The sequence below is a fragment of the Cannabis sativa genome, chromosome 5 (genome assembly GCF_029168945.1).
Source record: "Cannabis sativa cultivar Pink pepper isolate KNU-18-1 chromosome 5, ASM2916894v1, whole genome shotgun sequence".
Classification (NCBI taxonomy): Eukaryota; Viridiplantae; Streptophyta; class Magnoliopsida; order Rosales; family Cannabaceae; genus Cannabis; species Cannabis sativa.
In genome coordinates this window covers 2,121,133-2,247,333 of record NC_083605.1, presented here as the reverse complement: position 1 = coordinate 2,247,333, position 126,201 = coordinate 2,121,133, and the positions used below count along the sequence as shown (strand labels likewise).

General features: G+C 29.3%; 11 protein-coding genes, 2 long non-coding RNA genes, 1 other non-coding gene and 1 pseudogene across 28 annotated transcripts; 5 read left to right on the top strand and 10 right to left on the bottom strand.

Annotated features, from left to right (window-relative positions):
- Positions 1 to 14,421: 14,421 nt before the first annotated feature.
- Positions 14,422 to 17,610, bottom strand: LOC115717414 (dolichol-phosphate mannosyltransferase subunit 1). 6 transcript variants are annotated; one of them, XM_030646381.2, is made up of 10 exons: positions 17,459 to 17,610; positions 16,628 to 16,688; positions 16,206 to 16,365; positions 16,019 to 16,118; positions 15,906 to 15,939; positions 15,751 to 15,827; positions 15,635 to 15,660; positions 15,379 to 15,543; positions 15,172 to 15,286; positions 14,422 to 14,732 (listed from the first exon to the last, which is right to left on the bottom strand). In XM_030646381.2, exons 3-10 carry the CDS (start codon positions 16,310 to 16,312, stop codon positions 14,628 to 14,630), a joined length of 729 nt encoding a protein of 242 aa, XP_030502241.2. In that variant the 5' UTR covers positions 16,313 to 16,365; positions 16,628 to 16,688; positions 17,459 to 17,610; the 3' UTR covers positions 14,422 to 14,627. The 6 variants fall into 6 exon arrangements, with proteins under 6 accessions (XP_030502241.2, XP_030502244.2, XP_060971195.1 ...); XM_030646384.2 differs by having other exon boundaries at positions 16,634 to 16,688; XM_061115212.1 differs by having other exon boundaries at positions 16,630 to 16,688; positions 17,448 to 17,595.
- A 2,181-nt stretch (positions 17,611 to 19,791) lies between these two features.
- LOC115716953 (uncharacterized) lies at positions 19,792 to 27,616 on the bottom strand. Its single transcript, XM_030645881.2, has 16 exons — positions 27,362 to 27,616; positions 27,221 to 27,265; positions 27,076 to 27,116; positions 26,892 to 26,973; positions 26,569 to 26,613; positions 25,692 to 25,748; positions 25,118 to 25,177; positions 24,716 to 24,843; positions 23,925 to 24,192; positions 23,766 to 23,832; positions 23,281 to 23,351; positions 23,068 to 23,157; positions 22,144 to 22,252; positions 21,681 to 21,772; positions 21,053 to 21,158; positions 19,792 to 20,105 (listed from the first exon to the last, which is right to left on the bottom strand). The coding sequence occupies exons 1-16, from the start codon at positions 27,479 to 27,481 to the stop codon at positions 20,005 to 20,007; spliced, it is 1,482 nt and encodes a 493-aa protein (XP_030501741.2). The 5' UTR covers positions 27,482 to 27,616; the 3' UTR covers positions 19,792 to 20,004.
- Positions 27,617 to 29,367: 1,751 nt separating this feature from the next.
- Positions 29,368 to 34,729, bottom strand: LOC115716674 (pentatricopeptide repeat-containing protein At4g31850, chloroplastic). 7 transcript variants are annotated; one of them, XR_009687759.1, is made up of 6 exons: positions 34,586 to 34,729; positions 31,313 to 33,986; positions 31,101 to 31,182; positions 30,827 to 31,032; positions 30,510 to 30,710; positions 29,368 to 29,997 (listed from the first exon to the last, which is right to left on the bottom strand). XR_009687759.1 is itself a non-coding variant. In XM_061115214.1 (2 exons), the coding sequence occupies exon 2, from the start codon at positions 33,965 to 33,967 to the stop codon at positions 31,325 to 31,327; it is 2,643 nt and encodes an 880-aa protein (XP_060971197.1). In that variant the 5' UTR covers positions 33,968 to 33,986; positions 34,586 to 34,729; the 3' UTR covers positions 31,264 to 31,324. The 7 variants fall into 7 exon arrangements, 1 of the variants encoding a protein (XP_060971197.1); XR_009687757.1 differs by having other exon boundaries at positions 30,827 to 31,053; positions 31,133 to 31,182; XR_009687760.1 differs by having other exon boundaries at positions 30,612 to 30,710; positions 30,827 to 31,053; positions 31,133 to 31,182.
- A 3,178-nt stretch (positions 34,730 to 37,907) lies between these two features.
- Positions 37,908 to 38,735, bottom strand: LOC133038049 (uncharacterized). Its single transcript, XM_061116033.1, has 2 exons — positions 38,700 to 38,735; positions 37,908 to 38,359 (listed from the first exon to the last, which is right to left on the bottom strand). The coding sequence occupies exons 1-2, from the start codon at positions 38,733 to 38,735 to the stop codon at positions 38,021 to 38,023; spliced, it is 375 nt and encodes a 124-aa protein (XP_060972016.1). The 3' UTR covers positions 37,908 to 38,020.
- A 221-nt stretch (positions 38,736 to 38,956) lies between these two features.
- Positions 38,957 to 41,838, top strand: LOC115717164 (uncharacterized). The gene is made up of 3 exons (XM_030646116.2): positions 38,957 to 39,530; positions 40,624 to 40,890; positions 41,390 to 41,838. The coding sequence occupies exons 1-3, from the start codon at positions 39,099 to 39,101 to the stop codon at positions 41,576 to 41,578; spliced, it is 888 nt and encodes a 295-aa protein (XP_030501976.2). The 5' UTR covers positions 38,957 to 39,098; the 3' UTR covers positions 41,579 to 41,838.
- Positions 41,839 to 42,631: 793 nt separating this feature from the next.
- LOC115717275 (uncharacterized) lies at positions 42,632 to 46,229 on the bottom strand. The gene is made up of 6 exons (XM_030646243.2): positions 45,949 to 46,229; positions 44,801 to 45,025; positions 44,252 to 44,418; positions 43,485 to 43,569; positions 43,298 to 43,366; positions 42,632 to 43,043 (listed from the first exon to the last, which is right to left on the bottom strand). The coding sequence occupies exons 1-6, from the start codon at positions 46,072 to 46,074 to the stop codon at positions 42,873 to 42,875; spliced, it is 843 nt and encodes a 280-aa protein (XP_030502103.2). The 5' UTR covers positions 46,075 to 46,229; the 3' UTR covers positions 42,632 to 42,872.
- A 6,193-nt stretch (positions 46,230 to 52,422) lies between these two features.
- LOC133037747 (uncharacterized) lies at positions 52,423 to 55,418 on the bottom strand (annotated as a pseudogene).
- Positions 55,419 to 56,968: 1,550 nt separating this feature from the next.
- LOC115716563 (late embryogenesis abundant protein At5g17165) lies at positions 56,969 to 60,420 on the top strand. 2 transcript variants are annotated; one of them, XM_030645381.2, is made up of 2 exons: positions 56,969 to 57,407; positions 59,941 to 60,420. In XM_030645381.2, exons 1-2 carry the CDS (start codon positions 57,304 to 57,306, stop codon positions 60,218 to 60,220), a joined length of 384 nt encoding a protein of 127 aa, XP_030501241.2. In that variant the 5' UTR covers positions 56,969 to 57,303; the 3' UTR covers positions 60,221 to 60,420. The 2 variants fall into 2 exon arrangements, with proteins under 2 accessions (XP_030501241.2, XP_030501240.2); XM_030645380.2 differs by having other exon boundaries at positions 57,112 to 57,407; positions 59,938 to 60,420.
- A 2,874-nt stretch (positions 60,421 to 63,294) lies between these two features.
- LOC133037750 (uncharacterized) lies at positions 63,295 to 66,780 on the bottom strand. The gene is made up of 3 exons (XR_009687756.1): positions 66,360 to 66,780; positions 65,838 to 65,874; positions 63,295 to 65,365 (listed from the first exon to the last, which is right to left on the bottom strand). It is a non-coding gene; the product is annotated as an uncharacterized LOC133037750 (long non-coding RNA).
- An 8,894-nt stretch (positions 66,781 to 75,674) lies between these two features.
- Positions 75,675 to 77,709, bottom strand: LOC115717100 (large ribosomal subunit protein uL2z-like). The gene is made up of 2 exons (XM_030646044.2): positions 77,068 to 77,709; positions 75,675 to 76,174 (listed from the first exon to the last, which is right to left on the bottom strand). The coding sequence occupies exons 1-2, from the start codon at positions 77,508 to 77,510 to the stop codon at positions 75,838 to 75,840; spliced, it is 780 nt and encodes a 259-aa protein (XP_030501904.1). The 5' UTR covers positions 77,511 to 77,709; the 3' UTR covers positions 75,675 to 75,837.
- Positions 77,710 to 81,087: 3,378 nt separating this feature from the next.
- On the bottom strand, positions 81,088 to 81,771 carry LOC115716557 (uncharacterized). Its single transcript, XM_030645373.2, has one exon. The coding sequence runs from the start codon at positions 81,769 to 81,771 to the stop codon at positions 81,088 to 81,090; it is 684 nt and encodes a 227-aa protein (XP_030501233.2).
- Positions 81,772 to 91,556: 9,785 nt separating this feature from the next.
- On the top strand, positions 91,557 to 96,189 carry LOC115715919 (putative cyclic nucleotide-gated ion channel 13). 2 transcript variants are annotated; one of them, XM_030644596.2, is made up of 9 exons: positions 91,557 to 91,803; positions 91,982 to 92,042; positions 92,335 to 92,764; positions 93,271 to 93,483; positions 93,770 to 94,065; positions 94,159 to 94,270; positions 94,588 to 94,821; positions 94,916 to 95,164; positions 95,540 to 96,189. In XM_030644596.2, the coding sequence occupies exons 1-9, from the start codon at positions 91,620 to 91,622 to the stop codon at positions 96,032 to 96,034; spliced, it is 2,274 nt and encodes a 757-aa protein (XP_030500456.2). In that variant the 5' UTR covers positions 91,557 to 91,619; the 3' UTR covers positions 96,035 to 96,189. The 2 variants fall into 2 exon arrangements, with proteins under 2 accessions (XP_030500456.2, XP_030500455.2); XM_030644595.2 differs by having other exon boundaries at positions 91,558 to 92,042.
- Positions 96,190 to 96,635: 446 nt separating this feature from the next.
- TRNAL-CAA (transfer RNA leucine (anticodon CAA)) lies at positions 96,636 to 96,719 on the top strand. Its single transcript has one exon. It is a non-coding gene; the product is annotated as a tRNA-Leu (tRNA).
- A 1,296-nt stretch (positions 96,720 to 98,015) lies between these two features.
- LOC133038048 (7-deoxyloganetic acid glucosyltransferase-like) lies at positions 98,016 to 103,859 on the bottom strand. Its single transcript, XM_061116032.1, has 2 exons — positions 103,256 to 103,859; positions 98,016 to 98,926 (listed from the first exon to the last, which is right to left on the bottom strand). Exons 1-2 carry the CDS (start codon positions 103,806 to 103,808, stop codon positions 98,016 to 98,018), a joined length of 1,464 nt encoding a protein of 487 aa, XP_060972015.1. The 5' UTR covers positions 103,809 to 103,859.
- Positions 103,860 to 114,152: 10,293 nt separating this feature from the next.
- Positions 114,153 to 116,222, top strand: LOC133037749 (uncharacterized). 2 transcript variants are annotated; one of them, XR_009687755.1, is made up of 2 exons: positions 114,153 to 114,461; positions 115,823 to 116,222. It is a non-coding gene; the product is annotated as an uncharacterized LOC133037749 (long non-coding RNA). The 2 variants fall into 2 exon arrangements; XR_009687754.1 differs by having other exon boundaries at positions 115,795 to 116,222.
- The last annotated feature ends 9,979 nt before the right edge of the window (positions 116,223 to 126,201 follow it).

Here is a 126,201-nt window from a genome sequence, read left to right as displayed (position 1 = left end):
TGAAGAAATTTTTGGCAATAGAGAGTCATCAAATGTAGTCCAAGTGTTTGCACTCCATAATCTATATATCTATCTATAATATAGGTCATGATTACTCTTTTTTTTAACCTATTAATTATACAGGTATAATTATTAATTTTAATTGATGATAAAATTTAGTTTTTCTATTTTTCTATCATATAAGGATAACTATTTTTTTTTTATTGTTATTATTTTTTTCACTATGATGTTTGTAGATAATTTTTTTGACTAAATAATTATTAAATATTAAATAGATTAATTAAAAATATCTAAATCATATACCATTTAAATTTAAATTTGATTAGATTTAATTCTGTATCTACTTTCTCATTATTTGTTATTGTTCTAAATCTGATCGTGCAAACTCATATATTAATTAAACACAATATTCCACCTTGAAATTGTTCTCTATTTTTTTTCTTTCTTATTGGTTGGTGTTAATTCGCCCCGATGATTCAAGTGTCATGGTTTAGCAGAAATACCACTTCTATCTTTGTGTGATTGCAGATATACCATTTCTGTCATTGACCCACTTTTTAGCTTTATAAATGCAGATGTTCATATAATATTAACACTTTACAGAATATTTATAGATATAAACTTACATTACAATGCTGTGTTAAAAAAAGAACTAAATAGAATAATCTACTACTCCAATAATAAATTTATTTACAATTTTATAATTACACTAATATTAGTTTTAATACATTATTAAATAATATTTCAAATATAAATATTTAATTTTTTCAAACAAAAAATTTGTAATCTTTAAAAATAAAATATATTCAAAATCTTCAAAAGACTAAAATCTTAAATGAAACTAGCAATACGTGGCTCGGCACGTACATTCACCTAGTATATTGATATGTATGTATATTGGTTTAATTTGTATATAAATAGAGATGGAAATAGATTATTATTGGAGATTAAGAAACAATAGTCTTTTTTTTAATTTTTTTTCTATGAAATATTAAATAATTTATTATTAAAAAAATAACCGATCCAAAATAACCGATCCAATCCGCACTATTGCAGATTGGATTGGATTTAAACTCTTATGCGGATCGGATTGGATCGGATGAACACCCCTAATTGATACACAAACAAAGTAATGTTTTTGTAATACATGGATTTAAAAGCTCGGTTTTTGGTCCAAAACCCTACTTTCAAATTCGGAAATGTGTAGAGGTTGGATGAGGCGTTGTAAACAATCGAGGAAGAAGAGGAGGAGGTTGTGGAGATTATGGCGACAGAGAAAAGAGGCAAGGGAGGGATGAATAATAATTGGGTTATGATGAACATAAAGAAACCCAAACCTACAAATGACCAAAGGAATATTAAGAACATCCTCCATAATGATTTGGAATTGGTTTGATCATCATATTTTGTGGTATAAGGATTATGTTAATTCCATTTTTGGCATATTTAATTGACAAAAATATTTTATTATTTAATGTATATTTCGGCTGGCATATATTGATTTGGTTTCCATATTTGTGTAAATCAAACTTGAAAGGAAAGTTGTCTAGCTTTCCTACTTTTGGAAAAAAGGTAAAAATGGTAAGTTTGGTTACCCATTTCGTTTTTTATCTAACCAGCTGTTATTCTGATCTTGTGTTGAGTTTCCCATTTTCTAAGATCAGGTTTCTTGAAGAGAAAACCGGAGCTAGACTTTCCTTTTCTATAAAAGGAAAGTTGTAGTAACTGCCCACGATTCTGTATGTACAGAAACGGAAATTCCTGGACTGATTGAAGAATTATTTTAGGGAAGTTTCTAATGGGTTGAGGTCTTGTTCAGACCGAATGTAAGCTGTCTATGAGATGTATATTCATTATAAATACATCTTATAGTAGCTAGGTTTTGCATCTCTTTCATACACTTAGAATTGCTTTCATATCTTAAGGAAAGAGTGTCTTTGTTTAGTACCTCTCTTGGTACCTCTCTTGTATCTTTGAATTTCATTCATATCTTTAGAAAAGAGAGTCTTTGATTTGTAGAGAAGAGTTGTTCTACTCTTACTCTGTTTATTTGTTGTTTGTATTGTCTTGAGTCTGTATTCAAGTCTACAACGAAGGAGAACATCAGTGCACCTTCGGGAGAAGGGTATTTACAAGCTTTCGGGAGATTGCTTTTGAAGTCTTGCATCGGGAGGATACAAGCACACAACCTTCGGGAGATGGTTGTATAGGCTTTCGGGAGATAGCCTTTAAGCCTTGAATCGGGAGGATTCAAGCACTCTTCAAGGTGATCGAAGGGAGTTCGAGCACTTGGAGTTTTATCAAGATTCGGTTAGTAGGTGGAATACATCAAGCTTGCGGCATACAATAAGAGGGAGTCTATTTATGCATAAGTCAATTACTTTGTATTTTTGATACCGATCTAATGAATCTTATCTCTGGGCGTGGCCCCGTGGACTAGTAACAATACGAAAGGATTGTTGAAACCACGTACAAAAATCTTGTGTGTTTTACTTTTATGCCCGTTTGTTTTTCCGGGTTTCTACGGAGTTACGGAGTTGCATTCGTAACTACGTAAAATCGTTTTCGATACTCGCTTTTATTATTCCGCATTTAATTAATCATTTAATTAAATAATCAAACTGGGAATATTAAAATACGGAATTTCAATTGGTATCAGAGCAAGTCACTAAATTCTTAGTGAGATCTTGAGGTTATTCCGTTTAACTTGTTTTGTGTGAGATGTCTTTGTTTGCAGAAGGAAGTTCCATCTCTAGACCTCCTCTATTGAATGAGTCGAATTATCCTTATTGGAAGGTCAGGATGAGAGCTTTCATCAAATCGCAAGATGAGAAAGCATGGAGAGCTATTCTTACAGGGTGGTCTCAACCTACGAAAATGATGAAAAAGGTAATACTCGGGTAAAATGCGAACTCGGTTGGACCACTTTGAAGATGAAAAACTGTCTCGGTTATAATAATAAGGCTTTACATGCTATTTTTAATGGTGTTGGTGAAGGTTTTATTAAATTAATATCATCTTGTGAATCTGCAAAAGAAGCATGGGAAATCCTTCAAATTCAATTTGAAGGTACTGCTGATGTAAAGAGATCACGATTTACCATGCTTCAAACTAGATTTGATGAATTGAGAATGTCAGATACTGAAACTTTAAATGATTTCTATGAAAGATTATCTGATATTTCTAATGAGTTTTTTGCCTTGGGAGAAAAACTAGATGAATCTGTCTTGGTTCGAAAAATTGTTCGAGTTCTTCCTGACAGGTTTGATACAAAATTGCTTGCAATGGAAGAGGCAAAAGATTTTGGCAAAATGAAGGTTGAGGAACTCATGGGATCTTTAAGAACCTTTGAGTTGAATCAACAAATCAAGAAAAAGAGTAAGCAAAATCTCTCGAATGAGAAAAGCAAAGGTATTGCCTTTAATGCTTCTGAAAATATTGTTTCTGATGATGAAAATAATGATGAAATGGTTCTATTGGCAAAAAATTTCCAAAAATTCTTGAAATCTGGTGGAAATAAAAAGTTCTTTTCAAAGAACTCAAAAGGTAACATTTCTGGTAACATTCCCTCTAAACCTTTTCCATCTAACAATAAAGGTATTAAATGCAGAGAATGTGAAGGTTTTGGTCACACTCAATCTGAATGTGCTAATACCTTAAAGAAAAATAAAAAGGGATTGAATGTTACTTGGAGTGATGATTCTGAGAGTAGTGAGGATGAAAAAGAAAAAGTTGTCCTAACAAGTGTTTTGTCAAGAAATTTGCGGGGAAAAAGGAAAAAGCATTTGCTTGAACAATATCCTGATCAATGACAACAAGGAAGAATCCAGATCCGAATCAGATGAGTCAGAAATTGATGAGGATTCCATGATTGAATCCTACAAGGTAATGTTTGGTAAGTGGTTGGAAACTAGTGCGAAAATCGCTCCGGTTAAAGATAATAAAATTTTGTGTAACAACATTAATGAGTTGGAAGATAAACTCAAATGTTGTGAATCTGAATTGTCCTTAAAAGAGTCAAAAATTATTTCTTTAACTAAGGAAATTGATAACATTAAAAAGAATGTTAAAATGTTAAATCCGGAGTTCCACCATCTTTGAAAAAATTCAAAAATCTGGCCAAACCAATCATCCAATGGGTTATGTTCCAAATCAACCTGTGTATTATACCACTAGTAGTTTTGTTTCGGGAAGAACTGTTTCTACCTCGCAGGTCTATGTCTCGACAGCAAAGAACTCTGTTGTTACAGAAAAGAAGCATCACGGTAAGTTTGACAACTTCAAAGGGAAAGGAAGACGTTTCATTCCTATTTGCCATTTTTGTGGAGTAAAAGGTCACATTCGACCTAAATGCATAACCATGCATAACATGTTTAAATCTAATTACATTGGAAATAAACATGTTTTACAAAAACAAAAATGGGTTGTCAAAAACAAATGCTTGGTAGGTTCTACTTGTTTTAAAACTGTTGCTTCTAACATGTGGTATTTTGATAGTGGTTGTTCCAAACACATGACAGGTGAAAAAGAATTTCTTGTGAACATAAGACCAATGGACTGTGGAGAAGTTACATTTGGTAACGGTCTTACTGGTAAAGTCATAGGAATGGGAACTCTCAAGTTCGAAGGGCTTCCTAAACTAAAGAATGTCATGTTGGTTGAAGGACTAAAAGCTAATCTACTTAGCATTAGTCAGATTTGTGATCAGGGTTATACTGTGAGCTTTGATAGCAATCATTGCTATGTATATAATATTCTTGATGAAATTGTGTTACAAGGGCTGCGATCTAGTGATAATTGTTATACTCTCACTACGCATGCCACTTGTCATTCTGTCATTGAAAATGTTACTGACCTATGGCATGAAAAACTTGGTCACATTCACTTTAAAAATCTGAAAAAAATTATCTGTGTCAGGGATTGTTCGAGGATTACCTAAATTAGGTAAAGAGTCATTGGGAAAATGTGGTCCATGCCAGTTAGGTAAGCAACTGAAAATTTCTCACAAGAGTGTCCCAAATGTGAATACTTCCAGAGTTCTCGAACTCTTGCACATGGACTTAATGGGTCCAATCCAGGTAGAAAGCTTAAATGGTAAAAGATATATTTTTGTTTGTGTTGATGATTTTTCTCGATTCTCATGGGTGGATTTTTTGAGAGAAAAATCTGATACTTTTGAAGCTTTCCAAACTCTGTGTTTGAAATTACGAGTTGAAAAAGATTGTAACATTGGCAAAATTGTTAGGATTAGGAGTGATCATGGTAAGGAATTTGAAAATACCGTATATGATGAATTTTGTAAAGCTAACGGTATTTCTCATGAATTTTCTGCTCCTAAAACTCCTCCACAAAATGGAGTGGTTGAAAGAAAGAATCGTACTCTAGCAGAAATGGCTAGAGTAATGTTGAATAGCAAGAAGCTCACAAAGCGCCTTTGGGCCGAAGCCATTAACACTGCTTGCTATACCATCAACAGAGTATTCTTGCGCCCAGGTACTCACAAAACACCATATGAAATCTGGAAAGGTAAGAAACCAAATGTAAGTCACTTTCATGTGTTCGGATGTAAGTGTTATATTTTACGAGATCGTGATTACATTGGTAAATTTGATTCTAAAAGTGATGAAGGTGTTTTCTTAGGATATTCCACAAATAGTAGGGCATATCGTGTGTATAACATGAGAACCCAAATTGTTATGGAATCTGCTAATGTTGTTGTTGATGATCTAAAAGATTTTTCTGAGTTTTCCACAGAAGAACAGATTGAAGATTTGCTTGAAAAACCTGCTGCTGAGGAAAAGGAACCTGACGAAGCTTCAGAAGCAGTCGTCGAGGTTACTGTGCAGGAATCTGTTGCTACAGAAAATCCAACAACAAAAGAATCCGAGTATCCTTTAAATTCAATCACTGATCCAATACAGAGGGAACCATCCTCCAGGGTTAAAAAGAATCATCCTTCAGATCTCATCCTTGGAAACTTGGATGAGAGCATGGTTACAAGAAGAAAATATGCCAATATAATTCAATTTTTATGTTTTATTTCTTCTTTAGAACCTAAATCTGTAAAAGAAGCTTTAATGGATGAAGATTGGTTTTTAGCTATGCAGGATGAGCTTCATCAGTTTGTTCGAAACAAAGTCTGGAAAATGATTCCAAGACCACCGTTTGTGAACATCATTGGAACCAAGTGGATCTTCAAAAATAAGAGTGATGAGTTTGGCACTATCATTCGAAACAAGGCAAGGTTGGTTGCCCAAGGATACACTCAAGTTGAGGGTGTTGACTTTGATGAAACATTTGCTCCAGTAGCTAGACTGGAATCGATTAGGTTACTTCTTTCCATAGCTTGCATTCTTGGTATTAAATTGTATCAAATGGATGTCAAATCCGCTTTTTTGAATGGGTTGTTAAAAGAAGAAGTGTATGTGGAACAACCTAAAGGGTTTGAGGATCCACATTTTCCTGATCATGTTTATAAGTTAGACAAGGCTTTGTATGGTCTAAAACAAGCACCACGTGCTTGGTATGAGCGTCTAACTGAATTCTTGCTTTCTCATGATTACAAGAGAGGAAATGTTGATAAAACACTTTTCATCAAAAACATTAATTCTGATGTGATTGTTGCTCAAATATATGTTGATGATATTGTGTTTGGCTCTACTTCTAACTCTGAAGTGCAGGTTTTTGTTTCCCAAATGCAAAAGGAGTTCGAAATGAGTATGGTAGGTGAACTCACTTATTTTCTCGGTCTTCAAGTGAAGCAATCAGATGAGGGAACTTTTGTCACTCAAAGTAAGTATGCGAAGAATTTGGTGAAAAAATTTGGCCTTGAAAAAGCCAAACATACCAACACTCCCATGAGCACAACTTTGAAATTAAGCAAAGATGAACAAGGAGTAAAGGTAGATCAAACTTTGTATCGAAGTATGATAGGAAGTTTGCTTTATCTTACTGCTAGTCGTCCTGATATTTGCTATAGTGTTGGTGTTTGTGCACGTTATCGGAGCTAATCCCATGGAATCCCATCTTCTCGCCGTGAAAAGAATCATTCGCTATGTCAATAGCACTATTGATTTTGGGATTTGGTTTTCAAAAGACACTAATTCTAACCTTGTTTGCTTTAGTGATGCCGATTAGGCGAGGTAATGCCGATGATAGAAAAAGTACCGGTGGTGGATGTTTCTATCTTGGAAACAATTTGGTTTCATGGCATAGCAAGAAGCAAAACTCAATCTCTCCGTCCACGGCAGAGGCCGAGTACATTCTTTGCGGGTAGTTGTTGTACCCAATTGTTATGGATGAAACAAATGATGGCAGATTATGGGTTTGATTTGAAAACTTTAACCATTTTTTGTGACAACACTAGTGCTATAAACATTTCTAAGAATCCCGTTCAACACTCTCGCACTAAGCACATAGACATTCGTCATCACTTTATTAGAGAGCTTGTGGAAAATAAAATTCTTGTCTTAGAATATGTTGAAACTAGCAAACAAATTGCAGATATTTTTACTAAAGCTCTTGACTCGGTCCGATTTATTTCTCTAAGGAAATCCTTAGGGGTTTGTACTGTTTAATGCTTTTATTTTTCCATAATCCTTGATATTTGAGTTGTCTTAGAGTTCATAATGTCTTGTCTTTGTCCTAGAAGAAAATTTCAACCTTATAAGAATTTCAGTCACTATTTTATTGCTAATGTTGTAATATTATGACGTCATACAGGTTTGTCAGGAAAATTGTCCACTCCTCACAGGAATATTCAGGTTCATCAAACAGTGTTATGTAAGCTACCATTTTCGAATTTTGTTGTTCAAAAAACTGTGTATTCAAGCTCCATTGGATGAATAGAGCTACCTATCTCAATGTGTGAAAGCCATCTCTGAGTAAGTTGGAACTATGTAATTGGGAGTTATGTAGAAGATACGCTACCATTGAAAAGGGCTACCATTGAGGTAGTGTGACAGCGTCTCCTATGGGTACAATTTATCAGAAAAAGTCTTTTTGACAAATTGGGCAATGTTCCCTGCTTACACTTTCACACACTAATGCTTGACACAGTTTGTGGTAAAATTAGTTTATTCTCGAAAATGGTGTTATAAAGCTATTACATACTGTTTGATGTGCTTTAATATTCTTGGTGATGGAGTCAATTTTTCCTGTGAACCGGTATGACCTCATTCTATTACTTCATTAGTTTGATAAAATAATTTCTGATTATTCTTATGAGTTTGATTTTTTCATCAGGGACAAAGACAAATGGACATTGTGAATTCTAGTTGCAAAAATATCAAGGTTATTTTATTTTTCTGTCTTTTAATCAAAAAACAAAAAAAAAAAACAAAAATAAAAAAAATAAAATAAAAAAAAAAGGGTTCGTGATCGAGTTGTCAAGTGAGCTTTGTTAAAAATTTTTGTTATTTTTTTTATGTTTCATTATATTCTTAGACACAATTTTTGCTCTTAAGTGGTGATTAGTGCTTTTGTGTCTTGGTGTGTTCTCTTGTTCCTTATTTGCAATTTTTTTCTTTGGGGGGCATTTTCTGAAAAAATAAAAGAAAAAGGGGGGCATATTTTTTTTTCGAATTCTTTTTCGAATCCTTGTATATATTTTTTCTTTTATTTTTTATTTTATGGAAACATGTTTTAATTGTATTTATTTATTTAGAATGTTTCCTTTATTTGTGGAGATTTGGTCTTTTTGGTGTGTATAGGAAACTTGTAATTAAATAATTAATTATTTGTTGGTTTCCTTTTTGGTGGCAATTTCGGTTTTGGTAAGGGCCTTTAAATTCTTAGATTTTGTGGGGATTGTTGGTTTCCTTTTTTCATTTAAGGAAACATTGACCAAATTTTGAAAAATGTTTTTTTGGTTTCCTTTTTTTTTCCTCTCCACACGTGGGTCAAAGGTAAGGAAGTTCCTTCCTTTTCAGTTTTTTTTTAAATTTGGGCATTTAAAATTGGAAGTTATATATTCTCAACTCCCCATTATCCCACGATCACATCTCTCTCTTCTCTTTTTATTGTTTTCTCTCAAAAGTCTAACATTGTTCAAAGTAAGAGGGTTTGTGTTCTAGGGTTTCAAAAAAAAAAAATGGCCAAAACTAAGAATGCCCAACCATCCAAGAAGCCCATTCGTGGCTCTGCTTCTGCTTCACCGGTGTCTCCGCCTGCGCCGCCTGCTCCAGCAACCGGAGCTTCTGGTTCGTCCTCTGCTCCGACGAAGTCTGCCAAGAAATCGAAGACCCAAGCTCGAAAATCAGTGGCAAAATTTTCATCTCCTCTTGTTGGTGCCTCTCCTATTGCTTCTCCAACACCTGGGTTGGGTGATCATGATGAATCCCATTCATCCGATCACACATTGTCGAAGTCCTCTTCTTCGAATGGTGCTCCTAATGTCGATCAAGCCTTGGTGACTTTGCCCACGGTGAGTTCTCGAACAAGGTCCAAGGTTTCCACTCCTTCTAAACCTGAAGTGGTTAAACCTAAAATTGCATCCAAAGGGAAAAAGGTGGTTTCTTCATCTTCAAAGGCCAAAAATCTCAAGGAGAATCCCCCTTCGGTCTCTTCCTCGGATTCTGAACCAGAAGAAAGTGAGGAGGATCATGATTCAGAGGGCTTGTCCGATTCAAGTGAAGAATTTGTGCCCAAAGATCTTCCAGTTGTTGATGATTCTGGATCCGAGAGTGAAGAACCAGAAACTGAGCCTGTCACTACAGAATGCTCTCAGTGCCTCCCGCTCGTTCCAAAGAAGGACAAAGGAAAAAGGCCCATTGTCTCTAATCTGTTCTTCCACGGAAAGAAAGAGGCCCTCTGGTATTTCTCTTGATAACTTCAAGCCTCACTCTCATTATTTTTGTTATAATGATCATGCTAGAGATATGAAATTCTATGAGAATAGGAATTTTACTGTGGAAAAAAATTTTAATGTTATTGCTCATAAACCTTTTGGAGTGTATAACATGTTGAAAGAAAGACAATGGGTAGATACCTTGATCGGTTTTGATGGGTATGTGGATAGAATTGTGAAAGAATTTTATGCTAACATCACTGAAGAGTTTCTCGATGAGGACTCTTTCATGTTTGGCAAAGTTTTTGTCGAGGAGGACCGGTATTCCTTCACTGTGAAGGATGTTGCTGAGGCTCTCAATTTGCCTATGGGAATTGAGCCAACTGATGTGGAGTTTGATCGTCAAAAGGTGTTCGGTTATCTCTATGGTGATAATGAAATTGAACTCTCCGACACCATGCATATGTCTCAACTCACATATCAACATGCTGCTCTCATGAGGTTTGCCCTATCCAATTGGTTTCCTTGCTCCAATCCGGTAAATGTTTCAAATGAACTTGCTTTCTTTTTATATAAAGTTTCAATTGGTGCTAAAATTGATTTGGCTGACATGATTTGGGAGCAAATTGTCTCTCTTCGAAAGGGTAAGAAACCTAGGCTCAATCTCATTTTTCCTCACTTAATCTATAAAATTTTATCTGATCAAGAGGAATTGATTCTTGAGAATGAATCAATTGAGATGCCTGCTGTTGGAACCAACTTTCAAAATTCCCGAGAAGCCTCCTCAAGGAAAAGCCGCTCAAAGAAAGGCTCGGTACGCTTCCCCGGTCTTACAAATGATCCCGTCGTCGGATGCTTCCACTTCTGCTCCTACAGAAATGGCAGAATTCAACTTGCGTTTGGGAAGAATGGAGACCAGTCAGGCCTTGCTTCTTAGGAAGATGGACAGCATCATGAAATACTTCCGACCCAATGATGATGAATAGGTGGTTCAATCTTTTATCTTTTGCTTTTTATTAATGTTTATTTGAACTTATGACCTTGTCCATGTTTGTTTTTGTTATCTTTGGCTCCTTGATAGACAAAAAGGGGGAGTAGTATTATTTTTTTGGATTCCTTGAACTTTTTGTTACAACTCTGGACCCTTGGTTTTAGGGGGAGTTGCTTGTTTGTGGTTTAACACTTTTCCGTTTAAAAAGTTGTTTGTGGTTTAACACTTTTCCATTTAAAAAGTTGTGTTCTTCGGTTTGCAAGCTTTTCCGTCCAAAAAAAGTTAATTGTTTTATGTGTTAGAGAGCTTTCATGCAGGGGGAGTATTTTCTATACTCTTGTATCTTTAAAAAGCTATTTGCTTTGGTTTCTAACACTTGATGCAGGTTTTCTCATAATAAAATGTTTTGTCAATCAAAGTGCCAAAGGGGTGATTGTTAATTCCATTTTTGGCATATTTAATTGACAAAAATATTTTATTATTTAATGTATATTTCGGCTGGCATATATTGATTTGGTTTCCATATTTGTGTAAATCAAACTTGAAAGGAAAGTTGTCTAGCTTTCCTATTTTTGGAAAAAAGGTAAAAATGGTAAGTTTGGTTACCCATTTCGTTTTTTATCTAACATTTATTATTCGATCTTGTGTTGAGTTTCCCATTTTCTAAGATCAGGTTTCTTGAAGAGAAAACCGGAGCTAGACTTTCCTTTTCTATAAAAGGAAAGTTGTAGTAATCGCCCACGATTACGTATGTACGAAACGGAAATTCCTGGACTGATTGAAGAATTATTTTAGGGAAGTTTCTAATGGGTTGAGGTCTTGTTCAGACCGAATGTAAGCTGTCTATGAGATGTATATTCATTATAAATACATCTTATAGTAGCTAGGTTTTGCATCTCTTTCATACACTTAGAATTGCTTTCATATCTTAAGGAAAGAGTGTCTTTGTTTAGTACCTCTCTTGGTACCTCTCTTGTATCTTTGAATTTCATTCATATCTTTAGAAAAGAGAGTCTTTGATTTGTAGAGAAGAGTTGTTCTACTCTTACTCTGTTTATTTGTTGTTTGTATTGTCTTGAGTCTGTATTCAAGTCTACAACGAAGGAGAACATCAGTGCACCTTCGGGAGAAGGGTATTTACAAGCTTTCGGGAGATTGCTTTTGAAGTCTTGCATCGGGAGGATACAAGCACACAACCTTCGGGAGATGGTTGTATAGGCTTTCGGGAGATAGCCTTTAAGCCTTGAATCGGGAGGATTCAAGCACTCTTCAAGGTGATCGAAGGGAGTTCGAGCACTTGGAGTTTTATCAAGATTCGGTTAGTAGGTGGAATACATCAAGCTTGCGGCATACAATAAGAGGGAGTCTATTTATGCATAAGTCAATTACTTTGTATTTTTGATACCGATCTAATGAATCTTATCTCTGGGCGTGGCCCCGTGGACTAGTAACAATCTGAAAGGATTGTTGAAACCACGTACAAAAATCTTGTGTGTTTTACTTTTATGCACTGTTTGTTTTTCTGGGTTTCTCTGGAGTTACGGAGTTGCATTCTGTAACTACGTAAAACTCGTTTTCGATACTCGCTTTATTATTCCGCATTTAATTAATCATTTAATTAAATAATCAAACTGGGAATATTAAAATACGGAATTTCAGATTATAATATGATGATTTATCACTCATGGGATCCTCCATTAATTAAATAGTTTATTAATTAACGAAGTTACTTATGAAATCTACACAAGAAAGAAAGAGAAGATAATTATTAATGAGTCTCACTACTCACTACCTATATAAAAAAAATCAAGTCCCGATTTGGGCCAGTTATAAATAAGAATAATCTCTAAATTGTAATTAGTTATACATTTTTTAAGTCTCATATTAACAAAGTATACCTCTATATAAGAATAATTACATCTTAATAAAATATATACATGTATTTTGTAAATTTATTTATGTAAAATTAATAATTTTATTTTAAACTATAATACATGTATGAAATTATATTTACTCTAAAATATTTCTATTATGATATATTATTAATGATTATTTATTGTTATTATTGTTACAATGATATTTTTTAGTTTTTAATTTTTTTTCTAGTGTAACTCTATTTAGTTTTAACCTTCCAATTAGAATATAATTTACTTGGTCAAGTGCATTCTTGGATAGAGGTTTTACTGTATTCCTATTAAGTTTAGGACTAGTTTGGCCTATAAAAATAATAATAATTAGTTATCTTTAACGATAAAATTTGAATTTTGAATGATAATCGCGAGTTATTAGTTTTTTTTTTAATGAATAGTGATTTATTAGTTGATATTTCAAATTTTTTTTTTTCAAAAGGATTGTTTTATAAATTGAGTTTTATATCGTGACTATTATTTACTTATACATATTCCCAAATAATAATTATTATTTTATATATAATTTCAAATCCTATTTTCCTCAGTAATAATCACATTGCACATTATTATACATAAATAAAATAAAAATCAACAAATTAAAAATAAAATAAATATTATGACCTCGTTTTAGAAAAGATTAAAGTTAACGGAAATTACCCCATATACTGTTTTTTTAATTTTTTTTGTTCAAATTCACGGTTTTAGTTTCTAAGGTGGTTGCAGCGCTAGTTGCAATAGAAGTTTCTATACGATTTTTTTTTGTTACAATTTAGGTTGCAACGCTAGTTGTTATGGGATTTCTATGTAAAATTTCATGAAAAAAAAATTATTTTAAAGTGTAAAAATGAAAAATCCCCTAAATTTAATAACCAAGTAATTAATATCTTATTTATCTTCACTAAGAATAAATTCATTTTTTATATCGTTTACTATTTTTTTCTTTCAAAAAAAGAAAAAGAAAAATTATATCTTAAATTGAATCCTAAACCAAAAAGGAAATTGACACAAAACTTAAATGTATAGATATATAAATATACATAAATCTAAACTAAACTAAGCTAGTGAGAACTCTCATTATCATCCTTCAAGGTTGGTTACGCTTGAAAAAAAAATAATCCAAATAAAAAAAATAAAGAAAGATTCTGTTGACTTTGAATTTCTTGATTCCCAAGTAATTAAAATTTAAATACTTCATTTTGAAACTTATACATAAAAAGAGGTACAAAATTAAACATTTCATACAATTAATTTGTTAAAATTCTTCATGGCAAAGATTTGGTGCTCTCACTGTGGACAACACTCAACAACTAATCTTATGAACAATTTTCTGTAAGTATTTCTAATTATATCTTTATGTTATTATTGCTATAATAAATTGTTATTTCTTTAATTATGAAATCATTAGAAACTTACCAAATTTAATTTTTGTGAAATTGCAGATGTTGTTGTGTATGTGGAAAAGTATTGGATGAGATTATGACTATTTTAGAAGACATTTCATTAAGAAAAAAAGGCAAAAAGAAGAAGAAAGAAAACAAGAAGTAATACTATTAATTCTTTATTCATAATAATCATCATCATCATAGCAATTTGAATCACTATTATGTATGTATATAAGGACTTGTATAGATTTACTTAGAAAAATGTTTCATGGTTTAATTACAATAAAAAGTTTTAATATATTTAACAATGATTAATATGCAACCATTCAATTAATGACAAATCACACAATCTTATGAAACTCATATTTCCTATTTTAATTTTTTCTTCATGTTTATCTTAAATATTCATTTAATATTCGTATCAATACTAACATTTTGATAGTCTAAAAAAAGTTAAATCTTTCATACAACTCGAAAAAGCCTTTTACCAAAATATAAATTCAAACACAACTGGTTAGTGAAAGATCCAAAAAAAAAGGTTAAAATGAAGGGATTTTCTATGTAGTGAAAAGAAGATAGACAAGTCCTTTGAGGTATTCAACGATTTCAGATCCTCCAAGCTTTGAAGTTCCATACACTCTATCAACGAATGTAATTGGCACCTACAAATTAAAGTTATTTCAATTTAAAGATGATAAAATGGCCTAATTGTACCAAAAAAAAAATAAAGAAGGGGAAACCCTATTAATGGTTTTATATATCCCAAAGAATATTTGGCCATTATTAATTGATATGACACAAAATGGTTTGCACATTCTAATATTGAAGATTTATGTTGAAAGGCATAGCATATTAATGGTTATAACAGTTAATGGCTGAACACTCAAACAACCTTATTAGTCCTATTCACACATTATGCACACATTAAGACATAAATATTATCATATTATGCACACATTTAGACAATTGCTCTAAATCATAGGAATCACATATCATAAGACTGGCAAGCAAGTTAAAAGTTGTAAAGAATTACTTAATGGTCACAGAGTTTTGTAATGCAAACACTAACAATGGTAACAATAGTATGAAATGTAAACGTACCTCTTCAATATGATAGCCTTTTCTAGAAGCACGAACTATCATCTCCATTTGAAACACATATCCCTTGCTAACACACGAGCTAATAACATCTTCAAGCACCGATTTTCGATAAAGCCTTCCTTCAATTAAAAGAAAGATGTTAAAAGTAATTCATCTCCATAAATTGACATTATTGGTCAATGAAATAATTAGGTTAGTGTAGTGTACCGAAAAGATCCCGTTAGATCGGATACACCTGGCCATAGAAGTGTTTGTGCAAGGACATTTGCTCCCCGACTCGTTAGTTTGCGCATTAGGGTCCATCCGTGGACGCCACCACCCTTAACGTAACGGGTTCCGGTAACTATACTAGCACCAGTCTCCGATTGTTTCCTAATGAATAAAAAAATAAGTCTTGGAAATCGGGTTTCAGATATTCTGTTTCTGTTCTACAATTAAGAATCACAAGCTGGGAAATTCTTACTTGATGAAGCTAGGCAAATACTTTGGCTACATATAAAAAAAGCAAGCAAAAGATCAATCGATCAATATAACTCTATAGACAAATTGATTCATAAAATTTAGGTCAAAAGTACTTACATGGTGAGATAAATCAGCATCCATAATCACAACAAAATTACCGGTAGCGTGTTTCAGACCGTGAATATAAGCCGTCCCTGAGATTCATTTTAGAAAAAGAAACATCAGTGGACGGATTTGAAAATAGAAAACACTGAAAACACGTACATACATACCCAACCCAAGCTTCTTTGGTCTCGGTCTTAACAACTACAAACAAAAGCATAGCATATAGTCAAAATCAGTTATCTAATATAAAATTTTGGAATAGTTAAATATCGATACTTACAATTCGTTCCTCGCCATAAACCTTCTGCAATTGCTTAACGATTTCTTGAGTACCATCAGGACTACCATCGTCGACGACAATCACTTCAAAGTCCACATCCCTAAACCCGAAAAATTCTCAGGAGTCATTCAAATTGAATTCAGAGCACAAAATTGAAAAAAAAAATGAGAAAAAAGAGAATGTTCACCTAAGATGCTTGAAGATGAGGTAGACAATGAGGGCAATGTTGAGGCGCTCGTTGTAGGTTGGGACAATTATGCTGTATTTATTTTTTGGATTATCGCCAATCTCCATTGAAATCCAACCCTAGAATCTCCACTTGCTCTCTCTCTCACACACACAGAGATCTGAAAATGACCATCAGAAAGATGCATAATGTAAACAACAATATGAGGTAAAGTCATACACAACTTGGAGCCTACCAAACCAAACTCATCTCAATAGCTAATTAAACTTAACAAAAAGGCAAAACATAAAAGCTTTTACTAAAACTATTGTGTGGAATTACCACTGCAGATCATCTTGGGACATAACAACCAACCAATGCACACATAGATATTAGTTTATCACTTCAACTGTCGTACCAAATGCAACTAGTTCATAACTTACACTTACTAATCAATACTGAGAGTGAGTCCACTTTGCAAACCACAAATTGTTCTTCTCAATGCTACAAACAAAAGTAATGGTACCAAATCAACTTATATCACTGCTCTAATTATTTTAATAACATGAAACAATTACAATAAAGATACTTATATATAGAGAGAATGCATCATCTTAAAATTAAATCCAAATCAAAGAAATTACAACTTAGAACTATAAAAGCTCTACAAGTGTAAGACATTAATGTTTTTCACACATTTACGTTCTCTGCAGAAGTGTTCATACATTATATACATGTGTATTATCTCTGATAAGAACCTCCCTGTGAACTCAGTAAAAAAGTAGCAAAAGCCAATAAACCAGCACAAATAGTAATGATCTTAATGAGACAGTAGCCGAAATCGACTAGAATTGTTGAGCTATTATTGAATAAAGGCAAAAGTAGACTAAAGTCTCTACAAGGGAAGAGACCCAAAGCTCTCTAAAGATGCTAAGAATGACCAAGTTCTAGCAATGCCCACAACCAATTATATCTATATGAAATCTGATATTTCTCAATATATGATGCATTTGAACAAACACAGTGTGGGCAACCAAGGAGAAAAAAGAATAATCAGATCTTTATGACATAGAACAATCAATCAATCACTAAGAACCATACCTAATTTTGATCAACTTTATAGAATCGAAACAAAAACAAAAATGTAATGAATCTTGAGATTCCAGATTGCGAAATTGAAGAAACACACACAATCGAATAACTCGAATCAGAAATAAACTAATTAAAATCAAAATCGAACTTAGAAATGAATCGAAAACGCACAATAAATTTACCGTGATCGTGTTGGTCGCTTGATGGTGTTGTTGTCCTCTTCGGGCGGCGGTCGTGTTTGGTGGCGGCGACGGCGGGTCAGTGGCTGAGCGATCACGGCGTGTAATTGGCTCCTCAGAATGGTTTTGGAAGAGAGAGAAAGAAAGAAATGAAGAAATGGTATTGGGTTGGGCTGGTATGGGCTTTCTAGGTTGGGCTGGGCCCAAAAAGTACAATCGTAAGCCCAACTTGAAACATTCGCTGATGGAGATTATGTAGCGTTTGTTTACAAAAATAACCAATTTTGGGGGAATTTTTATTAACATTGTTTATATAGTAGAATCTCCATGGTTGTTACTAGAAAAAAAAAATTGCTGTCTCTAAATTGGTGTGCCCTTTCTATCCCACCAATAATTTTAGTCCACATCATCGATATCTATTTAGCATATAATGAATTTCTTAACAAACTTTAAAGTTTAAACTAAGGTGGTATTTGGTAACACTTTTTTAATCAATTTTCTGTTTCTAAAATTGAAAAAGTGAAAATATTTTTCAAAAACATGTTCTATAAAGCTATTTTTACTTTTCAATTTTTTAATTAACAATTAAAATTTTAAAAACAATAAAAATCACTTTCAATATTTTTTTTAAACAGATTTTTTTTTTAATTAATATTTTTGACTTCGATCAGACTCGGACCCAAATCTCCCCATGGCCTTGGCGCTGAACCTGGCCTCTGAACTGAACTCGATCCGACCCAGAACCTAGACCCGACGTAAATAAAATCAATAAATAAAAAAAAAATAAAAACTTTACAGAACACACTTTTGTTTTTTATTTTTAAAATTGAAAAACAAAATTAGTTACAGAATACTTTTTTGTTTTTCAAAAACAAAAATTTTACTTTCATTTTGTGATTAAAAAATTAAAAAATAAAAGTGTTACCAAACGGCACCAAAATTAATACATGTAAAATAAGTATAGATGATGTGTCCTGAAACAATTAATAGAAACAGAGAAGGCACACCAATTTAGGGACAGTAAATTTTTTTTCGTTGTGACTAAGCATGTAAGAAGGATTGAAGGTAAAAAAATCAGAAAACTTACCCCATTGAATGCCTGATGTTTCAAAATATTTATCTAAAAAATGACACTAGACGATATGTCACCTGGAGTAAATATTTTGAACCATGTTGAAAAATGTTAAAAACAATCACATGCACACTTGAATGGTTGAATGGTTTTCGAGCTTCATTTTGAAGCTTTGAATCTCCTCACCGATATAACTTCAATTTTAAGGTTCTCATCTGAAATAAATGTTTGTTTCATCAATTTCTATCAGCTAGAAACATCCTCTTACAGAACCCTCCAAATCTAATTAGTTTCTTGATTACATATGATTAAGTTTGGTCCATAGGTTACAAATCCATATTAAAATTTGTAACCTTTCTATTTAGATTTGTAACCTCTTTGTTTTTTGATCAATTTTTTTTAAAAAAACAAAGCATGAAAATAATAAGAGGAAGAAAATTATGTACAACACAAATTCATTCATTTATGATTTCAAAGAAAAAAAAAAATCATTCTTTATGGTGTACTCAACCAATCATAGCCACAGAATTAAAGCCCCACCAGTAGGATCATATATATTTTCACATTATATTTTGAAACTTTCATAAATACCTATATCCATTAAATATCAAATCAACACCACATAACATTCTCTAAATAGTCAAAGTCATTAAAATTTTATTTTTTCTTTAAAAATTTCTTTAAATAAACCAATAAAAAATAACACAGATATTAACTTGATATTTGACCACTAGATACCTATAAAAGTACTAAAAAATATAACTTAAATATTATTACGATTAAAAATTAAATTTATATAAGTATTTACAATACAAATTACCCTACAATCAAATATGAAAAAGAGAGTAGTATAAAAATAAAAGGAGAATTTTAATTTTTATGGCAAAAGTTTTCAACAATATGGTTTTGTACCAAAAAATTTATGGGAATTTTTTTTTAAAAAAAAAAAATAGAAAATTTGAGAAAAATAATATAAGATACCGAAATAACTAGTTACTTACTCTAAACTATATTCCCCATATTTTTTTTTATTCTTTATTTTTCCCATAAAATAATAACCCTGCAATAATTGGGTCACTTGAGTACCAAGTGATTAAAGTAGTTTTCCCATGCAAAATGTGATTAAATTTACTATTGAGTAAAGTAATAAATTGGATATTCAACTTGTACACTCAAATGTCAAATCCTAACAAAAAGAAAAAACTTCTACACTCAAAAATCTTTCATTTTGAAATAGCATCACTCTTCCAAAATAACAATGCCATTAGTAGTTTGAAACCAAACAAAACTATAATTATAAGAAGAAAAACATACTAAATCAATATAACTTATACATAACTATTTAATTTTGTATATAAGAAGAAAAGCTTATACTAAATCATGAAAAATAAGTCTAAACAAATAAATTAGTCCACCCAAATTTCCCAGAAAAGTAGGAAAAAGTGGAAGAACAATTCATATATCTAAACTAAAGTATTTAAGTATCTGTTGTATTGTATGCAGCATCAGCTGAAGAGGTGTCAATGTCATTCAAACCCAACTCCTCATTTTGCTCCCAAGACCTCTCATAATCCTCAACTATTAATCACAACAAACAATAAACACGTTATACAAATTACAAAAAATTCAATCAATTTGGACATGTTATTCTTTCTTACGACAGAGTGGTAAAAAGTATTTCGTGAATTAATTTGTATTAGTTTAATCTAAAATAAGTGAATACGTAACATTAAATGTTTAATATTTTTGTGACAAAGTTGATGAGAATAGTTTCAATTTTATGTTTATTGATAATTTGTAGTATTTTTCTTTTGGATGTTTTAACACATTTTGAAAATTCTTGATAAGTATTTATAATTGCTTGCTAGTCTTCACGCTTTTATGGCTCATATTGTATGGTCTGGATCCTTTCAAATATAAGATTGAATCCATAAAATCCGCACTTAATGCAGATTAGATACACTATGAGCAAAATAGTGGGAATCGAATAGGATGAATACCCCGTAATTTTTTTGTTTTTGGATGTGGAAAAGTTGCGTTCCGTCTAAGATCAAGGTGTTTGGATGGCTGTTTGCACTACAAAAAGTGAATGTGCACGAAGTGATGCAAAAGATAAGGGATAAGGTCATTTCACTTGCTTTCTTCGGGTTGGTGTGTGTGTTGTAAAAGCAATAAGGAAAAAAAGAAACTTTGAAGATAAAGAAAGTAAGGGAGAAGATCTGTGGGGAAAGATTTGTGGGAGAAGATCAAATTCTGGGTTGCAACATGGGTGTTGAGAACTAAAGAGTTTGTTAACTTATTACTCCAAAATCTTCTTAGAGATTGGAGTTGTACTCTTTCCTAGGCACTCTTGCCCACAGCAATCTTTTGATGTATGGCTCAATATGTTCTTTTTTTAGCTTTAATTTTTATTATTTCTACAGTTTTCCTCCGCCATAAGTGAGGCCTAATAAAGTTGGGTAAGGGGAAAAGAACGCAGAAACAAAAACAAAACAGAAGTTTCGATATAGCAAAGAGAAACTTACACGTTAACTGATGGTCATCTTTCATATCATCAGTGACCGGTGCAATGAAAGAATTAGATAGTGCATCATCCAAAATCAGAGTCCAAGGTTCTTCAAAACTCAGAAGCTGCAAATGTTGAGCATACAAAGAAAATGATGCAAGTTTTTATCAAAACAAAGTACCCACCTCATTTACCATGGAAAATTCTTCCAATCATAAATTTTGTAGTTTCCATGTATATAGGAGTAATTGGCGGCGAAACCTCCTTATGTTTTAATTTCTATATATACACTTAACCCCCTCAATTTTTTTTGTTGGCAAAACTCCTTCATGTTTACTTTTTTTTGCAAATTTGCAGCATCAGTTAAATATCGCCGTTAAATCACGCATACATAGGTGTACATAGTAGTCATCCAATTGGTATTGAACAGTGATATTTAACTGACGTTTCAAATTTGCAAAGAAAAATAAACATAAGGAGATTTTGCCACAAAAAAAAAATAAGAATTAAGTGTAAAAAATTAAAATATAAGAGGGTTTTGCTGCAAATAACTCTGTATATAGCTATGAAAATAAATTATAGAAGCTAGACATCATTACCCAACATTAGGTTCATAGAGAATGCATGTGCAGTGTTGTTTACTTTACCTTGTCTAGCCTTGTTTTGAATTCTATCCACTTGCTTTTTTTATTGTCATCAAGACTATCTCCCAAAGTAAAACCATGCACTCTCCCAAGGCCTGCATGTGATATCATACAATTTGCAAATAATTAAAAATTAAGTAACCTAGAAGGTACTAACCAATACAACAAATTTAAAGTTAAGAACAAGAAACATATAGACTTATTGGGTCATTGGTAGTAAATTAGTTGAGATTCAATTATAGAGTGATACCCCTTATCGATACAAGGTTGAAAAAAAACATCTACAAGTACTTTTTCTTTACCCAACCAACGCCCCGAAAAAAAAATTCTGCTTTTTTGTTCTTCAGAAAATCAATCTTCCTTCTAGAATAGGGGTTAATTTGTAAAAGTAAAATCATTCCATAATCACAATTTTAAATTGTGAATGAAGTCTCTTAAAACAACACAAAGTTTAGACATCACTTACTTTCACTTATATTAGTGATCAAGCCTTCAACAGTAGTAACGAGGCCACCCAAAGTGCCACTTCCTAACTCCAACTCAAGCTCGGGGATACTCACAGCAGCAGTATCAGACTGATTTGAACATATGAGAATTCATCGGTCAAATGCAAATTTAACTTATCAAATGAAAGTTTTAATCAATATATTCAGTTTACAATCAAAAGGATGGGAATACTATTATTTTATGACACTTAACTTCTTACCAAATTCACTAAAACCATGAGCATGACATGATTGCGGATATAGGCGGTTACATTATTTTATTGTCAAATGAGATGTAACATTTTCATCATTGCCACAATAATATAAAGACGTTTAACATTACTTACACTAAAAGAAAATTTCAGTAACAAGCCTGAACCTGCAGTATAGTTATAATGAAATTCCAACTTGAAGTGTGAATATCGAATAAGGCAAGAGAAAAATAAATGAAAATATTCAAATACTATGTTCTATTAAGAACTAAGCACATTAAGATTGATTGTCATTTTGTTCGTGAGAAAAATCAACAAGGCCTAATCTCCACAGGATATTTGAAGACTGGAGAGCAATGAAGGGCACATTGTCACAAAAGTTTTAAATGGGGTGAGGGTTGATTATCTTCGTAACAAGCTAGGCATAATTAACATTTATAATCCAGCTTAACGGGGAGTATTAAAATATATAAGTTGTACATTAGTTGTAGAAATTAAGATTAATTGTAATTACTTAGTTTCTTATTTAGTCTCTCTAGGTTTGTATATAAATATTATATATTTTATATTCTATTGAATAATATACGATTAATTCACCATTTTCTACAAGTATGAAATGTGCCAAAATTGAATAAGATGGATATACATCAAATCCAAATCAGAGATAAACATTAAATGTATAACATAGCTTACCTTTATGACATCGCGGCTCAGATCTTTAACATTAGTCACTCTGAGACTTATTTTCTTCCCTTTTTCAGGAATTCTTCCACCAGGTTTGAGCTGCATAAAGACAGAGCACAATAGTTGGGAAGAAAAAACACATTAAAATTAAAACTAAAAGATGTAGAGAAAGGCCTAATCAGAGATCACCCGTACAAGCAACGGAAAATGAATTATACTAACCTCAGAATTGCGGTAACCACATGCATCACATGTGGATGCCATGACAATGACTTCTTTGAAGTACGGAATATCTTTAAGTTGTTAAGCTAAACATCTTAGCACAATGAAAAACACAATTGAATATATTTTCAGGGCCTTCTTTTTTTGTGGGGGTGGGTATTTTCAATACACAAAAATATTAATAACGGGAGAATACTATGGAGTGGGTCCTCGTGCCCAATACAATGAACTGAATCTTAATAAACAACTATAGGCTAGTGCGTTGATATGTTAGGCGAGGATCCTAGTTTCAAGAAAGAAAAACTTTCATCTTCAGAAATGAAATGTGTCAAAGCATCTTACAAGACATTTTAAGTTGTTCTATAAAAGGGAGTAAAGAAAAAACAATCTTCATGAACTACTTGACTAACTAATTGATTAAAAACAGCAAAACATGCAAGTTTTAAGGCTGTAAGCAGACAATTATTAAAATCTCTCAAGGATACTGGTGACAAACATTCGAGTCTCACAACTTGCAGCACAAGTTCCACATGTCGATGGGAAAGTCATTACCTGTTAAATAATGGCAGTTACTGAATCAATATATAATATATTAATCATACCTAAAATGTCGACATTCTAATTACAAAATTAATGAGCTCCACCTCTTCTGGTGCAGTATACCGAAACAGAGCTTCAGCCATTTCTGCACTGTTGCTTTGAGCAATGGCTCGATGACCAGCTGCTGCTCCAACTGATCCATGTGGTTCTCTTTGTACTTGAGTAGAACCACCATTTTGTTCTTCTGTTGATGCTCCGTCAATATTATCTACTGTTTGTGATGGACCAACAAGATACCCTAATAATGTCTGTTGCTCTGGAGTGCGTTCATAAAACTTGATACTCAATGCTGGATCATGTGATGGTGCATACCTACATAATATAATGCACAATCTTATAAGATGCTTAAGTGTTCTTCCTATTACTTTTTCACACAACTTCCTATTACTGAAAGCATTATTGAAAAACATGATTGGAAAATTGTTTAAAAATAAATAAATAAGGACCCACGAAATGACATTGACCTCCAACAAAGCTTAAGTTGGCAAGTACCATCTATTAGATTTAGAACTAGATCAGCGGAAAAAGAAATATTGTTTCTTTCATAAAAAATCTGAATGATAGAGTTGCTGGCTTCACTGGAGCAAAGCATCGATAACAATATGAAAGATGAGGGAATTTGGCTGAGTGGCAGCTCTGGAATTTTTCCTTTCAAATCTGCATATTATCTAAGGTCTAGAAAGGATGATGCGACTACCCAATGGAAGAGTTCAATTCACAAGATCAGCAACATTAGTTCAACCAATCATCCATCCAATACAGCTTATGTTCTCCATATAATGTTCACGAATCATAATATAAAATCATGTCTCTGTTATGTTATTTTTATACTTACGGGTTCTCTATGAAGCTGTTGCCAGCAGGATCATCTAGAATAAAAGTGAAGGGTGATGCTCCAGTTGCACAGGCTCTTAACTTTACCAAGAATTGATCTATAGCTTCGGCAGTCTGAGGATTCACTTTCTGCAAATTTCATACAACACCACATAAGATGCTGAAAATCAATTTAAGCTAATTAGGATTTTTGTCCCTAGAACTTTGACATATACCAAATCATGTCACCTGAACTTTTCACATTTCTATTGATCCAGACAAAAATTCTTAAATCTAACTATCTCAATTCTCAATAGTTTAGAGAGCATGATTGGTACATGTTAAAGTTCGAGAAAGAATCCTAATTAGCCATCAATTTATGGGGTACAACAAAAGGTAGGAAATGAAAGTACTTATAAAATACCTTGCGTTCTTCTTGTAGAGCCTCCAATTCATCTGCTGCTCGTAGCAATATCCCTTCCACCTGAAAAAGTATAGGTGTAATTGTACAATCAAAAGATGATCAATACACATTAGAAATATACATACTGGAAAAATGAGTATAAAAAACACAAGCAAAAAGTGAAAAGTTAGTACGTGTGCTTTCACCTCCCATCAAATACATTAATATGAGTAACCATTTGGAATGGTTATAATTATATCAAAACAATTTCCTTTTGCATAAAAACAACATATCATGCATTTGTATAGTCCTCCAAAAAACAAAACACTTGGATAGGGAACACTGGTACACATGAGTTCCTTTCGAGTGAAGTGGCTGCCAAATGTGAGCACTGGTATAATAACCAGTCCAAACTATAAAATCTTAAGTAAAATCATTCACAGGAGACTATACATGGGTTGTATTCATAATGGGGGAAGCCAAAATGTTATTGGGTGATACTCACTTAGCGGGGAAAAGCCACTTCAAAGACCATTAGAAAGGACAGAATAAGATCTAAAAGAAAATAAACCGAGCACATATTTGAATATGGTACCGTGGACAAACTTCCTCGTTGAGCCTCTGGAGGAATCTCAAATTCTAGTTCAGGGATCTGCATTTGACAAAACCAAAACAAGAAGCTCACTATTAAATCAAATACACTATGATGGCACTAAAGGAAACTGTTTAAACATTGAAATGATAAAACATATATTTCGAAAAGAGATTAGGAATTAACCTAAAATTTGAACTCCTTTTATGACAGCAAGACATTATAAACTATAAAAAGAATTGCAGTACTATAATCACAAACAAGAGCAAGGTATAGAAAAAAAAAATGCCCACTTTTCATGGGAGGCAAAAACTCTTACGCTCTTAGAGAATCAAAATTTACTTCTCTACAATATCCGTGACTAAGCAAGAAAAGTGGCTCGCCCAGTGCACATTGAAGCCAAAAAGAAAAACTATCTTATGCTTTCCTCTAATGCTAAGAGAATAAAAGCTTACTTTCTGAAAATTCCAAAACTAAAAAAGAACAGTTTCTTGCCATAACAGAATCCCAAATTTCCTTGGATGATTAACCACAAAGGATGGGAAAGATATTTTGTAGGACTAGCTAAGTTCAAATCAAGTAACTATTCTGATCGCATGGACCTATACTACATCCTACGAAGAAACATCATGCAAGTTTGCTATTCTGTTCAAATCAATCGGCACACATTTATCAAATGGTTCGCACAAACTATAAATCATTTCAGACTTTTCTACCTCTATCAGGGTAACATGTAATAAAACAACAGTATGACTAATCCCATCCCATACCTCCCACTTACTTCAAATGACAATCTAAAACTATTGTAACTGTTATTCAATTACGAAAAGATAGATAAAGGAATCCGCACGGAGTTCATATCATGCGAATGGATAAATACCTTAATAGTTGCAGATTCAGATTTTACCACTTGTCTGTCAAGCATCTGTTTAGGAGTAAAGAAAAGAAAAAACAAATCTTTATTAGCACTATGGTGAGAGAGGTTCTGTCAAACAAGAAACTCCAGAATTTAACTAACCCTTTTAATTAGAAAAATAATTGAGAATTATAAAGACATGAATAACAAAAACAGCTTAGATGGGCAACTCATAAGCTTAAAAGCTTTGTCAATCAATTACAGAATTCAAATGCTCAACAGAATACTAAAAATTTCATGATTATTCAAAAGGTCAAACATAGTAGATAATATTAAGTTGACACGACCTTAGGGTCACCTGCAGGGACCTCCAAACGGCAGTTGCATCCCTTAGGTTGAATCTCACCAGCAAACTGAACTTCATTATTTCTGCCAAAACAAAAATAGAGTCATCTTTCACATTAAAAAGCTTGTAAAGCAGAGTACCCATTTTCCCTCATTGAAAACAAATTCTCCAAATTGAGATTTTACCTCTCCCCGCAATGTGTACACTCAAAGGCAGATAATAGAATCTGTAAACGAATCCAAAGAAAAAAAAAACCATATTTAACAATAATAATAATAATAATAACAATAAGCTAAGAAGAAAAAGAACCAATTTTTCTTGAATACATACCTTTCTGAAGTGCGGAATCACAGTAAACAAAAACTTGGTTGTACCCTAGTGACAAAACAAAACCCAAATATTTGAAAAATAACAAGGAAAATTTATTGAAATATATATATAAATAGTTAGAGAGAGAGAGAGAGAGGTTACATTTTCATGGCAACGCATGCAGAGGCTGTCGAGTTGGTAAAGAGGGGCGTCTCCGACGTCGGAGGAAAGAGCTTCGACGACGGAGCCAACATCCACTATTTGATTTTTGGGTTCGGCCATAGGAATGAAAATAATGTGTGTGAAATTTGAGATTGGTTGTGTTAATTGTGTAGTAGAAGAAGTAGTTGTTATAGTCTTCTAGGTTAGAGAAAACACTAGAACTTTCATTTCAAACCTTTCTTTTCAACTCACATTCATTTAGTAATAATATTTAAATTAAGTTTTAAGTAAATATTTTTAATTAGTTAATATCATTAATTTATTTTTAAAAAAAAAAAAAGTTTGAATACATTCATAGAAAATAATGACTTAATATCTAATAGTTATGTACCTACCAAAATTTCAAAAATATAATTTATGTATTATTTGCAAATGAAAATTAAACTTAAGAATTTATGTTAGAAATTACTCTTTATTATATAAGAAAACATTTGGCAACCATTAGAGTACTCCCTATAGAGTTTTTTTACTCTATCTTTTAAAATACATTACCAAAACTTTATTTTCTTTATTATAGAGCACACTTTTACATTACATCATTTGAAACATATCAAACACTCATTTTTATCTTCCAAAACTAAAGAGATATCTTAATTACAAGCTCCAAGAATTTAACACATACAATCATTTATGTCATATCTTTATATATTAAAAGTGTCTATCTAACGGCAATTCTTGGTTTAACAGAATATACTTAAAAATAAAAGAATATTCTGTTAAATTTAACGATTAGGTTTGATCTCCCGTTAAAAATAAACCCAATAATTAAACTCAAAAAATTAAACAATCTTTAATCTCTTTTTAAATTAAAAAAAATCATCTTAGTCACATATCTCTCTAACAAACCTATCTTGGGAGAATATTAATATTTTTTTATTTTTTTTTAAAAAGAAAAATCTTTATATATTAAAGTTAACCTCACGTTATCTAATGTTTTCTCTGGATAAGCATAGGAAGCAGAAATACCACTTCTATTGCAGATATACCACTTCTGTCATTGACCCACTTTTTAGCTTTATAAATGGAGATGTTTATATAATATTAACACTTTACAGAATATTTATAAATATAAACTTACATTACAATGCTATGTTAAAAAAAGAACTAAATAGAATAATCTAATACTCCAATAATAAATTTATTTACAATTTTATAATTACACTAATATTATTTTTAATACATTATTAAATAATATTTAAAATATAAATATTTAATTTTTTCAAACAAAAAATTTGTAATCTTTAAAAATAAAATACATTCAAAATCTTAAAAAGACCAAAATCTTAAATAAAACTAGCAATACGTGGCTCGGCACGTACATTCACCTAGTATATATATATATATACATTGAATCTGATAATTGTGAATATAAGTGAACAACTAAGGAGAAAAGTAAAAACAAAAATCAAATCTTTATTACTATAGATTAAAAGTTATCTTTAGTATTTTCATCGAGTCTTTTTTAAGTTCATTTCATTTTGACCAATTAACATGATTCTTTCTAACTAGAAGAACTACCCCCTCAAATCCTCCTCAAGATCTCATGACGGTAGGTCCCAATAATTGTGTTCCTCCCAATACTAAAAGTCCCATCCGACTAATACACTATTAATTTAGCCAATCAGATTAATCATGTTGATCCCGCCATTCCTCCAAAACTGAAACAACCCACAAGATCTCGTAGCCAAAGAATATAGAATTTATTGGGTAATTTATTAGGATTACTTGTTTATATCAAATCTTATATTTGGACTAATAATTATACATACATGGAATGAAATGATCATCCTCCTTATTGTCATAATTTGAGGTAAGTATGGATAAGTTTATAATTATTTTTTTTATATATAATTATTAATGAAATATAATTCAACCACCATATAAATACAATAAAAATTTGTTTGTAAGGTAACAAACAATGAAAAAAATCCCTAAATAGGGGATAGTTTCTCAATTTGTATTTAATGTATTGTATTAATAAAAATACATATTTCCTATTTATAACTACTAAAAATTCAAAATAAAATCTAAAAATAAAAATTTATATAACAATGTGTTATCATTCAATGATATCTACTTAATCATCGAGAAGAATATTAACAATGACAAGGTGTTGTTTTCTTATTCCAACTTCTTCCCACCGAAGACCGACGAAGGAGTGGACAACCTCTTCGAGAGGATGTAGAGAATGGTTGCCCACGACCCCTCTTTCTGCGACATTACATGACTTTCGAGAACTGTTTCACCTTTTATAAGCTCTTTTTTAGCTTTTAGAATGAAAAATGTTCGAATAAAAGATAAGCAGAAGCTTAGCCAAACGATAATTTTCAGGTGCAACATATCTGAGCTAGGTATGGTGACTACTTTGGTGTGGCCGTCTCCAGTTATCCCGAGGCTCATCCGGATGAGATTGACCTTGATGGCGTGGCTTCACCGAAAGCATACCAAAATGATCTTATTTACTTGAAGAGAAAATGTGGGTGTCAAATTGAAATTACTTGTCCCATCTTTCTTGGAATTATGCCCATTAAGGATAATAATGAAGTTGTGAGAGCATTATGGAATTCACCATGGAACTGAAATGTGAAAGAAGATTTTAGCCAATGGCATAGAACATTGCATCTTTACACTCTTAACATGGAGATATCAACAATGGCCATACTAACAGTTAATTCTTAATACTAGGTAAGCAAAGCAATTAAAAACATAACATGATAACAAATCATCTTTATCATAAAACTAAAAAGAACACAACCACTAGTAACTAGTTACTTGTAAACCAACTCCACAATAACATAACATAACATGAGTTTGTTTGCTATGTTATGTAATGTGTTGTGTTCAATTGATTCAAGCATTGACATGACATGTTGTTTCTTACTAATTAATTGGTTTTGCAGATGGAGAATAAGTAATTCTCATGCCCCTCATGAGAATCGGGTGTAATTACAATATATAATTACTAAAAACTTTTTATTATTTTGCCAAATAAGAAATCCGAAATTCATAAGTAATTACCACAATATATCTAAACACACACACGGTATTTTAAAATACAGTGTAATTACACAATTACTTCCAAACGCACCTTAAGAATATTGAGGTGTCTCGAGTCTTGTTGGAGTAAGAATCACAAAGTTAAACATCATTAGAATTTACTACAACACCCACCGACGATGGAAATACGAACCTTCCATACATAATACGGATTCATCTTTGTTGGAGCAGAGCAAACCACATGTCTGATTCTTTGAGCTACTCCTCTTAGTCTCAGTCTCTTCGGATTCATCTGTCAATTATTCCAATTAGTGTCAAATTCATTCGTATTTTATAAACAGAAGCAACACCACATCTATCTGTTTCCAAAAACACATCTCAGCAATAAATATGATCTGTTAAGATTACCAGTGTTGATATTACAAATCCCACAAGCTTCTCATTTGGTTCTGCATACACAACAAGACTGGTTTGGAGTTCACGTTCCCATGGCTGCCAGAAACCTTTTATTAAACTTTTGTTGTAGCTGTGTTATCAACAACAACTAACATTTCAGTACTCAAAATCAGATTCTTCTCAAACATTGTCCAACTCTGTGCGATCGATTCACAAGACTTGTTGTTGATAATAGAAATCTGCAATAGTTTAATAAATTAATAGAGAAATAATATGTTACTATAGAATTAGTTTAGAAAAGTGGCCAACATTTCATACCAAGGATACAAGTATCTGGATAATCATGGATTTGGTCATATCTCTTTGGTCTGAAAATGGTACAAACCGAAATTGAAATAAGACATTTCATAAAGGAAAATGTATCTACAAACAGTCAAACAAAGCTCTTCAAAAAACAAAATATCAACTTTTAATTGAAGTTATTCCAAGGATTTATACCTCAAAGACAGTTTAGAGATTAGTAAGTTGAGCAAACGTTCTCACATTCGGGTCGCAGCCACTAACTATCATTTTCTTGTAAACAGCATAGGCATGGTCTGGATTCCCAGACGTGCTGTAAGCTCGAATTAGAGCATTGTAGGTGAAAACATCGGGTTTAAGACCCTTCACCTGAAGTTCTTCATAAACACTCACTGCTTCATCCACCATTCCCGCAATCCCAAGATTGAGGATTAGTTTGTTGTATGTACAAAGATCGGGAAAAATTCCTCGTCTCTGCATTTCATTGTACAGACATAAAGCTTCTTCTACTCTTCCTGATCTTCCTAGTGCCTCAATCAATAGCTCATAACAAACCGAATTAAGACTAAGTCCAGTCTGCTTTAGTTCCTCAAAGTAATACAAAGCATCATCAAATTTTCCCGAAACACACAGAGAATTCACAAGAATCGTGTAACTCTTCAAGTCGGGTCTTATTCCTTCTTTAACCATTCTTTTAAACAACCTTCGAACAGTTTCCACATCTCCGGTCTTCCCAAAACCGTTCATAAGAATATTGAAAGTTGCACAGCTCGGTTTGCATCTATATCTTCCCATCTCCTTGAAGAAAAGCATTGCTTCTTCATGTCTTCCTGACTTAAAAAGTCCATCAATTAGTGGACCGTACGTACAAGAGGACGGGGCAAAATCATGACCTACATGATCGTAGTAGAAATCGATAGCCTCATCAACATTATTGAATTTCACTAAACTTGAAATGAGTATATTATACGTGACAGTGTTAGGCTTGCTTCCCCTACTACACATCTCTTCATGTAATTCGAAGAGTTTATTGATTTTACAAGCCAAGGAAACTGGCACCTCAACATTGTTACAAAGGCGATTTGTGTTCGGGGGACAACCGTGCTCTACCATATCCACAAATATTTGAATCAATTTGTGGACTTGGCCTTCTTTCATTAAACCAACAAGTAATGTGTTGAAGATATCAACCGAAGGAACAAGTTTCATATCTCTCAATCCGTAAAACATTTGCCATGCTTCCTCTACTCGGTCATTCTTGATAAGCATATCGATTAAAGAATTAGCTACGAATAAATTAGGCTCACACCGTTGTTTCACCATCTCGGAATGTAACTCAATGGCTTCATCAACTCTCCCTAACTTTCCATAGCATTGCATCATTATGTTGTAAGTAACTGAATCAGGAGAAAGCCCACTAAGTTTGATCCCATCAAAAAATTCTTTTGCTTCTTCAACTCTTCCTGTTTCAGCAAGACTATATAAAGAAGCATTACAAGCCACAATATTCGGAACAATGCCTTTACTTTTCATCTGCTCAAAGGTCTCAATAGCTTTTACAGAATCACCAGACTTACCATAATAGTCAATGAAAATGGTGTATGTATAAGCAGTAGTCATGACACCCATAGATTCCATACTACCGAAAAGTTTTAGAGCCTCATCCAGTCTACTCGCCCTTAACAGTCCCCCGATCAAGGCATTGTAACTATGAGGACTAGGTGAGATCCCTCTCTCCTTCATCACACCAAAAGTATCAAATGCTTTGTCAACATTTCCCGCTTTGCATAAAGCATCAATAAGAACGTTGAAAGTAACTGCGTCGGGAGCAAAACCATCAGCTTCCATTTCATCCCAAATTTCTATCAGAGTTTCCAATTCTCCACAGTCACTTAACTTGTCCAACAAAGTAGTGTAAGTTATAAGATCGGGTTTATGACTGCTAGCTTTCATCTTTACAAACAACGCCTTTGCTTCATCGAGTTTTCCTGCATTACACAGAGCATCAATGAGAACGGTATAAGTAATAACATTAGGCTCGCATCCCTCTTCATCCATTTTCTTCAATACACCAAAAGCCTCATCAATTTTCCCAGCTCTTCCAAGAGCTCTAATGCATATGTTAAATGTATACATATTAGGCCTCAATCCCAAATGTTCCATCTCTTCTAACAAACACATTACAGTTTGAGTATCCCTTCTCTTTCCAAACGCTACCATAAGCGCTGAATAAATCTTCAACCCCGGCTTCATCCCTTTCATCACCATTTTGTTATAAATCTCCAAAGCCTCTTTACAAAACCCCGATTGAAGAAGCAAATAGATCAACCCATCATACGAATAAGCATTCAAAACGAACCCCGCCTTTCTCATCTTCTCAAGCGCAATTGGTGCTTGTTGAATTCCACCCTTTAAGTAAAGACCTTTGAAAACAACAAGATAAGTGTTCAAAGTTCGATGAACCTTGTTCTTCTGCATAAAATCGAAAACAACAGTCATATCCTTCACCCTCTTATGAATCATCAAAACTTCAAGCATGTAATTACATGTTTCAGTGGTGTGAACAACATAAGGTAACCCAGCAACATCCATGAAATATGAAAAAGCTGAATTTGGGTCTGTTGTAGACTTAAGAACCCTTATAACCTCTTTTGAAGATTTCCCAACTTTCTTCTTTTCTTCAATTTGGATTTTCATAACAAACCCACATAATAAACTCATTTGTTTGCTCCTCATCTTCAACCTATTTCCCAAGTACCCATATGTACAAAACTGTAAATTTCTAAAGTCTCTTCCCTTAGATGACTCACTAAAAGCACAACCACAACTGAAACTACTACTAACACAATACATACTCCAAGAACAACAAAACCTATTAACAAAAAAACCCATCAAAAGAATTAGCAATCAAATTAAAATTTAGGTCATTAGAAATTGTGTTCAAGAACAAAAACAAAGAAAAAATTACATTTTTGGGAGGGCACATTATAATAGCAGCATTGAATTTCAAACCCAAGAGAATATCACAAACAATTAACCTGAAGATTTCATTTTCCAAACAAAAGATAAAACATTGCAAAATTGGGAATTTGGGAGCAAAAAAGAAGAGTCTTTGGTGCCATTAAACAAGCTGTAAAGCTCTCATCAAACTCACTTTAGTTTATTAAACAAAATACTGGAAAGCAATAGAGAATTTGACATACCCATGTAAAAAAACAAAACAAAATTGATAGCTCTAATGAATTTTCTCAACCAAACAGAAGAAGAAGAAGATAATTTATTAAAAAATAGTAAAATGAAAAATGAAAAGCTGCAAACAAAACCAACAGAAAGGAAATTGAAATGAAATAATAATGGGAAAAAGGGTGTGATTTTGGGTGGGTTTTTAGAGAGAAAGAGATTTGAGTGTGATAAAAATTCATTCTTGAGAGTAGAAAACAAGCACAAGGGGTTGTCATTAAGGGTTCTTACAGATGCAAGGTGTAATCCTCTGGGACTTTTCACGGTCTCGGCGGTTGGAGAAGAAGAGCTACACTCACTCTGTACTCTATCTACTCTGTAATGTAGTTAATAGAGGTTGAAGAAAGGTTTTTAGTTTGGGATTCTATTATTATTATTATTTTGGTAGTTTTCAAAAAATAATGATAATAAATGGCTAAAAAAAAATTAATATTTATTTTTAATGCCATAAGTATTAATATTTATAAAATTATAATTGTATTTTTAATTTTGTAAATATAAATTTTTTTATTATCTTAAACATGTCACATATAAAATCTTTATTAGATCTAAATAAAAAATATACTGTATCGATTACTTTCAAATATTCTTTTAATAAAGAGCCTTATTATCCTGTAATAAAAGCTAGATACCCTATATTTTGAATAATACTTATTTAGTATCTTATATTTTAAATTCATACATATATAGTACCTTAAATTTGAATTTTTTTGATAAAATTTTATCAATACAATTAAACAGATTAAAATTTTATGAATTCTAAATTCAAATTTAATTATTTTTTTTTTGAATAAAAAAGAGATTTATTAATTAATAAACTCGTTCAAAATAATAGAACGCACTCTAGAAGAACAATCCTCCAACTAAAGCACACAACCTATAGAGAAACAAGAGTCTCTTGCCAAGCAATGAGCCAACTTGTTTGCAGATCGTTTAACAAAACATAACTCAACAAAAGATAAAGCCAAAAGTAAATTCCTAACATCTTGAACAATAAGACCAAACTGTGAGGACATAAAAATATTACTTTGGATTGTTTGGACACACACCAAACTATCCGTTTCTAACACTACATTGTCCTATGGATGAGTTGCAATCCAACTCAAAGCTTCTTTGATGCCTATGATCTCAGCAATTTCGGGTTGGACATACCCAACCTTTCCCTTCTTGAAAGCTTCTACCATGGTTCCATGGTTCCGCCCCTCTTGTTCAAATTTAATTATTTAATTATATATAATTGAGAACTGTTTGGTTAAATTGATAAAATTGTGTTGAATAATTTTTTTACTTTAGAGTACCAAATATTTACAATTTGAATATAGGTACCAATTAAGTATTATTAAAAATACAGGGTACCAAATATGTTTTTCATAAAAACGGAAGTACAAAATAAGTATATTCTCTTTAATAAATTCAAAACAAAGTCTGTACTGACAAAATTAAAAGAAAATTACAGTTTTACAAACATGTGCTACTTATACCGCTAAAAATAACCATTATATTTATGACGCTTACAAACTTAACATTTTGGGTACTTATGCTGCTATTTACTAAAAAAAATATATTATTATTTTAGTAATTGTATATAACAAAAAATTGTTTGAAAAATATATATTATTATTTTTGAATAATTTAGATTCTATTATAATATTATTTTTAGGACAATTATAATTTTTTTGTGCTTATGAACTTTTAAATTATTAATTTTTTTCAAAAAATTATTAAGACTGTATGTGTGACATAGATGAAAATTTTGAGCTACAATTTAGTATAGTGGTGGGCTTACGATTTAAAGTGAGGAATGACAAAATGCTCTTTATGGAATTGAACCATTGGCCTCTATTGTATATGTAATATAATTTAATCATTACACTAAAATTAATATTATGTCTATAAATATCTTTTTTATTACAAATATATCTCGTAATTAACTAAATTGTATATACATTTTTTTTCCAATTTTTTTAAGAGACGATTGTCTCGTCTCGCCTTCATATGGGTTTGCCCCTGATTTAGTATGTAAATAATCGTCACGTTAAATTTAATGTAAAATCAAATAGAATTGAATGAATTTTTTTGAATCCAAACGTATGATTTAGTACACAAAAAAAAAAAAAATCCTAATTAGAAATATTTCAAAACTATAAAAATGATGTCTCAATAAAATTATTTGGAGTGGAGGTTTTTTATGTAGGAAAAAATTAAATCACCCAAAATCATATCTATTTATAACAATCCTTTTTTTAATTCTGTAACTATAAAAAGGATCCTTAAAAAAACTATAAAAAGGTTTGGTTTGGTGACAAAAATTCTAGTTTATTTTATTACATTTAAACTCTTATTAACGACAACCAAGAGTTTAATACAAATAAATAAGAAAAGATATATAATCATCGATCTAAGCTAAATCACCATCCACCCTAAGTGCATGCACAACTAATTCATGAGAAATGAACATGAACTAGGGATGCCTTAGGAAAACTGGAAAGCAAAGTAGCAAAAAAACTATCATTAAGACTAAAGCTTCTGCTCGAATGACTAAGAAGTAACCAATGAGTTCAGATCTTCTGCAATATGTGAACTTTTAGTGTTTTGAAGTATAGACAAACAACCTACAAAAAAACCAAAAAAGATAAATAAAGTAAGAAATCAACTTATATAAAAAAATAAACCAAATTTAAAAATAAAAATTTCAACATATAAATACTTATAGAGCAATTAAAATATGAAGAAAACTTATCTAATGATCTTCACTGATCTTCCAATAATCTTTAATGTCTCTACAAATTTATACACTTAAAAAATATATAACACAAAAAAACATAACACAATGAAAATACACTAACAAACTGAGAAAATGTAAGAACATAATATAACTCTTCTTTATATACAATAAATAAATAAATAAAATAAAATAAAATATGGTGAAAAATATAGTTTTTTTTTTTTTTTAAAAAATAATAATAAATAAATAAATAAATAAATAAATATTGTTAAGAAGTAATATTATAAGAAAAATAAAACAGTTAAAAATATAATTCAATAGATATGATATTAAAATTAACATTATGAGTAAATTAAAATGAGTAAAATATTAAAACAATAATTCTTATACTACAAATAGTAGAATTTTAAAAGAAGTCGTTACAAAAATAATGTATATAAATAATATTTTATTTTGGGGAAAAAAATTAATTTAAAAAATTTGATAAAAAAAAATAAATAAAAAATAAATAAATAAATAATTAAATTACCCTTATTTTAAATAAAATCTTTTTTTTTTTTTGAGAAAATTTTAAATAAAATCTTAAAACATTTATTTAAGTAGTAATAATAATAATAATAATAATAAGAATAATAATAGAAAACAGTTACAAAATGCCAAGTCGCCGTCACCCAAGAAAAACGGACTCCCACTTCAGCCACTAATCATGTGCGCAACCAGCAATGGCAACCGACGACAAACCTAAACCACCATGACACTGCCGACAACTGCACAGAGCTTGGGCTTCAGCGATGAGAGCTTCAGGATTCATCGACACCATCGGCACCCAAACCATTCCGTCCATTCAGACGGAGAACAAGAAACCCACCACAACATCTCCTCTTCCTGATTCTTATTCCCATTCCACTCGCCACCACGAAACAACATCGACCGTAACTCATCTACAGAAATCCCATGACCGCCGATCCGAGCCAACCCACATTCCTTAGCCGAATCTCGAATTCGATCAGCATTGCCGTCATGGAGAACGAGGACATATGCAACATGACCACGATTCCAGAAGAACCAGACTCAACTCGGACCAACTCAGTCTCTTCTTCCTTCAAAACATCTTCACCAGAATTAGAAGGCGGTAAACCGAACTCATCATCAGAAGCTTCTAAAAGATAACCCAGATCCGGTTGAGACTCGCCAGATTCCGACGCCAGATCTACAACCGGCGCCGGAGTTGGGGTAACGGAACAAGAAGGAGCGGAAATCTCTTCCTCTAAGCTTTTCCTCTAAGCTGCTTAAATTCTAGTTTATTTTATTAAATTTAAATTTTTATGTAAAAATTTTAAGCAACAAAAAATACTTATGTAATTCATAATTAGTGTAATAATCTCAATTGTTACACATTTTATACACAATTAATGAGTTAGTAAACAAATTAATATTATAACAAAATAACTATATAAAAAATTTATATAGAAACTTAATAAGTGCAATTAAACAAACTACACAATAATTTTTGACCCAAAGACATTACATGGATACATGAAAACTTTTTATCTTGTAATTTTTCGTTTATTCCTCGTTTGTGTAATTTGCGGCACATAATGTGGCTAAATGGGCGTTTGCCCAGAACTTAACAGGTATTGTGAATCCGTCCGCCATTCCTGCTGAACTCCTTTATAATGACCATGAAGTCTAATTTTCTCTTTTATTTAATCACTCGTATTTAAAAAAAAAAAAGTTAAATATAACAAAATGAACTACCTATCAATTTTAACCTCAAATTCTACTACTAATTTATATACATATTTCTATTTATTTTTATTTTTTTTTTTTAAAAAAAACTTTTAATTAGTGGCTAGAAGGTAAAGAGGTGACGTGGCAAATGCAACTCCATCATAAGTAAAAACAAGCCAATAAAGACTCTATCTGTATCTTAGTAGCTATGCAATCATGTCCACACTTTCAAAACCCAAAATTTACACTTAAAACTCTTTCTTCTTCTTTTTCTTTCTATACCAAACAATGTCTTCCTCAGCCATAGTTGCAGCAAGCTCATCTTCTTCATACACACCCACTTTCAACAGACACAACAACATCAAAACCCCACCAAAGATCCAATCTTTATCATTTGGGGTTGTTCAAAAAACCATTTCCCATGTCTTCACACTCAAAAACTCCAAGAGGGGTATTTCAGTAAAATCACCAAGACAACTCACATGTAAGGCTGCTGAGGTTTCAGTTGCAGAGGAATCTTCATCTTCAGGTGGGAGAGGAGAGAATTGGATCCCTGTGGTTCCACTCTCTGCTCTGCCTAAAGGAGAGAGAAGAGTGATTATTCAAGATGGAGAGACCATTCTTCTTTTGTGGTATAAAAATCAGTTGTTTGCTATTGAAAATAGGTCTCCTGCTGAGGGTGCTTATAGTGAAGGTTTACTTAATGCCAAGCTTACTCAGGTTAGTAATTAATTTACCAAAATGCCCCTCATAGACACCGCTAATTATAATTAAGTATCGGGTCTTACATCTGTTTTGATAGTAACTATAAAGTCTAAGTTAATCCCACCATATAATTAAATCTTATGTTTAAGTAATTTGTAGTGTTTATATTAAACTTAATAATTAGATAAATGTTATGTTTAATGTGATTTACTAAACAAAATTATAAGCCTAAGTTAAATGTTGTAGTTTGATTTTGATGCAGTGGTAAAATTTCTTTTCATTTTTCAAGTAATTATTTACCCAACTACCAATAGGCACCACTAATTATAATTAAGTATATGGTCTTAAATACTAATAGGCATTACTAACTATAATTAAGTATTTGGAATCATATTTATTCTAATAATAATTATAATAGAATATCACTAACCATTCTCGAAACATCACATAGTGATAGTACCATCTGTTGGTGTTTAATTTAGAGCCTAAGTTAACTGTAGTTAGCTTATTTAATAGTGTGTTAAAATTTGTGTCGAATTTGGTACATATTGTGTTGATCTAGTACACAATTAAGGCAACTCTTTTATTTGGTTCTTCAATACACTTTCTTTAAGAGCATTGCTATTAGGCACTAGTGGTGCCTAGCACCATCTCGACATGTCACGTTGCGATTGGTTAGCGATACTCCCTAAAAGCTATTATATTAAATTATATGAGATCCGATACTTAGTTGGACCAATAACAATATTGACACATAAGAGGGTGTTAGGCACTACTGGTGCCCTTTAACATTTCTCTTTCTTTAATTGTCATTATTTCTTTGAAAAATATATTTCATTATTAATTATCAAAGTGATAATATTTTTTTATGTCAGTTTACATCTTAATTTGTTATTGTGTATTAGAGTACAATTACAAAAGGTGTTGTATCAACATTTACTAATTTTTTATGTCAAAATTTTCACTTTTTTTACATTTTCCACTCTGTAAAGAGAAGAATTAAGTTACCAATACTCCTGATACTAGCTCGCCTTAGCTCAAATCTGACCCTATCTTGTATATGTATTTAAATATTGTACTTTTGTTGTTGTTGTTGTTGTTTTAAAAGGATGGATGTATAGTTTGCCCATCAACTGAGAGCACATTCGATCTTCGAACCGGAGAAGTGAAGGAATGGTACCCGAAAAACCCAGTTCTAAGAGTTCTAACACCAGTCTTGAGGAACTTGTATATTTATCCATTGAAAACTGATGAAGAAAATATATATATTAGTATCAGTGGTGGCATTGTAAAACCTGATGAAGTCTCTGCTGAAATTGTGTTTAGTGGTAAAGCTCAGCCTGGTGTTACTGCTTCTGATGTCAATGTTGAAGAGGTAAAAAAACACTCACTTCACTTGGATTTTCACTCTGTTTTTACTATACCTAATTCTTCAACACGACATGTTTATTTTTTCGGTATTTTTTCACACAAAATATGCACCAAAACGCGACATTATAATTCAACGAATCATATTTAGTTAAGGCGAACAAGCAATGTTACATTACTCGGTGTAATATTTTAGTATGCACATATCATTACTCTTTAAATATTTTCGATGATTTATTTACATGATTTACTTTTAGTAACGAGTAGTCAATTACTGGGCCGACCCTGAAACTAATTACACTTTAGGTAGCAATAAAATTATTTGGTCCTTGTGGGTGGGCTTTAGGCCCGCGCCTACTCTGTCTTAGCTCAAGTCCAATTTTGATCAATCGATGAGAAAATACTTATTTTTATTGCTTTTAGAGTAACGATACATGCACATAAAATATGTACCAAAACACTACATCGAGTCATATGACCGATCACTAAACATATTTTTGATACAGGTAAGAATGGTGGTTGATGAGAGTTCAGGAGGGTTTGGTTTCACTGGGAAGAATGAGATTATAAATGGAAAGGCAGCTGTAATTGGGTTCTTGCTATTGTTAGATTTTGAGCTATTAACTGGTAAAGGTATTCTTAAAGGCACAGGCTTTTTGGACTTTATTTATTCTATTTCAAATGCTTTGCAATAGATATAAAATAGATATATAGATTAATCAATATCATATTCCTCTGTAACCAAATGAAGATCTTTCTTTTGTTTTGTTGAGTTTTACTCACTTTATGTATTAATCTTTTTTTAATGTAATTTCTTGTGTAGAAATTAAGATGATTATCTTATATTGTTTCTTCTTCTTTCTTGTTCTTAATTATATATAATTTTGTACTAAATTATGATACAATATACATGTGTACACTTTTGCAAGTAATGAACATATAATCATATTTTTTTTTCTTTGTTTAAATATTTATATTCTCTTTATGACTTTTTAAATTTAGTTGTTTTTGCAACTGAGGTAATCCAGGGTGAGAATTATAGAAATTTGTATAATTAAAATAATGAAATTGTTAACTATTACATATTTGATATTTGCTGAACCAAATTCATAAATTGGCTTTGATAATAAAAATTAAAATTTCCAGAAAATTTAAACAAAATGATAATTCAAATTCTTTGAGAGTAAAGTAACAAGTTACCAAGTAGTAGCCTACTATTATCAAGACTGTCACAAGTAACATATTTATAATCAATTTGATATGTTTTTAACTTGTAACCATGATCTTTTTTTAGAGTAATTGGTAGAGAAACACTCTTATGTGTTAATTTTTATACTCAATTTTTTTTGAGCAAAATTTTCTTAAGTTTAATTGTTTTTTTTGCGAATTTGAAACCTCAGTTAAATATCACTGTTAAAATAGCAACTGTTAAAATAGCAACTGAATGACAACTATGTACATTTGTGTATATGTTAAAGTAAAACTTCAAAATCAATACAATAATTTAGTTTAATATTTAATGATGATAATCAACGGACACCTTAAATTTATAAAGAAAAATAAACATAAAGGAATTTTGAAAAAAAATAAATAAAAGGCTAAATATAAAAAATCAAAACATAAAAAAGTTTCATCGCAAATAATTTTTTTTATATATATAAACGAATTATACGAATAGTGGATCAACTGAATTCATTTATCAATAATTTAGATTTGAGTTTTAATTTTCACCAAGATTGATGAACAAATTAGTTTCAAATTTGTCATATGTTTGAATCTCAGACACAAACGCGATCCATAAACATGAATTATTACCTCTACATGTGACAACTCAATCATCAAAGTGTAAAAGCATTCTTGTTGAGAAAAATGATATGAAAAGTATGGTACGTTTGTTCTTAATTTAATACAACAATTAATCATCTTAGATTAATGAAATATTGATTTTTTTTTTTTTGTTTAGCATAATATATACATATTATTGTTGTCTTATTGAAGGCCATACAAAAGCAATGCTGCAACACCACCAACACCAACAAGCAAGCCTATAATGACACCAATGGGAGGCAATCCACCACCAATAGCCTTACCTGTGTTCACATCATAACGTGCAAACCTCTTTTTGGGTGCTCTACATTGAGGGCATACATATCCATCAGCCTGCACCCATGCAACAATTTCCATTCATCAAATTTTAACCCATAATAAAAAGGGTATTTACGGTATAAAATATCTAATGATTTCGGGTTTACACACTTATAAACTTAACATTACGTCTTTCATGTTCCCGTTACTACCAGCTTCGTTAAATTCTATTAAAATTGACTAAGTTAACGTATATCAACATATGAGTGATCCATCTCGTATTTTCAATAGAAAAAACCTATTCATATTAAGTATTTTTGTTGTGTTACCTGTTCTTCGAAAGGTTTTTGTAATGTGTATATGAATCCACAATCAAGGCAAATGTGAGTAGCTCTAGCCTGCAATGCAACACTATAAGTACATTAGGGAAAAAGAACATTTGGTAGATTTCGGTTGATTGATTGTATAATCATCATAAATATAAATATGTAACCATTATAAATTTCGTATTCATACCTTTTGCGTCTCGGTTAATTTCCTACCGAAACGAGGAGGAGCCGGGCGCTTCGGTAATCGTTTAACATCTACATCAGCACCACCTCTACATCAAAAGAAAACCAAACATAATATTAAAATGTCAATATTTCCTAAGCAACATTATTTTGTTAATCCACCTAAAGTTTAAGTAACTAGTAACTAGTTACTAACTATCTAATTCTAGTTACTTACTTATAACTGACTTGTTTGTTACTAAAGTTACTGATCTCTATAAATAGTAGCAGTCCTATTGATTACATTCAATCTAAGAGAGAAATTCTTTGAGACTAAGAAATTTTGGGTGTACTTAGGGTCGACCCTAGGCATAGGTGGGCTAGGTTCGCACCTAGAGCCCATTCATTTTAGGAGTCCAAATAAAAAAAAAATACTTTCTAAAAAATATACATATTTTTTTTGAATAATTTTTAAAAATATCATTTATCTTTATAGTAAGGGCTCAATTTTTTTGTTTTTTTTTGCTTATGGGTCATTTCAACTTAGGGTCGACCCTAGGGGTACGCGGGCATAGACCAAGTTCAGATTGATCATAGTGAATTTCGATGATTAGGATATAGAACCAAAATTTGGTTCCAAACCATGATAAAAATCTAGTGATATCTTTCTATTTTTCGGCATTTTTCATTACCATTCTCTACAATTCATTACAAGTTACTACTAATCTTTGTTGTTTTGTTTATAATTTCAAGACTTTGTATTGTAAAAGGGAAATAAAATAAAAAACAAACCTGTTAACAACAAAGTAGACAGAGTCAGGTTTAGCTTGAATAGCTGTTTTAGTAAAACCAAGCTTGTCTGCTGGCCATAATTCATCTCCAAAGAAACTACTTGTATATAACACTTGGTCCCCTGCTTTTAGCCCTGCTTTTGCTGCATTTCCACCTCCTTCAACTGCCTAATAAGTCATCTAATTGTAACTATGTCATGACATTAAAGAAAAGGGTATATACGATTTTGAACTCTGTGACTTCCAAAAGTTACCGACTGAATCATTTATTTTGTCAAATAAAAATATTAGACCATATATTTTTAAAAATGTTACTAAATAGTAACATGGGTTAATCTTTTATCAAAAGAAAACTTAATAATATTTCGATTTAGAGGTGTTATAAAAACAATGATTACATTTTCTGCAATTGTTGGTTATGTTAAATTCAGGGTACTATTTTTGAAAATACATTGTTTAATTTATCATTTAACAAAATATAAGGTTTAATCTGTAACTTTTGCAAAACGCATAAAATGAAATAAAAAGAAAAATAAGAAATTATGCTTACTGTGATGACAACACCACCACCTTGTTTTTGACCCAAAGTGAGGCCTAAAGGCTTGTCAACTTCAACCTCAATGGACTTAGCAGCACCAGCTGTTCTTGCTGTGACATTAAGACCTCTTCTTGAGCCAACAACATTACTCTTGTTGTTATTGTTATCATTTTTAATGAAGAAATTAGCAACACCCCTTTTGGCTTCTATGAGTGATAAGCCTTGGAAACTTGTTTTCTAGACCAATTAAAAAAAAATGAGAAAATCAATTAGGAAGAATAAGAGTTATTGAATGTGTAATAATCTATGAGATACTTGAAAATGATATAAAAGTAATGAGAGTGTTTTTATAAAAAAAAAAGGCTAATTAGGATTTTTGTCTCCTGAACTTTAACATTTACCAAATCATGTCCCTGAACTTTTAAGGTCATTGAAAATGCCCCCTGAACTATTGAGATTGTTAAATTTAAGGACTTTTTTCTAATTTTAGTAAAAAAGTCTAACATGGATGAAAGTTCAGGGGGCATAATTGAAAGTCTGGGGAACATGGTTTAGTACATAAACGAAATAGTAAAATTGAATAAAATTAGACAAAAGTCCTTAAATCCAACAATCTCAATAGTTCAGGGGCATTTTCAATGGCCTTAAAAGTTCAGGGGCATGATTTGGTACATGTTAAAGTTCAGGGGTCAAAAATCCTAATTAGCCAAAAAAAAATAGTCATTAAAAAAAAATTTATTAGCAAAATAATCATGTTTAGTCGCACAAACAATCAAAAGTTACAATCTGCAATTATAAAATGACTAGTATTTGATTATTTTGCTAATTTAATATATTTTTTTACAAGCCTCTAGACTTGGACGAATAACAACTTAAGAGAATGTTGCAACTAGAATAATGGTTGTTACAACAAGAAACTGGTTTTGTAGACCAACCAAAAGATGACAAAATCAATTTTTGGTGAAAAAATTTTATTACGAAAAGATATAAAAAAAAATAGTAGTTATTAAGAAAAAATTTATTAGCAAAATAATCGTATTTGATTGTAAATTAGACTATGCAAATTAATATAGTCATAAATTGACAATAAACAATACCAACTTAACAGAATTAACTGAATATAACAAATTGTAACTAATGTAACAATAATTAATTATTACCTGGATGAAATTGGGAATATTTGATGGTGACTTTGGATGAGTTTTTTTGATGGAGTGCCTATTGTTGTTGAAGGTACATGATGAAGAGGATGATGAGCCAGTTGTAACTACAGCTGAGGAAGACATTGTTTTAGTTTAAGTTTTATGAAAATAAGAAGAAGAAGAAGAAGAAGAAGAAGAAAATGAAGTAAGAGTTAGAGAAGTGTTTAGACAGTGTGTGTGGATATGATTGGATTTGGATAGTGGAAATACATAGTATGGACTCACTTTAGCCACATCACCTCCCATCTTCCATCCACTAATTAACACGTGTGGTCCACACGTGCATAAGAATGTCATCAAATTTGTCTTAATGTTATTCTCAATTTTATTTTTTAATATGTATTAAATTATATTTTTTAAATTTTTTTTAGCTGTTAAGTTTTTTTGTTAAATTATTAACATTGTACATGTACTAAATCATACTTCTCATACTTGATATCTATCAAATTATGTCCCGTACACTTTAATATATACCAAATTATATCTCTTGAATTTTTATTTATGTTAGACTCTTCTTAATAAAGTTAGACAAACGTGATCTTAATAATTCAAGGAAAATTTTTAACAGTTTTAAAAGTTCACGAGACATATTTGTATCATAATTTGACACACTATTAGAGTAAACTTTTACTAAAGTGAACTATATTTAACCACTTGGGGCTAGCTCAAGTGGCCATAGGTGGGTGTGTGAGTGTTGGAGGTCCTGCAGGTTCGAAATTAAAGAGGTAAAAACGTGATGTAACATTATAAACGGCTTTGAATCAAAAAAAAAAAAAAAAAAATACTAAAGTGAACTATATTTTACATTCGAGTTGGGTTAGATTGGTATGGGGTTGGCCATTTATGTATGAGAATTGCTCTATTTCAAAATTCAAATAGTATTAATATTTTCAACTTTATTTTAAATGAAATAACAATATTATATATTTAGGTCTGATCTTAGGTTAGGCATGTGCCTAGGGTACACCTAGCTCAAGGACCAAAAAAAATTTATCTCCTTTTAAAATTAAATATATCTTTTTACTAACTTTAAAAATTACCATATTTTTTTTAAATAAGAGTAGAAAATATTTTTTTTTCCTATAACCTACTAAATATATATATATATATATCTTCATATAAATAAAAAAAAAATACAATTTTTTTTTGACAAAGTGATTAGAATCACTTATGAATTTACGACGCCCACGTCCGCCACCGGCGGTGGAACCTCCTCGAACCAGGTTAGCTCATCGTCTAACTGCAGAGCATGCTTCGCCAAGCCATAGGCTGCTAAATTCTCAGAGGGACAAAACTGCCCCCGAAAATTTAGACAATAAAGTTATAACATCTTCAAACAACGCTCCTAACTTGTTGAAATACATCTCCCTTTTGTTGATAGTCGTCACCAAAGCTAACGAATCTGAATAAACTGAAAACAAATCAGAAAACCAAAAAAAAAAATTATTAGAAAATTATCAATCCGATCAAAACACTCAAAACTCAAAAACTGAAAAATTAGATCCCCATATAAAATACTATAACTAGCCAAAGGGAAACCCTTTGGCTAGTGGCAACTTAACTCTTGTATTTTACTTCATATCTTAGGATTACTATCCCTTACTAAGACCCTAAAATCTAAAATAATTTGATATGTAATCTAGTAATAACAAAAAACCCTACAATGCTCCCATTCATAGGATATCAAAAGTTTACTTTGAAAATTATCGCAATAATAAAGTAACCAACGAATAATGTACTTCAATAACCTTGATTATCAATGATTAGTGTAATTCAATACAATGAAACAAAATAACCTTGATTATTAAGCCTTAATGACCCATTTATTCCATAATCCTTCCTAAAATAGACAAAATCAACCATTTTAATTCATTATTAATATCCCCGTTTCTAAAATATTACAAATTCTTTTATTGTACTTATCCTAGAAAAGCAATTTTTATACATATTTATTTATGGTAAAACTTGATTATAACCAATCTTTCTTGAATTGAAATTACTTAAAATAATCCAAGTCAATTATTATGACATAATTATTCCTATTTTAATTTCTAAAATACAGGTTGTAAAACTTCCAAAAATTGTATCCTTTTAAGTTACCATAAAAATATTTATAATGATACCTTCCTATACGACATAGATTACAAATCAAATTCCATAAAATTTGACTTCCCAAATATATTTGAACGCATTAAAATCGCATTTGACAATTAGTGTTCTCAACTCCTTTTATTACAATATCTTCGTATTTATTATTCTTCCAATTACTTAATTAATTTTAAATACAATTTATGTAGATGCCGAAAATAGAAAATACCCCCTACAATAAAAGCAAAGGGGAATCGTTACCTAAAAATTTTCAAATACATACCAAATAATTCATATTTGCTATATATATCTTGATAGACTAATTTAAATAGGAATAAAATAATAATATGTCGATTACACCTATGATACATACTCTATATATTATATACATATTTTCTTAATTAGAAAAATAAAAATATATGTATATCAACATACTATATATCTACATATCATCTCCTCTCCTATATTCATAGACAAAAAAACTCTAACTATTTTCATCAATGGCGGAATTACCTATTAGCTATCAACCATGTCCCACATTGGACAAAATAAACCCTAAAACCACCGTCACCGGCTACCCTGTTCGCAAAAAATCTTCTTCAACCACCACCGATCCCGAATTATTAACTTGTTCGAAATGGTTAATAGTTCTTTTTTTCTTGTGCCTACTTTTAAGTACAGTCTACGTTTGTTATCTCCTTTTTATATTGTCTTCTTCTAACCCTGAAATCTCCGTCATCTCAAGTTCTGTAGCCACTGTCGTTGCCTACAACGTCTCAACCAACTACTACCTCGTGGATGATTTGAAAGTAGGGTTTCAGGCCAAGAATCTCGCCAAGAAAGATATGGTGTACAAAAACATTAGTTTGTTTGTGTACCATCGTCATAAAAAATTCTCTGGTTCAGTCATGCTGACTCCCACTCTTTTCGAGGAAAAGAGTGGGGAAAATAAGACCATATGGACTACTCTACGCATGAGGTTACCAATCGATGATTGGATTGGTTCGAAAAGCGACAACAAGAGTAGTACTAGAGATGATGATTATGTCGTCGTTGGAGTTTTGGACATGGAATTTAGGTTTCAAGGTTGGATTATGAACAAAGGTTGGTCAAAAGAAGAGACAGAATTAGTTGTTACCAATTGTGGTGAGACTACTATACAATTTGTTAACAAAACGACGTCGTTGGTGGAGTTTCATAGGAACCCATGTAATTACGTAGATATCAGTGAATGGTCTTTTAGTTCTTTTGAACTTGGCATGCTCTTATTCTTTTTAATGTCAGGTATGTTTGCTTGCATTGCGGCAATGGCATTTAATATATGTTGATTTTCGTTAGTAAATGCATATAAATATATGTTTGAGAGTACTATTTTTGTTCTCGAATTATACTTTTTGATTTTTAATAGAAAATTTGCAGTAAAATTTTCTTATGTTCTACTTTTTATACACTTAACACTCATATTATGTTTTTTTAGCAAATCTCCCTTAACTTTAATTTTTTTTTTTTGCAAATTAATTTGAGGTGTCAATCACTCTATACACTTATGTATATGTGATACTAAAACCTCGAATATCTAACTAATGTAGGGTGTTACTACTAAAAAAAATAAAAGATGGGCTCGTTTAGAACGCCGTATTAGGTCGTATTGTATTGTATTCAGGGCCGACCCTGAAACAAAGTGGGTCATAGGGAAAAAAAAAATTGGGCCCTTATGTTAGAAAAAATGTGGTATTTTTCAAAATCGGTAAAAAAATGTATAATTTTAAAAGAGGAAAAAAAAATTTTAGGCCCCTGGGCTTGGTGGGTCCTAGGCACAGGCCTAGCCCGCCTATACCCAGGGCCGGGCCTGATTGTATTGTATTATATTAAATTGGATTATATATTATATTTTTATATAATATTAAACTTTAATTTATACTAAAATATTATATATTTAGGTGTCCATAAAAATTAAGTTCCAAACGAACCCTAAGTATATAAAAATTAAAATATAAATTTTTTTTACTACAAATTACTCTTTTTAATATAATGGTAATGATTTCTTTGATTATTATGGTGGGTATCTCACACATAATAATTACTTTTTTTTTATTTTATTTCTTAACCCATGATTATATTTATAAACCAACCCATGTATGTCGTCCGTGAGTAACGTATTCAGTTTTTTTTTTTAATAAAAAAAGAATAAGTTATTCAATTTACCATCCAAATTAATTAATAAAATTTTAAAATAAATAAATGATAACAAAAGTATATATTGAGATTGATTGAAGGGTAAATAATTTTAAATTTATAAGTGACGTTTATTTTATGTTTGTTATCATTGAGTTTAGATAAAAACATATCATGTATCAGTTACTTACAATTTGCACTGACAAAATTAGAAAAAAGTTACAGTTTATGCCGCTTATAAATTTAAAATTTTAAGTATTTCTGCCCTTATTTACCGTATCAAATAAATAAGAAAATTTGAAGGGAGAAGTAGTGGACTATATGAAATTCAGCATTTTATTAGCTTGTTAATTTTATTTTTATTTTTAAAAAATACCTGTTCTTTCTTTGTTCCCAAATTCCTAAGAATGTATTTTTCTTTTTTATTTTAGTAATTGCTATTTCTTTTGATGGGTTTGTTTGTTAATAGGTTGTTCTTCAAGTATGTATTGTAGTAGTAGGAGTTCAGTTGTGGTTGTAGTCATAGTGAGTCATTGGAAGGAAGAGACTTCAGAAATTTACAGTTCTGTACTTTGGAAATAGGTTGAAAATGAGGACCAAACAAATGAGTTTATTATGTGGGTTTGCTATGAAAATCCCAAATGAAGGTGTTGAACTTGAACTGGTTAAGAAGAAGAAAGTTGTGAAATCTTGAAAGAGCGTTGTTATTGGGCATCAATAGTTTTTTTGCACCTTCTTAATGTGTTGCTTTACGATTGGTTAACGATACTCACTAAAAGTTATTACATTAAACTAAGACCAGACACCTAATTGAACCAATATTGATATTGACATATAAGAGGGTACTAAGCACCAGTGGTGTCTTTTAGCATTTCTCATCTTTATAAGGGTTGCCTTATGTTGTTCACACCACTGAAACATGTAATTACATGCTTGAAGTTTTGATGATTCAAAAGAGGGTGAAGGATATGGCTGTTGTTTTCGATTTCATGCAGAAGAACAAGGTTCATCGAGCTTTGAACACTTATCTTGTTGTTTACAAAGGTCTTTATTTAAAGGGTGAAATTCAACAAGCACCGATTGCAATGAATGTTTTGTAAAAATAGCCTTTATAAATTTTTTTTAGCAAAATAATTTTTTATGGTTGTAGAAACGATCATGAATTATACTGTGCGACCACAAATGAGTATTAAATTAACTCAAATTATTTTGCACATTTTAGTATTTGAAATGGTTAGTTAAGTAAATTTCTCGATTGCGCTTGAGAAGATGAGAAATGCTGGGTTCGTATTTGAAATGGTTAGTTTAGCCTTCGGAAAGAGAAGGGATACTCAAACTATAATGTGTTTGTTAGAAGAGATGGAACATTTGGGATTGAGGCCTAATATGTATACATTTAACATATGCATTAGAGCTCTTGAAAGGGGTGGGGAAATTGATGAGGCTTTCGGTGTATTGAAGAAAGTGGAAGAAGATCGAGGGATGATTTACAGATTGAGAGGTATGAAACTCATTCCCTCAACACATTACTTGTTGGTTTAATGAAAGAAGGCCAAGTCCACAAATTGATTGAAATATCGGTTGTAGTTAATGATAAGAATTTGAATGTGAAATGTGTACACAATCGGTTATGTCTCATGATGGTGTATTGTTTGATTGAATGATAAGGTCAATTTGGACTTTGATGATTTAATGTGTATGTTGAGTCGGTTTGTTATGAACTATTGATTGAGGCACTTGGAAATGCAGAGCAGAGAAATTTTTCCTGATCTTTGTACATATAACAAACTAATACTCAATCTTGGGATTGCGGGAATGGTGGATGAAGCAGTGAGTGTTTATGAAGAACTTCAGGTTAAGGGTCTTAAGCCTGATGTTTTCACAATGCTTTAATTCGAGCTTGTTGCGACCCGAATGTCTGGACAAAAGCAGTCCTGATTTGAGACTGAAAGGAGTAGCTCAAACAATCAGACATGTGGTTTTGTTTTGCTCCCACGAAGAGCGAGGTTCGAGTCTTTTCTGGGTACTTCTACGTGCCATATTGGTGAAACAATTATTACCATGTATCACTTGCATTAGTTCATTGGGGAAAAATAATTGATATGAGGAATCCATATTTGGAAAAATGAAGGTGTTTTAGCAACAATTTGAATAAGAAGACAAATGAAATGAAGTAAGAAGTTTTTTTTTTTTTTTTTTTTTGACAAAGTGATTAAAATCACTCATGAATTTACGACGCCCACATCCGCCGGCTGGAACCTCCTCGAACCAGGATAGCTCATCGTCTAACCGCAGAGCATGCTTTGCCAACCATGAGCCGCGAAAATCTTAGAGCGAGCCCCATGGGACAAAACTGCCCCCGGAAATTTAGACAATAAAGCTATAGCATCTTCAAAGAACGCTCCTAACTCAATAAAATACTGAAGTTCCACCTGAAAAAAATATAAAAATAGCATAAAACTTTAATTAGAAAACTATTCAAACTGAAGAGAATCAACCAACCACCAAAACTAAGCAGCTAGATCTCCCTCTAAAATACTAGAACTAGCCAAAGGGATTACCCTTTGGCTAGTTACAACTAAATTATAACATTATATTTCATAACCTTCATAGGATACCTATTCCTTAATTTTACCCTTTTAAAATCAAACATAAATAAAATTTTCCTTTTAATACCTATTATTCCTTAAATATTCAAAATATTATATACTAATTATTTCATTTTATCTCTTAAAAATATTACTTATTTATAGACTAAAACATGTCAAAATCCTTAATAAGTCAAATTATTTATTATTTTATTTATAGCGTAAAACATAGTATCTATAATCTTTATTCAACTTAAATTAAACCAAAATTGTATTAATATCCTTAAAACTTAATATTGCAATTTTCACATTCAAAAGTACCATTTTCCTATTACCACTTCATCATACATTTAATTAATAATATTAAATTAATATTAATTAATCCAATTCGGTATTATGACATAATGCTTCCTTAATTATTAATTAAATAGATAACCTCCTAATTATTATACCATTCATATTATTATAAAAACTATTCATATTAGTATTTTCCTATACAACTAATAAGGCAATAATCTCAATACTTCATTAGCATTTACTTTCCATTTATTTCAATATCTTTCCAAAAATAAAAAATAAAATAAAACAAAATATTCTCAATTCACAATTAATGTCCCTATCTCCAATTTATTACAAAATCCCACATTTATAATTTATATACCAAAATTAATATTATGTTATCTATAATAAACTCATATTTATATTTCATATACCCAAAATTAATATTATGTTATCTATAATAAACTAATAAAGCAATAATCTCATAATTATATACCATAATTGTTAGCTATTAAATTTTATAATATTTTTAAAATTCATGATATTTTATAATTTTAATCAATTAACCTAAATAATTAGGGGCCAGCCATAAATCATGCGCAAAAACCTTAAAAGGCACCAAAGCCATAAATAATGGCGCAGCTCATCCATCAAATTTGTACTTCCATTTCTTCCATCAAAAAACTAATAACACTCATCCAGAAATTCTTTAAAAATACAAATAATAAAATAATTTTGGTACATTCCCATAATATTGAGAACAAACTAAATTTTCATAATAATTTGCTTCCCAAATATATCTAAACCAATATATTAACCATTAGTGTTTCCACCTCCCTTTATTACAATATCCTCAAGATTCTTATTCTTCATTTTACTTAATTAACTACAATATTAAAATCTGAATACTAAAATTCCAAAAACTTTTCTTTTTTGCTGAAAATTCCTAAAAAATATAAACCAAAACATAGCTAATAAGAATTAGCGTTTAAAGTAAAACTTCTTAAACCTTATTTCAGTTTAAAATATTCTTTAAATCATATCTTAACCAAAATAATCCTTTTATTCTGACTAAATAAATCTGTATAGTGCATAACTTATTAACTTTAAAATATTATTGTGTCAAAATTTTCTTATACATTCAATACCGAAAAACGTGAAAATTTAAACAAACTACCCTAAATAATTAGGGGCCCAACCATATAATAGGTGCTAAAGCCTTGTAAGGCGCCAAAGCCATAAATAATGGCACAAAATAGAACAAAATCAATATAAAACAAACCTATAACAAAAAGAAAAACATTGAAAAAAGAAAGAATATAAAAGAGTTGTGAAACAAAAAAGAAAGAAAAACATTGAACTCATTTACAACAACAAACGATAGACAAAGAAAATTAAGATAGAAATCTCTTAAGGTAACTTGAAGAATGAATTTGATCAAGAGTCTTCACTTTTAAATAAGACAAATATATGATGATTGAAAAATGTTAAAGAAAAGAGAATAAATCAGATCCCACTGGAAAATGAGAAAGAATTGTAAACAATGACTCTGTAGAGTAGAGTATTAAAGGAGTGCTTAGCTTCTATTATGAGGCTATATATTAACATAATTTTAAATAAATAAAAGGGAGTGGGAAAAAGAAAACGAAGGCATGACCAAACTTAAGGAAAAACAAAAATCCACGAGTTGAACAAAATATTTACAACCACAGAAACCAAGATTTTTTTTTTTTTGTATTTTTTTTTGGTGGGTAATCTTTAATTGAAAAAAAAAGAAAAAAAGAAAAAAAGAAATGAAGAAATTATGGAAAGTGATCAATAAGAACACTGGAGCCTTTGTGTACGATCCTTAATGATACCGTTGTACAGAGCTATACGATTGTTATTTTTGTTAGGCGTTTTTTGAATCCCAGAAATCTCATTCCTGCAATTATTATTATTCATTTCCAATATTCTTCTCCTCTTCTTATACCCATTCCGAAACTCTTCTCCATTCCCTTTTGGCTCTTTCACATTCTCAGCAAATTTCACTTTCTTTTTCTTATTTCTTTCCCTCTTTTCCTTATCATTACCTGAGCTTAAACAAGAAGGTGGGATTTTCTCAGAAGATTGTTCGGAATCATGATTCCCGGAAAGTTGAAACTTTGCTTTGAGAAAGTTAGAAAAAGAAGTGTGCTTGAAACAACCATGGCAGTTGCTAGAACCAAACCTTGAGAACCCAACATGTGCAATTCACAATTTACTTATTAATATTACTTTTAAAAATAGTATTCCTTGCCCTCTAATATGGGGATTTGAATTGCAAAACTGAGGGAGTTACTCTATTTATAGCATATAAAGGTAGTGTTCAAAGAAAAAAAAAGTTGGGAGGGTAGAGAGGAATGTGCAAGCATTGATACTGGACCTAAATGAAGTAAGAAGTTTGAGTCCAAAGAAAGCCAAAACTATTACTAATGTATAACTTAAATTCAAACAAAATTTATCATTAAATATTAATGGAGAAATATAGAGAGATTAAAGGAGAATTAATGGGAGTTTTAAAGCCTAATTGTCTCTCTCACAATTTGATCTTGGAAAAGTAAAATAATTAACTCTCATAAAATTATGTAGAAATTAGAAAATGAAAAAAAAAGAGAACATTTTTTATGCTATCCAAAAAGTTTCACATTTAATTTTCAGTTACAAGTTTAATTTTTTACAGGTATAATATTTAAGTTATACTTTTAAAATTTTTGAAGGTACTTATTATTAAATGTCAAGTCAATTGCCACATGATAATTTGTAATTGGTCTAAGTTATTAAATTTTTTATTTTTATTTAAAAATTTATTTAAATATATTAATAAAAAAATGACACGTAAATATTAATTTGACAATTAATAACTTAATACTTAGAGAAGTTTTAAAACTATAACTTAAACTCCAAAAATATATATTTTTTTTGTTGTATTTATCATGAGAATCACCCTTCTCCATTCTATTGGAGGCTAGATCAAATGGTTTGATTTGTGAGTTTGTGAAATGAAGATAGAGATTTAATTTCTTTATTATATATACAATAAAAAAAATCACCAGTTAAAATTTCTCCAGTTATTTACTATTATTTTTTCAGAAAAACTTCCCTAGTTAGTAGAGGTAAATATATTATTTAATTTGGTTAGACAAAGTATCTAACTAAGATACTTCCTTATTAAATTATACACCCTTTACATGATATCTCCCTTTAATGCTCAATTATTATACTTTTTTATTTCACATTATTTAAAACTAAATAAATAAAATGGACTTTGTGTTTTACCCAAAAAATGGGCAATTTGGGAATATCACTCACTCACTCACCCTCTTTCTCTCTCTATCCACCGCCCTTTTTATCTAATTTTATTTTAATTAAAAAATAAAAATAACAAAAATGTGTTAGCCACGTAGGATTGCTAACACTGTTTATTACATTTGTTTTTATTTCGGATAACGGATATTCCAAGGCATTTTAATTTAGTTAAATTATCCAAAATTAATTTAATTATCTATTTAAATACTTAAATAGTCAACAAAGCAAACGAGAGACTGTGACCGCCGTTACAACTCAGCACAGGGACATAATGGTCATTTCAGTTACTTTAAATCCATCGGCCATTTTCATGCAATGTTAAGGACAAAATAGTCATTACACTTAAATCATCGGTCATTCCCCATGCAATGTTAAGGACAAAATAGTCATTCAACTTAAATCAAGATCAGCTCAGCCATTCCCCATGCAGTTCTTCATTTTAACGGCGTTCCAATTCAACTAACCGAAATATTCCACATATAATATTAGATTCGAACAAACAGAATATTCCATTCCGTGCTATCCCGTGTTAGCATCGCGTACCGTACAGTCAAAACGTCCGTGAAAAGACACTAAAAACGACGACGTTTTATTGGTACTCGAATGCGTACGGGGTAGTATATAATTATATATTCTGGTTAGGTGAGAGAAGAGAGAGAGTACCCAAAAGAGCGGGTAAAAGATAAAGACACGTCACCACTTTGTCTCTCTACGACTCATCTAGTCAGCTCTTTCTCTCTCTATAAAAACCACTTCAAAAATCATCAGAAAGAGCCAACGCACATTCTCTCTCTCTACTTCTCTTCTTGCACACAGTTTCTCTCTCTAGATTTTTCTCGTTCTCTGTCTCAATTGTATGGCCGCCAATTCCAGTAGCCGAGGGATCACCAGCTTAGGGAAGCGATTCGTCGATCAGATCTGGACTCGCGATCCTTCTCCACTCTCTGCTCCCATTCTCAGGTAGTTTCATTTTTCTTTTTGTATACTTTTCTTGTACATTTTCTCGGGAAATCTTTCTCGCTTGATTCATTGAACTTGTCTTTTTGCTATGTATGTTAAGTTTTATGTGTATTATAGGGTTTGATTGTAATAATTAGCTTTCTTGTTTTATTGATTTAAAAGTATATCATGATTTGGTAACTAGGCAAACATTTCTTGATTGTTTTCTGGAATTTGATTTGGTTAGATAGATCAATTAGGGGAAATCGTGCACTCTTGATTCGTTGAGCTCGTTGTTTTGTTATATATGTTAAGTTTTGACTGTAATAATTAGCTTTCTTGTTTTATTGATTTTAATATCTTGATTTGGTAACAAGACAAACATTTCTTGATTTTTCTCTGGAATTTGATCTGGTTAGATAGATCAATCAGTGGAAACCGCTCACTCTTGATTCATTGAGCTCGTTGTTGTTGTTGTTGTTGTTATATATATATATATATATAACTCAAATTTTGTTTTTATTCATATGTAGATAAGGTTTGACTTTAATGATTTGCTTTCTTGTTGTATTAATATATCATGATCCTGTTGCATTTCTTGATTGTTCTTTGGAAATTTGATTTGTTTAGATCAATTAGGGGAAATCGTTCACTCTCGTTCGATTCACTTAGTTCGTTGTATTGTTATACATAACTTAATTTTACGTATATATTTTTATTTTAATTTTTTTAATTTAAAATTATTTATATCATATGATCCTGTTACACTTCTGGATTGTTCTTTTGAATTTGATTTGTTTAGATCTATTAGAGGAAATCGGTTTGAGGAAATTTGATCTGAGAATGAAGTCATTAATTTATAATTTAGAGATAGGTTTATGAGTAGTTGTTTTCTTTTAAGGAGACTGGTCTGTTTTATGTAAGATTGTGATCAAGGTTTGTTAATATACCCATTTTCATTTTCAACTAATATTGTTTGGATGCTACACATGATACGTACGAATATTTTTTTTTAGACGGTTAATATTGATTCACAGAAAGGGGACCGTGGGGTATAGGAAAAAGGACTTAAATTGCTGTTATTAGACAGTTGTACAGTATTCATTTATAATCAATCCCTTTCACCGAATTTTCTTTCTGAAATCGTTGGCATATTTTGTTGCAAGGTGGCATTCTATGAAACATGAAATTTTTTCTTTTGTTTCGTCACTACCCTTTTTTGGTTTCTAGTTCTACTTCCTGTACAATTTAAAATAGTCACTACTGTTACTTTTTTTAGGAATAAAGTGTCAGCATATTAATTGCAGGTGATTATAAAGCTTATTCCCCAAAAAGGGAAACAATTTTTTTTTTTAATCATACAAGGGATTTTTCATTTTGACAATCTTTAATTTGCTTAGTGCATGTTTATATTTTGTTTTAACTTTCAATTGGGATTAACTTGGTTTTTGTGATAATAGTTTACATTTTTGATAGGATCATTAGGAAATGTGTTGGGTCCACTAATTAAAGTTACGATTACCAGGTACAATTATGTGTTTAATAAAGTAACTTGGTAGCTGAGTATAGATTTTCTTTACTTTATATAACATTGAAACATGTTAGTGAAACATTTGTACCCTTATGTACTAAAAGTGAATTCTAAGCTAAACAAATCTTTACTAATATTTTTGACTTGAAAAATTCAAATGTTTCATGCTCTTAGAGTTCTTTGTTAAAATTCATGCTGACTCTTGCTTGTCACCAAAGTCTTTCTTGAATCTTGACCTGAAAACAAAATTAAATATAAATGGCCCATGTGATTAAATTTCTGTCTTCTCCACCTTATTTTTTTCCCAAGTGTATCATTGTTTATTTATTTATTTGGCTAGTGTGACTAGCAAAAATTGTTAACTTTTCTTATGAGCCGTCGCTTTTACAACACTAATGAAAAATATTTTTTATTGTCTTTGTCTTGGAGTGAAGACATATTACCTTAATAATGTTAGTAACCTTTTATCCTACTATTTAGGCTTAAGCTTTAGGATAAGGATGCTTATGTGTTGACAAGAAAGAAATCAGTGCCAAATAACTACATTAGCCTTATTTGTTGTTTGATTTGGAAGAAAGTTAGGTGGAGAGAGTCAGTCACCAGTCATTATAGTATTTATGTCACGTATTACGCACGTGATCAAGTACCATATCTCTCCTTTCTGGTAGGGACTAGTAGGCAGGCACTTTCCACTTTGTATGTATTGTTTGTGGTGATAGGTAACACCTAACCCCAGGTCCACGTGTTGGCATCTAAATCATCTTTTTTCTTTTACGCTTTTGGTGTTGATTTTTTTTAGATGAACATTATTGTCCTCATTATTCAACTTGTGTGATAAGAAGGTAGCATAATTGACCAAAGTGGTGGGTTGGGTTGTCTCTGTATATTGACATAAAATGATGGGCTATAAATTACTTAAGCCATTATATAACATGGGCAATGGCCCACTTCCCTTTCATTATCAAGTGGGGTCTTTTATCTTATCATAAACTAATGGTTTTCTGATTATGTAATTTAAAGCAGGAGAGCTTCTGCTCATACATCAGCATACGATAAAAACCCTGATGAGCAGGCACAAGCAACCGTGGTTCCGGATGATCTGATCGAACCGAAGTCAGACAAGTATTGGGCTCCAGACCCCCAAACTGGGGTGTTCGGACCAGCTGCCCCGGGGCAAACTGCTCGGCCAAGTGGTGGCACGCAGGCCTCCACGCCTGCCAGTGGCGAGGGGTCTGTGCTTGAGCAGACTGCTTGGTTTCGCCCTACAAGCATTGAGGATTTGGAGAAGCCTGCTGCTCAGTAAAGTCAAGGATTAGAATTGATATATAGTTGTGGTTGTGTGGTTGGTATTGTGTCCTATTATATAGTGTATTGTTATATGTGTGGGGAATAAGATCCAATTACAAAAAACAGGATTATTTTGGTTTCGTAGTTATTAATGGACAGATCTTTTACCCCTAAATCTCAAATCAAATCTTGGTTATGTCCTTAAATTTTTGTAAATTCTCATTGCTGATATCTCCATTACAATCATTTACTTAATTCCAACAACTTGTGCACTTCCTACTCATATTCATCGGTCCTTGGCCTCTCATCATCTACAACTAGGAGTGAAAATTCGTGTCATCTACTTAACACATTATGGCATATATTCTTGTTAAAGTCTTAGATAATTTTAAGTAGATCAACAACAACGAGTTTGTTTTTTGTAAGTATATTTGTACCCATAATTCAACTAAGCATAGTGAGTGAGAAGTAGGAGTGAGTGATGAACAAATTTAGCACCAAGATGGGCTTGGGAGAGTGGGCTCAAATGCACCCATAATACAAAGGGATTATTTTATACTTACACAAAAACAATAACAAAATATAAAATATTTGAACGAAATTTTAAATATTTTACGATTTTTATGATTTTATTTACAAAAATTATAATCTTTTAATGTATTTTTATGTTGTACTCTTATTAATTTATTGTTGATTTTTTGTTATTTGTATATTATTTTTTGTTGTTATTTTTTTGTTACGTTTATGTAATTTTCTTATTATTTTGGTGTTGTTTCTATAAAACACCATAAAAAAATGTAAAAAACAATTTAAACGTAAAAATGTAAAAAATTCATAAAAAAAATAGTGTATTATATATAATTATGGGTAAATACCATTTTGGACCCTCTGTTTTGCAAAAGTTACCAATTGGACCCTGTGTTTTGTTAAATGACAAAATGGACCCTGTATTTTCTAAAATAGTACAAATAGGACCCTGAATTGATTTTTTGTCAAAATAAAGTTTAATTATAATCCAATCTAAAAGTGCTATGACAAAACTGTTTACATTTTTTGTATCTGTTCGTATTAAGCATTGTCTTCAAGTTGGTTGTATTAAAAAAAAAAGTTGTCAAAAATTAAGCTCAGGGTCCTATTTTTACTATTTTAGAAAATACAGGGTCCATTTTGTCATTTAACAAAACACAGGGTCTAATTGGTAACTTTTGCAAAAGAGAGAGTCCAAAATGATATTTACCCTATAATTATCCCTAATACAAATATACTTTCTTTAGTTGTAATATAAGTGGACAAGTTTCCTAATATGGGGCCCATATATTTTCTTTTGGGTTAGTTTCACAAATGCACAAAAATAACAAAAAAATAACAAAAATACAGTTTCACAGAATTTTAAACATTTTTACGATATTTTTTATTTTATTTACATAAAATACGGTCTTTTTATGTTGAAATTTTGTTCATTTATTGTTAATTTTTTGTTATATGTATGTTATTTTTTGTTGTTATTTTAATGTTACTTTTATGTTGTTTTCTTGTTGATTTTATGTTGTTTTCGTGTTATTTTTTGGAAAACCGTAAAAATGTAAAAAAACATTCTTTGAATGTAAAAATATAAATATTTTACAAAAAAATAGTGCCTTATGTAATTATTCTTTTTCTTTTATGGGTTCATTTGAGCCCACTCTCCTAAGCCCATCTTGGAGCTCATTTCCTAATACGGGCCCAATTATTTCTTTTATGGGTGCATTTGAGCCCACTCTCCTAAACCCTTCTTAACATTAACATGTTGTATAATATAAATGGATAATTACATAAGGAACCATTTTTTATAAAAAAATTATATTTTTACGTTTAATTTTTTTTATATATATTTTTACTATTTTTTATAAAAATAACACGAAAATAATAAGAAAATTACATGAAAATAACATCTAAATAATAACAAAAAATAACATACAAATAACAAAAAATCAATAACAAATTAACAAGAGTACAATATAAAAAACTGTATTTTCTATAAATAAAATTAAAAAAATCGTAAAAATATTTAAAATTCTGTGAAACCGTATTTTTATAATTTTTTTTTGTTGTTCTTATATATTTGTAAAATAATCCCTAATATAAATCTTTCAAATCATATCCCAAATTCTTTTCATCAGTTTATTTTGAGGTTGTTGTGTAGTGTAGTAATGCTAATGTTACTCTTATGAAGCATTGTTACTTGATAATTATAGTTAATAAATTAAGAGGTGACTCACTCTACAAATAATTAGTTATAAATAAATAATTGCACTAATACCAATATATATATACAGTGACACGGACCCAAAATTTTTACTTTGTGGGGGCTTATTTATCATAAAAAAAATATTTTTAACTACATTTTAATCACTCTTATTAAATTTATCTAATTTTATGGGGGCTATTCTACTATTTTGGTTTATAATTATTAAATTAAAAAATTTACATTTAATTTTTTAAAAGATAATATTTTTGTTAGTGGGGGCTATAGTCCCACATTATTGTGAATGGGTCCGTCCCTGTATATATATAATATAGTGCTAGTTTAATATGATGCTTAACATTTTTCTGCCATCATGTTTTAGGCTTTATCTTTAAATTAATATATTTATTTTGAGACTAAAATAAACATGACTTGATGGATCAGTACAATAATATTATTGTAATTAATTTGACTTTTTCATTATGAAGAAATGTATACCTAATGACTACTTTCAATATATGTATACTATTATACCATTTTCGTCCAATTTTCAAAATACTTTAATCACAATTCTATATAAAACTAAATAGGCAACTATTATATATAATCTCTAAGTTTTCGATTAGATCTTTAATTATATGCATTAATTTTTAAAACTAATTTAGAGAGATTGTATAATGTCATCAATTAAATACTCTTTTTTTTTGCTAAAAAATGAAACAGAACAAGTTATGTAAGAAAAATTTGAAGAATGTTCTATTTTATCGTTTTTAAAATATAAGTTCGTAGAAATATATTTTTTTCTAAAAAAAAGTTATTTTGTAGGAAATTAAAAAAAAAAAACCGAATAAGGTGTCTGGTACAGGTTACCCTTTATGGTAACTAGTTATCTTTCTGGTTACATAAGGGTATTTGATTAGGGGTTTTTTCTATTTTGGGTTAAAATTACTTTAAATATACATTTATACTACCATAAGCAAAAATAAACATTTATATTGTTTATTAATTTCAAATATACTATTTTTAAAGTTTCTTATTTACAAAAATACACTTGAAAACTCCCCCAGATGCGCAAGGAGATGTGTGGCACACATGTGGCTATGTGGGCGAGTGAGACTCACACGCGAGTGAGGGACAAAGCATTCAGACTTGCCTGACGCTCACAAACTGTAGCGTCAGAACGCAGCAGTGGTTGCCACGTGGCGAATTCGGACAAAATGAATTTTAACGTATAAGACTTCTTTTCTCAGTGCAAAACAACTAAACAACAACACAAAAATAACTAGAAAACAACTTAACCATAACATATAAATCAATTAAAGTTTATCATATTATGCAAACAAAAATAAATTTATAAGATAAAATCTTCAAAAAATACAATACTGAAATAACTTAATAGCAACGAATAAACAACACGATAACAATTTTATTTTAATATAAAAATTAATTGAGCATCAACACTTACGCCAACTTAAAAAATAAAATAAAAACAACACACGAATAAAGAAAATATATATACATTTATTTCTCTTAGTTAAACAACAAAAACACAACTGCATAAATTCCACTACAATATGCAAATTACATAGGCATAAAAATAACTCTAAAAAAGTAAAAAACATCACTAATGTATAAAATAAAATAAACATGTGTATATATTCATTTTTATTTGGTTGAATAACTAAATAACAACAAATAAATAACTGCATAACAACTTACTATAATATGCAAGTTAAATAGGCATGAAAACAACTTCATAAATTACATAAGATCTAAGAAAAAAATACACAAATAATCTATAAAATAAATTTAAAAACAACTACATAACACTTGTACACCAACTTAAAAATATATCTACACATTAAAAAAATAAGTATATACTCATTTTTCTTTTTGTTAAACAACATAATAGCAACGAATAAACAACACAGTAACAATTCTATTTTAACATAAAAATCAATTGTACATCAACTAATAGTGTATAAAATATGAAAGAAACTAACAAACAACAAAAAGTATGAACCATGAAAAACTAAGACATAAACTATTTTTCTCTTGATTGGACAATTATATATGAAAAAATAAAATAACTAGATAACAACTTCATATTAATACGTAAATTAATTAATTAACAACGCATTGCATTAACTCAAAAGAAATTCAAAAATTATTGATAAATAATCTTTAAGAAAAAAGTAAAAGAAACTACAAAATACTAGTGCATCAACTTAAAAAAATTATATACCCATAAAAAAGTAAACATATATTCATTTAATTTTTTTACGTAGTTAAACAACTAAATAACAACGAGCAGATAATAAGATAACAACTCTATTCTAATATGAAAAGTTATTAGACATCAACATGTGGTGTTAACTAAAAACACAAATAATCTTAGAAAAATAACACAACAACAATCTTTATATATGTTTCCATGTAAAATTAAACATATATATATTTAGTTTTTCTTGATTGAACAACTAAATAACAATAAATTAATAAATATATAATAACTCCACTTTAACAGAATATTTAAATAGCATCATAAAATAACTTCAAATACACTCCTCAATCATTAATTCATGTATAGTGGCTTCAATTTTCTTAAAAGACTTTGAAACATTTTCTTGTACACTTTCAATGTTTGCAACTCACTTCATTCTATCAAAGGAATAGAAATGAACAACAAGTCTATTCTGATCAACTTTGAAGTTCATCATCACTAGAAATCAAGTCCTGCAGCAGTTAAAACAACATCAAAACAACATTAAACAAACTATAAAATAACTTTCTGGTATGATTTTTTTTTCAAATGAATGAACAACAATCAGAGAACATTTCAAACAAGATAAATTAGAAAAACAAATTATAAACCTTGATAATATTTTTCTTTGAAAGCTTCAACTTGTCAACAACGTCAGAGGTCTTATCATGCACCTAAAAATATTAGGATGACAAAATTAATAAAACAATGAACCAATAAAAATACGATTAATAGCTATATAATACTACAATATATCATGTACCGAACAACATTAAAACAACAATATAACAACTAAAAAATAATGTAATTTATAAAATTTAATAAACATGCAACTAAAACAATTCCAATTCAAATTCAAATACAATTTATAAATGTAAGACGTAGCCTAATGATCTAGTTTTTTTAAAAAAAAACTTAAGAACCTTAGAATAAGAATCGTATAATAACTAAATTAAAACTAAAAAATTACTAATTAGAAACAGAAAAAAATGAGAGACATAAACCATTTAAGGTTGAACAATTCTTCTAACTAAGTACATCAGAAAAAAAAAATATATAAACATAACAAAACAAGTCTTTGAAACTAGATAAAGACAACAAAAACTAATACATTAATCTTTAAAGTTGCAACCTCATCATCATTACCTCACGTTTTTCCCTGAAAAGCCTCTTCAATGGATGACTTGGTGAAACAGCAACAATAAAAAAATTAAAAGATGAAACAACTATAAAACAACTTATAAACAACGTTAAATCAACGTAACCATTAAAATATTTAGATAATTTTTTTGATTCATAAAAAAGATAAAATATAGATCAACAAAAGTAATATCTAAACAATACCACGAAAATGCTAACTTAAAGTTGAAATAAAATTACCTTTGAATGTGCCTTATTCCTTTAAGCTAGTAAAGAATTCTCTTGGGCATTTCATCAAACACCTAGCAAGTGTACTTTTATATGTATATATATAAGAACTCAACTAACAGAATAAGAACAAAATTCCTAAAATCTGTAAGAAAAATAGAAAAATCAATAATAAATAAGCAAATAAACAACAAATTCTTATAAAAACTATCAAATCTAAACTTTTATTTTTGTAATTTTAGCAAAATGAGAAGAAGAAGAAGAAGAAGAATAAGAAGAAGAAGAAGAAGAAGACCTTACAAACATCGATTGAACGACAATGGTGGCTTGAGAAGAGGCAGATGACGAGAAGCTACATATGGTGATTGTGCGAAGACAAGTGTGAAAGCTCGATAAGCTTGATGAGAGAGTAAGAGGACTTGTTGAACCCAGATCTGAATGAGGTTAGATATGAAAAAGAAGAACAAAAGGTAAATATGTAATTATAAAACTTTAAAAAAGTATTAAAGAAAATTTTAAAAAGTAAAAATGTTAAAAATTAGAAAGGATAATATAAATGTTAAAAATTGGTCAAAATAGTCATTTTGTGTAAAAATTCCATTTGATTACCCTTGCATGATTACCCTTACATGATTTCCCTATGGTGATTTGGTAACATTTTTTTAATCAGTTTTCTATTTTTAAAAGTGGATAGTAAAAATATTTTTCAAAAACATGTTCTATAAAAACTGTTTTTACCTTTCAATTTTATAATTAGAAATCAAAATTTTAAATACAAAAAAATCACTTTTAATATTTTTTAAACAGTTTTTTTTTCTTAATCATTAATCTTTTGGATTACGACCAGACCCAGACCCAAATCCCCTCACCACGGCCCTGGCGCTGACCCGGCTTACGACTTGAACCCGAATCCGACTCCGGACCTAGACCCGACTTAAATAAAATCAAAAGATAAAAATAAAAATGAACTTTACAGAACACACTTTTATTTTCTGTTTTTAAAATTGAAAAACAAAAGTAGTTACAGAACGCATTTTTGTTTTTCAAAAATAAATTTTTTAAAAACAAAAATTTTACTTTCATTTTATAATTAAAAAATTAAAAAACAAAAGTGTTACCAAACGGCACGTATATTTTTCAACTTTTTTTTTTTAGTTTTCTTGTAAAATAACTTTTTTTGAAAAAAAACCATAATTTTGTACAAAAAGTTTAAAAAAACCATAAAATTTATAATTTTCTCGAAAAACAATACATAATACATACAAGGAGTCATCTTGATGGCAATGAAAGATCTAAAATTTGTATTAAATTTGGTATAAAAATAAGTTTGTTTGTACTATATTTTACACACTATTTACAATTGTGCTCCAATACACTAGATGCCAAAAATAGAAAAAAAATAATTATATTGACAGTTATTTAACATTTTATTGAGTATAGAAAATTATTATTTTTTATTTTAATAATAGTAATATGATAAATAAAGAATATAAAGTTTAGTAAAAATCAATAAATCATAATAATTAGTAGTTTTATGTAAATTAAAGGTCAATTAGAATTTTTGCCCCCTGAACTTTGACATGTATCAAATCACGCCCCTTGAACTTCGTCTTTTTTTTTGTTAATGTAGTGGTATTTTTTATTTATTATATATAATCTTGTTTTTTATATATTGTATTTATTTAAATATATTCCGACACTACAAACAACTACTTTTAGTGACAACTTTTTAGTCACAATATAATTTTTTTGCGATTAAGTGTAACTTTTAGTCACAACAAAAAATTACTTGTGACTAAAACATAATATTTAGATACAAGTTGTCACCAAATTTAATTTTAGTCACAACAAAGTTTTATGACTAAAAACGCATTTAGTACACTAAATTGTGATTTTTGTGACTAATATTTTTAACCATAGACTTTCTAATCACAACTTAAGAATGATGATTTATAATTAGACACAATTTTTTTTACATTTGGTCACAAGTTTTGTTAATTTTAAGTATTGATAATTCAACTTGTTCATTGTGTAATTATAGATAATTCGAGATTGTATAATGGTGAAACATGTAAAAAATACAATAAAACAAGATGCAGAAAAGTGGATAGAAGATAATTGGATTGGCATCCCTAAAGAATTGAATGAAAAGATTATGAGTTATGCTCAATTGAGATTGGAAGAAGGCAACGTTGGATGTGAAAGTATTATGTTTATTCTTCCAACTATACTTCAAGCAAAACTCAAGGAACACCTATGTTTGCCTATACTAGAAAAGGTAATTAACTTTTTATTCTAATGAATATATATACATGTTTAAGAAATGCATTATAATATATATAATAAACACAAGTTAGAGTATAGGGCATCTGTAGATTTTCAAGAAATTTCGGTAAAGTTCAAACAATTTGTTGTATGTGTATTTATGTAAATATATTTCAAATTCATGAAAAATAATTGTTTATACCATATGCACCTTAATTGATTTGGGCGTTGTAAGTTAGGCACAATTTCTTAAAAAAATATTACAAGTATTATATTGAATCATACCCTATCCCGAAGTATTTTCTTTTTTAGTACTCTATTGTAGTCGGGATTCTTATATATATTTTTATATTTTGTAGGTGCCATTGTATCAAAATATTTTTAAACACGACTATGACAAAATCCTTAGCGTTATGAAACCAATGACATTCGCACAAGGTAGCTATATTTTTCGAGAAGGAGAACCTCTTGACATGATGCTCTTCATCACACAAGGTGATCTATGGACATTTAAAATTAGAAGTAACACTACTGCAATCAAGTGTGGTAATTATTTTGGAAATGAACTCATAGTGTGGCAAGCAAATCCATCAACATCAAAGTTATTCCCAATTTCAACTGTTAATCTCAAATGTCACACAAAAGTTGAAGCCTTTGTCCTTATGGCCAACGACATCGAAAAATTAGAATTTGAAGAGAAGAGAAGTAAAATCGCCTCAATGTTGCGATGATATTTTTAATTAGTAAATAGAAAATAATAAAGTTACATAATAAATTGAATGATTTTGAAAAAACAGTGGATTTCAATATAGATAGATATGATTAGTTTAAAAATTATTGTATTATTATATGTAAGTGTTTATTTATTCCTCCCTAAAAAGGTCAATGCTTTATTGAATTTTAATGCATATATATATACATGAGCAATATATAAGTGAAATTTATTGTTTAAGAATGGTTAATTTATTTCTTCAAATAAACATTTATAATGTTGCCGTGAGAACTTGATGGATCAAGTTCGACACTTGGTCAATCAGAAATAGACTTGATGGATTAAGCAAATGCAGAAATAAATAAGAAAGTAAAAATTACATACGAAAATTTTTATGTGGTGTCAATAATATTCTTTCAAATATTCCTAATTCATGAGACGATGCTCAAAAAATAAAATGATTTAGTAAAGTTTCAAAAAAAATGTGGTGTTTTTAACATAAATCTAATAAAAGTGCCATGTGGCATTACCAGGTTGGTCATTTTTAAATGACAGTTTTGTTAGTTGGTTTTGGGGGGAAATATTTTCTGTCCATAACTCATATATATATCAACCCTGTTTGTTTCTCAAGTGTGTATAATTGTAAGTAAGACACCAGATTAGAGAGAAAAGAGAGATTGAGTGTTTGGGAGGGTCAGGAGCTTGACTCCTTTGTAATCGATCTTCCTGGTGTAAGATCAAACACTTTGTACTCAACTTTGATTCATCAATAAAGAAAGTATGTTGATTGTTTCCCGGGGATGTAGGCATAGATTGCATTGATCTATGTTCGAACCTCGTTAACGAAAATGTGCCAATTTTCTGATTCCAGTTTATTACCATTGATTGCTCATAGTTCATGCTTGGTTGAAAGATTCATTGCTGGTTTTTGAACTCACATTTTTAGTTCTGGTTTTATATATTAATTGTTCTTTGTTGTGTATGTTCTTGAATGAGGCGAATTGTGATTCACCACAAATGGTATCAGAGCTTGGTGGAGAAAGGAATTGATTTTCAAGAATTGGCTCAAGATTCAAAGAATACATCCTGAAAATGTCATCAGCAAGATTTGAAGTCGACAAGTTTACAGGGACAAACGATTTCAGTTTTTGGAGAATTTAGATGAAAGCTTTGCTTGTGCATCAGGGAATTTCAGAAGCAATCGATCCTACTCAACTTGCAGAAATTACAAATGGAAAGATTAAAAGGGACACTGAATCAAAGGCTCATAGTGCCATACTACTAAGCCTTGGAAACGAAGTCTTGAGAGAAGTATCTGATGAAACAACTGCTTCAAGTTTACGGATCAAGTTGGCTTCCATCTACTAGAAGAAATCCTAAGCCAATAAATTGTATTTGAAGAAGAAGCTTTATGCAATGAGAATGGATGAAAGCAAGGAATTAAGATGTCATCTTGATGAATTTAACAGAATTGTTCTTGATTTAAACAACATAGGTGTCAAGATCAAGGAAGAGGATCAAGCAATTATCTTGCTGAGTTCTCTACCTAAAACCTATGAGCACTTTGTAGATACGATTCTCTATGGAAAGGACACATTGACCATGTTAGAAGTAAAGGCTGCACTCAAATCAAAAGAAATCCAAAAGAAAACTGATGACAGGGGTGACTCGAATGATGATGGTCTTTACATTGGAAGAGGAAGAACTGATAAGAGAGAATTCAAGAACAAGTTCAGAAGTAATATAGCCAATCCAAGACTAAGTCCAAATTCAAAAGTGGAAAGTTCTGTTACTACTGCAAGAAAGAAGGACACTTTCGAGATGAATGTAGAGCATTAAAGGCCAAGAATGCCAGGGGTAAAAGCAAAGAAAGAGGTGAAACTAAGGTTGCAGAAGATGGGTATGAATCAGCAGATGTGTTGGTTGTGTCTAATAAGGAATCTGGTAAAGAATGGATACTAGATTCTAGGTGTTCATTTCATATGACACCTCACAAGGATCTGTTTTGTGAATTCAGGGATATACAAGGTGGAAATGTTCTCTTAGGAAACAACAAAGCTTGTCAGATCAAAGGAATTGGATCTGTGTTGTTCACCATGCATGATGGCATCAGAAGAACAATCAAGAATGTCAGGTATGTCCCTGAACTCAAGAGGAATTTACTGTCTATTGGAGAACTAGCTGCTACTGGATGTTCTATTAAGATTGATGAGTCTCTTAGAGTGATAAAAGGCTCACTGATTGTTATGAAAGGTGATATCAGAAATGGTATCTATGTTCTTAATGGAAAAGCAGTGTCGGGAACAGCAAATGCTGCTGTAAATGACAGTACTGGTGATCAAACTAGAATGTGGCATTTGAGGTTAGGGCATGTGAGTGAAAGAGGCCTAATTGAACTTGACAAACAGGGCCTGTTAAGGAACAAGTTGAACGGAAAATTAGAGTTTTGTGAAGAATGTGTACTAGGCAAGAGCTGTAGGGTAAAGTTTTCTACTGGTATGCATGTCACGAAAGAACCACTTAACTATGTGCATTCGGATTTGTGGGGTCCTTCAAGGACACAAACTCTTGGAGGTGCTAATTACTTCATGAGTATCATTAATGATTTCAGTAGGAAGGTTTGAGTTTTCATGTTGAGAAACAAGAATCAAGCTTTGGAAACATTCAACAATTGGAGAAAGCTAATGGAACACCAAACAGGCAGAAAACTGAAGGTATTAAGGACAGATAATGGATTAGAATACTGCTCAGATGAATTCAAGGACTATTGTGCTAAGACTGGGATCAAAAGACACAAATCTGTGGTCAAGACACCTCAACAGAATGGGTTGGCTGAGAGAATGAACAGAACTATTCTAGAAAGAGTTAGATGTATGCTGAAGGGTGCAGGATTGCAGAAACATTTTTGGGGTGAAACTGTGAAGACATCATGCTATTTAATCAACAGATGTCCCTCTGTTGCATTAAATTTCAAAACACCTCAAGAGATATGGACTGGAAACAAACCTCACTATGATCACTTAAAGGTTTTTGGTTGTCTTGCCTATGCTCATATTAGACAAGACAAACTAGAATCTAGGGCCCTGAAATGCTTGTTCCTTGGTTATCCTGATGGTGTGAAAGGCTGTAAGCTTTGGTGCTTAGAGGATGGTTACAAGAAGTGCATTATTAGCAGAGATGTAGTATTTAAGGAGAATGAAATGGCAATGAAACCTGGACAGAATTCAATTGTGAATGGAAGGGTACAAGTTCAGGTGGATCCAAATTTAACAATAAGGCAAGACACAGATACTCAAGAAGCACCTCTACCAGAAACTGGAGAAGCACAAATCGAATCTGATGATGAAACACATGTCAATCAAGAAAATCTGAGAAGTTACCAACTTGTAAGGGACAGAGAAAGGAGGCAAACAAAGGCTCCTGACAGACTTGGCTATGCAGACTACTCTGCATCAGAATGCACTGCCTTTGCCTTTGCTGCTATAGAAGAGATTGACAATGCAGAACCCATCAGCTATACAGACTCAGTTCAAGGCAAAGCAAGAGAGAAATGGCTAATGGCTATCAATGAAGAAATGGATTCTCTGATCAAAAATAAAACATGGATTGTGATGAAAAGACCTAAAGGGCAAAGAGTTATAGGCTGCAAATGGATATTTAGAGAAAAGGAAAGTGACAATAGAATTGGCAAGGTCAGATACAAGGCAAGGCTTGTAGCTAAGGGATTCAGTCAAAAAGAAGGTATAGATTACAATGATATCTTCTCCGCTATTGTCAAACAAACATCAATCAGAATTATGATGGCTCTGGTTGCAAAATTCGACTATGAGGTGGATCAGATGGATGTGAAAACTGTATTTTTGCATGGTATGTTAGATGAAGAAATTTTTCCAGAAGGTCTGGAGGTTGAAAACTCAGAAGATAAAGTTTGTTTACTCAAGAAATCTCTATACGGTCTCAAGCAAGCTCCAAGACAATAGAACTTAAGATTTGATGAGTTCATGATTCGAATTGGCTTTAGTAAAAGCAAGTATGATCCCTGTGTATACTGCAATGATCATGTATATTTTCTTCTCTATGTTGATGATATACTGATCATAGGAAAGCTAAGGAGTGAAGTTGACAAAATCAAGATGAAACTGAGTAGTGAATTCGAAATGAAGGATCTAGGGAGAGCAAACAAGATACTAGGGATTGACATCATCAGAAAGAGGCCAGAATACATTATGCTATCTCAGAAGGGTTATCTTCAAAAGATATTGGATAAGTTCAGCATGGACAAAGCTAAACAGGTAACATCTCCCATTGCCCCTCATTTCAAACTCACACAATCTCAATCACCACAAAATGAAGTAGACAAGAGATACATGGACAGCATACCTTATGCATCATGTGTTGGCAGCCTCATGTATTCTATGGTATGCACAAGGCAAGATTTGGCCTATGCTATGAGTGTTGTAAGTAGGTTCATTGCCAATCCTGGCACTGAACATTGGGCAGCAGTCAAATGGACTCTAAGGTATATCAAGGGAACCTTTGGACATTGGATTAAAATTTCACAAGGATAACATCTCTCCTTGTGAAGTTACTGGCTATGTCGATTCAAACTATGCAAGAAGCATAGATACCATAAGGAGTCTCACTGGTTATTGTTTTACAGTCTTAGGTGGATGTGTGTGTTGGAAATCCAACTTACAAAAGGTGGTTGCATTATCTACAACTGAAGTCGTGTACATGGCAGCCACAGAAGCAATAAAGGAAGCAGTATGGTTGAAGGGATTTGCCCAGGAAATGAAAATCAATGCTGCTGATATCACTGTCTATTGTGATAATCAGAGTGCTCTTCACTTGATGAAGAATCCAATGTTCCATGAAAGAAGTAAACATATTGACATCAAACTTCACTACATCAGGGAGATCATTGCAAGTGGTGAAGTGCAAGTGAAGAAAATCAAAACAGATGACAACCCTGCAGATGTGATGACCAAGTGTGTGACTTTAGCAAAGTTTAGACATTGTCTAAACTTGCTCAACATCTCAACTCTGCAGTGATAGACCTCCTCGGAGGTACAGTGAAACATCATGCATATTTTTCTAAAGACTTATGTCAAAAAGGTGGATAATTGTGGTATTTTTAACATAAGTCTAATATAAGTGCCATGTGGCATTATCGGGTTGGTCATTTTTAAATGACAGTTTTGTTAGTTGGTTTTGGGGGGAAATGTTTTCTGTCGAGAACTCATATATATATCAACCCTGTTTGTTTCTCAAGTGTGTAGAATTCTAAGTAAGACACCAGATTAGAGAGAAAAGAGAGACTGAGTGTTTGGGAGGGTCAGGAGCTTGACTCCTTTGTAATCGATCTTCCTGGTGTAAGATCAAACACTTTGTATTCAACTTTGATTCATCAATAAAGAAAGTATGCTGATTGTTTCTCGCGGATGTAGGCATAGATTGCATTGATCTATGTTCGAACCTCGTTAAAGAAAATGTGCCAATTTTTTGTTTCCAGTTTATTACCATTGATTGCTCATAGTTCATGCTTGGTTGAAAGATTCATTGCTGGTTTTTGAACTCACATTTTCAGTTCTGGTTTTATATATTAATTGTTCTTTGTTGTGTATGTTCTTGAATGAGGTGAATTGTGATTCACCACAAAAAATATATACAAATAGTTTGGATTACTCTAAAACCTTTTTCGTAAGCTTTTTGTAAAATACTTCACCGATTTGAAATCTGGAAGACACCGAGAAATTAAATCCTTTCAATTCTTGGTATGTGTTTACTTCCTCTCAAAATGAGACTTGAGAAAATTCTCCCTCGAAAATTCTTTTGCCTCTTGTATATGTTAAGAGAATATTTAATAACACAAAATTATAGTTACGACATTCCTGTAAACGTTTAAAATTTTTTGAATAATTTATAGTGCCAAAAATAGGTTTAAAGTTTTTTAAACACACGTAGTAAACTAGAATTAATATCAAAAATTCTATTTTCAATACTGTAAATTAAGAGTTATAATAGAAGGTTGTAATTAAGAGTTATAATATATAAGTGTGGAAATAGAAAGTATATATGGATGGATTTGATGTGTCTATAGAAGTTGTTTAGTATGTATTTTACATTTTTTACAATCTCTACACAATCCATCATATTCAATTCTTCCCTCAATGAATACCTTGGGTCGTGTTTTAAATAAGATGTTAATTAGTTTTCGGTGCGACCGGCCTGGCCAATAAAAAGACGAGTTAAAGTGTTTGCTTTGAAAAATTGGCGTTTAGATTGTTGTTTTGCGCCTAAGGTGGCTGAGGCTGAGGCTTTGGTTTTTTTTTTTTTTTATAGAGTCTATAATATGCTCAAAGTTGTTAATTTTGTAGATCTGTTGATAGTTTTTATGTGCGTTTTTATATGAATTTTGACTACAATTTAAATTCCATTAGTTGCTAAAGTAATTTTTACGTAAAAATACAAAAAAAAAAAGAAAAAACTATTTTAAAAAACCTCTTTATTTTATCAAATGTAATTAAATGTAGCAATTTCTTGAAAATAATAAAATTACTATATTTATATATATATTTATGATATACCTCTTACGTTTTTTCATTAAAATAAAAAAAAAAAAGAGAAAACACATGATTAAAAAGATTCAAAAATATAGAACCAAATTATTAATCATAATTCCAGAAATTATCAAAACATCAATTCCAAGTAGAACAATAAAAACAACAATTGAAGTCAAACAAGAAAATGTTCATCAAATTTTGAAAAACAAAAAAAAAACAGTTTATTTTTTTCTCAAATTTAATTGTCGCCTTTGGAAGTTGCTGCATCTGTTCCTCTAAGGCGGCCAGTCCTTCTGGCCGCAGTTAGACCAACCTTTTGACCCGGTACAGCATCTCTGGCGACGGTACTAGCATGACCAATATGCTGGTGGTTACCGCCACCATGAGGATGCTCTACTGGATTCATAGCAACACCCCGAACAATCGGCCAAGAATTCCTCTTGGCTTTGTACTTGTGGTATGCATTTCCCGCCTTCAACAACGGCTTCTCGGTCCTTCCTCCACCCGCAACTTGACCGATCATAGCACGGCATCCACTTGGCAAAACCTTCTTGGCACCAGATGGAAGCTTAACTCTACAAAGAATATCAATATATATATAACAAATTAATGAATAAGATTGATAATTAATTCTCAAATTACAAAAATAATTAATGCAAATGATATATCATGTCACAAATTAAGATCTTCTAAATCATATCTCAATGCAAGAATAATGATACGATCATACGAATATATTATGTATATATGACAAATATGTTAATTTTAGGTAGACATTTATAAACTTATGTATATATTATGTATATATGTATATTATGTATATTATGTATACAAATATGTATATTATGTATATATTATGTATATTATGTATATATGACAAATATGTTAATATGTTAATATATTATGTATATTATGTATATATGACAAATATGTTAATATGACATGAATATATTATGCAAGAATAATAAAAACCAAATTTTTTTAATTTTTAATTTATATTAATGATCATCAATTAGAAAAATATAAATCAGAATTCAGAAAATTCTATTAATGATCATCAATTCGAAAAATATCATCAAATTAGAAAAAAAAAATCTATATATACATAATATTATTAGATCACTACTATATAAATTATATCAAAATCGAAGCTTGAACTACATTAAAGGAATTAACCTAATAATCGATAAATATATACATATAACTCAGAATCTAATAATCAAATTTTTAATATATATATATATATATCCTCCATTTCAAAATTATATATATATGACCAGATCTCATCAACCAAAAAATGTCAAAAAAACAATTGATATACATACACCACAAATATCAAAATCGAAACATAATTAAATATACAAAAGAAACTTCTTATAATCGATCAATATACTATATATAGATATAAATATCAAACAATTATATATACTAAAAATCATGTCCATGAATATAGATATAAAATAAAAACCTGGTAGTGCCATTATCAGGGTTATGAGAAATAACGACAGCATAATCACCAGAAGCCCTAGCAAGAGCACCACGATCACCGACATGTCGTTCGACATTACAAACGACAGTTCCTTCAGGAAGAGACATTAGAGGAAGTACATTACCAACCACAAGATTTGCTTTCTTACCACAATAGATGAATTGTCCACTATACAACCCTTCTGCAGCTATGAAAAGCTCCTTTTGGTGCTTGTACCGAAAGGGGTGGCGAAATGTCACACGAGCCAACGGGGCCCCACGTCCCGGGTCGTGGATGATGTCATTCACCACCCCTTTCAGGTAACCGTTGCGCTCACCAAAGTCTAGGGATCTAAATTTAGCTGGACCCTTGCGGTGGTGCGTGTGGGACTTGAACACCGAGCCCGCCGCACCCTTACGTTGTGCCCTAATCACTCGTCCCATTTTTTTGCTCAAAAATTAGGGTTAGGGTTTATGGTGGTGACGAGTAGAAAATGAGAGATGGGGGCAAGGATTTTATATATATAAGAGATAGCGGATTAGGGTTAGGTTTTTATTTACAATTATTTATTTATTTAATGCAATATTTATTTATTTATTTATTATTTTTTTTTTTGAAACGATATATATTTAGTTTCTTAAATGAGCGATTTTATTAATTTGGGTAACTTCATAATATAATATTGTAAGGAGGAGAAGATTGATGATTTTGTTACGATTTTCCTAAATATTTGCTATAAATGGGTTAAAATATTATTTGTTTATTATTTTAAAACCGTTTTAGGATTTTGTTTTTATTTTTATTTGGAGTAGCTGGCAGAGAGATTTACTTGCAAAGAAAGTCGAAAACCTATATATTACTTGTCCTCCAATTAATAAAGGTAATAAATTTTTTAAGGGTCCTCCAATTATAGTAATTATTCACACACGAAATCTAATGGGGTACTGTTTAGGGTTTCAACAGTTGTAAATTTAGTAGGAAATCTAATGAGGAAATTACACTCTATACCTTTTTTATATTGTCCTATTTTATTTTTACATTATTTTTACCTCTTTTTTAAAATTGTACCAATTTTACTCTTGTCACTTCAAGATACTCTTTATGTGACTCTCTTATGTGAGAGTATTTTTTTTTTGAAAGAATTATGTGAGAGTATTTTGGGTACAATACATATAAAAAGAGGTATGTTTCAAATAAATATAAAATTAAAGGTAAATTTAATTAATTGATTAATAAAAATAGAATTTTTCAACTTACACCAAATCTAATGGGGTGTTTAATTAGCAATATTGTTCAAATGTAACATAATATAACTCTAACATCCAATTCATGTTATTAATTCAATAAACAGAGAAAAGAAAATTTAAAGTGGGCTTGAGCCAAATTGTCTGCCCCATAAGACCATCTCCAATGGAGTGTATAAATTAAATGTGATGTATTATTATGTTTTAGCTAATAGTATTTCAAAAAATGTACTAAATTTAACGCATGCTAAAAATTAATATAACGAATTTGACACAAAATATATCATTGTATCAAATTTAACTCACAATAGATATTATTTTTTTTATTTATTATAATACCACTAATTATTATAATTTATTAATTTTATTAAATTATATATCCTTTATTTACCGATTTAAATAATAAAAGAATAAAATTATAAAGTTTTCATTTTTACACTTCAAAGTAGATTTTTTTTTTTTTTTTGTATTTTTATACAAATCAACATAGAAAAATAGCTACAGACCGTTTAGCAAAAGAAACAGAAATACTCACATTTTCCTTTGTTTTACTTTATATTAATAAAATGACATAGAAATGGGACACCAAAATGGAACAAAAAATTTGGCTCTGTTTGGAAAGCTTAAAATTAGATTTGAGTTAAATGGAAATGATTACATAATTAATTTTTTTTTTCTCATGAATTACATATAAATTGAAAAGGTAAAACATGTAACCATGAGCAAATCTCGTAGTGAACGTTATATATTCTAGAAAAAGTTGTACTTAGTGAGTGAATTCTTGACTTAGATTGCCATCTAATTTAGACACAATAATATATAATATTATTATTTTTTCTTTTTTTCTAAAATATAAAAATCTAATTACAAAACACCAATTAAAATAATATATGTACAGTAGAACCTCTATCCAAGAATACACTTGGGACCAAGTAAATTATATTCTAATTGAGAGGTTATAACTAAATAGAGTTACACTAGAAAAAAAAATTAAAAAACTAAAAAATATCAATGTTACAATAATAACAATAAATAATCATTAATACTATATCATAATAAAAATATTTTAGAGTAAATATAATTTCATATATGTATTATAATTTAAAATAAAATTATTAATTTTACATAAATAAATTTATAAAATACATGTATATATTTTATTAAGATGTAATTATTCTTATATAGAGGTATACTTTGTTAATACGGAATTTAAAAAATGTATAACTAATTACAATTTAGAGGTTATTCTTATTTATAACTGGCCCAAATCGGGACTTGATTTTTTTATAACAAATTAGAGGTTATTCTTGAATAGAGTATTCTTAAATAGAGGTTCTACTGTATTTAATTAGCACATTCTCTATATTCTCTCATTCAGAAAAAGGTTAATTAATTAGCAACATACAATCGTTGGATATAATATCAAAACATGCTCTGAGAGATGAAACTATAAACAATACAATGAATGTAATTAACAATATTAATGACTATCAAAAGGTTACTAAATTATATATAATATATTATAGAGTTCTCAAATTTCATTTGCACCAATTGATATTAAAAAAAAAAAAACTTAAAATAATTTTTAAAAATCTCTTAATACTTTTCCCAAAAAAAAAACTCACATCATTTTATATTAATTTCAATACTTATTTAATTTTTTTTCCATTTTTTTAATTTTTACTAATAAAATTCATTCATATAATTGTTTATTTTGATCTTTTGACAAAATATTTAAAATATATATATTTTAAATTTCACTACAGAAAATCTTACTTTTATTAATTATCATTCCTATATTGTGACTAAAAAATTCGTGGCTAAAAGTATTCGTCACAAAAATTACAGTTTGTTGTGACTAAATGTGGTTTTAGTTATAATACTTGTTGTGACTGAGAACTTGTGTCTAAATACTATGTTTTAGTCACAAGTAATTTTTTGTTGTGACCAAAAGTCACATTTAGTCACAAAAATTTTATGTTGTGACTAAAAAGTTGTCACTAAAAGTAGCTCTTTTTTGTAATGTTTGTTTGATAAATATATTTTTTAAGAGTATGATAATTCGAAGAAAAAAAATTAAAAAAATACTATAATTGAATATGTATATTTTATACAAAATAAAAATTATTAACATGCATGAGATGCTTTTATAAACTTTTGAGTGTAAATAAAACTTACTGTAATTTTTTTATGTAACAGTACTATTTAAAGTAAATCAAAACAAATTACGTTACGTACATGATAATTATTAGCATACAACTGCAAATAGAAGATTTCATAAACTTGTTTAACTACAATAAGGAGAAATTAAAAGTAGGGCAGCCTTAGGTTAAAAGTACGGCAGCCCTAGGTTAAAGTAGGCTAGGCTCGCGATTAGGGTTCACTCTTATTAGGGGCCAAAATTTAAAAAAAAAAAAATTAATAAATATATATTTTTTTTAATATTGTTTAAAAATATCATTTATTGTTATAAAAAGGGCTTAAAAAAATTATTTTTCTAAGGTCTAAATTAACTCAAAACCAGCCCTAATTAAAAGTCCTTTGGGAATCTCAAATTATCCATCTTTTTACATCATAAATGAAAAATAAAACAACAATGCATGTCTTAAAATGTTCTTCATTTAATATAATGAACTTCCAATAATAATAATCTTATTTCATTTTTCCTCTTTATTCATTACTATCATGCAAAATATCACTAAAGATGAGAAATAATCATGAATAGAGATTGATGATCACTCATGAATAGGTTAATCACCAAAATCTAGTCACCTTATTACATGTGTTTTTCACTATTGGCTCCCTTACTATCTAATACTAACTCTGATTTTGCACTACATTGACTAGAGTTGGCAAAAGTGGATGTAGTAGGGCTACACTTGGCCACCATCCGTACACTGCCAATTAGTGCCTCAAGGGATGAATTTTGGGACATAACCTCAGATAGTTGTTCAGGACTTATAGCCAACTTCACTTTCCAAATGTCCAAATTTCCCTTTTTCTTCTTCTTCATCAACTTTGTCATCATTCTCGTTATCAGATTCTTCTTTTTCTTCTTCTTTCCTTCTTGTCCCGAGTAATCATCTTCACAAGATGAGACTCGGTATGATATATTTTGAGGGGTCTTACAAGGGTTGTTATTATTATTATAAATTACGTCGGTGATATCACGATGCAAAAGATAGTAGAGCTCACCAGAATTGAGTCGCTCGTCGTGGAGGAGTGGATTAGGAATGATCACGTCACTATTAGGGTTTCGACGGAATAAGGCGTGGCCAGGGAACTCCTCGATAATTGAGCTGACAGTTATGGGAGCATAGAACTCCATTACACCGCCGCTTGACATCATAACTTTGACTTTGACTCCATCATCATCATCATGATCTATCATCATCGGATCTGACGTCGTCGACGACGATGACTGATGGAACTCTTTCAACACACCCACACAGTTCCCCATGCATGTAAATGAATCTAAATTATTATTAATTATGTATTGTTATTATGAATATCGATTATTATAATGTCTAGAGAGTAGTACTTATAATAATAAGTTGCACGTTTATGCCTATATCTACAATTAGATCAAAATATTCATTTAATCCATTCCAATCCAAAACAAAATCGAGTTTTCAAAAATCATGATCATAAATTAATAATATTTATGGAAACTTGTTTAGCATCATATACTATATATATTTATTTATTTTATTATAATAAAAATTCTATTTTTGGTATTGTTATATAAATTTGATTTATATAAAGAAATAAAAAATAATAAAAAATGAAATAATGTTATTAATAATGGTAATTAAGTTTATTATATATCGGGAAACTTAATTTGTTGATAATTTGTTTTTTCAGTACTTTTTTTGTTTTATAAATTTTTTTAGTATTTATAATTGGTATTATATTTTATTAGTGTAATTATGTAGCGGATCTCATATAACTTAAAAAAATAATTTTTAAAAAATATCGCTAACTAATTTTAAGGTGTCACCTATAAAAAGTACTGGACAATGCTTAATAACAATGCTCTATATATAATATTTATAATAATATTGAACCAAATCTAAAAAATAAATGTTATTAAAGACCCTTTTTTATGGACCAGCTGATTCGATGACCCTAAATGGATTTAGTACCTTAATTTAATTCATTAATAAATGTCTTTTATGTTTTTTTTAATTGCTAGTTAGGAATAATTGTAAATGAATTGAAGGTAGCTAGCTGTATATTAAAAAATCAGAAATTATTACACAATATGCAAGAAAATATATATAGACCCACCATAGACATAGGAAAAATAATAAAAATATTAATACCAAAATTTGCATATATTTCCTGTAATGGAAATTGTGTCAAATTTGGAATTTGTATGAGAAAAAGTTGTTCATTGGTATTTACTAGCTTAAGTAAATCTTTTTAATCAGGTAATTTATTATTTTTTTTCTTTTGGTAATTAGGTAATTTATTATTTGATCTTGAGAATTTTGATACATTAAGTCAACAAGAAGAGACTCCTTAATTAGTGCTTAATTGAAAATTGTGAGGATGTGTTGTGTTGAACAACCATAATACACTTTTACTAATTAACTTGTAATCGGAATTAAAATAAATTAATAAAAAAAATAAATAAATCTAAAATATAAAATAATTGAAATTAATATTTTATTATATTTTTTCTATTATTAAATTGACTTAAAAAGAAATCAAAATAATTTTATTTTAGTAATCAAAATGTTCTAATTTCACTAAATTAAGAAAATATAATTTTTTAAGGAAATAGTTGTTTTTTATTTGTAATTAATAAAAATTACATGAAAATAAAATATCATTCTATATCCTTTCTTTCTTACTTTATATGGGTTCCACTTGTTATCAAAGGAATAGAATCAAATATTATACAATGATTCTTCGCTTTTCAGACCGACTTTGAAGTTTAGTGGGCCATAAAAAAAATATTTTTAGGCCCTTATTTTAAAAAATATAACATTTTTCAAAATTAATAAAAAAAAAAGGAAAATTATAGTAAATGGCCCCAAATCATAGGAGTATGTTAGTTTATGTCCTCTTTTCAAAAAAATATAGCAAATGGCCCTAAATCATAAGACTATATTAGTAAATGTCCTTATTTCAAATTTTTTTTTTTATATTTTTTTATTTTTTTAGAATTAGAAGCAAATTATTTAAACATTATGGTATATCTATATTAGTTTTGTTAAAATCTTTTTTATTTTAAAGTTATGTCAATTTTTTTAATTTTTAATGAGTTGTTTTGGGTTGTTGGTATATAGATTTTGTTATCCCGTCCAAGATATTTCTATTTTGTTGTATGGTATATTATTATTCTTAGATGATATTTATTTTTTATTATGATATGTATAATAGTGGTATATAATTTTATTAGCATAATAAAAATATTTTAATGTATGTATATAATTTTATTGCCATGCTACATATATTTAATTATTATTTTTTATATTTTTTGATTGTATGATTATTTATTTTAAATAATATTTAATTGGTTTTTATTTTATTATATACAATGGTCATGGTATATATATTTTAATTGTGGTAGTTTGTATAGTATACATACACATATATATATATGTATTAGTAATCTATATTTTTTTTTTATTATTTTTTGTATATATATTTTGGTGTATGGTATATGTATTTCTTGTTATACGGTATATAATTTTTTTAAATAATATTTAAGTTTTATTTTTTATTGTACTTTTGTTGACATGATATATAATTTTATTAGCATCCTATATATTTTTATTTTTATTTATTGTTATTATTATATATATTTTTATTGTAAGGTATATATTTTATGTTATATGGTATATAAGTTTTATTGTATAGTATATCATTTTATTTTAGATAATGCATGTTTAGTTTTTATTTTAGTATACATAAAGGTGATATATAATTTTGTTAATATGATATATATAATTTTTTTTAATAATATTATATTATTTTGTTTTATTTTTTATTGTAGGTATATACGTTTTATTGGATGGTATATGATTTTTGTTGTCTATAATATATTATTTATATTTAATATGATATTTAGTTTCTATTTTATTGTATATAAATTTTTTGGTATGTATTCATATTTTAATGGTGATATATATAATTTTGTTAGCATGATATATATATATTTTTGAGTATTAATTTAGTATTGTTATAATTTCTTTGTGGTATATAATTTTATTACTACGGTATATTAATTTTCTATACTACGATATATTTAATACTGCTGTATATATTTAAATGATCTAATATATTTATTTATTTTTGTTACAATATAATAATATGCAATACTAAAAAAATTATGTAACTTAATTTTGTTATTATATATATTTTTTTTAAAAAAATATGTGATAAATCTATTTTTATAATTTTTATTAGCTAATTTATTAGATTTGGCCATTTTCTTAATTTTTTAAAAAAGTAGACATTTACTAACTTAGTTACCAAATTTAGGGTCATTTTGTATCTCAACCCTAAAAAAAAATATGTGTAATTTTAAAAGAGAACAACTTTTTTTGGGTCCTTAGGCTAAGTGAGCCCTAAGTACAAGCCTAGCCTGCTTATGTCCAGGGCCGGGCTTGATGATATTTAAAGTTAATAAAAAGTCTCTTACCAGGCTGAACATCTGAGATCCTTACACATAATTTGATACGAATTGGAACAACACAACACAAGCTTAACGTAACGTAATATCACAAACAGACCAGTTAATACACCAAACTATACAAAACATCATGAAGAAATTACATTGTATACCCATTTTATTTTACTTTTAATTTTTACCTTTATTTTCATATTCTTTAAGATATAGATGATATTCCTATTAAACTCCTTAGGTTAATGTAAATTACATGCTAGACTTAAGTCACTACAAGAAATGTCACTTTTGCCAGCACATTTTTGTGCTTGCAAAAGTTGGTATTGCGCTGGTAAAATAGAATTTACCTATGATGTGTTGGCAAAAGGGGGTTGGCAAATCAATGTTGGTATTCGAACTTTTGCCAACATAAAATGGAAAGCGCTGGCAAAAAAGACTTTTTCCAGCGCGTAAATGTGCTGGTAAAAGTTAAATTTTAGCCATTGTAAATGTATGCTGGTAAAACTTTGATCTCTTTGCCAGTGCAGTTTGCGAAATGCGCTGCTAGAAGTTACTTTTACCAGCGCAGTAGCGAATAGTGCAGGTAAAAGTGACATTTCTTGTAGTGAGTAGAGAGTGAGAGTATATTGGACAATCCACTCATAAAAAGTAGATATATTTTAATAAAATATAATATGAAAATATTTTTGATTAATAGATAGAAAAAGAGGTATTCTTCAATTTATCCCTAACATCATAATTGTTATTGATCGATTTGGATCCACGTGAAAGTTGGGCTTTGAACGTGGGCTTGAAAAGTGCTTTAATTGGAGAGAGAAAAGCATGAAGAAATGGATAATATTTGGGCCATTTTTATTTGGGCTTGTTATCATCTTTACTAACTTATACACCAAATCTGAAAATTATCACATAATTAGATTAAATTATTAAAGGATAATTACATAAAACACTACTTATTTATATATATATATTTACGGTGTTCTATAAAAGCAATACAAAAATAACAAGAAAACTATATAAAAATAATATTAAAATAACAACAAAAAATAACATACAAATAATAAAAAATCAACAACAATTAACAAGAGTACAACATAAAAATACATCAAAAGATTATATTTTCTGTAAATAAAATTATAAAAAAATTGTAAAAATATTTAAAATTCTGTACATCTGTATTTTTGTAATTTTTTTTTATTATTTTGGTGTATTTGTGAAATAATCCCTTAAATTAAATGTTTCTAAGCTAAATAATTTTTGCACAAAATAAATAATTTAATTCTTAGAGCAACTTGCCCTTGGGTAAACATCCATGCCAGTAGAAAAGTTGCCCTTGTATTATGAAATGATATAAATAAATTAGATATCAATGGAAAAATAGTTAAAATATTTATAACTTACTATGAAATATTATTTTTTAATTTTAATATATTTAAGGATAAAAAAATTGATCATAAATTTAGTTATATTTTCTTTTAAATGGACAGCCAAAATCACAAATTCTATTTAGTGATTTGAAAAATTATGCTGTCGTTTGGGCGTAGAAAGTGTGGGTATAACGAACGATCTTTAAGAGACCACATGGTCGAACGTGATATTTGATAGAATTCCACAAGGCCAAATATCGAGAAATTTGTGGGTGTACACATCGGGAAATTTGTGAATTTTGAAATAGGTCAAAGACCCCAACACTGGAAACTGGCACACATTGGCCGAAATGTTCCTTTTAAAGGGAAGATAGCAGAAGTATCTTTTTGGACTAGTAGCACTTTGGCTTACAACGAATCACAAATGACTTTTTGGACCCCGTGACATTTGGGCTTACAACAAATCACAAGTAGCTCTGATACCGTATTAGAATTTGAGGATAAGATGAATGATGTTCCATCTCAAAACTAATTGGCAATGAGAGGAGTAGCTCATTCATCTTATATATAGCAATTTATTTCTATACATTAGCAATGTGGGACTAACTTTAATATAATGCTCCACCTCCATACTACGAGGATCCCCCTCGTCATCTCTCTCATGACACCAAGAATTTGGACCTCCGGGACCATTTGAACCAAAGAAGATAGTCTGACTTAAGAGACCACTTGAACAAGGGGACATGCACGAAGAGAAGCCTCTCATCAGGCACCGTATGACGACCCTCCTCAGCAAGAATTGTATGCACCTCATGTAAATATGGCAGCTCCTCTTCCAAAGCTCCATCCCATTTAATGTAGGTATATTTAATTTTATGTGGCATGATTAATTTTTTAATTTCTTGCTATATTTTTATATCCTGAAGTAAAATAAACTACATACTAATCTAAATGTTTAAGAAATTTTTTGAACAATACTTACCTATTATTGAGGTGAATGTGTATAATTCTTTTTGATGATGAGGTTCGACCGTCCACTGAGATAGGTCGAGAGATAAGGAGCAGAGAGAGAGAGAGAGAGAGAGAGAGAGAGAGAGAGAGAGAGAGAGAGAGAGAGAGAGAGAGAGAGAGAGAGAGAGAGAGAGAGAGAGAGAGAGAGAGAGAGAGAGAGAGAGAGAGAGAGAGAGAGAGAGAGAGTGTGATATTAATTCAATTTTTTTTTTAAATTAGCCAAAGGTAAAATAAAGACAAATATGTAAACAAAGGAATTATTTTGGATAAATTAATTGGGGCTTTAAATTTTGACATAGGGTATTTTTTAAGAGAATAGCTAAAAAATATTATTCGTAGAATTAAGTATCGAATCTCATATAATTTAAGAAAATAATTTTTAAAAATTATCGTTAACTAATTGTAAGACGTTACTTAAAAAAAAAATAGTGAGTACCTCTAATACTTAATTTTAAGCACATGCGTTAAAATTTCCCAATATTATTTTTATATGTGAAATTATAGGAGACTGTGATTTTGTTTATTATTTTATATAAATTTTGAAAGAAGGTGTTATCTTTGACTTTTATATAATAGAACAAATTTCTATTAATGCATTACCACAAATAGTCTTCTCCTCTCATCGTTGACTGGTTGACTTGACTCCAGCAAAGCAAGCAGCATCTTCTCGTCTTCTTTCTTTCTTTTGTATTTACTCAATTTTTTCTTCTAATTTTGATAATATCATTTTCCTACTCATTTCCCAAATCAAATTTTTCTCATCCTTTCTCTCTCTACAATAATTCATAAGTGATTAGAATTACTAATGACATGACTACAAATTCACACCACAACAAATCTGAATTTTTAGTCTCAAACAAATTTTGTGTCTGACATTCTTACATTATTATTAAAATGTTAGTAACAAAAAACTAATACTCACAAAAATGATATGTTAGGACTAAAATTAAATTAGTAATAATTTATATTTAAATATTATATTTTTTTATTGCAAAATTACCTTAAATTTACTTCTATTTGTAAATTTGGAGTAGCAGTTAAATTTTAGGGTAAATATCATTTTAGACTTTGTATTTTGTAAAAGTTACCAATTGAACCCTCTGTTTTGTTAAATACCAAAATAGACACTGTATTTTCTAAAATTGTACAAATAGAACCCTAAACTAATTTTTTATCAATCTAAAACTTAATAAAAATCTGATTTAGAGATGTTATGACAAAACTGGTTACATTTTCTGTATCTGTTCGTATTAAAAATTGTCTTAAAGTTAGTTATATTAAAAAATATAATTGTTGAAAATTGAGCTTAGGGTCCTATTTTTACTATTTTAAAAAATATAGGGTCCATTTTATCATTTAACAAAACAGAATGTCCAATTGATAATTTTTACAAAACACAGGGTCCAAAATAGTATTTACTCTAAATTTTATCGTTAAATTTAGAGTATCAGTTTACATATATTTTTTCGGTAGCAAATCAATCTTAAATTCTATTGTGAATTATCAACTAGGATTGCCACGATGTACACATATAGCATGTATTTATTGGTCCAAATAATTTAAACTATTTAAATAATATAAAAATTATTTTTTTTTTAAAAAAAATAAAATCATGAAAAAGAATTTAAAAATAAATAAAAGATTTAAGCAATAAACTTAATGAATTGGGAGGTGCCATATTGGCTTGTTGTTGCTCGTACTCAGTACTACTCTTTTTCTTTTTTGAAAAATTTATTTATTTATTTATTTAAAAAAAAAATAGTATCCAATATTATTAAAAGTGTACTTTCATCACTATCTATAAACTATCATGAATGATAATTTAAACCCAATCCATTTATTAATTGTATCAAAAATCAAAACTAAAACTCAAACCCAACCCTTTTATGTAAATGGGTTCACCTAATGCGATCTGCGTGTTATTAATTAACTCGTTTATATAAAAAATCATGCTTAATTTTAATTAACTTATCAACTCATATTAATATGTTTATAACAAAGTTTAACAAGTTTACAATTTTTTTTTTTTTAAATGGAACATGTTTACAACCTTATAATGACACATTTATGAACGTAATTTAACATGTTTATGTCATATTTATCTAAAAAAATATAATTTACATTTATAGATATATAATATATTTGTGTATACTTTACATAGGTTATTATCGGAACGTATTATTTTTGGATTAAACGTGTCAACCTGGAAATGAATCATTTAATAAATGGATTAGTCGTATTAGCCCGAAAATAACCTAAACCTATTTATTTCGTGTAGATTTTGAGTCGTATTATCGTGACCTAAATTACCACTCATACCAACAGGTACTCCTAATTGTTAATTAAGAAATTAAATCATGCATACAAATTATTTTGATAAAGATATTATACTGATATTTTAATTCTTAGCTAGGATCTGATCTATAATAGCATGTATAGAACCGTTTTTATAAATATATTTTTTGAGTTACACGTAGGGATGCACACGAGCAGGCTTAAGGTGGGCTAGGTCGATACTTAGGGTGCACCCAAACTCAGGGCCTAAAAACTCAACAGACATATATATTACCCTTGTATTTTTTTTTTTAAAAAAAAATTATAAGAATTTAGGCCCAATCCAAGTGGCCCAATACCCTATTTATTTAGAAAAAATTATATTGTATATTCACTTTTTATTTTTTATTTTAGTTTTTACCTTTATTTTATTATTCTTAAATTTATATCCAGTTTTTTAGGTCTTATTCCCATTATGTGCATACTCTAATTTTGATAAATTATATGAGGTTATATTTGGTACTTTGATTATAAAAGAGGGTATTTATCAATTAATTTTTTTTTTGGAGTTAGATTTGGTTAATGTGTAATATAAAAGAGTAGTTTTCAACTTATCTCATTTATTTACCAAACTTAAAGCTTCAGCAAAAAAAAAAAAATTGAAGAAATTGCATTGTATACCCACTTTATTTCATTTGTTTTAAATTTTATATTCATTTCTATATTCTTTAAGATATACCCATTTGTATAGATGATGTCTCCATTATACCTCTTAGGTTAATGTAAATGTAAATCATGTGCTACACTTAAGTGGAGGGCGATGGTATATTAGGCAACCCACTCACAAAAGTGGATAGATTTTAATAAAATATAATATAAGAGTATTTTTAATTAATAGATAAAAAAAAGTATTTCTCAACTTATCTCAAAAAAATTACACTAAAAAAAATACATATAAAAGGGCCGATTTTTTTAAAAAATTTATTAAAGTATTGGGCACATTTCTTTCCAGGGCCGGCCTTGGACACAGGGCGAGGAATTTGATGAGTTAATCGGGTCTCCATCGGGGCAGCGAGTGTGATCTCTATCCCCGTCCCATTTAACATTCGGAGACGAAAAACAATTCCTGTTCCTACACTGTTTCTTATTTAGACGGAAAATCACCACCCTATTAAGGACGGGTCCCTGCAGGGTCCATCTCCATGAAGAAAATGTGCACCCCTAATTACACGCTTGAGATTAGATCCATGAATACAAAATGGCCTCTGAAAAATTCTAGACTGATAAATATACCGATCGATTAAATTCCTGACAATAAAAAAAAATCAATAAATAATATGCAGTTACATATGCTGTAGTAGTTAGCTATAGTATATATTAATTAATTCTTTATTTTCCAAAGTGAAGAAATATGACACTTTTAAATTAATTAAACATGTATTATATTATAAGTAGCTATAGTATTCTATGATTTATATATAACTATATATTAATCTTTTGGCTTTTATATTGAACTGAGAGATTACAAAATAATCAACTTGGTCTTTTGTTTTTTTTTTTAATTAATTAATTATTGTAACAAATTAAACAGTTGTAATATTCTTTGCCTATAGCTCTTGTTAATAACGCACTTTTTTAATCCTCTATTTTATATAAAAAAAATCTTCAATAAATAATTCTTTTTGGTAGGAATTTTAAGGCTAAAAGACTAGATTAAATTATAATATATACCATCATGAACTAGTTAATTATTATAATAATCATTCATTTTTTTTTCTTCTTCTTCTTATATATTCTAAATAATTACATATAAACTTTAATAATATTATTCTATTATTATTATCTAATTGGTTAAAAAAAGTCCATCATACTCGACAGTCAACTCTATGGACAAAAAATTTAAGCATCAAATAATAAGATTCCTTCATTAATTGCTTTGAACTAGTCAAATATTAATTACATTTGCCGCGTTGGAAATAATTATTGCAAAGTTCTTCACAAACCATCCAATTAAATATGTACATATATTATATATTATATATATGTGTGAATATTATATATGTAAGAGAAAGAAGTAGCATAAGTACTATAATCATATTATATAATCATATTATATGCATTGTTATATATCTTTGTTGTGAGCCTTGTGTTCCTTGTTATGTTTTTGTCCACTTCATTTTGGAACCATATTGCTATATTGGTATGTAGTTTCTCTTTCAAACCTTTCTTTTCTTTCTTTCTTTCTTTCTTCTTTTGGTTAAATTTTTTCTCATGTCATGAGTTCGATCATCTGCAAAAAAAACTTTAAGTCTGTAGAGATTTGAACTTGAAAACAAATGCTTACCAGCATTTTCTAATACTCCTCCTTGTACTTGAAGTCGTTAAGATTATGAATAACTACTACGAAGATAAGGATAATAAGGATACAGTTTCCTTGCGGTTAGTAATAATTCTCTCTTATACCGTTCTTTTTATATATATTTACTGATAAATTACAGGTTTCTTCTATGTTACACTCATGTATTTTTTTTCATAATTTTGAAAAATATTAGACGTGTAGTTCAAACTGTTTAAATTTTATTTTGAATTTTTAAAAAATTTGCAGGACATCTTAAATAAGTACAATAAATTGAAATTACAACTATTTAAACATTAAAAACACATATGGGATACATATGTAGAATTTTCCGAAATTATATTTGATATTAATGTAACTTTTTACATTTTTTAGGGATTATTATGCAAAGCAAATCAATTCAAGCCCCATGATGAAAGATGGAAGACGAAGTGATTACTACTCACCATCAAAAAACAAAGATAGAATAAAAGTAGAGAAAATACTAAATCCATGGGCAGCATCACCTAGAGAGCAATGGAATAAGATTTTCTTAGCTTCATGTGTAATTGGAGTGATGATAGATCCTTTGTTTCTTTACATTCCAATTGTGAATGATGAGAACAAGTGTCTTGATAAAGATCACAATGTTATGGCCATATCTCTTGTTTTGAGATCTTTAACTGATTTCTCATATGTCTTACACATCATTTTTAGACTTCAAATTGCCCTAGCCATGTCCAAGGAATTTGGTCTATCCATTTTCACAGGCTTTCCTTGGTCTTATCTCTTAATTGATGTCTTATCCATTCTTCCCCTCCCTCAGGTAATTACACTAATTAATAATTTTTATATAAGCTATTTATTATTATTTATTAATCTTGGTTTAAGTGTTAATTACTTTTCTAATAACCATATGTATAAGATTCCAAGCTTTAATAATATTTACTATTTCATTATTCACAAGTCAATTCTGAACTTTGAGAGGTTCAATGCAATCTTTTATTAAAGAAATGGTATATTTCAAGTTTGTGTATAAAAATAGTACTTTTTTTTTTATATATATATAAAATTTGAGCTATATTGACTAAATGGCATGTGGTATGTTTTCATTATTTTTTCTTAATTATTATCAAAATAAAATGTTAGAATGTGGAAAATATGGTTTAGAAAGTAGGATACATAATTTGAGGTTTCATCTTAAAATTAATTGATTATTAGTAGAGTAACAAATAATATATAATATTAAATAATTTACAAATACTTGGAGCCTATTAATTTGTTGCTTGCATACATAAAACAAAAATTAATGTAGTATTTTTGTGTACATAGGTGGTAGTTTTAATGTACTTCTCCAAGATTACTGGATCAAGATCTTTAACAGCAAGAAAGTTTCTAAGTCTACTACTTTTTCTTCAATATGTGCCTCGTCTTCTTCGTGTGTACTTATCAGCGAAAGAGTTAGGAAGGACTTATGATTCACTCACCTGTCGTGTATGGGTTAGAGGCACCTTCTTCTTCTTCCTCTACATTATTTTCGGCCACGTAAGTATATATATACTAACATCACATGTTCTTATTTGGTATGTTTTTATTTTTAGCATCTAGAAAAATTATAACTCGAAGTTCTTATATAATAGTCATGATCTAGTTACATGACAATTCACATGTTTTTCGAAAAATTTAGAATTATTTACAGTGTTAGAAACAAGCTCGAACATTTATAGCAAGCAAAAATGATTCAATTAATTTCTTTTTTTAAACGAGTATAACTATAATGTACACAGCCATATAATTTTGTAATATTTAATTAATGTACGCGTGTGTATAGGTGTTTGGGGCATTTTGGTACTTTCATTCGATTTTTCGAGAGACAGCTTGTTGGCACATAGCATGTAAAAGTGTAGGAATAGAAGAATGTATTCCAGGTCCTTTTGATTGTCAAAGCCATCATCATCCCATCAAGAATCTAACAATTGTGGATCAGTATTGCCCAGTTAATCCACCAAATCCAGTTATCTTCAATTTCGGAATATTTTCTCAAGCGATTGAGTCTCGTATAGTTTGCAAAACAGATTTTCTAAGAAAATTCTCTCGTAGTTTTTGGTGGGGTTTGAGAAATTTGAGGTAATTTCAACTTATATTTATAGTTTATAAATTGAAAAAAAAAATACTTAAACTTATGCAATCTCTCTTATTTCTTTTTCTTCTATTTTGTAGTTCTTTTGGTCAAAACCTTGATACAAGTAGCAATGTTGGAGAAAATTTCTTTGCAGTTCTTATTTCTATCCTTGGCTTACTTTTATTTTTGTACCTCATTGGCAATTTACAGGTAATATGCACACTCACAACAAATTTGTGTTTTTTGTTCTCACTACTAAAAACAGAATTACTCTTTAGTGACAATCTCTCGATCACAATATATATATACATACATATAATTTGTGATTAAATATTACTTTTAGTCACTGGAAGAAAGGTTACTTGTCACTAAAAAGATAAAATTTCTCCAAAAAGATACAAGTAAAAAACTTATAAAAAATAAAATCTGCAAATACATAATATATAAGAGTAATTTTAAGTACTTTGTGTAAAAATTTCCGTTTATTTCTCATCTAAGTTATTCATGGTAATGTAATTAAATTGCAGACATACATGCAATTGGAAACTACAAAATCAGAAGAAGCAAGGAGAAAATTAAGCATCAAACAACCTGAAATAGATTCATATCTATCAAACCATGATCTTCCACCACATAAAAAGAAAGTCATCAAAAGATATCTAACTCAAACAATTAGAGAAGGCAAAGATTTTGATGTAAAACATCTCTTTTCATTACTTGAAGAGCATGCTGATCATGACAACAATCAACACAAGAGTGAGGTAAAATTAATTAAGACATATATTACACACTAAATGAGTGCACTTATATATACTTTATGATAATAATAATAATAATGTTGAATTATGTGTATAGTCATTTGCAGCTTGGGTTACCAAAATATTAGATGTGAAAAAGCATGAGAAGAACACAAGTGAACAAAAGGCAGAGTTATGGATATCAAGAAATGGAATTCCTGTGGGTATAGAGCCAAAGGTTATGAAATATGTCCAATTGAGATTGCAAGAAGGAAAAGATGTTGATATTGAACATCTTTTGCATATTCTTCCTTTGACTTTAGGAATGTCTATTAAGAAACATATGTGTTTCCCTATCTTAAAAAAAGTAAGTTATTTCTCTTCTATATTAAATATATGTCACTAAATAATATGATAAATTGATTAATTTTAAACAATTTTTACTTGTGAATTTAGTCAAAATAAAAAATTACTTGTAACGAAGATATAATATTTAGATACAAGTTTAATTTAGTTTTAGTCATAACAACTATTGTGACTAAAAATACATTAATTTATAGTCACAACAAATTATGATTTTTGTGACTAATACTTTTAGCTACAAACATTTTAGTTAGAATATAAAAATGATGATTTATAATTAGTCACAGCTTTTTTACTTTTAGTTACAAGTTTTGTTGTGATTAAATGTAAGATTTTTTTATAGTATTTTAACATGTTATTATTTTGAATAAATTAACAGGTTCCTTTGTTTCGAAGCATGGATGAGTATGTTTACGAAACAATATGCAAATATTTAAAGCCAGTTACATATTCGGAGAAAAGTTATATTGTTCGAAAGGGAGAGCCTCTTGATATGGTGCTTTTCATCACACAAGGTGTTGTATGGACTTTCGGAAGTAGTACAACACCTACAAATCGTCTTCAAAAGGGAGATTTCTATGGAAATGAACTCGTAGAATGGCAGTTGAGCTCAACATCTTATAACGACTTTCCTATTTCGACTGCTAATCTCAAATCACATACTAAAGTCGAAGCATTTACTTTGATGGCAATTGACTTGGAACATGTGCTCTCTAGTTGTTGGTCTAAGTTTTTTCGGTGCTCGGCCAATGAATCAATGTCCGAGGGCTTAAAACCTTTTGCAGCTAAGTATGTGCAGCGATGGTTTCGACGTTACTTGAAAAATAAAAAATCACGAGAAAATAAGCTAAGCATATGTGTTTATTATCATTAGCTAGGTTCGTAATCAGGGGCGGAGCCAAATCATGTTGTTAATGATCATGGATCAATGGCATATGTCCTACTCAAAAAATTATCATAATTATATAGAAAAAAAAATGTAGCAAACAAATTTTGTTTTGTTTAATATAGAGAAAAAATTATGCAAAGTCCTCTTATCAACCACAAAACATGCATTAGTCTTTGATGTTCTTACTCAAAATGATCAGGTTGCTCGCTGAAAGCTCAGAGTTCTTGGTTTTGGTCATGTGAATCTCTATTTCTTGATTTTTTGTCAAATTTTATCACACGTGACAAATAAAATGATAACACGACTACTTATTCAATTATTACATAGCGCCACATGTATAATTTTATATTAATAAATAAAAATTATGTATTTTCAAACAATCACAAAACTAAAAATTAATTAATAATTAAGAAAATGATCTATAGTTTCATAAAAGTCTTTAATTACACTTGTAGTATCCCATTATATGAGCATGAACATCTCATTAAGCAATTAAAATAATCAAATAAATAAACAATATATATTTCAATTGTATCTTAACTAACAGTTAACTAAGAGAAATAGAAGTAGGAAAATTGACACAAGAGTCAGGGTGGCCGAGTGGTCTAAGGCGCCAGACTCAAGTTCTGGTCCTCTTACGAGGGCGTGGGTTCAAATCCCACTTCTGACATTTTAAAAATCTCTTTTTCTCCCTTTATTCATTTCAGTATTCTATTAATTCTTTTAGTTATTATTATTATTATTATTTAATCGTATACTTTTAATTAATTAGGACAACATGTGAATTTTTCAAAAATTATGAATATATTTTTTTAATCAGCTATGTATTTGTATTTTTACAAACTACTAGCACCAAATATAGCCTGAACACTCATATAAACAAACCCATGTACGTATCCATCTTCTATCTCTATCTCTATATCTCACTTCATAGTTAATACTATATAGTCTTCACTATTGCGGTGAGGAGATGAATCTTTTGATGCCAGAGAGCTTCATAGCCAGATGTGATACACTGTTGCAATAGCAGCAGTGGTATAAATTAGTGTTGTAAGTTTGTAAGTACGTACACACTGGCCTTACACATATTTTTTTGGGCTTTTCAAAAAACGACCTGTGTCGTGCCGTGCTACATAAAAATATGAGTTGCACCATGTCTTGCTATTATTTTTAAAGGATAGATCCGACACGGCTTATAGGCTCGGTATTTTTGTACCGCCCTCGAATTTGTACTGTACGCTTTATTTGTGTCAGCCCGTATTTCATTTAGATCATTTCTTGTGTTTAAAGAAACATTGAAATTTCTCATTGGGCGACATGTTGCCTCACTAGGCGGCATGCATGTCGCATGTTCGGGATATAAAAATGCAAAATATGATTTTCCGTCATGCTACATGTCACCCAAACCTAGGCAACATGTCTCCTGGAACTTTGACATGTTACATTTACATGAATCCAGAAATGTTCCGGGTGACATGTCGCCCAGTGCTAAGCGACATGCTTTGCAGTTTTTATAAAACTTGCATTTTGAAATTTTCATTAGACCCAAAACTTAATTCTTGGGCATGCAACTTAGTTTACTCAAAACAAAGTTTTTGGACCCGAGAACAAATTTCATTATGTACACATTCTCTTAATGTGTTTACCTTTCAACTTGAACTATTAGTTTAAACATATCCCATTGATTAGTTTCTACTAATCTTCATGTTTCAACCTTAAGTCTATTCAACCAATTCCAACATGCTTCACCAATGAGAAAGAGATTTAAAGTACCTCACACGTGTGGTCGTTGTAAAACGTTGTATAGTTTCATAAACACATTTATTTTCACAAATATTTTACCATAATATTACATTTTTTTGTGTGTGTTATTTTATCACTCATATGCCTAAATCATGAATAAATTAAAAGGATACATATCACTTATGACATAATTGCCAAAGGAATTGCCCATAAATACATTTCATCATGTAGTGTTTTCACTTGCTCCCACAACTCTTATATCCTCTATCAACCTTTTCAAATTAGAATAAGATGACCCACCTTCATTTACACTCATTTTGGCTAATCTAGCCATCTCAGCCGTTGATTTAACAAACTCTTCCCTCCTCTTTACCATCAAATCATTCACCATCCTTTCCACAACTTTCCTATCAGAAACATCCTTCATATCCAATCCAAGATTCCATACTCGACTAACAAATCTACTATTGATTTGTTGATCCGCAAAAGAAGGCCAACATATCATTGGTACTCCTGAGACTATACTCTCCAAAGTTGAGTTCCAACCGCTGTGGGTCAGAAACCCACCCACAGCGGTGTGGGCCAGAACTTGCTCTTGTGGAGCATAGCCCACCATGAACCCTCTCTCTCTTGTTGCCTCTTTTAACTCCGCCAAGATTGAATTGTCGCCATCCTCAATCCCCACTAACATGTCCGGCCGCATCGCCCATAAGAAGCGATGCTTGCTGTTTACCAAACCATACCAAAACTCGATTAACTCGGGTTTTGTCATTATAGCGACGCTACCAAAACTAACATAGATAACTGATTTTGGAGGTTGAGAATTGAGCCAAGTGAGACAGCTTCGGTCTACATCGTAAAGACTATTGGACAACTTGTCATTTAGGTGGGCATGAAGAGGCCCAATTGTGTAAATATTAGGGCAAAACTCAGTCAAGCGATTCACAATTGGACCTTCGAGATCCTCAAATGTATTGAGTATAATTGCTCGGGCTCGACGACTATGGTTAGCCACTTGAGGAATCATTTGGAAAGCTTTGTCAGTTGTGTCACTCACTCGGCATAGACTTGGCAAATCACGACATCGTAGAAAACTTTCCATTCCTGGCACACTTGTTACAAGCCTGTCCATATCTTCATATAAAATGTAAGTAATCAATTAGTAAAACTAATATAATCTTTTTTTTTTACTAACTTTGATGTGTACCAAATCATGCCCCTTAAACTTTGAAGGTTGTTAAAAATGCCCCCTAAACTAAACTATTGAAATTGTTGGATTTAAGGACTTTGTCTAATTTCATTCAATTTTACTATTTTAGTGATTATTTATTTACTAAACTATGCTCCCAGACTTTGATATATATTAATTAATCCTGCCTCTCAAACTTTAAAATATACTAGATCATGCCCCTAAACTTTCATCCATGTTAGATTTTTTTATTAAAATTAGACAAAAGTACTTAAATCAACCAATTTTAATAGTTCAGTGGACAATTTTAACGACTTTAAAAGTTCAGGGGACAAAAATTTATAATTGACTTTTTTTTTTTTTATAATTTTTTGAGTAATTTGCAGCATAAATACTTAAATTTAATTCCCAGTTGCAAATAAATATCTAAATTTAATTTTTGGCGATAATAATACTTAAGTTATATTTTTGGAACACTACTGTAGGTATCTAACTGTTAAAATATTATGTCATTATTTACGTGTCATTTTCTTATTGGTATATTTTAATTATTTTTTTTATTTAATGACTTAGACCAATTAGGAATTGCAATTTACTTAACAATTAACAGTTAGGTACCTACAAAAGTTTCAGAATTATAACTTAGGTATTATTACTGCCAAAAATTAAACTTAGGTATTTATTTGCAACTGAGAGTTAAAGTTAAATATTTATGCTGCAAATTACTCTATTTTTTTTATAGTTTATTATAGTTGTTATGTTAGATTATTTTTTTTTTGTTATTTTATAATTTATTTAAAGTTTATTATAATTGTCATGTGAGGTTGTTTTTTTTTTTTAGTATATTTATAGTTAAATTATAATTATTGTGAGGTTGAATTCTGTGTTTTTTTTTTTTTTTTTTTTACTTTTTGCTAAAAAAAATTGTATTTTTGTAATTTTATTTACAAAATGTTGAAGCTTGGGATATATACAATACAAATGGTTTTAAAAATAAAAAAATAGCACTATAAAATTAAACGAAAAATAAGTTACATTATCAATATAGGGTAATACTATATGATAGGACCTAGCAAAAGTTTCCTATTGGTAGGGAATTTTTTTTTTACCGTTGATTTTAAATCTTGTGGTTATTATGATGTAAGGTATATACTCTTACTATATGACTGCTTGTATACAATTAAATTTTTTTATACATATTATAATAATATATTTATTTTAAAATATAAAATAATATTAATAATTAAAAAATTTATTAATGTTATTTTTTTAATTATTATTATTTTTTAAAATTAATTTAAATTATTTTTTTTAGATATTTATTTTCAAAAATTCGTCTAATGTAGGATCGCTTGAATGATTTTAGATGCTCTTTAATTGGAGCCGTACCAACTTGCTTCTCCTAAACTCAATTTTTTTGGTAGAAAAAATAATATCTAATTGAATTAATTAATTATTTTTTTGATAAGTGACGTTTCAAAAGAGTAGCCAAACAACAACAAGATAAAAATCACTGAAAAAACAGTCAATAACACCAAAACTACACACAACCTAAAATCAAAACAAAGAAAAGACAAAGTGTAAACGTAAAAAAAAAAAACCAGCAGTAAATTATGAAAAACCAAAAAAATAAGAAGCAAAAAAAAAAAAAGAGTTTAGAAAAAATAATTCTTTTTTGAAAATAAATACCAATATAAAAATAATTCAAAGTAACTTTTTTAAAAAATAATAATAATTCAATAAAAATTAATAAATTTTTTTAATTATTAATAAATTTTTTTTAAAAGATAAATATTATTAAATATTATTATAATATGTATAAAGTTTTAATCGTATACCAGCAGTTCTATCGTAATAGTATACACCTTACATCATAATAACCACATGATCTAAAATCAATGGTTAAAAAAAGTTCCCCACGTACCGGTAGGGAACTTTTACTAGGTTCTACCATAGTCTTGCCCTATATATATATAAAGATATATATATATAGTATTTATTATTTTTTAGGTATTTCTGAAATAGTCCAATTTTTCATTTCAAAAAAGAAGAAAATATATAGTCCCATTTTTCAAAGTTCTGAATATTTTGTACATCAAATAATTAAAATGATAAAATAAAATTATGTTTGCTAATTTTATACAATAAACTAAATTAAAAACTGGAGTTGAACAAATATAAATTAATAGATTACTAATTAATTAATTAATTTTATTTGCGAAGAATAATTTTTTTGTTAGCAATCTATTAATATTTGTTTAATTAAATAATTAAAATATATTAGTTTTTTTTTTGAAGAAATATATTATTTTAAAAGTAATTTGTGACATAAATATTTAAGTTTAAATCTCGGTTGCAATACTTAAATTTTATTTTTAGCGTTAATAATATTTAAATTATACTTTTGGAATTTTATTGGTACATGGTCGTTAAATATCAGATTATTATCTACGTGTTATTTTGTTATTGGTACATTTAAATTATTTTTTTATAAAAAATTAAAATTTAATGACTTGAACGATTACCACTTGTCAATTTACTTAATATCTTTATATATTAAAAGTGCCTATCTAACGGCATTTCTTGGTTTAACATTCTTGGGTTAACAGAATATACTTAAAAATAAAAGAATATTCTGTTAAATTTAACGATTAGGTTTGATCTCCCGTTAAAAAATAAACACAATAATTAAACCCAAAAAATTAAACAATCTTTTAAATAAACAATCTTTTAAATATTAATAATCTCTTTTTAAATTAAAAAAATCATCTTAGCCACATATCTCTCTAACAAACCTATCTTGGGAGAATATTAATAATTTTTTTATTTATTTTTTAAAAAAGAAAAATATAGATAAAATATTTAGAAAAGATAATATAAAAGAAGATTGATTGTGTTAGCTTAGAGATTTTTGGGCTTGGGCTTAAAAAAATAATAAAAAAAAGGGGTAAGTTGAAAAATGCCTCTTTTATTAATCAATTAACCAAATTTGCCTCTAATTTTATATTTATTTGAAATATACCTCTTTTTATGTGTATTGTACCCAAAATACCCTGACATAAGAGAGTCACATGGAGAGTATCTTGAAATGACAGGGGCAAAATTGGTACAATGTTTAAAAAAAGAGGTAAAAATGATAGACTTTAAAAAAGAGAGTAAAAATGAAAGAGGACAATATAAAAAGGGTATAGAGTGTAATTTCCTCTAAAAAAAAAAAGATAAAATGGGCTGTAATTAGTATTTACCTTATATGTTTGTGCTTATTTTTAGTTTTATTTTTAATTTTACCACCAAGAGGAGAAGGTTGAAAAATATTAGAATATGAAAATATTATTGGTGCTTATTAGTAATTTGCAAAGAATGTGAAAGTCTATAAATATATAGTTGTGTAGCTATTATTAGATATGAAATGAGATAATAGAACTTTTTTCAATTAGAAGATTAATGTACATTTTACTATTAATAACATACATTATTATAACACAACTATATTTTACTTACTAAATATACTGACACATATTTTATTTTTATAAAACAAATCGTTCAAATAATTATACTATTTTAATTATTAATTCAAATAAAAAACTAAAATATTAAATAAAACTAACACTACGTGGCTTGGCACGTAACAATCACCTAGTTTAATAACTAAGTGCCTACGAAGTTCCAGAATTATAATTTAAATATTATTACCGTTAAAATTAAAATTAAATATTTAGTTAATAAATTAAACTTAAATATTTATGCCGTAAATTATTTTATTTTAAGAAAGATAATAATTTGACAATTTTCAATTTATAGGTGTAGTGAAGAGGAATTAATTTATTATAATATAAGAAAAAAAAAAGACTAACGTGGGGAGAAGAGGAGACATACATGATTTAGTATATAAAAAAGTGAATACTAAATTAATTGGAGGGAAGATGTGCAACAAGTACTTTTACAGAGTTTGAAGTTTTTATAAAATAATAAATTAAAATATTAAAAACTTTATTTAAACTAATATTTTTATGAAAAAAAAATATTTTAACATGTAATTTTAGACTTAAAAAATTGTAATTGGCTTTTTGCTTATACATATACTATACTGATTATTAATGTGAATAAACTTAATATTTTTTAAGATATATAAACAAGAGTGAACATTCATATATAATCACATTTAAGATGATATACATGTAATGAATTTTGTTTGATTTACCTATTAATTAATGAATATTTCGATTAGTTTAAATAAAAATAATAATATAAAGAAATAAAAAAAAAATAATTACCTGTGATCGGAATCTCTCCGGTGTCAACAAGACGCGGAAAGAAAAAGAAAGACCAAAAACAACAAGCAGAGGCTGTCCTAAAATGAACACAAGGAATTCCAAGCTCCTCAGCAACATCTATAGTAAACTCACCAAATAATCCATCCAAAATCATATAAGTAATGTAAGGACTTTCACCCGATCCGAGTTGGCCGGAGACGAGCATCTCTTTCAAAACCGGCTTGATGTTTTTTTGTAGATGAAAAATAAAATCCCAAACTGATTTACCGTGCTCCTTTTCTAGACCATCTGAGATGGTCTTGAAAAGGAAGCCTGGGTACTTAGTACACCGAGTTTTTACATCGGTGTACTTTATGAGACGATTGTGAATGTGGTCGGTGTTTAGAAAGGTGACGTGGAGGCCTGACATGGCAAGAAGCTCTGCCAGGTTTAACATCGGGCTGACGTGTCCTTGAGCTGGTATGGGAAAGATGAGAACTCGTGGAATTATTTGTGGCCCTTGATTATTGATCTCCATGATGAGAATAGTGAAAGAACTAGCTACTCTTTGCATCTATAACATCTACAAATGCATGTATATATAGAATAGAGATTAATTGTGGAGAAAATAGTTAGTAAAATATTTTGTTTTTTATTCAATTGGGGAAGCTAATTAGCTAGCACCTACGTCACCCATTTTCTAATTAAATTATATAATCATATAAAGAGTTTTAATACTTTTCGAAGTGATATTGCAGATGTGCCAGGCTGTTGTGTTGGATTAAGGATGGAAAATTGATAATAATATATTTAGGATGCTTCTGCACCCATTAACATCTATCAATCTACTTTTTAATTATATGTTTTATTTGTTTGGATATTTGAAAAGAATTTATAATTTTTTAAGTTGTAGTTATATTGAAGGTACTTTGTAAAATTTTAAAAATTTGAAAATTTTTAAAGGAAAAGTTAAAGAATACATATTTTTATTATACATTAATCAATTTAATTTACATCTAAATAAAATTTAATTTAAATATATTTTTACACATATTTTTTAGTGCTTTTCAAAAAACGACCTGTGTCGTGCCGTGCTACATAAAAATATGAGTTGCACCATGTCTTGCTATTATTTTTAAAGGATAGATCCGACACGGCTTATAGGCTCGGTATTTTTGTACCGCCCTCGAATTTGTACTGTACGCTTTATTTGTGTCAGCCCGTATTTCATTTAGATCATTTCTTGTGTTTAAAGAAACATTGAAATTTCTCATTGGGCGACATGTTGACTCACTAGGCGGCATGCATGTCACATGCTCGGGATATAAAAATGCAAAATATGATTTTCCGTCATGCTACATGTCACCCAAACCTAGGCGACATGTTTCCTGGAACTTTGACATGTTACATTTACATGAATCCAGAAATGTTCCGGGTGACATGTCGCCCAGTGCTAAGCAACATGCTTTGCAGTTTTTCTAAAACTTGCATTTTGAAATTTTCATTAGACCCAAAACTTAATTCTTGGGCATGCAACTTAGTTTACTCAAAACAAAGTTTTTGGACCCCGAGAACAAATTTCATTATGTACACATTCTCTTAATGTGTTTACCTTTCAACTTGAACTATTAGTTTAAACATATCCCATTGATTAGTTTCTACTAATCTTCATGTTTCAACCTTAAGTATATTCCACCAATTCCAACATGCTTCACCAATGAGAAAGAGATTTAAAGTACCTCAGAGGTGTGGTCGTTTTAAAACGTTGTATAGTTTCACAAATATTTTACCATAATATTACATTTTTTTTTTGTGTGTGTGTTATTTTATCACTCATATGCCTAAATCATGAATAAATTAAAAGGATACATATCACTTATGACATAATTGCCAAAGGAATTGCCCATAAATACATTTCATCATGTAGTGTTTTCACTTGCTCCCACAACTCTTATATCCTCTATCAACCTTTTCAAATTAGAATAAGATGACCCGCCTTCATTTACACTCATTTTGGCTAATCTAGCCATCTCAGCCGTTGATTTAACAAACTCTTCCCTCCTCTTTACCATCAAATCATTCACCATCCTTTTCCTATCAGAAACATCCTTCATATCCAATCCAAGATTCCATACTCGACTAACAAATCTACTATTGATTTGTTGATCCCCAAAATAAGGCCAACATATCATTGGTACTCAGACTATACTCTCCAAAGTTGAGTTCCAACCGTTGTGGGTCGGAAACCCACCCAAAGTTGATATTGTTTTGATGTTATTTTCTGTTACTTTTATGTAGTTTTCTCGTTATTTTCGTGTTGTTTATATAGAAAATTCAAAAATATTAAAAAAATCTTTAAACGTAAAAAATATAATTTTTTTACGAAAATTAATGTTTCATATAATTATTCCTAAATCTAATTCCATAGTACTATAGTTTTTTGTCAAAGAAAAGGTACTGGTATATAAGAGGGCCGATCCAAGTATAAAGAAGCTTGGACCATTCACAAGACTTTCTTATTAAAAGATCCTATATTTTTTTTTAGAAGTTTACAATAATATACATTTTTATATTTACTTTACAATAATAATGTTATTAATATTACTGACGTGCTACGTTAGTCAAATCTAATATTTTTGACATTTTTTAACGTTTTCTTGTTTTTTTCCTGCATTTTTAAAAGAATTTTTTAGTTACTAATAGTGTTGATAAGAAACCAATAATTAGTTTCTTTTATATAAAAAACTTTATTTTTTATATCATATAATTTGGGATGCATTTTGGTTACTCTTTAAAAACTTATTTGTATACATCTTAGTAACTAATTAGTTATTTTTAAGTTATATAATGGTATATTATAATTTAAAATACATTTAGGTCACTTTAAAAAATATTTTTGAAATTAATGAATTGTCATGTAATATAACAAGCTACTACTTTTATATACCGATTATTTTATACACTTTTTTGTTATTTTGAAAGCTAATTAGTTATCGTATAATTTAATTAATTTAATTCTAAAATAAATGTTAACTAAAACTTTAAAAAAATTATAAATAGTAACTAATCACTGTATCAGTAATTAAATAATTTTTTTTTTCTGTAAATAGCGAAAAAACATATGCTTCTCATAACTTAAAATGTTCACATTGAAAAGTAAATCACAATGTTATTTTTTTTAGGCTCATACAAGTAACGACGAGATCAGAATTTATTTTTAAAGTTTGAGAGAATAAAAATTAAAAAATAGACAAAGAAGAAGAAGAAAATGAGAGTAACATAGGACAAGAGAAAATGGAGAAAAAAAAGTATAAATAGGAATATTGAAATATACCAATACAAATAAAAAGTTATTGAAACTTGACCAAATTATTTTTAACAACTAAATAAGAATAAGTCATTTTCACCATTTTTTAGGCTAATTAACAATTCCCCCCTCCCTCGAATTTTGACATATACCAAATTATGTCCCATGAACTTTTTTGGCCGTTAAAAATTTTCTCTAGATTATTGAGATTGTTAGATTTAAAGACTTTTGTCTAATTTCATTCAATTTTACTGTTTCAGTGATTGTTTATGTACTAAACCATGCTCCCCAGATTTTGATATCTACCAAATCATGCCCTTCAAACTTTGATATGTACTAAATCATGTCTTCTGAATTTTCATTCATGTTAGAGTTTTTTTTACTAAAATTAGACAAAAGTCCTTAAATCTAACAATGTTAATAGTTCAAGGAGAATTTTTAACGGCCAAAAAAATTCAGGTAGCATGATTTAATACATGTTAAAAGTTCATTACTAATTAGCCTTTTTTTTTATCTATCCGTTTATATATAAATCTAGTTCCATATTGGTATAGTTTTTTTTTTCAAAGAAAGGAGACCGTATCAATCATTTTCATTGAACTTTCTATTTTTATTTATGAGTAGTACTAATCAAGTAGACTCTTCAACTGAAAGTCTTTTCGGTTAAAAACCAAAGCTTAAATTATTCAACAAGTTGTTCTAGTCACTTTCATCTATATAGTCTATAACTACAATAATTTTAGTCCACCCATATTATTTTATAAAAATACTCTTTTACTATTCAACTATTATTTTTAAGACAAATATTAATTATAAATTAAAAAATTATATAACAATAATAATAGTACGTATAATAATTTTGGATTTATATTTTACTTCATCTTTCACTTCTAATTTAGTTTGATGTGTAACTTATTGATAGAAAGTATATTTATATTTATATATATTGATAGAAAGTATTTTTGTGGATACTCTCTCAAATAGAAGCCCTCCTTTTTTTTTCTTTATACTGTAAACACAAAAAAAAATAAAAATACGAAGCCTCCATCTTCCACACCCACATACAAAACTACCACAGCAACACTAAAACAGCTGAAAAACAACTATTAATTCCGACGAGATTAAACAAAAACAGTAAAATCAACGTCAAATAAATAATCATGACAAAACAACTGTAAAACAACACTAAAACAAATCAAACAAAACAAAATGAAAAAATGACTAAAAAAAACTAACAATCTTCTGCACAGCCTTAACACCAGATGCAATAGCAGCTATATTTGCAAGTCCATTCCTAAAAAATCAGAATAAAAAAACTACTAAAACAACACAAAAACAAATGTAAAACAATAAAACAGATATAAATTTTAGAAAAACATAAAAGAACCATACACCTCAAAACTCTTTTGTCAGTGAGCTCGTCAAATGTATTTATAGGAGAACCAAAATAAAAAAATCACAAAAATAGGCAAAGATAACGAAGAAGAAATGTATTTATAGCCCCCATCTTCCACACCCACAGACAGAACTACCACAGCAACACGAGAACACCTAAAACATAATCATTCATTCTAGCGAGATGGAGCAAGAACAGTGAATAATCCACGTCAAATAAATAAATGATGGCAAACAACTATAAAACAACACTAAAACAAATAAAAAAAATAAAAGAATTGCTAGCGATATTCTATAACAATTATTATATTAAATCAATCTAACGAAGAAATTTTTTTTATATATAATTTATATTAAATCATGTTGAATTTGTTATTTAATTGTATCAATAGCAATATAACATTTTGAGTGGTATCTAGCATAGTTAGTGTCTGCATAATTTTCCAACCATCGAACTCTTAATTTACTACGATTAAGCTATTATTTACTTCTAGAAAATACCAAAAAATAAAATAAAGACCAAGACATAAAGTCAACATGTTGCAATTTCTTTTAAAAAAAATATATTTGAATTATGAGCTCACATGCGAAACACGTTAGACCCCAATTAGTATTCTTTACAAAGTGCTGACCCACATGCACAAGAAACCTTCCCCTTTTAATTTTTATGCTCTTCCTAAGGGTATTGTTATGAGGCACCTAGCACCACATAAAATTTCATTCTATAATTAGTTAGTAATTTTCTATAATATTTATAAAAATAAAACAAGTGGAACCAAATATTAAATGTCACCAATAATAATATTACATCTCACAAAAATGTTAAGCGCAACCTTTAACATTTCTCTATAAATAAGGTATGCATGCAATATCTTATTCATTCTTCATATCATCAAATATAGCTTCACTTTTAATCCTTTTTCTTTCTCTCAACATTATCATCTTCATCAATCTCCAAATATGAGTTGTGCTCAGCCATCAGTTTCATGTTATCCCGCCGGAGAAGACCCATATGTGGCTCCACCACCGGTTGGTTACCCCACCATGGACACCTCTGCCGCTGTTGGGAAACCCGAAAACAAAATTGAAACCCAATCCAAGGGAGGGTGTTGCTTCTTGAAAGCATTATGGTAAATCATCTTAATCAAATCCTATACATATATATATATATATATATATATATATATACTGACTGACTATATATATATGATGTGTGATTATGCAGTTCATGTGTTGGCCATTGTTGCTGTTCTGCGTTGGGTATTGACTTGGATTGCTGCTGCTGCTGCTGCTGTGATGATTAATCATAATGATTTTTATTTACCACTATTTGTACTGTTATATATATGTCCAGTAGTGAGTAGACTCTTCAACGAGTTGAAGCTCTTATTTTCAGTCAAAAACCAAACCTTTAATTATTCAACAGAGTTCTTCTGCCACAGAGCAATCGTCTCCAATATTCAAAAAATTCAAAAATATGTATATTCATTTTAATTAATTCCATATATATATTTATAATTTAGAATAATTGTTATAGACATAAAATTAATTTTCCTGTAATAATGAAGCTAAATTATATATATTTTGGTTTAACCATACTTTTTGGGTTTCTACATAGAATATCCTATTAATTAAGTATATTTTTTATTAATATTTAAAACTAAAAATTATGTAAATATTTTATATAAAAAAATTTTAATTTAAATTTAAAATACTTAAAATATTGTAAATAGTTTTAATCATATTTTTGAATTTGTTATAGTTTAATTTTGAATTAAAATAAAAAAAATTTATGTAAATATTTTATATAAAGAAATTTAAATTTAAAATATTATAAATATTTTTAACCATATTTTTAATTTTATTTTTATATTTACAAATCCAGCCTATATATAAACATTTAATTATATGAGTTTTGATTAAGAATATAGTATACGTTACCTAATTAAGAAAATTTTAAAAATTTAAAAAAATATGTATATATATAATCATATTCAAATGATACACCAATGTAGTAATAGCTAAATTTTGTATCTTAAAGATCAAAATTTCAAATGCCATTTAAAAATTAAAAAAAAAAATACCTAATTAAAAAAAATTAAACATACATGCACTTAACATCATCACCTAATTAAACCTAATTATAAAAAACTAATTACATGCAATAGCACTTATAATTACACCCCCTCACTTTTTTTTAAGTTTATTTTTGCTCTTGATTTATAAAAAAAAAATGACGCCCCCTTACTTTAAATAATGAATTTTCCACTGCATATATATACATACTAGTATATATATATATATATATATTTATTTTCTCATAAAATAAACAAGGGTGCATATTACAATCCATAATGTGTCATTTTTTTATTGATAAATTTAAATTAATTTTGAAATAAAAATTTAATGATCTGAATTAATAAGAACTATTATGCAACTATTGACTTAACACTTAACGGCTAGATAAAGTTTTATAAATATAATTTATGTATTATTATAATAAAAAAATTCACTTTAAATATTTATATACAATTAGAAATAAAATAGAAAATGCTACAAATTATTCAAATATATAATAACTTTGTAGTGATTTTTATACTATTTCTCTTATGAGTTTTGGATTAATAATTTGTTCACGTGCTACATACATAGTCTTCGAGTTTAAGTCGTCTATTAATTTTCTATCTTCTCTATCCAATATTATAATTATTAAGTTAGCCAAACGCAAGATAATTACAGACTCGACCCAAGAACTGATGCTGGTTTTGCATTTCCCCCATGAACAACATTAGACTCCTTATAGTAAAATTGGATCTATTAATTTTATTACTGGACCTGGAGTCGTGGTCTGGCTCCTTTGGTGGGTTGGCCCATTGTCTTAATTGGGCCTGTGAAAGGGGCTTAATTAGAGAGAAATTTACAGGGAAACTTATAAAAATATTGAAATTTGAGTTAATTTTTACAAAAATACTGTCACACGGAAATTTTTTCAAAAATACTGCATTTTTATAAAACACCAATAAAACACAAAGCAGAACTATTCAAAACAACAGTAGAACAGTAGTAAAACACCAGTAGAACACCAGTGAAAACTTAACACAGTATACTGCAGTATGAAACTTATGAAAAAACACAGTAAAAAAGTAAAAAATACCGTCTGGCAGTATTTTTGTAAAAAAATGGCAAAAATTAGTATACCATGTAAATTTCCCAATTTACACCCATTACTGCCTTTTTCATTTATACTGTCGCACGGAGTATATAACTTTTATACTGTTTTTTTTTTCTCTACTGTGTCAATTATTTTTACAATGTCTTTCATTCTTACTTTGATTTGGACGTGAGATGTGACAACACACTACTCACTAAAGCAACCCTCTCATCAACTTTATTTATTTATTTATTTTTTTAATTTTAATTTTCTTTTTCATAAAACTCCCTTCATATTTACTCTTTGCCTGTAAAAAAAATCTGTTTCTCTCTCTCCTTTATCCTTGTGTCTCTGTTACTATAAGGCATAAGATCTTGTTTAGTGTTTCACTAGCAAAACCCACCTCCTAAACTCTTTCACTTCCTCTCTTTCTTTTCCTTCTCTCTCTATACGTTTCTTTTCTTTTTCTTCTTGACTGTCCTTTTGCTGTAGTAAACATGTTCACAAATATTTCTCTATCTCAACCTTTTCTCCATCTGTATATAAGGGGTTTAAAAGAAAAACTTAATTTGACATTGGTTTTTCTTAGGGCTGTACATCGGTCGGTTTGGGCGGTTTATCCTATATATTTTCTAACCCAATTTAAAGTTCGGGTTGCTAAAATTTAAGTGCAACCCGCCCAATTTTAAAAAAAAAAAAAATCTATAAACCGACCAACGGTTTGGGCGGTTTGGTCGGGTTAACCCGCCCAAACCGGCCAATTTTTTTTTTCTTAGTTTTAAAGTCAAAATTAACAAAAATTTTAAAAATAAATTAAAAATATCACATTCCACCAAAGTACAATACCATATATATGACTTTAAAACTAATAATTAAGTATATAACTTTATATTATTATATATTTAATCATTTATATTATATATAATAAAAACTAAAAAGTTTAAAAATAAAAAATAAAAGTGCAAAATCGGGTTGGTCGGGTTGGTCGGTTTAATTGGGCGGGTTGGACCTATTTTCAACCCGCCCAATTAACAGATTGGGCGGTTTGTAATTTTTTCGGGTTATTTTGATTTGTAATTTTTATCGGTTTTTTCGGTTCGGTTTGGGCAGGTTATTCGGTTTAGGCGGTTTACAAATTTTTTTGTACAGCCCTAGTTTTTCTTTAGATCAGTGAAGATAGACAAGCATATATATAAAAGATGCAAACAACCGAAAGAAAGTTCAAAAGTCTCCCAAATCTGATAAGGTTTTTTTCTATTGTTCTTGTGTTGTTTTAAGAGTTTTTTCAAGTTGATTATTTTTCCTATTTTTTTTTTCTTGCATGTTTTTTTTTTGCTAGTCTTATTTTATAGTTTTCTGTTTGTTGCAAACAGCCGAAAGAAAGTTCAAAAGTCTCCCAAATCTGATAAGGTTTTTTTTCTATTGATCTTGTATTGTTTTAAGAGTTTTTTCAAGTTGATTATATTTCTTATTTTTTTTTCTTGCATGTTTTTTTTTGTTAGTCTTATTTTATAGTTTTCTGTTTGTTTGACTCTGTGTCTTGTTGTTGTTTTGGTTTTATTTTGTTAACTCTTAGGGAAAGACTAAATACCAAGTGAATATTGTTCAATCAACTGATCTGTTCGAAGACATAATTAGGAAAAGGGTTGTCGAGGTGTGTCATTTCATTATTTTAGTTTTAATGATTTTTTATGCTTGTTGTTTATGTTCTTAATTTTTTTTTTGTGTTGTTTTAGTAGTGTTTTCTTATGTTTTTTTATAGGACGGGAATCCAAGTACACCCGATCGAAATACTATCATTCCAAAGTTTTTTTATGCTTGTTTTTTTTTTTTTAGATTCTGTAGTTTTTTTGTGTTATTTTACTAGTGTTTTCTTATGTTTTTTTTATAGGATTGTTATTGATTTAGTAATTTTTTTCTCTTTGCCAGATTTTATGGTTTTTTCCTGATGTTTCTATGATTCTGGTGTTGATTTGTCCGTCCCCAACCACGAAGGAGGTGCCGTTTGTGCTTTATTACTGTTAACAGTATAAAAGTAAATATTTTAGGTCTGAACAGTATGAAAGAAAAAAAAATGGGTTTGGACAGTAAAAAAGAAATTATTACCGTGTGGCAGTATTATTGTAAAACTTGGGAAAAAAAATAGTATTTTTGTAAGTTTCCCTAATTAGAAGTACACATATCCCTCGTCTAGAAACACAGGTAATAATAATGAATGCCAAATAATTTATAGTCCTATATGGCAATAATACAATGAATGTGATATGTCACCTAATATTTCTGTGTTAAATTCTTAATTTTGTGCAAAGAAAAATTTGAAGGACAATAGGACATATGTGATATCAGAATGGGAAAATGCTTCAATTGTGGTCCTATGCATTTTGTACATGATTATGGCCACTCAACTCTAGTGGCATGGCTGCCTGTTCAATTTTAATATTGACTAACACATTTAGCCACGAATGTTTTAGTGATAATATAGAAGTATTAATTTATATATAATTAGCTACAATTTTTTTACTTTTAGATTTTTTTGTAATATGTATAATATTATTATTAAGGTAATAAAATATCGATATTCAATTTAATATTTATTATAATCATTTTAAAGTGTCACTAGTAATTGTGTTAGGCTTTATAATAGTGTTTATATTCTAATAATTAACGCTCTTTAACAAGTGAAAAATTCCTTATTACACTACAACAAATATAGTTATTACCGGCGGAACTCACCCGCCGGTATTAATAGGGGTATTACCGGCGGAAATAGCCATCCGCCGGTAATAACTATATAATTAATATTATATTAAATAAATAAAAAAAAATTATTTTAAATTTATTATTACCGGCGGGTTTGTATTAATACCGGCGGAATCCCGCCTCGAAAAAAGTGGGCGGGATTTTTGCCGCCCAATTTTTTGAAATTAGTTTTACCGGCGGATTAATACCGGCGGGACCCGCCGGTATTAATCTGCGATTCTGACCGTTTTTATTAATACCGGCGGAACCCAATTAATACCGGCGGGTCCCGCCGGTATTAAAAATCTATATAAATCCCTCCCCATTTCAGAATACCATTTTTTCCATTTTCACTCCCCCCCACCTTCTCCATTCCACCTCCCCTCTCCGTTTTCAAACACAATCCGCCCCGTTCTCCGGCATCATTTCCCCGACACCGCCAGTGCGCCGCCCGTCTACCACCGCCAGTGCATCGGTAATGATTTCGTTTTTCTTTTTTCTCTGTTTTACATATATTATTTTTTTTCTTAATATCTAATTTTTTTCTCCATCTTTAAAGTTTGGGATAAATAATCTGTGGGGAAGAAATTTCTGAGTAAAACGCCGGGATCGGTTGGTGTACTAAATATTTGGAGGTTAGTTCTTACAATATTTGTGTATATATATCTCATAAAAATAATTTTTTTTCTGTAAAAAATATTATATATGTATGTATACTGTGTATTGTGAATGGAAAATGTGTTATATTTGAAAAATTTTAGTTTAGTGTATTTTTAATTGCTGTTTTGTGTATACTGTGTACTGTAAATTATATATTTTGTATATATGTTGTGTGTTGTGAATGAAAAATTTGTAGATATTGTCAATTTATACACAGTGTATACATTATATACGGTATATACAGTGTATATACTGTTTTATACAGTGTATATACACTGTATATACTGTATAGTTAATATTGTGTTATATATATTATGTAAAAAATAAATGTAATTTATAGAGTTTTGTATTAAATTTTTTGTAAAAATTTTGTGTCATTAATATTTTACAATAATAAACAACTTTTAAATATGTATAAAATTTATATACAATTGACTATTTTTAAAAAATGTAATAAAAAAATTAAGATAAATCTATATTTTTGAAAAAAAAATACTCATAAGTTAAATATTTTATAACATAAAAAAATAAACTTTTTCATGTAAATATTAAATAAGATTTTAAAATTTAAAATTTATTTTTTTAATACTTAAAATTTAACAACAAAAAGTTTATGAAATTTTAACATTAAAATATGTAAAGAATAAATATTAATAAAATAATAATTTCTTTAATTTAAAAAAATTAATAAAAAGCAATTTTAATATAATATATACTTGAAAAATAAATATAAAAACAAAAAAAAATATTTTAATGTAAAGAATTAAACTTTTTTATGATTTTAATTATAAGTTTTTTTTTTAAAAAATGATTTAATATAGGAAAATATTTTTAAATAATATTTCTTTAAAAAATTAAATAAATAATATAATTTTAACATTAAAATATATAAAAGAAAATATTAATAAAATAATAATTTTTTTAATATAAAAAAATTAATAAATAAAAATTTTATTGTAATATATACTTGAAAAAAATATAAACTCAAAAAAAATAATATTTAGATGTAATATATTAAAATTTCTTTCACAATTTTAATTATAATTTTTTTAAGAAAAAGATTTAATATAGGAAATTATTTTTTAAATAATATTAAATAATATTTCTTTAAAAATTAAAAATAAAAAATTTATTTAATAAAGAATGTTTATTTTAATAATATATAAATAATTGTGAAAGTATTAAAATAATAATAATTTTTTTTAATAAAATAGCATAAAATATCATAAAATAGCATAAAATTGCATAAAATTTTATCATTAAATTTTTCTTTATACTATTAAATCTTATGTCTTCATAAAATTTTAGATGACAATCGACAAGTCTTGGACCACAGCAACAACCTGTGTATGGTCAAATGGGAGGATCTCCACAACAGCCTATGTATGGAGGCTTTTTCAGTGCTCAGAGTCAGCAACAACAGCAACAACCAATTTTGGTTCGCCCCCACCCTCGACAATATGTGGAGATCTTGCCTACGCCGCAGACTGGACAACCTTATTACCCTGTCCCGCCGGCTCAATCCCGTGAGAATATTGATGGTTCAAGACTTAGCTCAAATGCAGACGAATTTTTAGAATTTACTGATTTGAACAATGATAGTTAGGTTTTTTTTAATTATGTGTTATGTTTTAAAGTTTATTTAAAGACAATTTCCTAATTTTATTTAAGATAATATAATTTTTATTGTAATGGACAAATTAATTTTAATACTTAATTTCTTAATTAATGTTTAATGTTTAATTTCTTAATTTTGATATTTTATTTCTAATTAATATATTTATTTATAAAAATAATTATTATAATTAATTTAATTATATTAAATAATCAGAATATTATTTTTTTTAATATTTAAAATTATTATTACCGGCGGATGGGTCCGCCGGTATTTATCATTATAATATGTTTTTTTAAATATTTAAAAATATTAATACCGGCGGACCCCACCGCTATTAATCCGCCGGTATTAATATTATTACCGGCGGATTCCCCCTTTCGTCGGTAATAACCATTTTTATCGACCAATTAATGCCGGCGGATAATTACCGGCGGATTCCGCCGGTATTAATTATTACCGGCGGTACTATTACTTATTACCGGCGGATGCTTCCGCCGGTAATAATGATATTTGTTGTAGTGTTAATTAAATGAATACAATTGGTTGAGATTAATTTCTTACCAAAAAACTAACATGTCTCTTAAATTGTTAGGCATTTGTTTTCTTCTTTTCTTTCCAACAATTCAGTCAGCAAAGACAGCTGCTTGTACAAGAGGATCTTAAAAAAGTAGAACCGAAAAAAAAAACTCTAGAAAAGGTGATATATATATAAATAAATAATTTCATAGATATATAGCTAGCATAGCCTCTTGCTCTAAAATAAGATAAATGCTTAGTTGTATTCAATCAAAGTTTGTCCATATGTAACAAGTGTTTCTCTCTTGCTTTGAAACACTAGAGCAAAAAATCATTTTAGTCATTCAAGCAGCCTAGACATAAAAAGTACTCTTTCGTGTCCTTTTTATATTAGACATGATATTAGTGTCCAGCCAAATTAAAAAATGACAAATATATCATGTTTTAGCGAGATTAGTTAAAGCTTCAATCATCACTACAATTTATCGATCCCACGATAATTATTTTTTTTCAAATGTTTGAGTTTTAAAAATTTTAGACCATCTAACCTTTTAATTCTTTATGCACAAAAGTTATTGTGCAAAATATCTTATGCACCTACATAAGAAATTTCGTTCAATTTCAAATGTGAAAAAGATACCATTATTTATAGGGTAAATAGTGACATAAGTACCTAAAGTTTTAAATTTGTAAGTGACATAATCTCAATATTTATTTTTAGCGGCATAAGTACCAAATATTTGTAAAACTGTAATTTTTTTCTAATTTCGTCTGTGCAAACTCTATTATTTTCTTAAACAAGCCACATATAAGGTTCATATTCTTGATCATTGGGTCTAGACAGAAACATGTAGTATTAGCTACTTCCAAATGTTATTTTAATAAATTCAAAACGGAGTCTATGATAAAGCTGGGGGAAAATTACAGTTTTACAAACATTAGGTACTTATGCCACTAAAAATAAACATTAGATTTATGCCGCTTACAAACTTAAAACTTTAAGTACTTATACCGCTATTTACCTTTTTATATATAATATTGTTTGGTAGTGGATGTAGATCATTCAAAATAAATAGAGTGTGTACCGTAACATATTTTTAGAGAATTTACTAGAAACTTTTCGATAATATATATAAGTACTAGAAATATTGAAGGGTACGTCTAACATTTTTATGAAATATAATATTGTTATTAATCTAATTTAATATCGTGTTTTATTTATTTTAATTTAATAAAAAATAAAAAATAAGATAGTATATACTTTAATAAATATATATATATATATACTAGCAAAAAACTACGTGCGAGACACGTATATTAAATTTTATGCTAGGTTTTTTTTTATGTTATTTGAAAGTAAGATTATTATTGAATACTGAATGCAATATATTAGTGTTTAAGAAAGCTTAATGATTTAAATATGTTCTTAAGTTAATCCAAAAATAAACTAAAATTTGATGTTCCAATACTTAAAGAAACATTACTTAAATGGGGGTAAGATAAAAAGAAAATTAAAATCAATCTCTAAATTGTTGATAATTGAAGATAGCATTAGTCTAAAAATTGTAGATAAGAAAACTAATGATAGTCATTGGTGGATTTCAATCTTCATTTTCTTTGATAGAGAAAATAGTGTAATTTTTGTATTTTACACTTTTCATTCTAGTCGGGTCCGCATATATCTGGATTATTTATTTTTTCTTTGATAAATTGAATATGGTAGTGTCGACAAAGTGGCGGTGTTCCTGCAAACAGTGATGTATTTTCATTTAAGATGATTAGACATGGTGTGCATAATTTATTTAATTAAAAAATAAACTTATGAAAGGCATGTAAAACTATTTAATTTTTTAAAAACTACACCTCTGCAGTATATTTCATTAGTTGGGCAGCATTACACGAAAATATTTTTTTCTACAATATATGCGAACATGACAGCAAATAGGCTCTTTGTATTGTCATCAAGTTCAACATATGATTGTAAAATGCATAATAACATATGATACCCTAAACCCTAAGCACTGTAAAATGCATAATAAGATTGTTAGTATATTTTTTTATTTTAACTTAATTTCAATAACATCATATATTTTTTGTAATATATATATCGTGGTGTAGGAAATCCTTTTTGGCCGCATGTTGGCTTGTCACATATGAGTTTTTCATCGCGATTGTATAAATCTATTTTTTTATGACATGCTGACATGTAATAAAAATTCTGGAGAGTATCAGTTATTTTTATTGCCGCCTCAATCCAAAAATATTTTTTCTACATCCAAATCAAATAGTGTTAATAATAGTAAGATATTGAAACGAAAGTTTTATAAAGTAAATATTATAGTAGTTTTTACCTCATTCAGATGCAGATTTTTTGTCAACTCTGAAATTTGGATGTTAGTCACTATTTCGTGTAATCCAACAAAAGATTTTGGAGAAGATTCATATGTCAAGCAGTTTGCTATTGCGTTTTTAATTTCTGTTTCGTTACTCTCCGCCCTTAAAATAGAGTAAGTATTATTATAAATATAGTATACAAAAAATTAATTTTTTTTGTAAAATGTGTAGCTATAATAGTATGTGTATTTGATTTTATGAGTATTACCATTCCTTTAGTGCTTCTGCCTCGGGGAGTTGAGGATTGAATTCCAGCTGGGGAATAAAACCTTACATCTAAATCTAAATTTATATTTCTTTCACCTTCATTTTTTTTTTCATTTTATTTGATTTTAAATTAAATTGCATTCGATCTTGTCCCAGCTGGGGATCAAGTCTCTCTTGCTCGACAGAAATATGCAGACGAGTGTGAGGTCGCTATTAACGAGCAGATCAAGTAGGTTTCCTCTTTCTTTCCAATTTTCATCTATTTTTCATATTTTGATTGCAACAATTTGTGTATTTGTTTATCTAATGGTTTTTCTTTACGGTTCAGCGTGGAGTACAACGTTTCTTACGCTTACCATGCCTTGTATGCCTACTTCGATAGAGATAACGTTGCGTTCAAGGGTTTTGCCAAGTAATGTATTTGAATTCTTTAGAAGTTATTTTCTTTCAGGCTTTTTTGGTCACTCTTATTTTGTCTTCCACTTCTCTAACATCAATATTTTATAATACATATATTGGAAGTAATTTATCTTTTATAGATTAAGAAATAAATAATAGACTATCTAAATTATAAACAATATGCATATTGCTAAATCAAAGAAAACAAAAATTGAGATATACTTCAAGCTTAGTCACTCATTTACAAGTTCAAAAAGACTATGAAACCAACTCAAATCATAATTCTTACAACTTTGTTAACCTATACAAAGGACTCTATTATAAACCTATATAATAATAAATCTGATAGAATGGAGGAAATTTTTCTAATCAATCTGATAATAAATTTGATCCATGACCTTTCTCTGTCATCTGTATATACATACATATATATATTATTAATTTCAATTCATATATATATATGCATGTTGATCTTATAAGAATTGATCGTTATAATATTGCAAACCTTTCCCAAACTTGCCCTTGTGTAGGGAACAAGTCGTTGATATCCAATATTACTATAAGAAGTTGGGAGAGATTTTCGACTTATTGTTTCTTCTCGTTCTTGTTCTCGTTCTCGGGACAAGAATTTTCCATGGCTTCTACTTCTTGTCAGTATAGGACTATTATACTCCCTACGCCAGCTTCCATTATTCAATACGCTTGCACGTAACTTTTTGTGGGTTTGTGCTTAGGGCCCGTTTGGCACAGCTTTTGGAAAAGCTAAAAGCTGCTTTTCAAAAAAGCTGTGACAAAAAGGTGTTTGGTAAGCAGTTAAAAAACAGCTTATTGAAGAAATTATGGAAAAGCTACAGCTAAAAGATAAAGTCCGTGTACAACCCCAACTTTTAGAAAAAGCTGTTTTGATTAAAAGACTTTATAATAAATTATTTTTACTAAAAATTTATTTAATTATTTATTATATATTATAAAAAATAAAAATATTTTTTAAATGAAAAAATATTTAAAAATAAATAATATTTAAATTTCTAATTTTTTATTTTATTTTAAAAAATATTTTATATTTATATTTTTTATTATTAACAAATAATATCAATTTATGTTTCTTATAAACTACAATTTTATCTTTTGCAAGTGATAAAAATATAATTTAAAAATATTAAAAATTATTTTTATCAAATGCATATAAATTTATACTATAGAAAAAAATAATTAAAAATATATAAAAAAATAAAAAATTTATATAACATATTTTTTTATATATATTTGTAATTATAATGAACTAGATTAAAATATTATCATTATTGTAATAGAATCTTAACAACTCACAGCACTTTAAAAATTATAATTTACCAAACACTCAGCTCAGCTTTTTTCCACAGTTCTACTACAGCTGCTTTTTCCCACAAAGATACGATAGTTTTTCCCCACAAAGATACTGTACAAATCGGCCCTTAAAAGGCTCTGCTTTTCTTTCTCGTTTTAGAATATTTAATTGAGGGCAGAGGTGATTCAATTGTTTTATGATATTTAATTGAGGTGATTGTTAATATCAGTTCAAATTCAAATATTTAATTTAGGATATTTATTATTATTTTATTATAGATAAATAATATTTTATTATTTTATTAAATAAAAATTAAAAGTCACCCATAAAATTCTCAAAAATCAAGAATTTCAGTTATATAGGTATACTTTATATAGAATAGATATATGGGCTTTCTATGTAATTTCTGTCCTCTTTCCTTTTTTTTTTCTATCCTCCAATTTTTCTGGCCAAAGTAAAAGATTTTCTTAGGTCAAATCAGTCAACACAAAAATTAAGAGTGACGTCACTAAGCATCTTTTGAGCTATGTACGTAACTAAATAATGGTTTACATGCATGCATGTTACAAGTCTTCCAACATTATTAGTACAATTTTAGGGTCAAGCGTTTATCTCTTCAGCTTTCTAATAAGGAAAAGAGGATAATAAACTCTTGATTTGGAGAAAAACCCTAAAATTATACTAATAAGTGTAATAAAAGGATAAAATCTAACAGCCCCATAAAAGAACCACATCTCTCAAAATCTTTTTGCCAATGAGTTCGTCAAATGTATTTATAGGAGAACCAGAATTAAAAAACCACAAAAATAGCTAAAGAGAACGAAGAAATGTATTTATAGCCTCCATCTTCCACACTCACAGACAGAACCAACACATCAACACGAGAAGATATAAAAAACAACCATCAATTTCAGCGAGATGGAGCAAGAACAATGAACTCGATGTCAAATACATAAATCATGACGAACAACCGTAAAACAACACTAAAACAAATAAAAAAATAAAAGAAAAAATGATTAAAAAAAACTAACCATATATCTTCTGCATAACCTCAATACTAGATGCAATAAAAACTATGGTGCCGTTTGGTAACACTTTTATTTTTTAATTTTTTAATCACAAAATGAAAGTAAAATTTTTGTTTTTAAAAAATTTGTTTTTGAAAAATAAAAATGCGTTCTGTAACCACTTTTGTTTTTCAATTTTAAAAACAGAAAACAAAAGTGTGTTCTATAAAGTTTATTTTTATTTTTATTTTTTGATTTTATTTAAGTCGGGTCTAGGTCCGGGGTCGGATTCGGGTTCAAGTCAAAAGTCGGGTTTAGCGCCAGGGCCGTAGGGAGGGGATTTGGGTCCAGGTCTGGTCATAATCTAAAAGATTGATTAAGAAAAAAAAATGTTTAAAAAAATATTGAAAGTGATTCTTTTTGTTTTTAAAATTTTGATTTCTAATTATAAAATTGAAAAGTAAAAACAGTTTTATAGAACATGTTTTTGAAAAATATTTTCACTTTTCTACTTTTAAAAACAGAAAATTGATTAAAAAAGTGTTACCAAACGCCACCTATATTTACAAGCAAGTTCTGGAATATCAGAATAAAAAAAACACACTCTTATCTTTCCCAATTCTTCTTCTTTTTCTTCTTTCTTCACATACTCTTTTTTTTTTTTTTTGGTTACCTACTTCAAAAAGAGAGGGTTAGCTTTTATTTGGCTAATATTGAAAACTTGAGAAAAAAAAAGAAAAAAACAAAGAAGAAGATGAACATGGAAAGAGAATGAAAAAATAGAAAGGAAAAAAAAAAAGCTAATATACTCGCAAATAAGTACCGCATGGATTTGTAAACACAAAAAATTAAAAGTAAAAAATAATAAAGAAGAACATGAAGAAGAAGATGAACATGGGAGAGAGATGAAGAGCTTAAGAATAAAGGTGATGATAAAAAAAATATAAAAAAAATGAAATGATGAAATACCAAATGGGGGTAATGTGTGATCATTTTGATAAGGAAAAAGAAAATTAAAAAATTGTGCCAAAAGTAACAAGTCCGCATAAAAGATATTAAAAAAAAAAACTCACTATAAAAGTTATATGTATATAGTATAAATATTATTTATACCGGTATACAATATAAATATAATATTTGGAAAAAATATAGTATGTAGTGTAAATTCCTTTAAATCTAATTCTATAGTGCTTTAGTTTTTTGTCAAAGAAAAATATCAGGCCCACTATAATTTTTTTACTTTTAGTCACAATAAAGTTTGTGAATAAAAGTAAAAAAGTTATGATTAATTATAAATTATTATTCTTATGTAGTGATTAAATAATTTGTGTTTAAAAGTATTAGTCACAAAAATTACAATTTATTTTGATTATTAAATATGTTTTTAGTCACAATGCTTGTTGAGACTAAAACTAATTTAGTGACAATTTATATCTAAATAGAATTTTTTAGTCTCAAATAATTTTTTATTATGACTAAAATATATATTTAATTACTACAAATATTTATGCTATGACTAAAAAGCTATCACTAAATAAATGTAATTGCTTTTTGTAGCAACCAATCCAAGTATTATAGGAAGTTTGACCAATCCAAGTATTAGGAAGTTTGGGCAATTCAGAAACCCTTCTATTAAAAACCTTATCTTTTTTATCATCCCTTTATAGGATAAATCTAATTCCATAGTGCTATAGTTATTTCTGTCGAAGAAAAGGGACCGTATCAATCATTTTCATTGAACTTTCTATAAATAATATGTCGAGTAGTGAGTAGTACTAATCAAGTAGACTCTTTCTTCAAAAACTTCTCAGTCAAAAACTAGTGGCGGACTCCATTTGAATCCTAATCATTATTTTATATGTAAACTTATTTAAATAAGTTTTTGTCCTTTTTTCTAAGACGTACGAATGTTCCCCCTCACTTCTATGTGGTCACTTTCATATCTATATATATATATATATGCATTAATATCTTCATTCTTCATATCATCAAATCAATTAGTTTCACTTATTAACATTGAATCTTTTTTTCTTCATCAATCTCCAAATATGACATACATTTTGATTTTTAGCCAAAATATTATGACGCAGTCTAGGCAAATTTACTCACATAAAGTGAAGTAAGACCTGTAGGGTGTGCAAATAAATATTTCTAATGAGAAATTTGCATATATGTATTTGTACATAATGAATTGTTGTACAAAGTTTGCATAGACATGAGATTGATTGAAGTAAGGCTTAAATATTGAGAAAATATAATCATGATTTGATTATAGCCTGAAATATATTTTATGAGGATTTATAAGCGTCACATAAAAGTTGCAACAAAAGATTATTTATTTGGAGCTCCTAATATAGTGAGAATTTGAAATAAGCCTTATCTAAAAATTCTAGAAGAATTTAATACATGTCTTAAGTGATATAAATTCTAAGTCGCGCGCACTATATGACAAAGATCTTTGTATGAAATAAAGACATGTAAGTAAATTATTGTTTGAAAAATATGTATGGTTGTCTATGCAGTATAAATACGTAAATTATACGTTGTGATAGACTCTTGAAGAGTTTTTGATTAATTGCAAAACAAACTTTTATTTCTTTTGTATATCGAGAAATATTAAATGTATAAAGTTTGTTCATTAGTATTGAAGTCCTGAAGTACTTCATATGTATTAAGAATTATAGATATATGATCATTTGATATGAAAATTAAGATCATACAACAAGATGGAACAAATATATGGTCTTGGAGTACCATCATTGTCACAAACGAAAATTTATATTATCATTAATGTGTTATGTTCATATCTACTTGAAATGTTAAATTTTAGTATGAACAAGATTGTATATACGCATGAATGATACAATTAGTTGGATAAAGATTAATGTTCCACGAACCCCTCATCTATAATTTAGAAGTCCATACATACTCTGGAAGAGTTATAGAAAATATATGATCAAAGATTGTATATTGTGATATTTTAAAAGTGATAACAATAATCTTATGAGATTTATTATCACCAAAAGAATTATGGATCATATGTGCATGAGGGGGAGACATATTCATGTTGCACTCTTTTTCCCTTAGCTCAGGTTTTGTCCCACTGGGTTTTCCTGGCAAGGTTTTTAACGAGGCAACTTGCAAATAGTTATGAATATGAAATATATATTGTACTCTTTTTTCCCTTAGCTCAGATTTTGTCCCACTGGGTTTTTCTGGCAAGGTTTTTAACGAGGCAACTATAAATCATGTTAACATACTTGCATTTTATGAAGCAAGTAGAGAATGTGTGTGAGTGAGATCATTGACATAGCATATTTGGGAAACATATGAATTGCACTCAATAAAGAAGTATCAACCCAAGCAATTCTCTATGGATAATACTGCTTGCATCGCTCAACTAAAAGGATGGTACATTGAAGGAGATAGAGTTAGAACACATTTCACGAAATTCTTCTTTATACGCTTCAAGAAAATACATATTGGTGTTCAACATATTTAATTAAGTGTCAATCTTGTAAACTTATTCACAAAGTTATTACCAACATCAACATTTGAGAAGACGGCAGATAAGATCGAAATTCGTCGATTAGAAGATCTCCACAAATGCCTAAATGAGGGGATTTTAGTTTACACTATACTCTTTTTCCTTTGATCAAGTTTTCAGCAAGATTTTTAATAAGGCAGTTATTATGGACATCCAAGGGGGAGTGTTATAAATATTAATAATTATGTGGATGTCCAAATCTTTTATTTATTACCATTAATTGTAATCAATATTCATCTTTTTCTTAATTTCCCTTTTTCTTAATTTCTTAGTTTCCCTTTTTCTTAGTTTCTTAATAATTATATATATCATTTTTCTTAATAATCGGTTGGTTATTATAAATTGTACTCTCTCTTAATTATATATTTGTATAAATATAGAAAGAAACTCATTACTAATAATATTCATAATTTGATAACAAAGAGAATTATTTGTATCTCCTTTTAGCATGATTTTGATTTGATAAAATATACTCATTGGCGGCCACCTTTTTTTACCCGAACAATTACTCTCGATCATTAATAAACTAAAAAAAAAATAAGGAACTAAATTTTAAATAAAATTAATATATATACGTTGAGTATATGTTGAGTAGTGAGTAGTACTAGTCAAGTAGACTCTTTCTTCAGAAACTTGAATCTCCTCTCAGTCAAAAACTAGTGGCGGACTCCATTTGAATCCTAATCATTATTTTATATGT

Bases quoted from the DNA above. Each gene is read 5' to 3' on its own strand.
- LOC115717414 (XM_030646381.2), bottom strand. From the start codon at position 16,312: ATGGAGATTGGCGATAATCCAAAAAATAAATACAGCATAATTGTCCCA. The intron at 15,544-15,634 runs GTAAGAATTTCC...TTTATTCATTAG, and splicing joins TATTTGCCTAGCTTCATCAA to GAAACAATCGGAGACTGGTG. The intron at 14,733-15,171 runs GTACGTTTACAT...TTTAATTTGTAG, and splicing joins AAGGCTATCATATTGAAGAG to GTGCCAATTACATTCGTTGA.
- LOC115716953 (XM_030645881.2), bottom strand. From the start codon at position 27,481: ATGGCCGAACCCAAAAATCAAATAGTGGATGTTGGCTCCGTCGTCGAA. The intron at 24,844-25,117 runs GTATTTTATAAG...TGAAATTTGCAG, and splicing joins CTCTACAAGAAGAACGCAAG to AAAGTGAATCCTCAGACTGC. The intron at 24,193-24,715 runs GTAAGTATAAAA...TATATTATGTAG, and splicing joins AACAGCTTCATAGAGAACCC to GTATGCACCATCACATGATC.
- LOC115716674 (XM_061115214.1), bottom strand. From the start codon at position 33,967: ATGTATTGTGTTAGTAGTAGTTTCAGTTGTGGTTGTGCTTTTAGTGAG.
- LOC133038049 (XM_061116033.1), bottom strand. From the start codon at position 38,735: ATGGCGGACGGATTCACAATACCTGTTAAGTTCTGG. The intron at 38,360-38,699 runs GCAAACGCCCAT...TAAGCAGCTTAG, and splicing joins CAATACCTGTTAAGTTCTGG to AGGAAAAGCTTAGAGGAAGA.
- LOC115717164 (XM_030646116.2), top strand. From the start codon at position 39,099: ATGTCTTCCTCAGCCATAGTTGCAGCAAGCTCATCTTCTTCATACACA. The intron at 39,531-40,623 runs GTTAGTAATTAA...TTGTTTTAAAAG, and splicing joins TTAATGCCAAGCTTACTCAG to GATGGATGTATAGTTTGCCC. The intron at 40,891-41,389 runs GTAAAAAAACAC...TTTTTGATACAG, and splicing joins CTGATGTCAATGTTGAAGAG to GTAAGAATGGTGGTTGATGA.
- LOC115717275 (XM_030646243.2), bottom strand. From the start codon at position 46,074: ATGTCTTCCTCAGCTGTAGTTACAACTGGCTCATCATCCTCTTCATCA. The intron at 45,026-45,948 runs GTAATAATTAAT...TAATTGGTCTAG, and splicing joins ATATTCCCAATTTCATCCAG to AAAACAAGTTTCCAAGGCTT. The intron at 43,570-44,251 runs GTTTGTTTTTTA...CTTTTGATGTAG, and splicing joins GTCTACTTTGTTGTTAACAG to AGGTGGTGCTGATGTAGATG.
- LOC115716563 (XM_030645380.2), top strand. From the start codon at position 57,304: ATGGCCGCCAATTCCAGTAGCCGAGGGATCACCAGCTTAGGGAAGCGA. The intron at 57,408-59,937 runs GTAGTTTCATTT...TGTAATTTAAAG, and splicing joins CTCTCTGCTCCCATTCTCAG to CAGGAGAGCTTCTGCTCATA.
- LOC115717100 (XM_030646044.2), bottom strand. From the start codon at position 77,510: ATGGGACGAGTGATTAGGGCACAACGTAAGGGTGCGGCGGGCTCGGTG. The intron at 76,175-77,067 runs GTTTTTATTTTA...TATTCTTTGTAG, and splicing joins CCTGATAATGGCACTACCAG to AGTTAAGCTTCCATCTGGTG.
- LOC115716557 (XM_030645373.2), bottom strand. From the start codon at position 81,771: ATGGGGAACTGTGTGGGTGTGTTGAAAGAGTTCCATCAGTCATCGTCG.
- LOC115715919 (XM_030644596.2), top strand. From the start codon at position 91,620: ATGTACATATATTATATATTATATATATGTGTGAATATTATATATGTA. The intron at 93,484-93,769 runs GTAAGTATATAT...GCGTGTGTATAG, and splicing joins TCTACATTATTTTCGGCCAC to GTGTTTGGGGCATTTTGGTA. The intron at 94,822-94,915 runs GTAAAATTAATT...TTATGTGTATAG, and splicing joins ACAATCAACACAAGAGTGAG to TCATTTGCAGCTTGGGTTAC.
- LOC133038048 (XM_061116032.1), bottom strand. From the start codon at position 103,808: ATGCAAAGAGTAGCTAGTTCTTTCACTATTCTCATCATGGAGATCAAT. The intron at 98,927-103,255 runs GTAATTATTTTT...TTTTATATGAAG, and splicing joins CGGAGAGATTCCGATCACAG to ATATGGACAGGCTTGTAACA.